This window comes from Cupressus sempervirens, chromosome 11, assembly GCF_028749045.1.
Source record: "Cupressus sempervirens isolate cs-2001-9-10 chromosome 11, ASM2874904v1, whole genome shotgun sequence".
Taxonomy (NCBI): domain Eukaryota; kingdom Viridiplantae; phylum Streptophyta; class Pinopsida; order Cupressales; family Cupressaceae; genus Cupressus; species Cupressus sempervirens.
In genome coordinates, this window is record NC_143128.1 from 359,730,038 (window position 1) to 359,874,216 (window position 144,179).

The 144,179-nt window shown below is 35.1% G+C and overlaps 1 protein-coding gene across 1 annotated transcript; it reads left to right on the forward strand.

Moving 5' to 3' along the window:
* The first annotated feature begins 15,442 nt into the window (after positions 1-15,442).
* LOC149529558 (protein unc-13 homolog) lies at positions 15,443-73,993 on the forward strand. Its single transcript, XM_089810766.1, has 5 exons — positions 15,443-16,325; positions 26,899-27,753; positions 28,294-28,749; positions 72,406-72,595; positions 72,748-73,993. The coding sequence occupies exons 1-5, from the start codon at positions 15,906-15,908 to the stop codon at positions 73,767-73,769; spliced, it is 2,943 nt and encodes a 980-aa protein (XP_089666892.1). The 5' UTR covers positions 15,443-15,905; the 3' UTR covers positions 73,770-73,993.
* Positions 73,994-144,179: the final 70,186 nt, after the last annotated feature.

Here is a 144,179-nt window from a genome sequence, read left to right on the forward strand (position 1 = left end):
ATGCCAAACCATAGAGCCACGACCTTCAAGAGGCAGTGCAAAAATAGAGCAAGGATCAACACCAAAAAAATATTTATGGGTGATAATTACAAGCCCAAATTTGATGTTGTCCAGAGCACCATCACCAATAAAGCTTAGTAGCCAATGGTTGATTACTCAAAAGAGCTAATCGAAGACCAAGACCAAGAACACCCTCCTTTTTAGGCCTACAAATAGTCTCCCAGCTAATCAAACTCCATTTAGTGTTGTGCAAATTACCACTCCAAAGGAATTGCTAAGAAAGAGCATCAAACTCCTTGAGAAAGTAAACAAGAGCAACCTAAACCATGCTTCTACAAGTAGGAAGAGATTGAATAATAGATTGAAGAAGAGTAACCCGAGCATAAATAGAAAGCCATCTATGAGTCCAATGATTCACCTTATCCTGAAGCTTGGTAATCAAATTTTGCCACAAGAGTCGTGGCTACCTAGAAACAATAATAGGGATGCCAAGATAAGTAAAAGGAAGTGACCCAATCTGAAATTATAGGATATCAACAATCCTTTGTTGAATAGAATTAGGAGTGTTACAAAAGTAAATGGAAGATTTGTGTTCATTAAATTTTTGACCTGAAGCTACCAAATAAATATCTAGAGTATATCGAAAGGCTTCAGCTTCCTTGATCATAGCAAGAACCGCAAGAGTAGAATCATCAACAAATTGAAGGTGAGAAAGAGTAGGTAAACCATTACCCCACTACCACCCCTAAATAGAATTCCACGACACCTGATTCTTAATGAATCTACCCAAGCCCTTAGCCATGATGATGAAAGGATAGGGGGGGAGAGGATCACCCTAGTGGAGACCTTTAGAGGCATCAAATAGTTGGGAAGGTTGACCTTTAAGAAGAACTGAAAAAGAGGGAGAAGTAACACAACTCATAGTCAAACTCACCCAGTCAGAGCTAAAGCCAAAGGTAAGAAAAATATTCCTTACGAAACTCCATTTAACTCTATCGTAGGCCTTAGCCATATCTAGCTTAACAAACATTAATCTCTCCCTTGAACTAGACATAGAGTGAATAGCCTTAGTAGCAAGAACCACCCTATCCAAAATTTGTCTTCCAGCAAAAAAACCACCTTGTTCCTTTGAGATAATAATGGGGAGCCACTTTTTAATTCTCTCAACAATCAACTTAGTAATGACTTTGTAAACCACATTACATAAGGAAATTGGTCTAAAGAACTCCAATTGATTAGCCCCCTCTCTTTTTGAAATAAGAGTTAGGAAAGTAGAATTCAATGCCCAAAGCATCTGCTTCTAGAATAGGATTCCTTAACCACCTCCAAAAACTCATGATTAATGATGTCCCAGAATTCTTGAAAGAACTCAACTCCAAAGCCACCAGGACCAGGAGCCTTTCCCTTAGGCATGCCAAAGACCACCTCCTCTAGCTCTTCCAAAGAGATCAGTCACATGAGATAATCATTCATTTCCTGAGTAATAAGGGAAAGAATACAAGACAAAATAATATTTTCTTCATTATCAGTAGGAGGAGAGTCCTTAGAGAAGAGGGTAGAAAAGTACTGAGTAACCTCTTGGAACAAAGCTAGCAAGGAAGTCAATTGGATACCTTGAGAATTAACCAATGAAGAAATATTGCTCTAATTTTGGTTAGATTGCAAAGTTTTATGGAAAAAAGTAGTGTTCTTGTCACCTTTCTGGAGCCAATCAACTCTAGCCTTTTGCTTCCAAAAAATTTCCTCTTGAAGTTCCCATTCTTCTAGAGCTCGAGAAGCAGGGGATTCAACCCTTCCAAGATCCTTCGAGAAACCTCGATCTCTAATATGCTTGGTGATGACATTAAGATCTTCCTAAGAAAGCTTCTTCATAGAGTGAAGGTTCCCAAAACATTATCTATTCCATATCATGAGCTACCTTTTAACATATTGAAGCCTTTTAGAAAATGAAAACATAGTAGTACCATAAGCAAGAGTGCTATCTCTCCACCAACATTAAACAAGATCATGAAGAAAGGAATCACGAAGCCACATCAACTGGAACTTAAAAGGTGGACACTTTGAAATAAAAACCCAATTGGACAATGATTAGAACCCCTCCAGTCTAGAATTTTCAAAGAGAGACTAAGGGTGCCACTAACCCAAAAACAAGAAACAAGAAATCTATCTAGACATTCTGAGATAGCATCAATCCCAGTCCTTCAATTATTCCAAGTATAGAGACCATTAAAAGGCTTAATGTCAGAGAGGTGTAAAAGCAATATGTGTTGCCAAAGAAGAATAGAAGAAGGCCCCAATCTAGCCACACCACCTTTCTTCTCCTCCAAACTTAAAACTAAATTGAAGTCTCCTACTAACACCCAAGGATGAAAAGGGTGACAAATTCTAACATACTGAATATGCCTCCAAAGTTCCTCCTTTCCGAAAAAATCAACAGGCACATACAAATTCGTAATCATGATTACCTCTCCTGAGTCCAAAGCAGAAGCCATCATAGAGAGAGCTGAGTGAGAAGACACCCAACCAAGGGGAGAAATTTTTTGTGGATCCCAAAAGATAGCCAAACCACCATTACTACCCATAGCCCCAACACACTAGAATTTCCCATGAGTCCAAATGCTAGAGGCATATCGGACCATAGACTCCACATAGAGCTTAGTCTCTTCGATACAAAAAAACATTAGGAGAATGATCAACCACCAAATTTTGAATAACCTTTTGTCTAGGGATGTTATTCAACCCCCTAACATTCCATGAGAGAATAATCATCATTGAGTAGAATGGGGGAAATGAGCATCCAATGGTTTCACTAACCCAAACTCTATCAATATATCTCTTGTGAGTTTAATCTTCTCTTGGTCTATTTTGTGCCCACTCCTTAGAGGAGGAGTAAAGGAAACCCTCTTAAAGGGTCTATGCATCAACCTCAAGGGGAGAGGAGACCCCTGACCCTTACCAGATGCTAGGACATCCTTAACCAAGTCTGCTAGGACAACATCATTATCCTCTGACACTACAAGTGTCACCGGAGCATATAACACAAGAGCTACAGGGACCTCATAGTTCTGATGTACCACAACCTGGGATGCCCCACAAGCATCATTAGGTGAAAGTCCCTCATCTGGGAAAATGGGGTTAGAAGAGATACTAGGAGGAATACCCTCCTCTAAAACCATACTATCTAGCACCTCAATTCAATTAAAACCTGAACCAAATAATCTATCTTTCAAAGGCTTCTTTTGACCTTGCCCCTTAGCTCGTGGGAAAGTAGGGGTAAATCCATCCTTATCCTCCATTTGAGTCTTTCCCTTTCCTGTAGCATCTAGCTGATTCTTCCCCATGGTTGTATTATCCATCTGAGCTTGTCCTTTCCCTACAGCTTTTGCCAGACCACCACCATTGTTGATCGTAGAACCATCCACTCCTTTGGAAGTCAAGTTGCAAGGACACTGATGTTGTAAATGACCATACTCATGACATATCTGACATCGAAAAGGGAGGGATTCATAATCTAACTACTGCACCCAGGAAGAATCCCTAAGACAATTTTCCAAAGAATCTGGTAATAGGTTATTCAAATTAATTTCAACACAAATTCTAACAAAAAAATAACCTTTTTATCGAGGGATTGATGCGCAATCGTAGTTGGCTTTCCTAGAAAAGCAGCAATTTAACAGAGGATATCTTCTCACCAAAATTCCAAGGGAAGGCGAGGCAAGCAAACCCAAACTAGCACTGTTAAAGGGAGATCCTCAATAAGATCAAATCTTGAATGCCAGGGTTTGACAAATAACCCCACATGGTTGTAAAAATAAGGCCCTCCTTCAAAAACATGATCATGATCAGACATGCATAAGAATACAACAAAAAAATAGCTATTCCCAGCTAGCATGATCTCCATATCTCCTTCCACCTACCATAAGCGACAGATCCATGCCTCAAGAGAAGATAAGGAAATTTGGATTCCACAAAATTTGCATATCAAAGCATGCTTGGTCCAATATTCAATGACCTCTATCATCACCATTGGAGGAATAACTAGAACAAGGTGATCATTGCTACACAGAAAAAAACCATTAACTTTTTTCATCTTGGAGCTCTCCCCTGAATAAAATGATTTAGATCTCATTGCATGCATAGTTGGAGAAGAACCATTTGTCCTTACTAATGCAGAAGAAATCACAGGCCCTACCATGCAAACAATAAAAACCTCAATCCAATTTTTTTTGCAAATGCTCTCCAAAATCTGGAACCCACACTAACTTTGTCCAACATTCGTCAATCCAAAAAGAATAGGGAAGAATATCAAAAAAAGGGGCAAATAGCAAACATGGGCTAAAAATTGAGCCCTAGCCCAACTGACATCCACCACTCCTCATCGCTTTGTTCTCACTTCCTTTTAATGTAAATGGTTCATAACCACCATTTTATAAAGTGAGTTATAAAATATATAACTTTAAACTAATTTATGAATGCATCTATCACCAATTTCACTAATTTAGAAATTGAGGCTCTTCAGAAATGTCCATCATTCTAAATTTAAGCCTAAAGTTTAACTATGAAAAATTATTTGAATATATTTGAAATAAATTCTATTAAAGTTATGAGAAATATATTGATTTAATACATTTGAATATTAATTTAATTTAAAAATAAAAAATAAAATGAATATAATAATATATTTTTCAATATACTAGTTTATAATTTTTAATTTCTTAAATTTTAATTTGTTAGTCTATTATTTTATAAAATAATAATGATAATTTATTATTATTTTCTATATATTTAATTAGTAATATTATCATTTGAAGGAATAAAACATAAACATATTTATTTTAATTAAAATATATAAATTTAAAAATTAACAAAACTACTCATAAATGCAAGCCTTGATAAGATTGGATTTTTTTAAATTTTATTTAAGAATAAAATTTTGTGGCCAAATTCATTTGTTTAAAATTAATGTTTATTAGCTTTCTTGGATTTTTTTTGTCATAATACTAAATTCTAAAAAAATCTTAACTTTGTTAAAATAATTTAATATTTTACTATTATTTGTTTCAACATTTTAATTATAAGCTTTAAATATATTTTCATATTCTAAAACTACATAAATACATTTTTATTGATATTAAAGTTATTTATCGAACTAATATGTTGCATAACATAGATGCATGATTGTTAACATTACAATTTTAAGAAATTATTTTTCTAAGATTTAATTGGTTGAACTCATTTAGCTTCTTATATTTTCCATGTAGATTGTAAAACTAATAATTTTTAAGAGAATGTTTTTGAAATAAAAATCGACCAAAATTAGGGGGTCAACCCTTACAAACAAAAAGTTGGTAACCAACACATTACGAGCAATGTCCACTAGCAAGCAAAAAAATATCTAACACATCGAAAAGCTAGAGAGTCTTCAGCTAGAAACTAAACAACAAAATACTAGGAACAACTAAACTAAAAAGTCTAGAAGATCTAAAACTACAAAAGTTCAACTAGATAACTGTTGGCAGAACAGGCCAACACCAAGTCTTAATTACAACTAGATACCAACAAAACCAAAAACAAAAGATAAGCACAAAAGTCTTGGATCCAAGGATCCCATTAAACTAAAAAACTTAAATTTCTTTTTTCTCTTTCCCCTTTGCAGCTAGTAGAATCTAAGACCAGTCATCAGCAAGGAATTTAAAGAGTAGCTTATGGTCCTCCATATCCATTCCAGTATCCTCCTTTTCCTACGCCAGTAGCTGGAGGGTAGTGGTCATTGCGTGGGTGACTTTGAGGTTAAATTTAGAGAAGACAAAGAACCCTTCCTCTAAAATTTTAACCCTCTTTTCCAACTTGGCATACTACTCCACCTTCTCCTCAGTCACTTCCTTGGTTTCCATTTCCATCTTCCTTATTTCCTCCTTGGTGTTCTGGACCTGGATTTTATCCTACAAAACCTTAGAATTTTCCTTGGCTGGGGATGAAATGGTTATGGGGGAGGTATCCATTTTACTGCTTTCTTCACAGAAGGTTATGGGTTGGAGGGAAAAGCTTGCAGACACATGTGTAACCTTCATGGTATCAACATTACCAGCAAAAACCTGAGTCTGTGCATTATTAACAAAATTATCTTTCGAGTTTATACTTCTTTCCACCTCCTCCTTACCTCCTCCTTCTTCCTCCTCCCTTTCTTCTTTATTATTTTCAGAGTTTTCCTCCTCAACCTCCTCCACCCTAAATCTGTTGGATTTTTGTTTATGCCTTGCCTAGGATTGGGCAAGTCTTCCAGATCTCCTCCTTGCCCTTCGGCCTCCTCTTCCAAATCCTCTTCATCCACCTCAATGGATTTTCTAACTTTTATTTTCTTATTACCCCTTTGCTCCAAAACCGTATCAATTTTTTTCTTTTTCTTATTTTCTCTACAAGGGGAGGGGCGGGGGGTGTGAATTTTTGTACCAGTACTAGTGCTAGGGGGTGAATTCTGGTGATGGTGATGGTTGTCAACCACCACCACCCTCGGGGGACATAGGGCAAGGTGAAATTGGTAGAGGCAAAAAATTAGGCTTTGATGGATTATGGTATAGTTTTGCCCTTACTTCTCTTTTCCCTAATATCCACAACCATATCCTCAAGAGAATGCAAAAGATAAAATGGGATAGAAATGAAATTCCTATTTCTGAAATGATTTAACAAAGGGAAATGGCAGTAGTAACAGACACTAAACCTACCCTCCAATGTTAGATATCTCATGAGAACCAAGCACACATCGTCCCATGGGGCTGGCAGCTTGTCCCTTTTAAATCCTCCTCTATATTGAACCGACTCCTCATCTTCTACAAAGAAATTATTCATGCTGACCTTGTCAGCAATTTTAGTGACCTTTTTCCATTTCTTCCCTCTCATTGAAAGGCTAGTCACCATGGCAATCACTTCCTCAGTCACTTGGAAGGTGATTCCATTAATGGTGACCTTTCTGTCATTCCACCCATTGACAAATTGGAGGGCACAATTCTCATCGTACCTTGCCATCGACTGCATGTAGGGAAAAAAAAACCCCCTTCTTTCAACAAAAACTAGGTGGCCATCTTATCTTTGAAGTTCTCAATCTTCGTGGGCTCCAGCCGATTCAAGTCACCACTCATCTCAATTTTGCCAATTTCCACCTCCCCTTCTTCAGTAATGAGCATTTGAACTTCATCTTCTGCGATATCTTTGCAACTACTATTCACCTTAAGCCCTTTAACACTAAACCAAAAAAAATTTCCAGACCCATGCTTGATAAGTCTCAAATTCCCATGTGAAATTATTATGGGATTCATGATTACATAGCATCATAATATTCACACCCCGAAAATCTCTGATAGTCTGATAAATGATATCCTTCGTACTTTTAAATGGGGTGTAATTTGAACTCCGCGATGTGTTTCCATAATTATGAAATGACATCTCTCTTAATTTGTCTTCACTCCTTATTTTGTTTGTATGACCATGTCTCCTCATTCCTAATAGAGCTTTGTTAAATTTAGCAGACATCATCGCAAAATTGCCAAATTTGGTCCTAACTCTAAATTTAATAATCATCATTGAATAATATTCTCACTTCTTTCCTTGGTTATCAATGACATAAAATCATCATTGAGATCACCCATATCCCTCTAGCACATGATTGCCATGGTTTTAAACCCCTCAATAGTTGCTACGTCTACCACCTTATTCCCCTCCCTATAAATGTGTTGCAGGTAGACACTTTCCATTCCTTCTAACATTTGCTTAATATCATTTATGATATTTTGAATATTCCATCTTGGTTGGGTGACTCCCTTGACCATATCAATGATTAACTTGGAGTCCCCCTCAATTATTATTTCCTTAATTTGCATTTCCCTAATCAATTGAAGGCCCCACACTAATGCCATTTCTTTTGCCAGATTATTGCTTCCATTTCCCACTTTCCCAGCATAGACCAATAGCGCATCATCATTCCTGTCTTACAACACTCCTCTCACTGCTCCTATTCCTCCTCTGGCAACACCATCAAAATTTAGTTTAAAATGTGAGAGGGTGCGTGGTCTCCATTTCATTTTCTGTCTCTTCATCATTTTTGAGTTATCAAATAGGAAAAAATCCTCATGACAACCCCATTTTTCAGCCATTAGTCCTTCTTGTCTACTTGGTTCCTTCTTTGGCATCTTACATCTAGCCATTCTTAAATTCTCCTTCAACAATTTCTCCATTATTCCAAAGACCACCTCCACTAGTTTATTCTCCTCCCTAAATGTTCTATTATTTCTTTCTTTCCATATGTGCCAACACACATATGGTGGAATCATCTTCCATAGCAAATTCAATCTAGGGTGAGCAAAGGGATAGCTCCAATTCTCCACAAATTGTCCCAAATTGTCATTCATAACCTAATTTAATTCAAATCTCTCCCAGACTCTACTCTAGATCTCATAGGCAAATTGGCATTCTAGAAATAGGTGAGTTATGGTTTCCTCCTCCTTGTAGAGACAATAATGGTTAGTAATATAAAAACCTCTTTTTTTCAAATTGTCTAGTGTTAAAATTTTGCCATGTTGAGCTGTTCACCAAAAGAAATTAATTTTAGGAATTAGGTTACTAATCCAAACCTTACTCCACAATTGTGGGCAAGGATCCTTGCTAAATAAGTGTATGTAAGTTGATTTAATAGTGAAACTACCACTTGGAGTTAAATCCCAAGCAATGGTATCCTCTTGGAAAAGCATAGGGATTCTCTGTTCCCCAACCAATTCTTCTAATTCCTTGAGAAGTTGAATGTCCTCTTGAGAGTGAGTTTCCTTAACAAGTTTCCTCCACTTCCTCCCCTGATCAATATAATCTCCAACTCTACTTTCCACATCTTCTTTAAGCAACTCCATTAACCTTCTAAATTTGCTGAAGACCAACGATTTCCCTCCCATCCACTTGTCTTCCCAGAATCTAATACTAAAACTATTTCCTACAATCCACCTTGTCCCTTCCCTTAACAAATCTCTGCTTTTGACTATATTCATCCAAATTTTAGACCCTCCTAGAAGGTCATTATTAAATAGATTCCAATTGAAAGGGGAATTTGATAGATATTTAGCTTTCATAATTTTCGCCCAACTCGTATTGTCTTCCCCTAATCTCTAGCCAATCTTCATGAGTAGAGCCTTATTAAGGTCTCGAATTGTTCTCACTCTTAGCCCCCCCCCCCCTATTCTTTGGTTTGTACACCTCCTCCCACTTGACTAGACTCATTTTATTTTTCTCTTGTGTCCTTGACCATAGGAAATTCCTTTGTATCTTCTCAATCTTCTCCACCATGTTTTGGTTAATTTTGAAAAGGGATAGGAAATAAATGGGGATACCCTGAAGAGCCGCTGAAAGTAACTGTAGCTTTCCAGCATTGCTTAGTATCTTCCCTTTCCATCCTGCAAGTTTTCTCTGAATTCTCTCCACTATCGTATTCCTGAATTCATTGGTCACTTCCTTAGTGGTTAGTGGTAATCCCAGGTAAGTATCCGAGAGGCTAGCAAATTGAAATTCTAGAATATTTCTTATCCTCCTTTGTAATGAGGCATTAGTATCAAAGAAATAAATCTTACTCTTATGATAATTGACTTGCTAACCTGAGCTTTCTTCATAATTGTGTAGAATAGTCTTCCAAGCTTGAGCCTCTATAACAGAAGATTCTCCAAATAGAAATCTATCATCAACAAATTGCTATAGGACTTCTGTATCTACTATAGTAGCCGACTTAACCCCTTTAACACAACCAGTATTGACAAGTTTATAGAAAGACCTCCCTAGAACTTCAAAAATCATAATGAAGAGGTGTGGGGAGAGTGGGTCACCTTGCCTAAGTCCTTTCTCTGCCCCAAAGTTGCCCCAAGGAGAACCATTTACGAGGAAAAAGTATTGAACTATGCCAACCATCACTTTGATTAGGTTTATTACTTTGTTACTAAACCCCACTCTTTCAAGCACCTCAAAAGGAAAACCCCACTTAGCCTTATCATAAGCCTTGGAGATATCCAATTTGAATGCCATCCCTGATTTTTTTTGTTTTTCTCCATTGGGTGAATAACCTCATGTGTGGTTATAGCTGCATCTAGAATCTGTCTTCCTAGAACAAATCCTTTCTATGGACTGCCAATTATTCTTTCCAAAAAAGGCTTTATTCTGTTCACCAAGACATTAGCAAATATCTTATAAATAGTGTTACATAAACTGATGGGTCTAAAATCTAGCAGGCACATTGGTGTGGAGATTTTAGGCACTAATGCAATAAAGGTCTTATTGATCCTTTTTAACATTTTACTTGTTCTAAAAAAATATCTAGTAGCCCAGACCAATTCTGGTTTAACAATCTCCCAGAAATGCTGAAAGAATGTAGGGGGGAACCCATCCGGCCTCAGAGCCTTATAAGCTTTCATAGAGAACACCACACATTTCACCTCCTCCTCCGTGATATTGCAAAGAATCTGGTTGTTCACCTCCATTCCTAGAACCTATGGAATCGTATTAATCAAACTTCTTCTGATCACCAGATTCATAGCTTTATTGTCCTTGACATAAGCCTTGCTAAAGTATTCCACCACATGTTTTCCCATCTCCTCCTAGTCCTTAAGGACCCTTCCCCCTTCCCCATCCAACATAACAATAGTATTTCTTCTTTTATGGTTAGAGGCTGACCTGTGAAAGAAGGTTGTGTTCTTATCTCCTTCTTTAAGCCACTAAATTCTGGATCTTTGTTTCTAGAAAATTTCCTCCCTCAAGAGAATTTCCTTCCACTTTTTTCTATACTCCTCCACTTCCTGAGTTGCATAGTCCAGGTTGATCCCTTCAACAATCTCCCCTTGGAGTTTTTTCAGCTTTTCCTCCACATCACCCTTAGTTTTGAATAGGTCACCAAATGACTCCTTAGACCAACTCTTCACATTCCTCCTTATGTGGTCAAGTTTTTGGGTCAATCTGTACATCGTAGTACCATCAATCCTAATATTCCACTAGTCTTGAACTTGCTCTTTGAATTCTGGGTGAGACTGCCACATAATTTCATATCTGAAAGGTGTCAGCCCACTTTTCACACCATCCTCTCACATGAAGATTATAGGGGAATGATCTGGAGCAATTCTAGTAAGATTCTCAAGATGAGAGTTCCCAAGTCTATTCCAGTTTCCTGTCACTAGTAACCTATCCAGTCTAAGTTGAATAAGGTCCTTTCCCTTTCTTTTGTTAGTCCAAGTATATGGTTTCCCTCTCATTTCCACATCTATCAAACCCATTCTACTAATAAAGTCATTAAGGTCTTGCAAGCTTTCTAGGAAGTCCCTGTTTCCACCCAATTTCTCTGAATGATACAGGGGGTATTAAAGTCTCCCATATACATCATTTGTTTATCCTTCATAGTTTCAGCAATCCTAGCCAATTCATCATATGTATCCTTCCTTCCTACTTTGCTATTAGAAGCATAGATGTTGATCAACCCCCAACAATGAGTGCTAGAATGGAAATCTATGAATATAATTTTTTTATCCTTCCAAACCTTAGTTCCCTTCATGGAATTCAGATTCCACATAGTAGAAATACCTCCCGAGGCACCATCAACATCCTTATGAAGATACTCAGCACATGACTAGATATGGCTAACTATTCTATCAAAACTAGCACTAGACATTTTAGTTTCTTGTATTAAAACACAATCAACTTTTTCTTGAAATATGCATTGTTTCAGAGCATATTGTTTCTAGGGGTTATTTAACCCCCTTAAATTCCAAGAGAGGAATTTCATTTCTTACCTCTAGTAACTATCTCCAGTGTAAGTTGCTTCCCATTGGCCACATCCCTTGTTGCTTGCTTTGTCTTGGTTGCTCTACTAGATAGTCTTCTAGCTCTCCCACTAGCACCTACATCTAGTTTTTTTCTCCCCCTCCTCTTCTTTTTCTGAACCTCCCATTCCCCATTATCCTCATCATGTAGTGAGGTAGGGCTAAGCTCCTTCTTAGCCTTGTCAATGCTTTCCATCACTTTTGCTGCAATCTCTGTTGGGGAAGCTTTAACCATCGTTAATGGGGTACACACTCTCTCCTGAGTAACACTACCTGCAACCATCATATCTTGCTGGCTGTCACCTCCCTAAATTGCTGGGGTACTAGAAAGAGGGTGGGGAGTCACAATTTCACCTTCCTCCAATAGTTTACCATCTCCAGGCCCCCTCATGGGTGAACTCAAGAGTTCCTCTAACTCCCTTCTAAAGGGGTAATCATCCATTTTCTTTTTATCCTCCAAAGCAACTCCCTCCCTACGAACATTATTGTCCAAAGTGGGATGCACTAGGGGAATCTCCATAGAATGAACAACCTGCTTTTGGGCATCAAAAGATTCCCCTAAGGCTTCCATAACAATCCCTAGAGAGCCCTCCTTCTACTTGTCCTTCTGCAATTGGATCTTACAATCCACAATAAGATGTCCAAAGTGACCACATTTTTGGTAGAATAGGCCCACATTCTCATATTCTATGGGCTGGATTCTCTCCCCCCATTTAGTCTTCAAAGTAACCATCATGGGGAGTGCACGATTTAAGGCAACATTCACACATAACCTTGCATAAACCAGCCGTATTTTTTGCATTGTCACCTTGTCCGCTATGAGAAAATGACCAAAGGAATTCCCCACCCACCTTAGGATCTTATCATCCCAAAATTTCGGTGGCAGACCCGGTAGTCTAACCCAAACTGGGGCAAGTTTGTTCAACTCAGCACAAGCATCAAAGCCTGGATGCCATTTAGTTAGTGCAAGACAATGCTTCCCATAATACCAAGTACCAGAGAGAATGAGGTTGATATCCTCCTCCGAAGTGAACTTGAAATAGAAAAGGCCACTAGGTATTGCAGAGACATCAACACTACCCTTGACCCTCCATCTTCGACTGACCCATTTGTGCACCATCTCAATAGTAGGTCAAAATGCCACAAATCTGCCAACAACACATGGTTTAAGGCCAGATGTCACATTGTCCACCAAACAATCCGGGAGGGAAATTACAGGCCCATTTAGACCATGGGAAATCTTGGGATCCTTTGTAAGGACATTGGTCTTTGAGGGACCAACAAGCACGTTCTTCCAACCTGACAGGGTTTCATCTGTCAGCATTTGACTGCCCTTCCGAGGACCACCAACGGAGCCACTACTGTCCAAAGCAACCGTTTCGGCCAAAATCTCCCCATCGACACCAATGGTCCCACTACCTTCTTGATTGTCCTCCAAATCCTTGCAAATTGTAAGCACGTGTTGCAGCTCCGAGCAAGGCACAGGGTCTGCCATCAACCAAATTCAAAATTCAAATTCAAAGTTTGAGCGACAAACTTGTAGAGCGACAAAGTTGTAGTGTTGCTTTTTGAATGATTTTACCTAAATAAGAGTTAATGTTTATTAAGGTGAATATGATTCATAAATGTTTAATATTTTTAATGTCAATGATTTGGTTTAATATTTTAATATTTTAATATTGCATTTTTTAATAATATAATATTTGTCATTCAATTAAAACTATTAAAAAAAGATATCTTTCGTATATTATATAATAGTTTAAGAAATACTATTATATATTATTATTTTAATATTATATATTTTTATAATATAATATTTGTCATTTAATTAAAACTATTAAAAAGATATCTTCATATATTATATAATAGTTTAAGAAATACTATTATATATTATTATTATAAAAATATTATTATTTTTTATTAGATGACATATATACAATAGAACATATATATTGATAATTATATTTATAAATAAATTTAAAATTTAAATTATAATTAATTCTAATTATCTAATATTTTATTAATTAAAATATTTTATAAACTATAATAAATTTATTAAATTAAAATTATATCTATATAAAAGCTAAAGGCAAGTACTAAGTCATTATGTGCCACTTATATTTTTTGCATTAATCACAATTAAAAGCTCACAAAATACAATAATGAAGATTTTATAAACTTTCTAAAAAGACTACAATTCTACATCACTTCTAAAACCAACAAAATATAAATATAAATAAAACACATATTTCAAAACAATTTCATTAAATTTATTTGGTGATATACTTATAATTGTACAAAATTAAGCTTTGCTAAAATTTTGTTTGAACAAATAACTTTGGCTGATCACTACCATCTATTTATCATTAAATATTTTATTTATTAATCATATTATTAAAAATAACCATTTATTAATTAGTATATTTATTTAATAGAATAATAATTAAAAAGCATAATTTCAATCAAATTTCCATGACAATATCAATCTTCATTTTTTCATTGACTCTGTATTCATGGGGAAACTTGTTATATCTTCAATTGGAAACTTCTTCCTCACATTAGAATCCTCACAAGAGTGTCATAATTTTTAGTCCCTGCCTATCATAGGCAAGGTATAAATGTTTTTGGTTATGGTCATCAATTATATTTTATGAGCAAAGTCTACATATTACTAAAGTTTACAATGATTTATTTTTAAATGAATTTTGAAACATTAATTCTTTATTTGTGATTGGTTGATCTCTATTTTTGTAGGGGTAATATTCAATTTTCTCCAACAAAAATTCAAATATTTTTCTAACATTAGTTAATGAATGCATTAATTAGAACTTTATCTTTTCAACATTTGTGACAAGTGGATTAACTTTAAAAAAGATAATCATTTTATCTTCCACCTCACAAATAAATGTCTAATCAATATTAATTATCAACATTAATTCCAAATCAATTACACTTGTCACCAATTTATATTTTTAAATTTATTTTTTCTTTCAATTTATTTTTTTATTTTTAATATTTTAAAAGTTTATAATAAATTAATCAATACAAAACTTAAGATATGCAATATAACATATTAATGGTTAATAACTTATTTTTATATATAAAATGATTATTATATCATATCACATGTAATATATAAATAAATGATTTTATTGTATATAATGTAAATATGATTTTTAATAATATTTTAAAAATATTGAATATTTTAATAATATTTTTTAATACAATAAGACAACATAAAGAAGATCAAATATTTAAAATTGATTAATTTGTAATTTTTAATGTATTTTACAAATAAAACCTCAATCTATTTTTTTTCTATTTTTTCTAAGTAATTTTTATATTTTATTAAGTAGAAGTAAATATTTACAATTTTTAGGCAATTCATGCCTGCCAAAGATCTGAACATCTTGAGACTAAGCCACTACAACCATTCAGCTACACCCATTATAAGTTTTGACAACATGGTCATAAGCACCTAAGAACCTCCATCTATTTTATATACTTTCTAACCATCACGTAGCTCGAGCTCAACTAGAGCTCTTGTTTCTTGATCAATTCCAAAACGACAAATTACAAGGAATTCAAAGAGGCCACCAACTTAAAACAATTTTGAATCGGCATTATATGATTGCCCAGATTGTTTTTACCTTGGAAATTCCTGCACTTCGTCCTTGTCGAACAAACAAATTTCTCAAGCTTGCATTATGCTACAAGGTATACAATGTAGCGTGAATCCCTGTGTTTTGAACCAAGAAACGGAATGGGACAAACACTTGAGACACTGACAAAGTAATACTGTTAAATAGAAAAAACTAGCGATTGAACATATGTTCGTTGTTTATCGTACATACCCGGGTTTTTGTCTCTCCATTTCGCTTCAATGGGCTGACAACTTTTGCTTTTTTATATTGTGCGGAAAAACCCAAAGCGAAGCTAGTTCGCAAGTTAGTGGAAGGCTTCTCGGGCCTCATTTATATCAGAATTTGGTAATTAGTACCTTGAAATCGCAGGCCAAAAGTAGAGTGATGTTTCAAAAACAAATCAAGAAGTAATTGTAGTTTGAAGAGGAGCATGGCTTGTGCAACCGAAAAGGAAGACAATGGCCATTTCAGAATTCCGGAAGCCTCAGAATTGAGTTGGCCATTTGGAGATTTGGATGTCTCTGATGAGTATTTGAAAGAAAGTGCGTATGAGATTTTGATCACATGTTGTCGAACATCATATGCTTGTAGGCATGACACTCTTCCATATATAACTAGTCCTCGGTCAGAAAAAGCACCGACTAGTCCGGTTGCGAAGATAAGAAGAGCACTGGGATTGAAGACAACGAAGAAAGGTAATGGTAGTAAGAGTGCAAGTCCTTCGTATTCTTCTTCTTCCAAATCGAGGAAGGGACCATGCATGTCAGAGGTGGTCAGAGACCAGCTTGGAATTTCAGAGCAGAGTGACACTCGTCTTCGCCAGGGCTTGCTTAGAATTTTTACTGGACAGGTACTCTATCTGAAATACCATGTTTAACTTTCAATTCAAAGCTTGGTTTTTATGGGTATTTCGTTTCAACTGCTTTTCTTTTTCCTCTACTTTTAAAATTGGATCCAGCGATCTTATCAGATTAGCCAAACTATACAAGTATGATTGTAAGATTTATGTCCGCAGAGTTTACATCAGCGAAGCCATCACATCTCCTTGCCGGCCTTCTCTCTTTGTCTAAATCTGCAAGAGGATAAGGATTTCTCGCCATTTACCTTATAGAATGTTGAATTTGGGTATCCCCAATATCTCTATTTACCTTATAAGTTCATCGATAATTGTTTAAACCTGGAAGAGGATAAGGATGTCCTTCCATTTATCTGATATATCGTTCAAATGGGGTTACCCCAGTCTCTCTATTTACATTGTAAATTTTTAAATTTTGTTTAGACCTGCAAGAGGAGAAGGATTTGTTCTCAAATTGGATATGCCTAATCGATATTTGTTTAAACCTGCAAGAGGATAAGGATATCCTTCCATTTATCTTATATATCGTTCAAATGGGGTTGCCCCAGTCTTTCTATTTACATTGTAAATTTTCAAATTTTGTTTAGACCTGCAAGAGGAGAAGGATTTGTTTTCAAATTGGATATCCCTAAACTCTCTATTTGCCTCATAAGTTTTTCAATTTTTGTTTAAATCTTCAAGAGGATAAGGATTTTTGTCCCATTTATCGTGGATATTGTTCAATTGGGTACCTCTAATCTCTATATTACCTTGTAAGTTTTTCATTCTTTTATAAAAACCTGCTAGATATTAAGGATTTGTTTCCAGTGAAGTTCCACGAGTTTGGTGACAGGGACAGGGGGATGTGTTTACACGATGTTTCCTAGAGGGCCATTTTCAGCGGACAGCAGGACATGAGTGGGGGCGGCAGCGTACTTGTATATCATATTAAAAAATGATAGAGACCAGTAGTATAAAAGCATAAACAATTTCAATAAAGTATTATAACAGCAGTCTCAAACATCATTAAGCCATGATCTATCAATATCCAACAGTCTCAAACACGTATCTAGAGGTCTCAAGATCAAAGTACAACATTCTATGAAGCTAAGCCTCATTCGGGCTATCAACATCCAAAGATTCATAACCATCTCAGTCACTATCACGCTCTTGCAGAAGGGGATCATCCAATGGCAGCCACTATGGTCAGTGCTAAATACTAAACATTTTTAGAGGAAATAAAGTATGATAATCCAAAGAAATAAAATAGTGCATGTAATGTCCCTAACCAAGTGCTCACAGGAGTAATCCCTATGTATGACCGTTCCATTCAAAATTTGCCCCACACGTGGTTAGCAGGTGGGAGTCCGTACGGTTGAGGATTAGGGTGCGGAGGGAGGGGCGTACAGATTGCTTATACCGTACGGAGGAAGTGACTAGAGGACTGGCTGCAAGTACGGTCATACGAAGGTGATGAGGCTTACGGGGAATGTGAGGGATGATAGATAGCATTCAACGTGGATGTAGATGATGTCATACAGTAGCAATAGAAGTAGACGGTGCGATTTCTGCTATATGTCTGTATAGTGTGGAGTGGAGACTACTCTGTATGGTGGAGTCAAGCAGGTGTACGGTGGTCAAGATAAGGTGTGGGGGAAAGAAAGGGTGCCATAATTGCTGTACGGAGGGGTCATAAGGTGATAGACTGTTGGGGAAGTACAGAGATGGTTGCTGGTGCTGATTCTGCCGGATATTGTCCAATATGTGCCAAGTCAACTCCAGGTGGTGTTTACTTGCTCTATGACCTTACAATAGTATGTCGTGCATTTACATCCTATGATAATGTCACACAAATTAATAATATAGACTAAGCTAGAACAAATAGAACTGATGCCAAGAAAATACACTTGATTTCCAACAATGATAAAACCTCTGATTTGCCAGATCCGAGACTGAAAACACAAAATGGAATGGGGTGAGGGTTGAGACCCACCGAAACCGTGATAGCCAAGAAGGGAAGGTTGTTCACCTTCGAAATGGCGAACAATAGCCAAATTCCACAGAATTTGCTGATACAAAAACAAATAAGTTGCATACCAAAACTATCCAGCTCAACGGACATATATACCACACCGAGGGAAAAACTAAGGGCCGACACATGACACAACAAACACCTACGAATATATTAAAATAAAAATGGTCCTTAAGACATACTAAATCAATTGGTCCCATAAACAAAGTTTTTAATATCTTATTTATTTTATGGTAGGAACATTACAGTCCCAACATCCCAAAATTTGCTTGTCCTCAAGCATATGCAATGCTGAATGTTCTAAGATTTGTTCGCCTTCCCAAGTGGCATTGTCAAGCGGCTAATGTTTCCAACGTACCAAAGATTCCTTGATGGTACAGTTCCTTAGTTTCCTCTCTCGAACGTCAATGATTCAACAAGTTCCAAAACCAACTTCCCTTCTTCGTTGAGAGGTGGTATGTCTACTGATACAGTGATGTTTTTCCCCATGGCTTTCTTTAGGTAGGATACATGGAAGACATTGTGAATGCAACTTTCTTGCGGTAATTCAAGTTCGTAGACAACTTCGCCTATGTGATGAGTTACACGATATGGACCATAAAATCGTGGCCTCAACTTCTCTTTGCCTCCTACCTCTAAGGGGTATTGTTTGTGCAGTTGAAGTTGGAGATATACTAGGTCGCCTACCTCAAAAATTCTCTCAATTCGATGCCTATCAGCAGACATCTTTTTTTTGATTCTATGCCTGCTGGAGATTTTCCTTTAGGAATCTCAAAATGTCTTGTCCTTGTTGCTAGTCCTTTTCCCTTGGCGCATGACTATCGCCCAAAACCATTTCCACAAATGAGCGGGGTTCATGTTCGTAAAGAGCTTTGAAAGGTGTCATCCCAATTGACATGTGGTAAGTGGTATTGTAGCAGTACTCCCCTAGATGAAGCCATTTGACCTATGCCCTTTGTTGTGTTGAAACATAGTTTCAGATATACCCCTCTAGCCATTTGTTCACGATTTCTATTTGTCCATCGGTCTGGGGGTGATAGTTGGTACTAGGTGACTATTTCGTCACTGCCAATTGAAATGGTTCTATCCAAAAGATGCTGAGAAAATGATTATTCTTGACGCTCACTATGTTTTGTGGTAATCTGTGCAGGTGGAAAACCTCCTTGAAAAATAAGTCAACCACTTGTGCAACTTGGAACTTGATGGAGATGGCGAAGAAATGTGCATACTTCATCAGTTTGTTGACCACCACAAAAATACAATCTCTGGCATTTACCTTCGAAACTCTGGTGATGAAGTCCATGGAAATGTCATCTCACTTTTGTTTAGGAATTGGTAATGGTTGTAACAAGCTCACCGATAATGTTTTTTCAGATTTCTTTTGTCGAAACGTCACACATTCCCAAATGTATTGCAAGAATCATTCTTAAGACCCTTCCAGAAAAAGCTGTTCTTGATTTGTCTATAGGTTTTGAGGAATCTTGGATACCTAACCAATGGCAAGGAGGTCACTTCCTTCATGACTTTATGTTTCATTGTCGATTCAAGTACCAAGTATATCTTGTTCTTGTAGTAGATGTTGTCATCAACTACCTTGTATCGGTCATCCTGTATGTCACCATCCATTATCTTACATGCAAAAGTGTTTTTGGAGTAGTCCACCAACAAGTATGCCTTCCAATCGGCTGAAATCTAGGATAATGAACAGATGGCTGGTTTTTTGATAGAGCATCTGCCACAACATTCTTCTTTTTCACATATTCAATATCAACATCAAAGGCTTCTATCTTACTTACCCTTTTCTGTTGTGTCTTATTCAGATCCCTCTGTTCCAAAAAGTATATTAGACTATTGTGATCAGTACGCACAACAAACTTGGCACCTACTAGACATTGTCAAACTTGGTTTGGGCATGCACGATGGCCAACATTTCTTTATCATAGATGGAGTATAATCGTTTTCCTTGGGTGAGCTTCCAACTCTCAAAACCTGTCAGGTGCTGATCTTTCATCAATATGGCGCCAATGCCCTTCTTGGAGGCATGACACTCCAAGACAAAGTGTTTATTAAAATTTAGTTGTGCGAAAACTAGACAAATACTCATTGCCTCCTTCAATTTATCGAAGGTGTGTTGTGCTTGTTCACTCCACTAAAAAGAACCATTCTTCGTCAAATCCATCAATGGCGCACTGAGCTAAGAGATACCTTCTACAAACCTCTTTAGTAAATGCACAGTTCAAAGAATCCTTGCAACTCTGAGAGAGTTTTTGGCGGCGCCAATCAAGAATAGCCCAAATCTTTTCTTGGTGAACTTGTACTCCATATCTGTTGATGCTATGTCCCAAATATAATATTTCTGTCATCCCAAACTCGCACTTGGACTGTTTGGCAAACAACGATTGTGCCTTTATAATTTCAAGGAATTCATCCAAATGCCTCAAATACTCTTCCCATGTTTTATTGCAAATAAGAATGTCATCAAAAAATACCAACATGAACTTACATAATTGTTTGTTGAAGATGCGATTCATGTAGGATTGGAACATAGTTGGCATATTTTTTAATCCAAGTGGCATGAACAAAAACTTATAATGTCCGTACTGACATCAAAATGCCATATTTACCACATCATGTGCCTGCATGCAAATTTGATGATATCTTGAACGAAGATCTATTTCAGAAAAATAGACTATGCCATGCAACTCATCTCGTAGTTCATTGATCTTGGGAATATGGGATTTTCTTTTGATTGTCTTCTTGTTCAACACACGGTAGTCCATACACATGCGTAATGTCCCATCCTTCTTTTTCACTAGTACCACTGATGATGCAAAGGGGATAGAACTAGGTCAGATACATCCCTTGTTGAGAAATTCCTAAATTGTCCTTTCAATCTCATCTTTGAACTTCTTGGGATGACGGTCTGGTGTGGTGATGATTGGCTTGGCACTGGCTTCCAATTTGATGGTTTTCTCAAAACCTCGATGGGGAGGTATACTAGGTGGAATGTCAACAAACTCCCTATCATGTTTATCCAAAATGACCTAAAGCTCATCATCTTGGTAGTATGCTCGTTGCCCCTTTGTAGGCTTTGTCGAAACAAACCAGTGTGTTGCCCATGCAACATCCTCATGCTAGAAGACGACCTCCATCCATTGTGTTGAAACCTCCTTCGGTCCTTCATTCGCCATCCCTCTCAAGACAACCTTCTTCCCATCAACTACGAAGGAGAAGTCCAACCGCTTGAAGCTTTGTGTGTACTCATCTAGAGTTTCCATCCACTAGAGGCCCAAAATGACCTCCATGTCATCCAGATCCACTGTAAAGAAATCCTGTGTCACCATGTGGTTTCCCATGGTAATGCTTGGTTGGGGAACTAGGTGGGTGCATGATAGGAGTGCTCCATGTGTGCCTCCATAAGTAGACCCCTTCACTTTACAAGTGACAAGTTCATGAAATTTAGCGTGGCTCCACTATCTAGCATTACTATGACTTTGTCCTTGGAGGGTTCCCCATATCTTGAAAATCATGCACCTCAGGCTACCAACAAGAGCGATGGTACCTCTGTGCCATACCAATGTGATGTTCATTTCTATATAGTTTAAATTGGCCTGCTTGGAAACCTCCTATCAACTAACTTCTTCGGGTGTCAAATCCTCTTGTTTTCCTCACCATCTAACATGACCTCAATGTAGTGTATTTTCCCTTTTCCCAAGCACTGTGCCTTGGTTCCCACAACTCCTTATAGTTGAAACATAGTTTTTTCCTCCCAAGTTCTTGTTTGATAGCTTCATTCAATGTAGGCTTCTTTGGCGAGGGTTCGTTGTCTCTTTTCTTCGAAGCCAGTGATGGTTTGGTGTACAAATAACTCCGAGAAGATGAGGCTGATGATAATGCCATACTTCGAGCCTTCTTGATAGCCTCTGAGAGGGTGATGGGATTGAAATCCCTTACCCATAACTTCAGTGGTTATGTTAGACCATCCATGAATACATGGTCTATCATCTCTTTGAGATGTTAGTAACCACTATGGAGAATCTCTAAAATTCAATAATGTAATTGTCAACTGACCTGGTTTGCCTCAGCTATGCCAATTCTTCAAAATTGAGTTTGAGATCTTTGCCATCAAACCAATCTATGAGCCTTTTTGTAAACCCAACATTAGTATTTACTTGGTCATGTCTAAGTGTAACCATACCATTATGCCACCATTTGTGTGCCACTCCTTCCAGGTGGAGTGTGGCAAGTTTAATTGCTTCCTCTCCTTGTATTGGATTTAACTAGAAGTATGTATCTGCTTTCATTTCCCATGCCTGTGCTGAGATTGTTCTAGATCTATCAAACTATGACAAATTTAACTTCCTTAATTTCCTTTTGAGATCATCATTGAAATAATTGTGGTTGCCACCACCAGAGTAACCTCATTCTTAATTTGGCATTATCTTTATAAGATATATCCCGTTCCATAATGGCATTCCTCCAATCTTCTAGTAACTATTATTGCATTTCTTTAAAAGTTGGTTCCTGTCCTTTGCGGGGTGCTTCTGTTTGTGGAGGGAAGGTCAACATGGAGGGTCGAGAGCTTACAGGATGAGGATTTTCCTTTCCTGTAATTGATTCATAACTATGTCCATTGTGTTCTCCAAATATTTTGCCTTTGGCCTACTTTCGTAGTGTTTCCTTCATGAGTCACTATGTGTCATTGATCTGTGCCTAATTCTTGGTGAGCTCTCTTAGTAATGACATAACTTTGGCAATAGGATCTTGGAAATCTCCCATTCTACCAACTGAATGGTACAACCTTTGTTTCTGGGTGTAAACTTGTATTCACTATCCGTAGGCTAGCATGATTACTACCTTTGATATCACTGTAATGTCCCTAATCAGGCACTCACAAGAATAATCTCTGTGTATGGCCATTCATTTCAAAATTTGTCCTACACATAGTTAGCAAGCAGGGTTTGTATGGTTGAGGATCAGGTTGAGGAGGGCGAGGCGTATAGATTGCTTGTACCATATGAAGGAAGTGTTTGGAGAATTGGCTGCAAGTGTGACTGTACGAAGATGATGCCGCTTATGGTGAATGTGAGGGATGTTAGATAGTATACAGTCTTGGTGTAGATGATGTTATATGATAGCAATAGAAGTAGACCATATGGTTGTTTCTATATGTTCGTATGGTGACAAGTGGAGACCACCTCGTACGGTAGAGTCAAGCACATGTACAGTGGGCAAGATAAGGTGTAAGGGAAGGAGGATGCCACAATTGCCATACAGAGGGGCCGTACGGTGATAGACTATTGGGGATCGTAGCGAGATGGTTGTTGGTGCTGATTCTGTTTGATATTATCTAGTATGTGCCAAGTCAAATTTGGGCAGTGTAAACTTGCCTGGTGACCGTACAATAGTATGTCGTGTAGTTACCTTCTATGATAATGTCACACAAATTAATAATATAGACTAAGCTAGGACAAATAGAATTGATGTCAAGAAAATACACTTGATTTCCAACAATGATAAAGTCTCTAATTTGCCAAATTCGAGACTGAAAACACAAAATGAAATAGGGTGAGGGTTGAGACCCATGGAAACTGTGATATCCAAGTAGGGAAGGTCTTTCACTTCTAAAATGGCAAACAATAGCAAAATCTCACAGAATTCGTACATACAAAAAGAAATAAGTGGCATACCAAAATAATCTAACCCGAGGACATATTTACCCTGTTGAGGGAGAAACTAAGTGCTGACACATGACAAGGTGAACACCTCTGGATAAAATAAAATAAAAGCGGGTCCCGAGATATGCTAACTCAATCAGTCCCATTAACAAAGTTTTATAATACCTTATTTATTTTTTGATGGGAACATTGCAATGCATTTTTTAAATTTTAAAACTCGAGAATAAGTGTTTTGATTCTCCTATATTTGAAAGAATCAGGGATGGGAGGGGGACATTCCATCAGCGTTCGGTTGTCTTGGAAACACGTAGGGGATGGAAATGAGGGTTTGGGGGTAGGGGACGTGTCCCCAAGTTTTCTTCATTTATATTTATTGTATATATTGTTCAAATTTGATTCCCCTAACCTCTTTGTTTTTAAATTTTTCAATTTATGTCTAAACCTGCAAGAGGATAAATGTTTCTTTATATTTACTCTTTATATTTTTCATATTGGGCACCCCTAATGTAATGGACACCCTTGGATGTCCCAACTAACTAAACCAAATTGCTGAAAGGAATTATGTCAAACAGTTTGCATGCAACCTCTTAAAACCCCTTATAACTCTGGAAATCAAACGTTTATTTGTTTGTTGTGTTTCGTGCATGGAATTGGTATCATACAACATAAACAAGAGAGAAACTACAACAATATGCAAAGTGGAAATGAACTGCTGCTAATAAAATGTTATTTTCAGAATTCATAAAACCAAATACATGGCAGATTTATCAACTCACTAATTATTTCAGCAATATTGTCATAATACTCCAGCCCATGCTTACGAACTTGCTGCTACAATACTTTGTCCTCCAATCAGTCCACTACCTTCATAATACCATTCCCTCCAAGCGGCATAAGCGTCGGACAAGTAGTGAAGAAGATATGAGCGAAATATCAAATCTGCCTGTAGCCGGAAATGCAACTAAACTGCCTGATAATGAAGCCAATAAGAAAGAATTCCAAAGGCCAAACCCCAAGGGAATGACGTCTAGAATGTTACAAGAGAGGATAGACGTCCTCAAATGCCAAGAACAAAGCTGCAACTCACATACCAATTTCTTCTCATATTCAACCTGCCTAATGAAGCCACAAATGCTTCCTTTTATTCTATTTCCAAGGGTCCGCTCAACTCATATGGGCAATGTGGGATAAAAGATGTGTACTATATAAAACATATATTAAAATACCCCTTATGTCTCCCTTAGGTACATACTACCATAAAATAAATATTAAAGTAACACTTTAATATTTTACAATTAACTAGACGTTACTTTAATAAAACTTCAGGCATTAAAATGTATTAGCAATCGGACTCCGAATAATGCGAGTGATAGCTCATCGGAAAGCTCTCACCGAGGAGTATCGAATTCCAATCACCAAAATTGACCTGTATTGTGTCCTGCCGACTTACTAAAAATAGTAAGTATGTCTGAAACTGAGTAAATCAACTTCGTTTTGGCCCAAACTGGAAATGACTAGGCCAAAACACTCCAGGATCCCATTAAACCCTTCGTTAGCCCTCGGGACCATGTAGAACAAGGCTAATGCACACACACTTGGTCAACTGCTAAAAGATGGGATCATTACACCTAATTTTCTATTCACCTTCAATTTTTGTACAAACCTGCAAGAGGATAAATATTTCTTTCCATTTACCTTATGTTTGTTCAAATTGGATACCCGGATATATTTTTTACCTTAAATTTCTCAAATTTTGCACCCCTACAGTTTGGTAGCAGCTTTCTTGGGCTTAGACACCAAGCCTAAAGGGTGTCTGTAGTACCAAAGTTCTCTAGAACCTGCACCTGGCATATATACCAGTGTTGAAGACTACCTATTAACTTACCAACAACCTCAGTCAATGTTTCTACCTGCTATTCCGACCATAGCCAAAATTAGACTTGGTGGACAGTATATAACTTAAGTGTGAGTCAGGAACTCAGAAAATTTTAAGAGATGGGGACCTGATTCAAGTGTAGAATACTTGGGGAATCTTTCAATTTGGAAAATATATAGAACAATAAATGTTAAAAGCTAACATCTGGGGAAAATTTTCAAATTTTGGTTGCGATGTATTTAGGTGAATTTAATGACTACACACCTCAATTTTGCATGAAATTTGCCAACAATTCTAATTTTTGGAAATGTCCCACTCCAAGGCTGTGAAGGAAGTTTGAAGAAACTTATATTTATTTTTAGATCTGAATAAAAATAATTAGTAGTTAATGACACTAATAGTAATAGATTAAAAAATTCCTGTGCTTGCATATGTTTCATAAGGTAAACTGTGCTTGTGATGTTCTATTAAAATTTCTATTTGACCCTTTTGTGTACCATATTACCTTCACATGTAAGGAACTTTGGGACTTTCGTGCATCTAACTGGATTTATTCATTATGAAGCTTTTATGTTGATTACTTTTTGAGAGATATATGAGCTTATATACTAACATCCATGAAGTTTGTATTTTAGTTCAGTCTTGTTTGTTTTAAAGAATTTCAGTTTTTGTACTGGCATTGTGTTTTCCATCCTTTCTCTTTTGGTACAACATTTTTTTCTCAAATCACAATATCTTTCCATTTTTTTGTTACTTTTGTCTTTTTCCTTTACTCAAAGTTTCATTTTATTGCTATTTTTTGAGTTATTTCCGTTTCTTTCATATGATGATTTTTTTGGTATGGGAGGTGTCGCTTTAAGAAGTAGGATGTAGATTAATATTGGACATGTAATTTCTGTTTAGCATCTTAGATTGCTTTCTATTATTGAAAACTTAAGACTACAGTACAATACATTGGTTCCATCCAGACTTCTCACTCTCTGCTATTCACTACAACATCAGGGAAAGCGTGCAGATACTGTAGTTCTTCCTTTTGAACTACTACAACAACTAAAACCTTCAGATTTTTTTGATATGTGTGAGTATCATGCATGGCAGAAGCGCCAGCTGAGAATCCTTGAGCTGGGTATTCTAGTACATCCCTATGTTCCTTTGAAACATCCCAGTATTGCTGCAGTAAGGTTCAGAGAAATAATACAGGGAGCAGATGATAAACCTATCGAAATGGGAAAGAATTCTGAGACCATGCAAGAATTACACAATTTAGTTGCTGAATTAGTTTGCAGGTCAAACGATGGGACAACACCAAAGTTTATCCATTGGGCTGATGCCTTTCCTCTAAATTTACACCTCTACCTTATGCTCCTTGGATCTTGCTTTGACCGTACAGAACAGACAACTGTTATTGAAGAGATTGATGGGGTGATGGACCTGATGAAGAAGACTTGGGGAGTCCTAGGGTTCAACCAGATGCTTCATAACATTTGTTTTACATGGGTTCTCTTCCAACAATTTGTGGCTACAGGTCAAATAGAGTTAGATTTTCTTGGAGCAGTAGAAAGTCAGCTAACAGAGGTGGACAAGGATGCAAAAAAAGCCAAAGATCCTCTGTACACGAGGGTTCTCAATTCTACACTGGGTTCAATACTGGAATGGGCAGAGAAGAAACTTCTTTCTTATCATGATACATTTCATGCCAGTGGACCTGGATTTATGCAGAGTGTCCTTTCTCTTGCATTGGCAACTGCTAAAGTCTTAGCTGAGAATGTTCATCAGGAGAACAAAGAGAAGCTGGACATTTCACGCAATAGGATTGATATCTATATTCGGTCATCCCTCCAGAGTGCATTTTCTAAGGTAATGTTAGGGAGCCTAGTATTACATTTTTTACCAGTAACTTTAATTGTTCTGTGATATTTTATGGCAGAGTATTTTCCATTCTCGTACATACTTTGTATTTTCTATCATAAATTTGCATTTTCTGTATTTCTGCCATTATGCAAGGAACAGTAATAGTTATAACATCTGTTTGTAACTTTGTATGCATGATTACGGTAGTCAAATATATCTGGGATTTATAGTGCGAAGGCACAAAATCGATGCAATGTGTATCATAGTATTTCACTGTTTGTTTCATGTGCCTCAGAAATGAGCCAGGCTCTACTAAGTACTAGTTGTAAACTTGTATGTAATTTTAGTTAAAATACACATTGATGCTTGTTCAAAAAGTGACGTGCTCATGTTAATCATTGTAAGCATGGTGTCCTTGTACGTGTTGATGTTTCCCAAATTGACACTTACAGACTATAGTCTGTTGTGGTTTGTTAATATGGTGAATATTGTTTACAAAATTTAAAATATCCATACAAATCTCAAATACTTTGTTGTCAAAAACAGAAGGCAGAACATGTAGAAGCAAGGACTACACTTTTCAAAGGACAGGGAATACCAAATCCAGATCTTTTGATGATGGCACAAGATACTTGGGAACTTGCAAGGAAAGAGAAGGATGCTTTTAGCCCAATGTTGAAGATGTGGCACCCCTTTCCATTAGGCATTGCTGCTGTTACTCTTCATTCTTGTTATGGAAGAGTTTTGAAACGGTATCTATCAGGTATTCCTACTTTGACACCTGAGGCCATTCAAGTATTGCTCTCTGCAGAAAGTTTAGAGAAGAAACTAGTCCAAATTGCTGTTAAAGACTCAGTGGATTGTGAAGATGGTGGAAAAGGGGTCATGCAGGAAATGTCACCCTATGAGGCTAATTCCACCTTAGCAGACTTAACTAAAATATGGTTCAAAGAGAGACTAGACAGACTCCAGGGATGTGTGAATGGTAGTATAAAGCAAGAGGTATATTATTTATGGCTTCATTTTCTACTTTTCATTGTTATGTGTAGAAAGATTTTGCATTCAGGAAAATTCTGTTTCCTTTAATATCATTATTTTTACAGTAGTCTGTTATATGTTGAATACAATATCAAAGAAGCCATTTGTTTTGTTATTTGTTAAAAATATTCTAAGAAATCATATTTCCTGTTACATACTATAGAGCACAGTGATACTTTTAGTTCCTTCCTTCAATATGAGGAAAATGGAGGATAATTTTTCATATATTCGAAATTGGTTGTTATCAATATAACAACCCCTTAATGTCTTATATTCAATCACTTAGGCATTATTATTGATTGAGGCTGCAATTTGTTCTGTAAAAGCAATGTTGTCGTGGTGGGGACATGATACCGTTGAATCTGCAATTTAGTTTCCAAAAGAAAATACCCTATTCTGTATGAAGTTTTGACTTGTGCATTTAAACATTGTCAAATGGTGAGATTTATATAGTCATGAAATCAACCATTAGTGATATGTACTAATATACTCACTAAAGTATTTCTAAATTATCTTTGTACTTCGAAACTACTACAAAGACAACCATAGAAATGATTCAGTGTACACAATATCCAGCTTCAGGCTGTGCATTTTTTTCTCCCCATTCCTTGCCCTGTTCTTACGACCAAAACCCTCCAAAATCTGACTCCTAATTACCAATTCTTCCCACCCACTACCACCACAACAGTTATTCCAACGTATTTTAATTAGTCAATGTAAAATATAGAAAGATTATCACAGTTATAGTCTAAAAGTTTGAGAACAGAAAAACTACCAACTGTTGACCAAAATTAGTACACAGTAAGTCCTAAAAAACTGAACTGCATTTTATTGACTGGTTGTGTGCAAGAGGAAGTTAAGGGAGACTGACTGCATCATTATCGTCTCTCAGAAAATTTGAACTTCTTAATTCTGTCCCAAAAAGGCAGAGCTGTTTGGCTGTACTTAAGAAAGTCGGCTTTTGTGATCCAGGAGTGATAAGAATACATAGACCTTCACACTTATCAAAATACATCTTAAATGACCTTGACCATGTAGCCATCGATTTAGTATTCAACACTTATTCCACTTGCTCTCTTTTCTTCTTTGGCGAGTGCTTGGTCCAATAACTGCTTTACCTCACATTCTGTTCATCTTCCACTCATTTTTTGCTCTAGTTGATTATGAATACAGGTCAGCAACATTAAAGACACGACATATGTCCAAGAATTTAACTAACTAAATTTGGTAGGCATTTTTGTAATGACCCAAGCCAATTTTCTATGCCAAAATTTTGTTCTTTTCCCAATATTTTAGGCATTTTGTCAAATAGTTTTATGCATTCTCATATGAAGTTTTTTGAATTACTTTTGTTCATGGTAGTTGTCTAGTGGGTTTAGTTCACATTTCCATCAACATAGTGTTTACGAAACTTAAAAACATCCAATCATACACTTAATATTCTTCATTTCTTTCACTCTGAGTTGCAAATGATGATGGAAGAATTCATTTTCTGTATAATATTTTCAAAGCTACAAAATATCAAAATTATGACCTCTTGTCTATGGATTTACATTCAATAAATTTTTGATCATGCAGCTGTGATCACAAAGGATTGGGGACAAGCCATATGATCCAAAATGAAGGCATTAGCACCTGCACAGCTCCTTGAAGCTCCATGCCCACCTAACAATAGTAACTCTAAAGTCCTCTAGAATTGGCCACAAACATTCATTTCCATCCTTATTGGAAGTCCCAAATGGCAAGACATTCTATCTATAAGAGTTGTGAACTGCTGAAATGAAGTTTCATGCTTGGTAAGAGGATAAAGGTACTAGCCCAACATCAAGCAACATCCATGCCCCATTTCATAGGAAGCTCACACCATAAAGGAATTTCCTACGCTCATCAGGCCATTATATATCACACCCAGCTCTAAGTGAACCCTATGCCAATAGTAAATGGAATTCAAATACATCATCAAACCTCCACAAGATGTCATTTATGATGGTCCCAATTGGTACTGGGGGGGGGGGGGGGGGGTGAATTAGTACCAACAATCAAACCGGTTAACCTTCTTGTCATTCTCAACACACTTAATAACAACCACTTAACCGCTAATGCTACGATAAATGCAGTGAGATAAAATCATATAAACTCAAGCATAAAATCATTCATGAAGAGGCACATAGATTTTATATGTGGAAACTCTTAGTGTGAGGGTGAAAACCACAGTGAAAGTAATATATCCTCTAGCCCTTATAATTCATGTAAAGGGGTGCCCAGTTAAGAGCTACAAGTGTTTCTTCTGGAAACACATCCTATTGGGAATGCTTGTAACCTGTTAGGGTTACCAAATCCTGTGAGAGCTACCTGGTTAAAGGGTTTACAGGTCTCTTTTTGAAAGACACCTTGTGTTAGAGGATTTTACAAAATCTTTTGAATGAAGCTTGCCCTGTTAAAGGCTTACAAATAAATGCAATGGTAAGAAAGCAATCTAAAAGTATGTGATCTAATGGTAGCACTGTCTTGCTTGGTAGATCTCATTGCATTACTTCCTGTTTGCTTTGTGAGTGCTCTTGCTCCCACATTTTCTTGTGGTTGTTTGGAATAGCCTATATTTGTATCTCCTTTTCTCTAAAACTTCCTCCTTGCTATTTTTCACTGCGAACAACACTTTGTGTTCTCTCTCTCTCCCTCTGGTGCATTCCTCTCTAACGTTTTCCAAATGTAAACTGAGTGTCTATATACTTTGCAATGTCAGGGCACAGTTCCCATGACAAAATTATCCTGCTCAATTTCGAATTCAAAATATGAATTCCATGTCTAGCCCATTCACATAAAACCCGTGACCCCTACTACTAGGGTCTAGACTGCCAACCAAACTGTGAACCAATGTGTAGCCTTTGGCCTTGCCTGCTTTTGCTGTTTCACTCTTGCTTCTGTTACATCTAATTTGGTTGTTCCTCTGTCATGTCACATCCACGGTGACTCACTTCGTCGATGATCGACTTCTCCTTACCAATTCACTGCTAGTGGTGTAATAGCGTAACTATGTACCAGTTCATTATGCTACCAGTTATCATGCTTCCTTGTTTCATCTTCTTTCTTCAACCAGTTGCCAGTCAATGACAATAAACTTATGCCTTCATGACAATGAGAGTTATGGGATCAAGAATCTCCCCCTTTGGCATTGATGACGAAACTCTTCTATACCATCAACTTTCGATACATGTTGGGCTTCATTTTGTCAGAACTCCATTTTGTCACTATGCATCCATTTGAACCATTGGAACACATTGCTCTGGTGTATGGACTTAGCAAGTTCTTTGTTAGAAATCGCCCCAATGGTGTGCTTCCATTCTTTGCTTTGAATTTTATTTTGTTTCTTTAGTCTTCCTCTTTGATAGCTCTTTGTCCCCTTTCACCTTGCTTCATTTCATTTTCCCTTTAGGTATTCCCCTTTTATCCTTATTCATCCTTCCATCGCTTCTCCCCGATTGAGTATGCTTTCATATCTCATTCTCGTTAGTTTTTCCTGTTAGCTCATCTACATTTCATCTCCCCTTTTGGACATATCTCCCCTCTGTACCTATACATACAATTCATCTCTCCATTTTTGTCATCTATGACAAAGGGTGCTATAGGTTGTCGAATACATCCCTATATTAATTCTGAGTAGTGGCAAGATGGGCTTCCCATGATGCCTTTAGATTGGTGAGAGCAATAGTCTCACTCCTTATATCTGCCAAGAGCTCTTCTATCCTATCCAGTATGCTAACCAGTGCTCTAGCTAATATTGCTTTTGCATCATGAATGTGTCCTTGTATGATGCATTTCAGGGGGGACAATAGGCATTGCACTTCCATCAACCTTATGCTCTTTTGTTGTTGTGCTACTTTGATTTGACTGATAAGATGAAGTGTCCCTTGCATTTTGGACATTTAGTCAATTGCAGGATTGGTGACTGTTTTGTATGTTCTCTTTAGAGTTTGGAGCTCCTGTTGAGCTTGTTGCAACTTTTGTACTAAATCCTGTATGAGTGACCTTGGGTCAGATGTCTTTTGCATGACCGGTTCTGAGGCTTGTAGTGTCTCTACCATTTTGTCCTTAACCTCTTGTAGAGTTGTTTTCTTGAGTTCTACCAGATTTATTAGTTTTTTGAGCCTTTTTGATTCCATCTTTTTCTCTACTAGGTCCTCAACACTGCCTAGTTCATCCTTGATGTTGTCAACTAAGGTAGTTAGTTAACTGGTTAGATCTTTGTTTGAATCATATGATACATCTGTGGCTAACTCTGCAATAATATCTCTGGTTACTACCACTATTTTCACCCTTTGCTACTTCTTGAGCTTCCCTCATCTCTTTAATTGTTGTCTATATTCATTAATTTCTTCTAGATCCATGTCCTTGATCATTGGCTTCTTTTCTTCAATGATGACATCTAGTGTCTGCTTCTCTTCAACTGTATCTATGTCTTTCTTAAAGAATTCTTGTTCATTTTTAGAACTTGAAGATGATGATGATGATGATGACAAAGATGTCGTCATGTGTCTACTTGGTCCTCTTTCTTTTTTGCATACTCTCCACCTATTGTCCTTGATATGCTTGGTGCTCTCTTTCTACTTTTCAATCAAATTGTCCTACTCTCTGACACTTTGGATTGTGAGAATGTTGACCCTACATCCATTCCTTCTTCCTCTTCTTTTTGTTCTTCTTCTGCATGTTCTTTACCTTCCTTATGTGGTGACTCATGTTCTTGCTCCAATCTAGAGACTTTTCCTCTGGGGGCTCCTTGTCTACTACCCATATGAGTTCAAGTGACTTTTCCTTTTCCACTTTGTTCTTCTCTGGATAGGAATCAATAGTGATGGTAGCAACCCCGAAGGTCTCATCCATTTGTTGCTGAGTCATACCCATAGGTGATTTGACTCTTTCTTCAGTAGCTTGTGCAGCGTCATGTGTGACCAATGGGACATCTACCAATTGTTCAACATTTATTGTTCCAGTTGTAGGCGTCTTCTCCTCCATTTGAGGTTCTCCTGACTCTCCTTGAGTCACATTAGTTTTCTCCAGTTGTGGTTCTTCCTTTCTTTGAGGAATGAGTGTTTCTTGTCTTCTTTCTTTTGTTCTTGTGCCCATCTTTGTCCTTGCACTCTGCTTCTCAACTGTTTGAATCGCTTTAGCTGTATCTTTGTCCTTCAAGGCGGATGATTCTTTGGTACTTCCTTGCAATGGAATGCCCTTGACATATGAGTCTATTTCTTGTGACATATCTTTCTTGTGTCGGTCTATGCTTGTTTGAGCTTGATTTACTCAACCATAAATGACATTGACCATGTCTTGAGTGGTGTTGAACTTCCCTCTATACACTTGCATACACATGGGCTTATGTGCTTCTGACAAGTTGGGTCTAATTTTGGTTAGGGAATCTTGTCCATCTTTCCATAGCTCTTTACAGCTAAACTCCATTTTTCATTGATTATCTTCTTTAATTCTTTGGATAACCATACCCCAATATCCTCAGGTTTTGCACTAGTTGCTTTCATACCAGTAAAAACTGCTCTTATGACTTTATTCTTATTATCCTTTGAAAATATTGAGAATCTATTATTTAAAATTAAGTGACTATGCTTCTTCACTATTGTATCTACAATTTCATCAATATGAACGAGCTTAGATTTCTTCTTACCTTTCTTTTCCGTCTTTACTGTTTCAACTTCATCTTCCTTGGTGACTTTAGCAATAACTCTTGCTCCTGCATTAGTTGGAGTCTCTAATGAGTCTCCTTCTTGTTGCGTCTGTGGCATTTCTCTTTCTCCCTCTTCCACTTGTACCTGAATTGAGTGTGGGGGACTTGTTACCAGTTCTGCTTACATTTCTTCAGTGCTCATTACTTTAGTTGGTGCCATCTTGGTTGCCCTTGGAACTTGGCTCCTTGTTACTCTTTGTGAGGCCTTTTACTCAGCTTTCTTCTTCTTATTAGTAAGAAGTCTATTTCTCATCTTAGTGCAAGTGCCAAACCTTGGTAGGATTGACCTTTTCTCCATTGCTAGTAGCCATTCTATGTAGGACTTTGCCTCTTCCTCCACCTTGTATCCGAATGGTGTCAACCAGTGAGTCCTTGGTTAACTACACATACAATGCACTTGTCTGTGCTTGCTAGGAAATATATATCATTTCTATAGCTTTCCACTACGCTGGTGGGAATTATTTCTCACCGAGTCATTTCTTTCTAAAAATTCTTGAAGTAATCCCATAGCATGGCATTACCTCTACCTTCCAGTTTATTGTGGAGTTCACAAATCTGTGTGGTGATTGGTTGGTCTTCACTCCATTTGTGGAGTGGGGACCATGGAAACTCTCCTTTAAGATAGAAAAATATACACACTAGTATTGAGCCAAATCTTAGAGTTTGATCATTGTGATCATTCATAATCTTACCTAAATTCTCAATTATTTGTTTGTGCAAACATCTGCATAGATCAATTAGCAATTTGTTGTGTATAGCTTAAAATACTCCATAAGTTGTGTTGCTAGGGATCCAATTTTCCTTGTATGGAACACCTTGTACCCCATTACCATGGCCGCAAACCCTATCTTAGGGTCTAGGATCTCGTTCATAGTGCATCCTATTGCATCTTGGATCAGCTTCCGTCTAGTGATTGTGGCTTCTTTTTTTGCAGATATGACATTCATAGATAGATCAATGCTAGTTGCATTGAAACTAGTTATCTTCTACACTAGGGCTTTTATTATTTTATAGGGTTTATCCAGCCTTATGTACTGTTCATGGATTCAGCCTAGAACAAACCTTACCCATTCTTCATGGAAGAAATTGGGTATGTCTACCGCTTTGCTCAATATAGAATTTAGAGAAAAATCAACTATACAACTCATGTATCTCTTTGTTGCATGTATCCTGTACCTCAACTTCCAGGTACGCACTTACGATTTCTATAAGAAAAAATCATCTTGGAGCAATGACAATCTCGTTTCATCTTCCATGTCCTTCCATTTTGCTATTATGCTCTCATAATCTGGATGATCACTTTGTCTTCTATCAATCAAATTGACCTTGTTGATTTCTTCTACCATTGTGTTCTAGTGTACTTTTGAATTCACCGCTGGTTTGTGTTTTGCGAGGTTCCTTTTGTTCTTCGTTCTTTTGCAAGTTCACTCTGAGCATTTTGGGTTTCGCAATTTTGAAAGCACGAATGATTTCAATCTTGTAAAGTAGCAAATGATTTGCAATGCAAATATTTATGTTGTAGAATTGTAACATTAGGGTTACAACAATTAGCAAAAGCTTTACCTACCACAAGACATAAGTCATTAATGATCTCAATCTACCTTGCATAAGTTACTTTTCACCCTTTCTGCTTCAGGATTGATAGGATATGCTTGCTTGTGGTGTTTGCATCTTCTCTTTTCTCTTGTGTTTTCTACTAGTTTAGACTAGGGGACCAATTTATGACTAATTCTTTTATCATAAAACCCCTCTAAGCTTACTAAGCTTAGTCTGTTTATGAGGTCTCAGCACTGATTAGTGAGTTGGTGACCTCATTAGGTTTTATTGCCTCTGCTACTTCAATCTTCTTTGTCCACTTTATGCCAAAGTCCTTTTCCAGTTACTCCACGGTCTTGTTTTTCTCTTTTCTGGCCGAGAACTTGCTGCCTGGTCTTCTACTACTTCTGAAGTCTCTTGCAAGATGACCAATTTTTTGATATGTAGCAAGTCATTCTAGCACCCTTCCATGGCCCACTACAGCTCCTTGGCTTCATCCTCAGTCTACATTGAGTTGTTGGATGATCATCGTCTCCACAGGTCTTGCAAATTGACATGGGAAACCTGTCCCTACTAGTGGGACTCATCACCTTCGAAGAAGATTGATTAAATCTTGCTCTTGTTCTACAATCTTCTGCTCTATGCCCATACTTGTTGCAATAATAGCAATGTCTATCTATTCTTTTCTCATTGAAATGAGATATACACTACTGAGTTGTATGGCCATAGAGATGGCAATTGTTACAGTACCCATCAAAGGTACACTTCTTAACAGGTATTATCAGCTTAAACCAACACATACTAGTTGCGTGTCCTTTCTTACCACAATAATGATAAGTAGGTTTAGTAGTTTTCTTACCTTTTGGAGATGTGCTCCCTCGTCTTCTAGTAGCCAAGTTCTTGTCTCCAGAGGTCTCACCTTCAGTCTTGTTTCTTTTTTCTCTTTTGAGCTTTCAATTGTTCATCTATTTTCTCTCAGCTCTCGTTGAATCTCCTCAACTTTTCATTTCGATCATGTACTCAACTCTTCTATTAGCTCGAATATCTATTGTGTCAATTGCGTGAACTGCTCCATGTCGGGATGACAATGCTTTTCGGTCTTCTGTGGGTCCTTTCTTTTTACCTCTTCTTTTGCTTCATCTCTAGAAGAGATAGCACTATCTCGCTTAACTTGGGCTCTTTTAACCTCTCTGGTTAACTCTTCCATTTCCTTGCTCATCTGAGCAATGGTTTCCTTTAGCTTGTCATTCTTAGACATTAAGTTAGACATGGCTTCTTTTGATTCTTTAGAACTGCTATGTTCTTCCAGCTGCTCTATAACCTCTTGACTCTCACTCAACTTTCTCATCATCTGCTTTCTTTTCATCAGGGACTTTCTGATTTTGTCCTTAAAATTTTCAATGGTGTCAAGTGCTTCTTCAAGTTGTTGTCTAAGTGATGCCATTAAATCTTCCCTCAAGTTGTCAAACTCGCTACTGCTAGGGACTGGGCTCTGATACCAATTGTTGGTCCCAACTGGTACTGAGAGGGGGGCTGAATCAGTATCAACAAATAAATTGGTTAATCTTCTTGTTGTTTTAATCACACTTAATAACATTCACTTAACTACTAATGCTATGATAAATGCAGTGAGATAAAAGAATATAAACTCAAGCATAAATGCATTCATCAAGAGACACAGAGATTTTATATGTGGAAACCCTCATTGATAGGGTGAAAACCATAGTGGGAGTAATATACCTGCTAGCCCTTATAATGCATGTAAAACGGTGCCCGATTAAGAGCTACAAGTGTTTCTTTTAGAAATCCATCCTGTTAGGAATGTTTGTAACCTGTTAGGGATATTCAAGGTTGTGAGAACTACCTAGTTAAAGGATTTACAAGTCTTCCTTTGAGAGACACCTTGTTAGAGGATTTTACAAAATACTTCTAATGAAGCTTACCCTGTTAAAGGCTTACAAATAGATGCAATGGTAAGAAAGAAATCCAAAAGTATGTGATCTAATGATGGCATTGCCTTGCCTTATAGATCACACCGCATTACTTCCTGTCTTCTTTGTGAGTGCTCTTGCTATCACCTTTGCATGTGGTTGTTCGGAATAACCTATAGTTGTATCTCCTTTTCTTTATGACTGCCTCTCTGTTGGTTTTCACTGCGAACAACACTTTGCGTTCTCTTATGCACTTTTCTCTCTCTGTCTCCTCTCCGACTTGTTCCTCTCTAATGTTTTCCAAATGTAAATTGAATGTCTATATATACTCTGTGATGTCAGGGAATAGATACTGACGACAAAGTTATTCCTCTCGATTTTGACTTCAAAATTTGAATTCCATGTTTACCTTGTTCACATAAAACTAGTGACCCCTACTGCTAGAGTCTAGACTCTTAGCCTTGCCAACCTAACTGTTAACCAATGTGTAGCCTTTGTCCTTGCCTGCTTCCGTTGTTTCACTCTTGCTTCTATTATATCTAACCTGATGTTCCTCTGTCCTATCACATCCACGGTGACTCACTTTGTCGATGATTGACTTCTCCTTACCACTTCATTGTCAGTGGTGTAATAGCGTAACTGTGTGTATTGGTTCATTTTTCTACCAATTATCATGCTTCCTTGCTTCATCTTATTTCTTCGACCGGTTGCCAATCAATGATGACACAGTTATTCCTTATTCATGCCAATGAGACTTGTGGGATCAGAGTTTACTCTTCATGCTCTCCCAATGCATAAAAATGGCGCCAAGAAACAAACAATGTGATGAAATTTCACTTAACAATTGATGAACACTAATTTTTCATTTGCTTGCAAACTTTAAAAATATTATCTGTTCGAGTAATTATATCTTCCACACACCCAAAACTTTTGAATCTAATCAACAGATGTATTTGTGAATCTATGCAAATCCACTGAGGTTGGCTGAAATGGATTTTTGTCGAATCAATCAAAATCCCAAGGGTTTTTGTCGTAGGATTTGTTGAACCAAACATGCAAGCTCTCAAAGAAACTCTCCAAAAAAAAAGAGTTTAGAATGAATTTCTTTCTAGATCTCAACACTTTTATATCCTATCTTTGAGAGAATTATTTCATTTTCTTTTCTTTTATTCCATATTCCTGCTCAAAGTGACCCACTTTATAAATTTTCCATTGACACAAAATAAAGTCAAGTTATTAAAATAACCAAGCTTCAACATGTTGTCTTACATTTTGTCACCATAAAATGTAGGTAACAGTATGAAACTTTGTCAACTTAGTTTCACATTTCTTTGAGATAATTCATTATTTGATTGGCTAACATTGATGATCCAATCAACCCAAATTTGCATGATGAATCCTTTTACTGAAGGCTTTCACCAAGTCCTTTTCGTTTTTCATTTTATTAAGCTTATACTTGATTTATGAGGCTTCTAACGTCTTTTCTTGCGTTTTGAGCGTGTGTTTAGTTACTTTTAGTCTTTTTGTTTCGTCCAATCTCTTACGTTTGGTTTTCCCTTTTATTTGGTATATCTTAAGGCTTAATCGGACTTGGTTGTTAGAAGATATGACCATTTAGATGCCCAAAAACTGGACTTTTCAAGCACAATCGCATATTTAAAATATCAATTTTATATTTTAATGTTGACATTCACTTTTTGAAAAATATAATGTAAAATGACTTTACGTTATGTTTTTAAGTTACTTTATCACTTAAGTGGCTCTAGTGCACTTTATGTTATATTTTCATGTTGAGTTGTTTTTTAATTTTTCACTTAAGTGACTTTATCACTATATAGTTCCAATTTAACTTTAAGCTTTACTTTATGTTTTATTTAAAAACATTTTAGTTAAATATTACTTTTTGAAAAATATTTGCACATGATATATAAACTATATAGTGTAATTATGTTATTTGACCCCTTTATGTAATATTAACTCAAAAATCAATTAGGCATGTGCTTAATTGGTCACTTGAGTTTTGCAAACTCAATAACATTTCTTTTTTACATGTTTACATGCAAATGCACTTGTAGAGTCTGATTTTGGCTTCAAAATGCATAATTTAAATATGCTATGGACTTCCAAGAGTGCATTTAAATAAAACTCTCTTCCATATGCAAAAAATGCTAAATCTTGAGCCCATAAATGAATGATGATAAACAACAGTAAGAAAAGAGCCAAAACTAAAACTATAAACACTAGAAATATCTTGGGAAAACCCTTTGAGAGTGAAGGTAAAAACCCAGCCACACACAAAAGAACATTTAATTGATAATAAAATTCAAGTGTACAATATCCTTCACTTGATGTGATATATATAACAATTGGAGAGATTCTTCACATTATAACCAAAGGTCTCTTGAGATTCCCATAACTCCCATAATTAATTATAATTCTTTGGATATTCATACCTCAACGCATGCGAATGACACGTCATTTATAGTTAATATTACAATAAATGTCATTTTCAGTTGAAGATGACATAACGATAATAACATCCATATTTCCAAAGATAAAGACCTCTATCACAGTTAGAATTTTCAAGAGTCCCTCTTAGCCAGAGAGAGATCTTTAGCTGAGTAATCACACAAGGCTGCAACCAAAATGACAATGATAAAATATAGATTCTATAAAATTTCATGAAGTCACTCAATATGAAAATCCTACAAGAACCATAACTAGATTCTCATATAATATTGAGAGAACAATTTACTCATGGAATTACTCAACATGATATACCTGAAACAATCACTCATTCATAATTATGGAATCACTCGACATGAAACAATTGTAAGACTCATAACTAAGCCTTTAATCACAGACTCTCTCAACGTGAACTGCCATGGAATCTCTCAACCTGATGACATCATGGACTCTCTCAACATGATGTTCACTATTGCATAGTGAAAGAGTTATCATAGCTGATCTTACAATCTCATTTATTCACACAAGAATAGAAATAGGCATAACAAAACAAGACTTAGTTCCATTTAAGTAAAATTTTACAAATACCACAAGCATATATGATGATGAAGGGGATTCCATGAGCATTCTATCTTAATTATGAAGCCTCCTTCTGAAGCTAAAATCTCCCCTTAAAGCTCAACATCTCCCAAAGCAACCTATTACCTTTCTTGTTGCATCCAGCAACGAAGAGAGATTAGATCAACTTATCATAAAGTTTAATTCAAGATTATTTTCATCATAAGAAGATAGCGAAGAGAAATCTCCTCTCAAGCTGAAACATTTCCCTTTGAATGCAAAGCAACATTCCCATCTTATTACTTCTTGTTGCATCGTGCAACCAATAGAAAAAAGTCAACCTATAAAAAAATTACTATTTCAAAAACATTATGATCTATATAAAAATAATTTTCCTCTATGATGGTAAGAAACTGTTATTCTCTTCTTGCAACTTCATAATTATAAAATATTATACACTAATTAAATCAATATTCAAGGAAGAAGAATTTAGCTCTGTGATTTTCTCTTATGTCATTATTAGCCTTATCAACTTCTTACAAGCCTTCCTCTGCTTATTCAATGCATCATAATCTGCTAAGCTTGATGGTCCTCCATCATTGAAGGGCCAAGTTTGAACTACATTGAGACCCATATAAGTCCCTCGCTTGAGAGTAGTTTTAGTTCTTATGCTGGACCATTTTTCCACACTCTCGTCCATCAACCAAAATGAATTCCATCCATTAATATACATTGCCTTCCCTTCTACCACAAACTAAAATCCATTCCTTCCCACAAAGCTCATATACGACTCCCAAAAAGGAATGAAATGAACATCCAAAATTCAATTTGAGAACCGCAATGCAGGGTGCGACTCCCAATAGCATATACAATCTTGTGCCTTTTGATATTGTTTGGATTATTGAAGAATTCTAGATAACGGAAACCCCCAACCCTCGTCTTCGTCCTTGTACCAAGAGACATCTTCATCCTCACTGTTGTCTGTCTCCTCACCTTTGAGATTCCTTGGACATAGGAGAAGCTTCAACTCTACTATATCTCGACTTTCCATTCCTAATATAATGTTTTTTATAGGGTCCTCGATGAAGAATGGAGATTGATAGGTAATGAGTGTAACCACAATACCATATCATTGTAGATCCAGCAGAGAATGAACTAGAGAAAAGATTCTAGTCAAGCAAACTCTCAAAAATCATGCACTAAAACACAATGAGAGATATGCCAGAAAAGAACCAATACAAGAAGGGGCCAACAATACAAAGAATTGATGATACTACCAAAAAATAAATGGAAAACATAGACCGACAACATGCCAAGACATAACATTTATGATCATCATACAAACGATGACAAGAACAATAAAAAAGCTCGGAGCTCCACAAAAAAGCCTCTTATGATGAAATGGATACCCAAATAGGCACGTTGAGAGGAACATTTCTTCATCAATGAATAAGGAACATGAATGTTGTGTCGTTACGTAGGAACATTGCCAAGAAATAAAAATTAAAAGCAAACACGGGTGCTACATCACCAAAAGCAAGGAACATATGCACATAACATATGGAGTCTCAAAACTAACGAAAAGATAGAGCTAGCGTGTCAAAGCAAATAAATGATGGAAGCACGATCATAAACTTAGAAGGAAAACAACAATCATGATGTGACAATCTTAGCTGACAACAATAAAAGAAATGAAATAAATGAGACGACGGACCAATTGAGGAAATGAAAAAGCACAATCCCCGTAAAAAATGATTGCCGCAGAAGAAAGAAAAGACCTCTGCTATGAACAAGGAGACATATGGACATGATGACAAGAGGAAATTTCCAGAGGCAAACACGATGACAAAAGACTTGTAGAGATACCCAAGTGCCCCTACTGAGACGTGCTTGCATAAACATAGCAAAGATATGAATCACAATCCTTGATAAGACTAGATGAGAAACTAGAGCCACTGAGAAGAAAAGAAATGACTCCATGCAAAACTGAAGTCCTTAAAAAAAATGATACAAGCATAAGATATACAAGGGATAAAACCAACAAAATCATGGTAACGAGAATGATGATTCCTTCCTGTCTTATGGAGCTGCATGAGGATGGCAATAGAGTGCAGCAATAACCATAAACAAGCCGAAAAAACTAAACAAAACACACACAACCTCCAAAACAAAACCACACTACAACCTCCACAATAGACTCTGCCAAAACTAAAAAACACACGCTGCCATGATCTGTTGAGAATCGATCATGGACTTTACAGGAAGGCAAATCAAAGCACTTAACAAAAATGCTAAGCCTCCTTTACGCAATGATCACTAAAATTGATGCTTCAACTTGGCTTTGATACCATGTTAAATATTGAGCCCATAAATCAATGATGATAAGCAGCAGTAAGAAAAGAGCCAAAATTGAAACAATAAACACCATAAATATCATGGGAAAACCTTTCGAGAGTGAAGGGAAAAACCTAGCCACACAACAAAAGAACATTTTATTGATAATAGAATTCAAGTGCTATATATATATATATATATATATATATATATATATATATATATATAACAATAAGAGAGACTCTTCACATTATAACTGAAGATCTCTTGAGATTCCCTTAACTCGCATAATTAATCACAATTCCTTGGATATTCATGTCTCAATGCATGTGAATGACACGTCATTTACAATTAATATTACAATGAATGTCATTTTTAGTTGAAGATGACAATAATGGTAATAACGTCCATATTTCCAAAGATAAAGATCTCTATCATAGCTACAATCTTCAACAAAAAAACGTTACATGTAATAGCACTTAGAGTGCGATTTTCTCTAGAAAGCCAAGTTGTGGACTAGGGCAAATAAAAAAGTATATTTTAAATATGTAATGAGCTTTCAAAACCACGATTCGCATGTAAATGGCTTTTTCCAGCCTACATGTAATATGCAATGGGCTTGAGAGAGTGCAATTTTGCACTATAAACACATGTAATGACATTCCAAGACCCCATTTTTGCATTCCAAAGCCAAAAACACCCAAGTCATGACATCTATTACATATTTTAAATAGGCAATGTGGCTGGGAGAGTGCGATTTGCACCCAACACATGCATTTTCAACACAGCATTACATGTAATGCCTCTATTAGAGTGTGATTTGCTCTTCCAACCCACATATACATGCATTTTAAATATGTTATTGCATTCCCAGACCCCGATTTTTCTTCCAAACCAATAATGTGGGTATTCCAAGGCAAAATAATTTATTGGAGACCATATTTTTTGCATTTCAAAGCCAAAAACACCTCATGCATTGACATCTAAAGGGCATGTTTTCACCAAAAATGCCCAGAAATTTGCATTTCTAGCTCATAATTTGGAGAAGGCATTTTGGAGTTTTACTGCAAAATTTAGCATGTGAGAATCACGTTTTTCATCAAGAACACCAAAAACGACTTGTTCTTGTGCATTTGGAGGGCACACGTTTTCAAAAATGTCCTAAGAGATGTATTTCATCAAAACGTTTTACATTTCATGGGTTTGTTAACATGCGTTTTGCCTTTTACATGCAAAAACACCCAAGTATTTGACCATGGAGATTACCATTTGCAACTTTGAATTGGTCAAAAGCTATTGAGTTGTTGCATGCATTTGCACTTGGTTAACTCGATTTTGGAGAAGACTTGTTTATTTCAACTTCTCTTTCCTCCATTTTTGGCTCATTGAGCTCTACATAAGTAGAAGATTTCAACTTTGCTTGTATTTCTTTCTTCCTTTGCTATTTTGTTGCATTATTTGGTTCGTTTTTGTCCATTTGTTCAAAGGCATACCATTTCTTTTGCATATTTCCTTTAAATAAGATGAAATCTTTTCATTACAAATACTTGAAAATTCTCCAAACTTCAAAAACGAAATTCCATGTAGAAGAACATCTTGAAGTTTGTCATGTCCGAGTCGATAGCAAGAGGTATGTTTTTGTTTTGTACTTAGTTTTGCTTATTTGTTTGTTGCTTGTTTTGTTTTCTTTTTTGGAAGAAAGTTGAAGAATCCTATCCAAGAATGAAAGTGCATCTAGATCCTTTCATCTTTCATGTTTTCATGTCAATTCATACTTCATCCATTTTCAGACACAGGCAATTACATCCTCCGAACCAAATTACATGATTACCTTAGGTAGTTACCACATGTAATTATCTCTAGAGAACCTAATTTTGGTTAAAGTTCACTCTTTTAAACACCAAATTTGTCATTTGCACACATTCCTATGTGTCTAACTTGCATTCTTGGCCATACAAACAAAAGCACATCTTTTCCCACATGCAATCCATCATTTTAAGTGTCATTTTGGCCCGTTTTGTTCAAATAAATATGCTTTTCGGATCATTTCCAGCCATTGCATGTGTTCCATGAGTATCTAATCAATACTCTAAACACCTTTCTCTTCATAGAGCTGGTAATGAAAAGATTATTAGACACAGTAACATGGGGATGCATCCCTGTCCTTTTTCCCCAACGCACTTGAGACGGGGACACACCTAGGAGGGGGGATGGCATTCCCGCATCCCCAATAACACCACTATTGGGTTGTTGTCTCTCTAGGGATGAGAGGACGTCCCTGTGCTCCTTGTGGGGATGGGGGGACGAGAACAAGTCCCCTAAGGAGACGGGGGAATAGGAAAAAGTCTCCTGACCCCTCAAGGGGACGACTAGGTGTGCCCTATCCAACAAAAAAATTTAAAGTAAACATGTTTAATATTCTATCGGGTGTATTGAATATCATATCATGTTGCTCAATTAATTATCTCTATGATGAGATACTTATACTTTTGATATCTATGACTATTATTATTTAATATTATATAGTAGAAGTTAGAACTCTTTCATTTGTTCATTCGAGTATTTAAAATTTAAAATTTAAAATTTATAGTTATACATATTTTCATTACTAGCATTTTAAGTACCACATGTATAGTATATAGTATATACAACCCCCCCTCGCCGCTTGTCCCTTGCCGCTGTCCCCCCGTTGTCCCCAAATTGAGGCCTCCTTGTCCCCCCATCTCGAAAACTTGTCCCCCTGTCTCCCCGTCCCCAAGGGCTGTGTAACTATGGTATAAGATAAAGCCTGGGAGAGGATAAATCAATTTGACTACATCTTCTTGCAATTTTCAACTTTCACCTATTTAAGAGTTGGTTATTTTCAAAGGGAATTGTATACCTTACCACTTTCCTACTGATAGGATTATTCTGATGGAGTTGGCCAAACAACTCATGGAGGTATAATCGTATCGACATAGTCAGGACAAGCTAGGATTTGGCATTACCACTACCAAACCCCTTGTACTTGGTTAGTATATGCTCAATTCGGTATACAAAGAAAAAGCTATGGAAGTAGAGCTTCAACTTATTACCTTGAAGAAATTCAAAGCTAGGTTCAACTTTGATTACTAGGGGCTGCATTCAAAGATCAAAAAAGCATTCACCCATGTTCATTGCATGGAGGATGTATGGATTGATTTGCACACGGAGGTGGACATCATGGAATTGGACTACTGCAAGCTCACATTGCGGCAAATCATCGACCTCTACATGGTTGAGATTCCAATAGGCTTTCAGGTTGAAGATGATGACATCATCCTAGATCTAGAGTATCACAAGGCTGGTTTTGACAAGCATTGTCCTTTCCCTATTCAATGGCAACAAAAAGAAGACATTACTATTTTTGATAGTCCATCTTGGTGAATACTAACAAGTGGCTGAAAATCAAAGGCCTCAGGAGAGTACATCCGAAACTAGGAGTAGATTGCAATCATTTTGGACTTGTTGGAAAGACATCTTAGATGGAGATTACAAGTAAAGATGGTTCATTTTCTTCAGCACCAGTTAAAACTTTCAAGTTTAAGCTCAAAGATGGAAAAGGATCAAAACCACCTTTAGGTTCTTCTCAAGAACCCATGCAAGCTCAAGAATCAGAGGAAGAATCTAATGAAGAAGATGAAGAGGAAGAGGGAGAGATAATAATCATATCTCCCCCATGATCAACAAATAATCAGGATCCATCCACTCAAGAAACCATTCTTGGATGCCGTAGACAACGATGTGGATTCATTCTCCACTTTTTTCACACCTACCATTTTCATCTCAGAAGTAAACAGGTCAGCACTCCCCATCTCTTAGGTGGCTCCTCCTATCGTCATAGCGAAGCAGTGTGCGAACTTGGGAAATGTATTTGATATTTTCCAACTCTCATAGAAGGTCAAGTTTCCCAACTTGATACCTCGGTTGTAGGGTCTGAGATATTCATGATGGAGTTATCTTAGAGAACACCCATGGTTCCGACCGTGCAAACTAAAGCATGCATGGTGACAACAGAAATACAATCAGGATTAATGTCTAGTGTAGCCACTATCCCAATCTTAGCAGATGAAGGTTTCAGTTTGCTTGCATGGTTGGGAAAGGTTACTATGAAGAGAAGCAAGGTTGTATTACCTCCAGACAATTTCCCTGTCAAGAAGAATAAGTCTAAATCTTTGAAAGCCAAGGCACTTTCAAGAATCGTTATTGATCCTGAAAAGACTAAATATGATGAGATGGCAAAGCCTTTGGTAGACAAACCAACTAAGGAGTTTAACTGCTCAGATTACAAGTTCACAAAAATTGAACTTGGTAAACAGTCACAACTGGGGAGTTTGCAAGATGCCCAAGATGCACTCGCCAATTTGTCAAAATAAAATCACGAGCTTTGGAAAAAGAAGAATCAGCCGAAGCAAGAGCTTGCTCGCTTTCATGAGGCTCTCCGTCAACCATCCTTGTAGCTTGTAGTCATCACATCTTAGACAACTCAGATGAAGCAAGGAGTCGAAGCAACCAAGACTTGGTTCGAAGAAGTTATCTTTGAAGGAGTTCAATCCATCAAGAATGCGGTCAAGTTCTTGAATGTATCAGAGGTGTTGAGGAGATACTACATGACACGATTGCTTCCTTTGATCAAGAAAACATTACTTAAATTTTGGGTGTCTTGGATCAAATGGAAGACGTTGGCCGGGATGTCTTCATTTCATGTGACGTCATTCCATCTTTTGATATGTTCTATAGATATCATGGACTTATGTGCCATAAGGAGGAGGTACTTGGAATCTTTTTGACAAAGTTACAGGGAGCCTTAGAAGGCTGTCAAACGGTGGAAACAAAGATCCTGTATCTGGAGAAAATGGGATGCAATGTCCTTACTGAACATAACCTGTTCACTCAAGAAGAAATGAATTCAGAATATATTGACAGTATCAATGCTGATTTTGATTTTGAAGAACTCAGATCACATACAATGAACAGATTCGCTTGCATACAAGTCTGTAGCAAAATACTTGTGGGATTCTCTTGAGGATAACTACAAAGTTGTAAAATCAGCACATGCGAATGCAGTTAGAATTGAAGCTATCTCAAAGACAATGGAGATCCCAGATCTTCCTATAGTTCATAATTGTATTTAAGTGTGTTTGTAGTTGGATAAGATGAATTGCATGCAATTCATCTGCATGTCCTCATGACATGTAATCCTATAATTCTTCTCACCTAGTTTTACTGGGTCAAAGTGGTTGAGTTGCTCTCACTTTTTCCTCCTTTCTCTCACTTCTTTTCCTATATAAGAAGTGCCCCCCTAATTGTAAAAATCATCTTTTATTGTATGCAAGAAAGCTCTAAAGAATTGTGCAAGCATAAATTCAATCGTGTAGTACCATTTTGAAGAAAAGTGAATACAAAGGAACAATTAGAGATGAAACTTTGATTAAGAGCAAGTGTAATAGTGTAACTAGAAGCTTTGACTGTAATTTGCATTAATATCTTTGATTCATTTTGTTATTGTACGTTTAAATAATTGAGCATAATGAGTTAAGAAGCAATCGGAGCCGGAGCTTTGACTGGGAGCAATTGTGGTAATACATAGACTAGAAGCTTTGATTGTAGCTTGTAGTTGTATTGCCTTCTCAATTCACAAAAATAGTTAGACCCTACTTCTGGAAGTCTTTGTGCCCCAATGATAGAGGTTATTCTTATAGAATAGATTAAAACAAGACTTAGAGCCAAACCGGCACCCTTTCAATCAGCCTTTGAGTTGGTGTTGATTTATTGGTATCACAATTTCTAGCTATTAGATAGAAGTGTAGTTAGAGATTTCACCTTGCCGATTACTCGCTCTGCGGGTAAGTGGATTCTTTCCTAAAAGTAAAGAGGAAAGAATATTAGTAGCACCCTTTCAAAATCTCTCAACTTCTTGCTTACCTTGAGTTGATCCAAAGAACGACGAGAAGGGGGAGCCTTCCCTTAAAAGTAGGAGAGGCTCTGTCTCATGCGCTATGGCTAGTCTACCTATTTTGCAATTGGATTTTAACAAATCGTCGGTTGCAAAATATCCACCCAACGCAACATTTAACTAATTCAATATAACTAATTAGGAGAAGTTTAGGACAATATAAAATTTAATTAATTAGTTGTAACTTATTTTCTAATAAACCTTGAGATTAGCCTATGGGAATTAAAAAGGCTAAAAGGGACACTTCCAACTACTTAGTAGAAGGGGACATTACATTCCCCCCTTCCGAAATATTGTTTGAGCCTATATGCCAATACCAAGATCCCAAACAAACTGGTAGAATGCTACACTGAATCTTTACTACACCCACCTAATACGACTAAGCCTCATGATTGTATCAGACTTTTTAAATACGTAGATCGCAAAGTGAATTGAGAGTTTTCCATTCTCGACACTATGGTTTCTGTTGCACCCCTTTGATTACAACCAAAATACCAAAGTGCTAGCTAATTCTCTATTTCCTCATCCTATAACCCAACTTAATATCCACCCTGCAGAAACAAACAAAGAGACCTACAAGATTTGTATTCTTCTTTCATAGAAGGGAGAACTTCTTACTAGAGTGATTTATGAAATCCCTTATCTATCCCACTCTTAGGTGACATCAAAAGCATGGTCAAGTCATTTGTATGTGGGCTGAGAGAAAAAAGATAAGCATGCCTCGCAATGCCATCAATGTGAAATTCACCTGCTTGCTCCATTGGGAATCCCAAGCAATCAATTGGATTCCATATCTTGCCACTCTCATTGCATGAATAAGGCATTTCACAATCAAATCATTAAGAAAGAATTTTAAAATGGAAGATGCATCACCTTGCAAAATCTACTTATCAAAACCAACAGAATCGATGTGACATAAAAAGCATGGTCAAGTCATTTCTATGTGGGCTGAGAGAAAAAAGATAAGCATGCCTCGCAATGCCATCAATGTGAAATTCACCTGCTTGCTCCATTGGGAATCCCAAGCAATCAATTGGATTCCATATCTTGCCACTCTCATTGCATGAATAAGGCATTTAACAATCAAATCATTAAGAAAGAATTTTAAAATGGAAGATGCATCACCTTGCAAAATCTACTTATTAAAACCAACAAAATTGCACTCCTAATGCTCGTCCCAAGTTCTATTATCATGTCAAATCTCTGTGTTAATCGTGTAGTTGTAGTCATTGAACAATTCATACCGATCCCGATTCCCTCAATTCTCAGAAGATAACTTGGATCCAAATCACAATCCCTACGGAGCTCAATAATTCTTTCAATCATTTGTTTGACCTCCATAGTCCCAGTATCGCATTCTTGTTCCTTTGATGTGGCTGCAATTTTTTTCTTTGTAGAGAGAAAAGTGAGCTAAATTTACCTCAATGTTAAGGTTATCAGCTTCTTTCTCCTTTTGTTTGAATTATCTGTAAGTCTTCTCTGCAAACTTAATGACATGTTCTCTATCGGCAAGAAAATGCAGGTAATCTGAATTTATTATTTCTGAAGCATGTTTGATAGCCTGCAGATTTGATACAGTGGCTACAATTGTCAAACACTTTTGTCTCTCCAAGTTGAGCCTTCCAAGTGAGGTATTCAATGAACTTGGGTGTGCTATCAAAATGAGTTAAAACTTAAAACAACTTTTTTCGTCAGTGACCGGCAATTGATTCTTCAAAACTTGCAATGCACTGGATCTCCACACTAAAACATTTCTGAATTGTCTTCATCAGCATAATTTTCAAAACCAGCTACCTTTCTAAGATCACTTTTTCCAAATTCCTAGATTGAGGTTTTAACAACTCTAATGTAACAAGCATTTTACTTGGAACAAAAGAAACATCTAGTTTTGAGATTTGAATAAGAAAGAAAGGAACAGTTCTAACATGCTAAAATTTTATAAAAAATTACTATTACTGCAACATGCCGTGATATATAACTTCAAGTAGAATTCTATTCTAAATTACTTTTTTTTTGCATCATAATAAAGTACAAGGACTAATGACTAGTTAGTGCACCTTGGCCAAGGTTTCATTGCACATGCTCGACATGATGTCGAGTTCACACCCCCTATCCAACTTGGTGACCATTCTTCAAGGATTTGATTGATATTTAGTTTTGGAGTACATCTTTCTAACCATCCTTGTTAATTTTACTTATATGATTCCTCTTGTTGAGTTTTTTTCATCGCTTCTTTTGGATTGAATTCCCAGTTTCAAGCATGTGATCCAAGGCTTTAGCAACTTACTACATTAGCTTAGGTATGAAGGGGTGTGGACTTATCTTCTTTAAACTTTAGGTTCCCTACCTCACAAAATAATTGATCACCCTTCCAGTCGAAATAGTCCATCTTCTATTCCTAAGAGGAAGTAACATGTTAATGGAATTTTTCTATAAAAAATGTACAACTAATTTTTTTGTATAGTAATGGATACACAGAGGTAAGAACAGAGTTTAGGGACTGTTGTTATATTGCAATGTTACACCAGCGGAGGAGTGTCAAGACAAGTTTTGGGTGTGGGAAAAGAAAGGGCCTCAATTTGGGAATGACGAGGGTACAAAGGGGGGGGGGGGGGGTTGCATAGTATACATATATGACCAAAAATGCTAATTATGAAATGATACTTCAATATAACATACACACAATTAGGGTTCCCATGCTTAAAAATAAATAAAAAACAAAATCAAAAACTTTTTTCTTTTTTTTGACTTTTCTAGCTAGTCTTCGGCCACACCCCCACACATGGGACACACCCTCACATCCCGACTGGTGCGGCTGCAGTGCGGCCACATTTTGGCCGTGATTGTGGTACTCTGATTGTGGTACTTTGGTGCGCAACGTACCCACACCTAGGATGTATGCACACCCAATGCAAGGGGTTTTAGGGCGGGTGTGCGCACCTAGGTTACACTGTTATACTGCCTTTCAGTCTTGGGGGTGTCTTGGACTGCCTGAATAGATACAGTCCATTCTCGAGCAAACCAAATTGTTTCTTGAAGTTGCACCTAATATTATCAACCCCTCTGGTTTGTATTCTAAATTCAAACATCTACCTGTAATTTGCAACAATTGCTAAGTTCAGATGTTGTGTAGATACATATTATATTCCTCTAACAATTTTTTATTCTTTTTAAGGAAAAGATAGGTCTAGTTTTCTATCAAGAATCTAAGCTTGTTTGTTTAAGAACAACATTGTGACTGAGATTTACTCCCCACCCAAGCTTGCTGAAGTTCTTTTAGAGCTAACTGTGTTACACTTTTATAAAGGAAAAGGTCAACAGCATGCAAACTGTTCAACTTTAACAATATAAAAGTGGCTTCTATTTAAATATGATATTTACTCCCCACCCAAGCTTGCTGAAGTTCTTTTAGAGCTAACTGTGTTACACTTTTATAAAGGAAAAGGTCAACAGCATGCAAACTGTTCAACTTTAACAATATAAAAGTGGCTTCTATTTAAATCAACTTAGAATGATATATATCATTTAAGAAGAAGTGTTGCTTGTTGGAGGAAATACAAAGATTAAGTGCTAAGAGTGTAGTTCTTTCTTCTCAAAATTTAACCTCAGTATTGGTTTCTATAGAGAGAGCTCGCATGATAACTTATTGGGGTACAATCTTTCTATGTAGGTATATTCTCAGAAAAAAGAAACATTTCTTTCTACACCGTACCTATCCGTGTAATTGTATGGATAACACAGTATAGTATAAAAAGAAATTATTCGTGCCTGTTAAGGTTGGTTGAAGAAGAAAAGGGTTTGTCACATGTTTGTTGAATTTCCTGGATGTTGGTTCATGTGTTGGAGAGAATAAACTCTCTTTCTATCTCCCATCACTACTACTTCCGGTTTGAGATAGATATCGTCTTCCTTCCCACTGAAACATTTTAATTATTTTCTTCCTTAGTTCATATGGGCTTCTTTCTGCTACCTCTTTGTGTAATGAATGCCTTGTTCCTTGATCCGCTGCATATCGACGAAGGAAAATTGTTTCTTCCAATTATCCCTGCCACCTTCCAAGAAATTGAATCCCTGATTGGGACGAGTAGGCATGATATGTTTACCACCTCTAGTCATGGTTCATCTGCATGCTTCATTTTATGAATTCTAAGCATTATCTAGTAATTAAAATAACTACTTTGAACTAATTACGATTCACCATATTTTATATTTTGTTATAGCTTATATATTTTGTATAATATACATGCAAGTTTTTTTAAGTTTAAATTTGTTTTAAATTATTTTTCAGGTATTTGATTGGTCAAACTTGTTTGAGCCTTATTTTGCTGAATTTTCAAAATATACACCATTTTATTACTTCTTCACATTCCATCAAATTTGTCGCATAACATGTTTCATGAAATGACAACTTTTTATTATTTATAATTTTTAAAATTATATTCTATTAGTTCTTTTTCATTACAGAATATTATAATAAATCTAAAAATATTTATATATAATATAATATTATTATATATTTATTCCTATTCATATTTCTAATTTATTTATTCTTAATTTGAGTATATTTTAATTATATAATAAAAAGATATTACAAAAATTGATTTTTCTCACAAAAATTATTTCATTTATTACAAAATATTATAACTAAAATTACAATCTATTAAATAAACACTTAATTTATTACATTAGTGAAAATTAATAATAATAAAAATATGATTATAATAAAAATATTAATATATTTAATATTTATCGTAATAATTATTACTTCAATTATTGCTTCTACAAAAGGCAAATACTTAGCCACCAAGGGCACTTGTTTCAATTATTTGTCAAGCTTAATAATTATTCACCAATTTTTTCAATTTTAAAATATGCAAGAGTTAATATTAATCAAATCCCCAACACTTTATAAGATTTAAGGAGATGGTCAGAGATGATTCCTTGCCTAAGCTTAAGTCAGACTTATTCTATGCTCCTAATCTAATAAATTGAGTGAGCTCATTACAGTAACAACTTATTCCTAAGTTATAATAAAGTATCCTTGAAGTCAAATCCTATTATAGTAGGGAATGAATTAATGTTTAAAGTTTAAAATTTCCTTATCCAATAGTAATACACCCATTCATATGTATGCATAGTCATTGTATCTAACATGTGTATACACGTGCACAAATACATACACATACATACACATATATATACATATACACGTGTGTATATATACACACACACACACATACATACATACATACATACATACATACACATTCATATATACATTTACATATATGTAGATAATACAAGTATTCAACCCAACCAGCTACACACATGTAATTGCATATGATACCATGACTATTCATACATACATATGTTTATGTTATCACTTGATAAAACTAATGTCTTGACAAGGAATGCCAACAAGAAACACCAACAACATTCCAAGGTGAATATAGTCGTAAAATGAATGAATGAATGATTTTAATGACGTCCATGAGACCACAGCAGTCTATGGGACCAAAAGAACTCAGCACTAAGCAATTTCCATATTCCTTTCCATTTCCAACCTTCTGATATGTATCTTAACCAAGAAATTTGCAGTTTGCTTGATCTTGTCAACTTCAAATAAGCTATGCATTTCGTCCGCCTTTAGGATGACATCATAATAAGTTAGGATGTTGTCATAAGCTGTGCACTCAGAGAGAAACTGCCATTCTGTTTCAATAGCTCCCGTCCTATAGAACATGCCTATCCTGTCCTCCCAAGTCTCTTTGGGCCTCTTCCATCCGCCTATCTCACACATGAGGTGATGGGATCGCGTCCTCAATTGTGCCAATAACAACCTTGCCTTACCGTAAATAGTAGCCCAAAGAGACGATTTCTTGCCATGATTCCCGGTTGCATTGAATTCTTTAGTGTAATACGCATTTTTTCTGCCAATGTTATTATTCCACATGGCACTTCGAAACTTCTCTTTAACAAATTTTTTTATGCCTTCATTATTGTTCGGACACTCTTGCACCTTGATGTTCCATTTATCCATCCTTTTAATGTTTTGCTTCATCCATGTTTTCTTCCTACGATTAAGAGCCTACATGGTTATCTCAACTGAAAAGAGACATAAGTGAGCACACCCCTTCCCTAATTCCTACTTGGGAGCTAGGATGACAAGGTGACACTAGTCCGTTTTAGTCCTCCGAATTCTGGTCCATCATTGACCTTAACCATATCCTTTTCCCCCTTTCCTAATGATATTCCCCCCCTTCCTCAAAGGCCAAGCCAATCTTCCATCCACTTGCCAAAACAAAAGTAGTTAGTCTTTTGTCATGGCATCATAATCTCATCAAATAAACAATTACATCTACTCTAGATATGATGGCATAAATCAATATTTACTATTAGAATCCAATGAAATATGAAACTATGAATTAAGTGATTATCATCTATGCATTATATAATTCAAACCATTCCTTTTGTTTTAGAAACCATCTAGGGCTCAATTATGCAAACTATTATTTAATTGAAGACAAAAACCATCTAGGGCACAATTATGCAAAACCATTATTTAATTGAACCCAAAAACACCTAGGGTATAATTGTGCAAAACCATTGTTTTATTGAAACGAGAAACTACAATTACGATTAGATTTGTACGATAAGACAATTTAGAGCGATGTGACATCTATGCTCGATGAATGAGTCATCAAAAAGATCCATACAATCCTGACTTATCATAAGTTGCCATTCTAGCAAACTCCAAAGAGACATAAGTGAGCACACCCCTTTCCAAATTCCTACTTGGAGCTAGGATGACAAGGTAAACAAGTTTGTCATCAAACAAGTTTGACCAATCAAATACCTGAAAAATAATTTAAATTCAGTAAATCAGTAAACTCTTTAAATTCAACATTGTCATGCAAATCCATGTACTCTTCACCTTAGCTATTGGATTCGTACAACCCCCTACCCTTGAGATGCGAGTGCGTCCATGTGCATATGTAGAGGTGAGGTGCATGTGGATGCTCACACAAAACGAATTTTCTCCATGTGGATGCATCCAAATGTGTTGTCAAGCACATCTAAATGCACCCATAGGGAGAAAAAGTTCTCCTTATGAGCATCATCATGCACCCTATGTTTGTGGGAGCCTTGTTTATTGATCAAGGTTGTTTTCTTTACCAGCCATGTCATATCAGAAGGAAGTTTTGGGTGGTTAGAGTGTTGTAGTCTTATTGATTGGTAAACAATCATATTTCTCTCATATGACATTCCTTATATCAATTGGTAAGCAATTCTTATGTAACCACATGAGTTTTTAAAAAAAATTTGTGACTATATTAATTAGATTAGGCATATCTTTGATTTGTGTAGGATCTATAACAGAGGTGCAATTTCATTTATTTAACAACAGTTTGATATATTAATATCAGAAATAGTCCATTATTATTCTTGGGCCTTGCATCTTTGTTAATGATGATTCAATGCTGATTGCTCATTATTACAATTTCCCAACTACCTACAACCTTAGATGTTGTCCTGTATTGACAAATCAATGTATGGTTTGTTGTCCAGACTCCATACTAGGCATGATTCTTGGAAAGATGAGTAATTTGTGTTTTGGTTTTATAATTGAATATCACACGTCATTTGTTTGCATGCTAGAAACTTCACTTCATATTGGTGAACATTTGGACCACTCCTTTCATTTGGTGCAGTATCTTGGCCTTGGTCAAATGAGTTAATTGCTCAGATAGAGGAAAAACTTGCTTATTGGATTACCAAACCACTTTCTTTGGTTAGTGAATACCAGATTTGTTCATAGTGTTGGCTTCCACTCATGTGTACTATTCTTTGTATTGATCTCCTTGGAATTCTTTCTACAACAAACTAGAAAATTCCGTGAGATTTGTTATGGGCTTCTAGAGCTGATCATCACAGATTTCATGATCACCTGAGACCATAGTTTATAGAGTCGGACTCAAAGAGTACTCAATAATCTCAAAATTTTCAACTTGAGAAAAACTTGGAGAGAACTTGACAAAAGCTTGACAATGTAACAAACGGATTTTCATAACAAAATAAAAATGGTCTATAAAGAGTTTTTCTCAACTATTTATTGAACAAATATATTGAATCCTTTTCATGAGAAATTAACTGCTTTTAACTACCAACAAATATCTGAGATAACAAAGCTCAATTGAAATAATTATAACATTGATCAATTGAAATAACTGTAACAATGATTAGTTGTAATAATTGTAAGAACGATTAATTGAAATAACTACGATAACATTCAACTGAAATAATTGCAACAATGATCAACTGTAATAACTGAAATAACGATTAACGGTAATAACTATAATAACATTCAACTGAAATAACTATAACAACGATGAACTATAATAACTGAAATAACGATTTACTATCTTTCCATGCATATCAGTAAAGTAAATGCATAATATGAAAAAGAAAGAACATACGAGATGTATCTGGTAAGTCTTTAATTGGTTGTGCAAGCCTTGGTGTTTGGTAAGAAGAGAAGCATTGACTTATGCTTAACCTCCCAACCTCAAACCATATTTATCCCCATACAATCTATTGAATAGAAAGACCCTCCCTACCCTGGGATCAAGCTTGGGATACTTATAGTCCAGCCACCTGAGCATTCCGGTGTTTAGAATGTTCGCATAGTTATGGATGGACATGTTTGAATAATTGGCTCTACTGACATCAAGTGATCATAGATGGAAAACATGACTTAAACGACCTTGGCCAAGGTTTTTTGATGGGTTCAATGACTCGATCACCACCGCTTGACTTGACAACAGGGGAACAATAGTATGAACAAGCATGAGCTATTAAATGATATTAATTTAGATTAGTTGTGTCATGTCTACTTTTATTTCCATGTCATTGCAAATTCCATCTCACCTCTTCACCTTTTCCATGGCTATACAGCCGGTGAGTCCTAGGTGCTTGAATCTCAGAGCAATCGGCTCTGTTCGTTGATCCTCAACTGATACATGAATATTATATGTTTCCAACTTATCACATTCTATGATTTGAAAAATGTGTTCTTAAAGACTTGCAGAAAAATATCATTTGATTCTGACTTTCAGTGGCATAAATGAATTATGATATCATGTTATGGATACTTGGCTTTTATTTACCATAAACAACTCCTTCCTAGAGAGGGTCAAACCGATGATACTTAAGCAAGATGATTTGCAACTTAATATAAAACTATAGCTTACTGTTATATAAATCGGAATGCAGTAACAACTAATAATGAAACATATTGCAATGCTTGGAATACGGATAACCACATAACCTAGTATAATCTGGAAAAAGGTTGGATTCTTGCTAGACGCTAATGATTCAGCTATACCACGGAATAAATCTCTAGGTGCAAACTCAGTGTGATTGATAATCACGTTTTCAGAAAAATATCAATAAAAAGGCAAAAACGTGGAAGAGAATTGCAATGTTTAACAATGGTAAAATGCAGAGATATCGTACAATATCTACAGAGGTATACGTAGTATAGAAAGGAGACGGATGCAATAAAAAGAAATTGGGTGGTATGGAAAGGAAGTTGGGTGATATATTTATGCCTTCCGTCTCTCACTTGGCTTCATAATAAAAGGTATTCAAAAGTCTCTTTAGCTTCAAAGAAGCCATAACTTACCAAGAAGAGACTTGGCTCTTGATCGCCAATAAAATGTGCCAAGTGTTCATTTCGATTTTAGCAAGAAGAAATGAATAATTATGGAAAAAGATTTGAAGGTTAATTATAATTTATATCTATCTACTTGCATGTAGATATACTTATGAGGTGGCATCATATTATTTATAAAAATAATATTATGGTGTCACTTTATTCCCATATCTATGTGTACGTACATAGGTATACATTATAATGACGTGGTGAAAAAAATCAATCAAAAACCATTTGAGGTATGTATTATTTTAATTAAATTAATTTATGTTTTAAATGTTTATTTACTAGCACATGTGGGTCCATCGATTGAATCCTGATGTTCAAGTCGCTACGTCCTTACCAAGACAATTAAAGGTCATACCTGTCAACCTAATAATTGGACTAAGCTAGTATCCCATTCCTTGATCTTGTTTAGCAATGCTTCCCCCCTTTATTTTCTCCTACAATCACCCTTGCAATATTTCCACGATAATAACAAGTTCCATAATAATTCCATAGTAACATTTTTAAAAAAAAAAGTATTTAATTATTAACCATAATTTCAAAATCAAGCAATTGCTAAACATCACATGACAGATAATGGATAACGACCATCTTCATTAAACAGTTAACATAATGAATACAACGGATATATTTAACTACCCTCTTCACATGATTATGAAAGAAAATTCATTCAATCTAACGGCCATAAACAAATTTAAAATTAGGTCAAAATTTGGGATGTAACAAACAACTTAGAAAGAATAAAAAACTAAAATCTTTTACAGATTTAGTTTTTAGCAAAATTCAATTACAAAATGTATTAAATTAAAAATAAATATATTGAAACAGAAAATGCATGTTTTTATACTAAAAAAAGCATATGAAAATGTACTTTAAAGTTTTAAACAACATTTTGCTTGTATTGACATTTTTACATGGATTTTTTTGTCTATCAAATTGCAAGAATTAAACTTTGGAGTATTCACCCAACAAAAAAAAGATAGAGTACTTGACAAATCGGGGAGTATTCAAAGAGTTTGCAAACTATGCTTGAGATTATTGTTGCCTCTATAGGAAGTCTTAAGGCCTTGGCCTCTTATCTACCCAGAAACAAGGTTTGGCCTTACGTGCCAAATGGATTGTTCGTGTCATTTGTGCCGACAAAGCCTAGAGAATTCTTCTTAGCTATTGTATTTCTTCAAGTTACTTAGTTCATAAACTAGCTTGAAAGGGGATTGGCTTTCAAATCCTTTTTATTATGAAAATATAGCCCAGATCCAGAGCATTTTTGTTGCCAAAAGAATTTGGTGTGCATGGGAAACTGTTAAACCTTGGCTATGCTGGGGTGGGCTGATTTTCATGATTGTCTTTCTTTCAACCACTACAACCTTTAGTGGTATCTTATTATCTAGTCTTAGAGGCTCCCTTTAGCCATAGTTCCTAGAATTCATGCTCTGCATATTCACAAATGTGGCATTCTCATTTTGCGAGATATATTTTCTCGTGCTACTATAAATCTTTATACTTGGGAAGATATTTAGGCCTTGTTCCACTTAACTTGCTAGATCGATAGACTTTTAACCTAGTGGTCTCAATATTGCCTCTGAATATGCTTCACAAGCTTGGCATCATTTTGTCAAGTCGTGGTGGATGGACTAGTAGTGGTTTCTATGCACTTCATTTTGTAATGAAAAGCCCAAGATAACTACAACTGATTGGTTTTGCACCTGCTTATGATCGTCACTTTGAACTAGTGATGGCACTTGCATTCTTCTTAGTCCACTTGGTGACAAAGATTTCTCACTGTTTGGTCTTCCATTGTTGAGCCCAAGGTGTCTCATTTCACCTGGTGTATACTTTTAAAGGGCTTTCCTTTGAGATCTGGCCTCTAACATCTAGGTATACCTGAGCCTAGGTCTCATTTCTTTGGACTATATGAAATTTTCATGCATATTTTTTGGTATTCTAGAAGAGTCCAACATTTGGGGTTTGGATTCATAACTTTTTTCAGCATTTTATGTTGAAGTGCTTCGACTAAGATACATGTTCTTGTTGGGAGATTTGCCTAGACTTACTTCCAATTTTTTGCAAATATGACATGCTTTAAGGATGGAAATTGACGCAATGCAAGGAAGGAGAATCCCCAAAGGAGATGTCCTAGGCCCCCAACAATTAACCACATAGCGGGAAATAAACAATAACATAGAGATTTAGATCCAAACAATGCCAATTCTCATAATAGAATCTTAAGATTTTCATTCAACATGCCTGGTTGTAAGGTCTTCTAGGTTACAGCCAAATACATAAGCAATAACAATTCTGCAAGACCTTGCAAGATCCAACCTCTAGCTAGCCCAAACCCACAATCTGGTAGAAACACCAAAAAGAATCTAAATTTGTGCTCACAAGCCACCAAGCAACCTTCTTGTTTCCCAAGCCCACATTTAGCTACTAGCTCTGCTAAACTTCACTTCTCTTAGCTACTTCACCTTCTCCATGCTCAATTATGACTCTAAACTCCACAAGACCCTCTAGTTTTACTAAACCAAGCCATAGGTCGGCCTAGCAACCCTTACATTAAATAAACACTCACATTAAATAAACCCTCAAACCACAAGTTAGCTTGGCAACAAACATTAAATAACTAAATACTTAGTATAGGCCCCAATTTTACAATGCATAACTAACTCATGTGACAGCATAATAGTATGCGCCCTTACGCATAGGTCCATGTACTATCCAACAATCCAAATCTAAGAGCGTACATGCCGACTCCCTTAGATCAAAGCTCATGAATACAATCGCCAATGTTTGCCAATAAATCAAGAACACGTTACCAATAGCCACCAAAAAGGCTCTAACTCCAAGACAATTACTCCAATCATTATGCGCACTTAGGGAAATGTGGCCCAATATGCCGAACACATCCCCAACTACGTGAACCATAACTCCACAAATCCGAGCTGGAAGATCTTGCATACAGGATTGCTGACTACCCTAGGACACTCTTGCATCAAACACCCTAGGTGAGAAGAAAAGATGTTCTTAATAGATGGAAGAACATCTTTCAAGGTTCAACACACAAATGCCAAACTAGTTCTTCACATACATGTCTTCCAAGTTATCAACTTGTACACTCTTGCCTTTGTCCCACTTTTGTAAATCCTTTCTAGCAATAGGTAATTGCTTACTCTTCTTCTTCACATTTTGCCTCGGTGTACCATAAGTCTTCCTTCCATGCTGATTTCTAACCCTTTGAGAATCCTTCAACTCAACTTGGCTACCAAAACTTAGGTTCTTCCTATGAAGTTTTGCATTCTACAAAGGAATCAAGGAATGCTTCTTGCTACCCTTCTCAATAGTAAACACATTCTTGACACAATCATGCACAGCTCTGCAATCATAATACCAAGGTCTTCCAAGTAAAATGTGACAACTACTCATGTTCACAATATCACACAACACTTGATCAACATAATGTCCAACGTAAAAAATAACATGACACTACTCCTTCACCTCGAAAGCATGCTCATCTTGTAACCAACTAATCCTATAAGGACAAGGATGTCTCATTCTCTTCAAACCAAGTTTTTGAACCATCTTCTCATCAACTAGGTTATTAACACTACCACCATCCACAATTACATTCCAACATTTACCTCTAGACTTGCAATGAGTGTTGAACGAATTCCTCCTTTGACAAGGTTTCAATGTCTTCTTAGTAAGCAATACTCTATGAATCAACAAATTATGCCCCTTTATCTCAGGCTCATTCACCACAACAACTCTTCTATCACCAACCTTCTTGTGAGAATTGGGACATTCAAATGCTCTATGACCATCTTCACCACATTTGAAACAATGACCCTTAAATGCACCTCTACCATTCTTCTCTTTCGGTCAACAGGTTTTGGTTAGTCTTCAACAATCTGTTTATCCTTCTCAAAGTGTTCCTTCTTCTCCTTCCCATGGGAATTACTTTGATTTCTTCTCTTCAACTTCTCTTCTTCCCTCTAAACATACTGATAAACATCCTCAACTGAAACAATATTCAACATATCAAACTCATCTTGAATATTGAATCTCAAAGCATTAATATATCTAGCCACCTTTTCTTTAGAAATCTCTCTATGTACAAACCAAATAGTCAACTTGTAGAACTCCTCGGTGTAATCCTTCACAGACATATCCTTTTGTTTCAAATTCTGCAATCTTTTAAACACTTCAAGTTCATAATTAGGAGGAATGAACTTAGCCTTCGATTTAGTTACCATCAATCTCCACCTAGTGATGTTCATTTCACCTTCTTCTCTATTTCTTTGTAGTTCTTTCCACCATAAAGCAGCACATCCTTTCAACTTAGTTTGTGCCAATCTCACTCTGAGCGGATCACCAATATCCTCTAACTCAAAGTAGTCTTCTAGCTCACCAATCCAATCAATCATGTCTTCAAGATTCAAAGTACCTAAGAAATTAGAAACATCCACCTTATGCTTCAACTTCAACTGAGCTCCTAATCTATTCAATTGACCAGTTATGGCTTCCACAAGTCTCTCTGTGCAATCAGTTTTGTCTTCACCACTAGATCTAGTAGCCTCAAAGTCTTCAGCAATCTCCTCATAACCATCTTCAATACCCACATTCTTCTGTACACCAGCTATAGCTCTCATGATCTTAGCGACCATGTCATTATTTATCAGCTCCGTCTCAAATCTGAAATCTGATTTAATCTTCTCAATAATCTTAGTCTCCATAGCATCACAAAGATCTGCAATTGCCTTAGGGTCCAATCTTCTCGGAGGCATCCTCTAAGATCTTCGCAAACCCAAAGCAACAAATCCACAAGATCAACCAACTAGATCGCGACCAACTCTGATACCACTTGACACAATGCAAGGAGCGAGAATCCCCAATGGAGATATCCTAGCTCTCAACAATTAACCACACAACAGAAATAAACAATAACACAAAGATTTAGATCCAAACAATGCTTATTCTCATAATAGAATCTTAAGATTTTCATTCAACATACCCCACTGTAAGGCCTTCTGAGTTACGACCACATACATAAGCAATAACAATATTGAAAGATCTCGTAAGATCCAACGACTAGCTAGCCTGGACCCACAATTTGGTAGAAACCCCAAGAAGAATCTAAACTTGTGCTCACAAGCCACCAAGCAACCTTCTTGTTTCCCAAGCCCACATTTAGCTACTAGCTCTGCTAAACTTCGCTCCTCTCAGCTACTTCATCTTCTCCATGCTTAATTATGATTCTACACTCCACAAGACCCTCTACTTATACTAAACCAAGCCATAGGTTGACCTAGCAACCCTTACCTTAAATAAACACTCACATTAAATAAACCCTTTAGCCACAAGTTAGCTTGGCAACAGACATTAAATACATTAAATAACTAAATACTTAGGATAGGCCCCAAATTTACAATGTATAACTAACTCATATGACACCATAAGAGTACGCACCCTTAGGCATAGGTCCATGTGCCATCCAACGATCCAAATTTAAGAGCACACGTTCTAACTCCCTCGAATCGAAGCTCATGAATACAATCTCCAAAGTCTTCTAGTAAATCAGGAACATGTTACCAACAACCACCAAAAAGGCTCTAACTCCAAAATGACTACTCCAATAATTATGTGTACTTAGGGCTAGGTGGCCCAATATGCCTCGAACACATCCCCAACTACGCAAACCATAACTCGACAAATCCGAGCTGGAAGCTCCTGCATACAGGATTGCGTACTACCCTAGGATGCTCTTGCATTACAAATCCTCTTCACTCTATGGAAGGATAGAAATCTAATGTTATTTACGCGCGACTTTCTTGAAATTGATGTTTCTTTATATGTTAAAGCATGTATATAAGACAATGCCATGATGTAGATCCAAGTACAAGCCAACAAAGTGGCCCTTGAGGTGGCTCACTAGCAAGAATTACCTCAGCATTGGGGCAATGCTCCTTGTATGGTTTCCGAAGTGCTATTGAATATTTCTACCTTCAATTAGCATTCACCAAGTGGCCGCATTTCCTCCACCCACCCTGCCGATAGTCTAGCAGGGAAAGAGATTTTCAATGTCACCACTCAGATTCACCACCTCGTGGTGGCTCAACTATTGGTTGGCCTGCTGATAGTGCGACTCCCTTTGCTCCTGGTGGTTGTGCATGGCCATGTTCTAGCGGTGATTTGGGGTTGTTCAATTCTTCCAAGTTGTTCCTATAGCTAGCGTTGTTTGTTTTTTTAACCGGAAATGAGACTGAAAAAGAAGAGAACATAAAGGAAGGATGGTATCTTCTAGACCCTATTCTTAGCCTCATTAATTCATGGGGAAAGAAGGGTGATCGTGAGCCTCCTCCTATAGGCGCTGCTTTATTTTCTTAGCAGTTTGGTCTTTTGTTGTTGCTTCTATTCTCTACCCATGTTTATGTTTTTAGTTGGCTTTTTGGGCACTACTCGTGTGACTCTTGTGGAGTAATTTCATATCCTCAATTCTTTTTTTGTGAATAGTATATTTGTACTTAATTAAATATTAATGGAAATGGCCTATTCATAAAAAAAGATTATTCCTCAACATGGAGTTATTTTTTTAATTCATTCACATTAAGTTCACTTGTTGGATTAGGAAAGTTAAGGGGTTAGTATATAAACATGGTTAAGCCAACCACAAAATCCATAATAACCATGTTAGTAAAATTCTAATCACAACCAGTAAGGCTATTAAAACAAAATGTGAAATAGACAATAAATTTGCAAATCAAATTCATGCATTCCTTTGATGGCACCTCATTTCTTTTTCTTTCACCTCTAATGTGATATGTTGCTCTTTGTTGACAAACGCACAAATAATAGCCAAAAAGAAAGGATCAATTTGACAACATAACAATGAAGATATTGGAAAGTTGTGGTTAGCCAAATAAAGAAGAAAGGCCATAAAATAGAAAAGTGACTCGAAAACAGAATGATCACCAACTAGAAATGAATAGATAGAGGAGGAACACAAGCCAACAAACAATAATTCAAGCCAAATATAAAAATAAATTGCCAATTCTCTCTTAAAAGTCCAAAAACATCCAAATATATTCATATTTAAATGGGAAAATAAAAAAGAGAGACAAAAGCCATTTGAATAATAAAATATTCAAATGTAAAATAAAAGATAGAAAACATAAAGGCAAGAGCCTACAACGCAACGACAAATTGTGAGCCTCTTATTTGGGAGGTCTTGGGTTCGAGTCTACTCAAGCTTAACACATACTAATAACTAATCTCAACAAATAATAAAAAATAAATAATAAAATAATCAAAGCTTCAACCCATTACCTATCAAAAGAAAAGAAAAGAATGGAAACATAAATAAATGATATTTATTTATGTCCAATGGGACATAGGAACATAGGGAAAATAATTAAGTGATTATTAATTTATTTCCCTAGAAATAAATATTATGCCAATTAAATAATTGTTTAAATTTTCTAATTAAACTAAGTTGCCGGTTCAGATTTTGGTTCATATGCGGGTTTGACATTCAGGTTTGATATTCGCTCGAATTTTTTTGGGGCTGGGTTCGGCTCGTTTGGTTTCGTTTGTGTATATATATATATATATATATATATATATATGCTTCAACAAATAAGTTTATACACCATTATGCTAATATTAAAACAATTTAGCAACATACACCACCATATATATTCATGATTTAGTTCGAATAGCATGACAAAATGTCAAAATACACCACTATATCAATGTTCCAGTTCAAAAACAGTAATTCCAACATTACTAATCAGTAATCACTATCAGTGATGTGATAAAAAATCATCGAAAAATTCCTCATCATTAGGAAGTTGTAGATTAGAAGCACAATTAGTGCCACTGGCATCAATAGTCTCAACTCTAGCTTAGGATCAGCTTCAACATCACTGTGTATCTCATCATAATGTTCACCATCATCAATTGCAAGTGCATCAAAGGGGAATGCCTCTATAGACTCTGGTTCAACACCCCATTGTTTTGCCTCTCCTTTTTTGTAGGTATTCTCTTTGTGAGTTGTGAGCCTCAGGTTGGAATGCACAAGGCCACGTCATCTGCCTTCTTGGAGTTTAATTGGTTGCATTTTATTGAGTGGATGAAGGAGTATGTGCTCGGATTCCTCTAAGATGGTGAACTAGCAACCTATCAAGATTTACAAATTTGAAATTATAAAGTGAAGAATTTTGAATATTTATGAACAAAAAGTTACAAATTAGATTTTAAGATTAAAGAACGAACTTGTGATAAATTTTTGATGGCAACAGGCTGCAAGTGCTGGTACATTTGTCCATGGAAGTACTACCATTTATGAGCATCAACATTGTTCTTGTCTTCAAGAGCATTAAGACCACAATCATTGATGCTTGCGAAACTCATAAATTTGGACCTCATTGCAGGTCATAGGTGCTCAAAAAAGAGTCTTTAGAGGGCTTCCTTGTACCCTTGAGAAACTTCAAGACTCTTTGTATGGACAACTCTAGTGATACTCCCCTCGAAAATAGCTTGGCTATAGAACTTGGGGGTCAATGCAAAGGCAAGTAGATGCAAAGGGGTAGTTATTTTGTCCATCTCTCTACCATGATTACTTGTAGCTCCTTGAAGAACTTTTCATCAGGATCTTGCTCTTTCTCATTTTTGATGGCTCTAATATCTTGAATCATGGAATCAATGCCATCATATACCTCACCCAAGAAAGGCCTATCCATGTCAGTGTATTGGATCATGCTCAATATAGGCTCAGTGAACTTCAGAAGGTACTCAACATGATCCCACCAAGAGTCTCGTAATATCCTTTCCTTAATGATAATTGTCCTTTCACTATTAGATTGCCTCCATACACTTCTATTAGCACTGATTACCATTCTAGACAATGTCTCTTTCACTTTGACAAGGCGTCTCAAAACAATAGTGTTGGAGGCAAATTGGGTCTCAATATCCTATTTTAAGATCAAAACAATAGTAGATTAAAAATTAAAAATCAATTTATCTATTTAAATTTAAAAACATAAAAAGTTTACTAAACTAATGTGACTAGATTTCTAAACATGTTTAAATTCTAAACAATTAACATTACCTTCAAGAGCTCCAATTTTGTGAATTGTCTAAATATGGCTTGTATCATATGGTGGTTTGTGACAAACATTTGGATATCTTGTGCCTCTTCATACATTTGTTTTATCGACTCAACCTTAGTGCCAATTTTTTGCAGCATTAGGTTGAGTGAGTGCATAGCACAAGGTGTCTAAAAAATGTGTTTGTATCGCTCCTCAACCAACAAGCCAGCAGCCCTACAATTCTTGGCATTGTCGGTTACTACTTGAACAACATTCTGAGGGCCAACTTGCTCAATGGCTTCGACGAGAATGTTTGCAATGAAAGGATTGTACTTTACTTGACCTTCACAATCGATAGCTCTCAGGAACATTGCACCTCTTGTAGACACTCCAATAACATTCACCAAAGGATGGTTCCTTGCATCTTTCCATCCATTCGATACTATTGTAACACTTGATTCGGTCCATGAATCCTTGATGGGCAGCATGACAACCTCTACACGGGCCACTTCATCATCAAGTAAAGTGGTGTGTATCTTCTCATAACCAAGGCCCTTGAACCCCTTCGGAGCCTCATTAACTGCTCTCACCATGTATTGCCAAGATGGTGAGCGAACAACATTAAATGATAATCCATTTGCATATACACATCTCGCTATGTCTTTCGATCGGCAATGTCTCTAGCTTCATTTTGAAATGATGCTTCCAATGGTCCCATTGCTTTCTTACTTACAACTTGTTGTTGAGGAGAATGTAAGAATGGATGACCCTCAGCTGGTAGTTCATTGGTAATGGAAGTTGAAGACATAGATGACATTTTCCCTTTCTTTAAAGGCCTACCACTTTGCAATGAATGAGCAGCACTTGCCTTCCCAACAGCTTCATCTGCTTGCTTTTGTTCTTGAATGTATTTGTTCACAATGCGGTTTGGAAGTAAGGTTTTAAGTAGCCTTCTGTTTACTTTCGGTTTCCCTATACAAAATTTAAAGTGGTGTGTATCTTCTCAGAACCAAGGCCCTTGAACCCCTTTGGAGCCTCATTAACTGCTCTCACCATGTATTGTCAAGATGGTGAGCGAACAATATTAAATGATAATCCATTTGCATATACACATCTCGCCATGTCTTTCGATCGGCAATGTCTCTAGCTTCATTTTGAAATGATGCTTCCAATGGTCCCATTGCTTTCTTACTTACAACTTGTTGTTGAGGAGAATGTAAGAATGGATGACCCTCAGCTGGTAGTTCATTGGTAATGGAAGTTGAAGACATAGATGACATTTTCCCTTTCTTTAAAGGCCTACCACTTTGCAATGAATGAGCAGCACTTGCCTTCCCAACAGCTTCATCTGCTTGCTTTTGTTCTTGAATGTATTTGTTCACAATGCGGTTTGGAAGTAAGGTTTTAAGTAGCCTTCTGTTTACTTTCGGTTTCCCTATACAAAATTTAAAGTGGTGTGTATCTTCTCAGAACCAAGGCCCTTGAACCCCTTTGGAGCCTCATTAACTGCTCTCACCATGTATTGTCAAGATGGTGAGCGAACAATATTAAATGATAATCCATTTGCATATACACATCTCGCCATGTCTTTCGATCGGCAATGTCTCTAGCTTCATTTTGAAATGATGCTTCCAATGGTCCCATTGCTTTCTTACTTACAACTTGTTGTTGAGGAGAATGTAAGAATGGATGACCCTCAGCTGGTAGTTCATTGGTAATGGAAGTTGAAGACATAGATGACATTTTCCCTTTCTTTAAAGGCCTACCACTTTGCAATGAATGAGCAACACTTGCCCTCCCAACAGCTTCATCTGCTTGCTTTTGTTCTTGAATGTATTTGTTCACAATGTGGTTTGGAAGTAAGGTTTTAAGTAGCCTTCTGTTTACTCTCGGTTTCCCTATACAAAATTTAATTCCTTTCCGAGGAATAAAGCACAAATGTGCTTTCACTCTACTATAGGAACTACTTGATTCCTCTTTGCAATGGCTGCAAATCCATACACAATCTCATCCACCCGTCATATTTCCACGTATTTCCATAACGGGGAGCATTTGTCAATTTTGAAGTGGGGGTTCTCAGTGCGAAAACCACTTGCAGCCATTCCGTAAATCTACAAAGAACACAGCCATTATGAGTTTGACGAAATAGTCATTTAGCAGAAAAGAAGAGTTTCACTATGTGAAAATTTGAAATGAATACTTGACATTGTAATATTTGCAATTTTACTATAAAATTAACCTTATGCAGGACTAGAAATGGTTTCCATTTGCATTCAGAGCATCATGTTAATTCTGTAGTGTGCTTCTGAATTAATCATGTCTTGATGGCTTCAAAATTTTGTTTGTCTGAATACAAGGTGCTGCATGATGCCATGCCAATGGAAGTTTGTTGTAGACACCTAAAAAGGATCATTGCCTGTAGTTTCCCTTTTTAGTTGTCTTTTATGCCATTGGTTGGTTTTGGCCAGTTTTGAGTCATTTTAGGTCATCTTTTATGCTTATCATTTTAATTATGCATTCAGAGCATCCACTCAATAAAATATACCTCTCTGGTATGTTTAACCTTAGTCAATTAGTCCTGATTTGCAACTTCTAAACTCATTCAGTGTACACTACTACAGTAGACTTCTTTTGCATCAGATTTTGAAATTCTCGAAAAAATAGTGTTGCTGATAATTTGAACCCAGGAATTTAGCTTCAAATGTTTTAAAATCTTTGGCCATAGTTTGATTTCTCTTGTCCTTGTCTTCTCCTAACATTTTGGAGATTCACCTACCATACAACAGCTTGAGACTTCATTTTAGATACTGCAACTTTGACCCTTCGTGGATCAGTCTCCACAGTTCTTTCCATGTCACAAAATTTTCCTTCCTCTTGAATCCAATCTAGGATTACTTCTAGATTCAATACTCCTTTGAAAGCAGGGACTTTAAACGATACAGATCAACCCCTTGAACATGCAAGTTAGTTTCCAAAGTAAAATACCAAATGATGCAGTTCATTACCTTGAACCTGCAATTTCATTTCCAAAAGAAAATACCCCGTTCTGTATTAATTCATGCATTAGAACACTGTCAAAAGGAAGGGGTTTAATAGTCACGAAAATCAACCATTAGTGATCCATACAAATACACTCATTAGGTTATTTATATTAAATTTTAAGATATTATCTTCATACTCAGAACCATAGGATTGATTCACTGACTACATAATATCCGGCCCTTGGCTGTGTGTTTCTTTCCCCTATTCTCTTTCCTTTTTTTACTACAAAACAATCAAGAAACCTACTCTCCAAATTACCTATCCGTCCTAGCCTCTACTGCCTGATCAGTTATTCCGACTTATGTTAATTCTTTAAATCTAAAAATAGAAAGAATGTAATAAACGTAGTCTGAAAGTTTGGCAGCAGCAAAATTGCTGAACTGTTAAGTTGTTAACTAAAATTAGCAAAAGGTAAAGTCATTAAAAAGCTGAACCATATTCCAGTAATTGGTTGTGGAAAGGAGGAAGTTAAGGATCTTATTAGATTGGGGTTCATAGGCAATTTCCTATATAAAAGCATGGTTCCAATAAGCAATAAAAAATGATATTTACGGAATGCTTCAAAATAATAAAGTGAGCCCTATTTTGGAGTATGCTAGGAAGTACATTCTCAGAAATATCCATATCATCTTTCACTGAGTTTTTCCGTTTCAGCCATGAAATTTAAGGATATTGGAAATTGCAATTGTGTGTTCGACTGCTGGAAAAGTTATATTGATGGAATTCCTTTTGTAAATATAGAAATAATAATAGTGATGTTCATAGGGAATGTATAAAGTGTACAGTGTCTATTATCATGTTTCAATAATATTGGTTATTCATTGATTGAGATTCTCATTCAACTATGTATGAGTGTTTGTCATTTTCAGCTTGTAAGTATCAGTTGGTCAACAGTTGTGTTCTTCTTGACAACTGTTGGGTCTTTAAATAGATTATGTATCAAGAAGGAAAATGAGTATGATCTAATCAGACCAGAGGTGGCCAGCCAAGAATCAGTGTCAATCTGACTAGATTATGTTCTTTTCCTTCCGGATGCATAATCTATTTAGAGGACCCAACAGCTGTCAAGAAAAACACAACCATCAACCCACCAATGCTTATAATACCTGACACCAACATTATAATAATGGACATTCTACACTGACTATTTGTTTATTGTTTTTTGCAAGATCATGTTTGAATTATAATATATAAATATATATAGATAATGAGGTAGTGATAGACAACTGTTTGTTCAACAGATATGGAGTCCAAAGAGTGCCCAGGAACAGTATGCATCATCAGCAGTGGAAGTTCTAACTATTGTTAAAGAATCATTGGATACTTTTTCAAAATTTTCTATACCTTATCAGTTGGACTCTCCTCTTTACCTTGTTTCTGGACTTGAAAGGTCTCTACAATGCTATATTTCCAATGCAAAATCTGGATGTGGTAAGGCACTATTCTCCTCTAGAGATTCAGGCTTAAGTTGTGAAACTCAGAAGATAACAGACCTAATAACATTTGTAAATTTTTCACCCTCCTATTATGAAGCATTTGTTATTAGTTTACTGTCACTTGTCTTAATCTTTTCATGTTTGTAGGATCCAAGAATAGTTATCTTCCATCTTTTCCATCTTTGACAAGATGTAAGAAGGAAACAAAGTTTTTTGGACTGTGGAAAAGGAAGAGGAGAACCCCAGTATTTCAGAAAAGCAAAGGCAGCAGAAGGTCAAAATGTTTGAAGACTCCGATCTTTCGTCGAAGTAGAAGTTTGGGAGGGCCAGCAAGTTGTTTCCAGTCTTCTACAGGTGCTACATTTGGTTTGGAACAATTGTTTGTTCGCATTAATACCTTGTATTACATTCAATCTGAACTCAATTTGCTAGACCAAGTTATTTCTCATGGTCCAAAAAATCACAACCCAAATGAAACTAGCCTAGTAGATCCAACTCCCGACTCTACATTGAGCATGGCTGAGATCAATTTTAATCATGCTCGAGCTGATGCAGAGGATGGGATTCAGAAGATTTGTGAATGTGTAGCCTACAAGGTTGTTTTCCATGATTTGAGAAAAGTTCTGATTGAAGGCTTATATAATGGAGGTGTGTCAACTTCTAGAATTGGCCCCGTTCTCACAAAACTTGAACTAAACCTACAGATCATAAAAAAATCAGTCAATAGCAAAATATGGGGTTGCATAGTTGATGCATTAATGAAGACCACATTTGAAGGATTTCTTTCAGTATTGCTGGCAGGAGGTCCAACTCGTATATATTCAATAGATGATTCTCAGATGATTGAGGATGACTTAAAGTCTCTTAAAGACCTGTTCATAACTAGTGGAGAGCTGCCATCAGAAATGGTAGAAAATGCAGCAACACGTGTTTCAAAAATTTTGCTCCTGTTTACTTCCAGTACAGCAGATATTATCAAATTACTCAAAACTGCACTTTTCGAAGCAACTGGACGGAGTTCAACCAAGTCAAGATTACCTCTACCTCCTACATCAGGTGTTTGGAGTTTGGAAGATCCAAATACTATTTTGCGTGTATTATGTTATCGAAATGATTATTTGGCTTCCCACTTTCTGAAGAAAACTTATCACCTACCAAAAAGAATTTAACAATTAATGCAGCCAGTCTGTAGTCTGAACGTGATCCCGTGTATTTTTTTTCACAACATATAATCAAATACAGAGTGATTTTGGGAACCATTTGTCAATGGAACAAATGATTCAGGAAGAAGAAAAGGCAGTTGGACTGTCTCAAAAAGGCTGCTAAAAAGAGTTATTTTGTAAAAATAAATCACTTGGTTTATCACATTAAAAAAATTGATTATTCTTTGATATGTTTGGTTGTCATTTTTATCCATAACTTTTGCACAGTTCATTTAATTATTAAAATTTATTTCAGTAATGTTCTAAGCCCTTGATTCTCACTGTTTCATCTTTATAGTATGTATATTGGCACTTAAATTTTGTGGGATAACTTCAAGCATATTAAGATTATGTCCACTCTAGCTGTTGAAATAATAGCTTGGGGTGGAATGAAACCGGTCTTCACTTATTAAATAGAAAGCATGAACTACAATGGAGATAGCTTGGTCAATCCATGATTAACTGTAACACTCATGATTTTTCTTTTCTATTTGAATAGACAAGGAAAACCTTACAGAAATAGCTCTCTTCGAATGAATACCACAAGAGATCAACCATTACTTATCATTAATAGTACTTCTAAAAGGACAGTATCAGTGACAGTAATATAAGAAAGAGAGTGCCATATAATTGAAAAATGTATTGAGGAGATATTAAGTTAGTTTAAAGTTTAAAACAAGGGAGAAATGCACATAGACCCAAAAGGCTCAGCAGCTTAGGTATTGAACGACACAAAAGTCCCAAATTATTCGTTAAGACATTCACTTAACCCTATTGTTATTAGTGTTCTGGATACTGAAATCGAAAATTGTGAAAATGACAATGTCAACTTCCCCCCTAAAGTTTTTGGCTTCAAGGTCTCAGTTATAGAGAGATGGTGATGTCTGATGAGCAAGAGTTTTGTGGCTGTTTGGCATAGGAAATTTACAAGGGTCTGAGATTGAAAGGAAGTCCCAAATAGTATTCACTATTCACCATAGTTTACAAACATAGACTTGGAGAGTATTGGGAAAGTCCAAAATTTTCAACTCCGCAAAAACTCTCAGAAAACTTGGCAATTTAGGAATAACTAAAAATTAATATCTCTTATGGGAACTTTTTTTTTTTGGTAAAGTACAACTACAAAATATATTAAATTAAAAATTGATATTTTGAAAGAGAAAATGCATGGTTTTATAGCAAAGAACTGTGAAAAACACATTTTAACCAGCATTTTACTTGCATCGACATTTTTACCCATGGTTTATGTGTCTATAAAAACACTAGAATTAAACTTGTGAGTACTCACCTAACAGTAAGAATAGAGAGTACTAGGCAATTCAAAGAGTACTTGGAGAGTTTGCAAACTATGGGATCCACTATAAGAATAACAAGCAAAGTTACTCTATATATGTTGCAAAGATAGGATGAAGTTTACAAATTTAAAACCAAAAGAAAAAAACACAGCATGGGAAAGTGAAATCACTGACTTGAAATGGGTCAAATTAATTTAGAATATTTTTCATGCAATCTTTTAAATTAGATTGAAAGGAAATTTTAAATATCACAATTTTTTTCATATTTTTTCACAGCCAGGACTAAGCTAAAGCATAAGGAAAGTATGCTAGTTGAAGGTGCCCAAGTGCACGAATCAATATCAAATATGAAAGTACAAATTATTAAATTTATTGGTCAATTAATGCTTTCCAAGGTCTTGATCATTCCATCTCACAAGGTGGACCTCAGCAAAGAGTTTGCATGTAACAAAAGCTAAAGCTGAAGAGATTGGACAAGAATGTGTATGCCTATCAAAATAATATATTAAATATGATAGGGTGGAAAGACTGACCTTAGCAAAAACTCTTGGGCAAGGAACATGGCATTTTGGATTGATAAGAGGTGTCAGCTAATGATCACTATTTAAAGGGATATCTAAAGGAGGTTTTTGAAGTGAGATATTGTTGTGGAGTATTAAAATATAGAAGCTTTTAGTCTATAAGATTATAAGATTAATTAAATTAACAATGTTTTGTAGAATTTAAATCAAAATAACTAAATAAGAATTTAGATTGCAAAGAGACAATAAGGCTTCTCTAGATGAAAAGTTCACTACTTGATTGGAGATTCAGCAATTTTTTGTGCTTGAGAATTTGTAATGAAGTTCCTAAATTTCTTTTAGGCTCTAAAACAAAATTTTCTAAACTACTCAAAAGTAATTATTTAGTTTGGATTAATAATTATGATCTTAATGATTTCTTTGGACGGGGAAAATGGAATGCATCATTAAGCTAAGCTTCTCTTCAAAAATAAGTTAGCATATATTTACTTAACTAAGGACTTAGAATGTATTGCAAAATTTGACAATATCTTCATTTCCTTTCTCTTCAAATCCTATTAAGTATAGACACAAGGTTAGAGATAAGTACATAATTTTTTGATTAAACAAGTTTGGATTGTTCTGATTAGATAAAGTTTGATAGGGCCCAAACCCGTACAATAATAGAAACAACAAGATCATAAAAGTAACATTAAGTTGGAATGATAGGCGGAAATGAATTCACCGGAGGTGAATTCAAAAAGGCTTTTGAAAGGAGCCACACCCAAAGGGATTCGGGGTCTAGCACCTTCTAGATTGAATTTTGAAAACAGAGGGGTATAGGCGGGAATGCTGAACCAGGAATCAGAGAACACCCCTTGTTTCGGAGAAAGTAGGGACAAGAAAGAGTAATGGAGAAGGAAACCAATAGAAGAAACTTGAACTCCAACAACTACAAAAAGCAATAGAAAACCTCTAAAACTGAACGGAAAGATGGGGATTAGTGTCACATTCCATCCTTTGGTATTTCTAGTATCCTATTTATGTGGCGACCTTGTCGATCTTTGACTGGTCAAAGTATGTTTGTGACATTAGTTAAGGAAGGATTTAAACTATGTATTTAACTTTTGACTTACAAAGGGAATCACATGGAACATTGTTGATTATGCTTAAGATACATTTAATTTTGTGATGTAATGGAAAAAGCATTAATGGATGTTGTGAATCATGATGTAATGATAATATTACTATGTCACCTCATTATAAGAACATGATAGCAATTATTAAAGTGGATTAGTTAAAATGTTATCAATTATGGCTACGTACTAATTCATTGTTGGTTTTGATTGTTTGAGTGGTTGCAGGAACGACGAGACGAGGGTGTGGTTGGAGCAAAGGAAGCTAGCTCCTCGGAAGGGGATGGTCGGATTGTTTGGTCAGTCTGCACACACAATGTAGCCAATTTTTCTTATAGAGTTACATGCGTGTGTTCTTGACTATAGTGCACCTTGAATTTAAGTATATTTCTATCCCAACTCTCATGTATTTTTCTTAACAAAATAATAGTTTTTTATTATTGACTTTTAATTAAGATGTATTTGATGTTAAATAATTGTTTTGTTCATTTTATGTTACAAAATGAAGTGATAAAATTAAGATATATATCATTTTCCAAATATTTTCAAAATGCCATGTTTCGTGTATCTATGTTCTTCCTATGGCTTGACATTGCAACTCCCTTAACTAAAAAGCACGAGTCTTTGTTATTTTGTGGTAAATATATCTGATATCTTGAAACGAAAGAGGGCTTATATGATTTATATTTTTCTGTTTCTTTTTAATCAAACAAGGGATCGAAACCTTATGATGAATGTTGCAGTTGAAAATAGATTACTTATCTTCAAATCTTGGATGTATGTATTGCTGCATAGCTATATAAACTCTTTCTTCCTGCTTGACCCTCGCTCTGTTAATAAGATCTTGGGGTTTCTGCTGGATATGCTATGATTTAAGTCAAATAAATGGGGATGCTGTTAATACAGACCAATGCTTTACAACTGTCATTGTACTTCCACCTTCTGAGAATTTCATTGCATTTTGGTTGTGTAACCGTAGACACCCTTACACTCAAACACCAGGAATGATCATCACATTAAATACGGACTTGTACTTGATTGGAAACTAGCAAAATGAAAACACTGAGCCTTATAAACTTAATTTTATTTGCCAAAAGATATTAATTGCTGGACATGGCTGACTGTATGAATTGGGCTTTATACCGAAACATGGTGAGATGTCCAACCATTAACCACTAAATTCTGAAAACGTTGGAGCTCATTAGAAGTGGAAATCCTATGCATCTGCTGAAAAATTTTGTACATGAGAATACACACATGAACAGAAAATCAAACTTATCTTTGATTTAGAAGAGTAGCATAAAATTGAATTTATTGGGATGGCTTATACATCATACACTAAGGTTTGAGGCTAAAATTGTTAAATAGTTAAAATTGATTTATTTTTTCAAATTTAAGTTCTCCTTAGTATGTAATGTTTAAAGGTGACAGAATTGGCTTGAAGAATCTGAGGTAATTCTGTGTATGTAGTACATACATTGTTGAATTGTCAGACTTCACCATAAACGTTTTCCAACTTGCTGGTTGCCATAGAATTATACCATAGAATTATGTTTATATAAGAGAGTTTGACTAGCAATTAAGTAATTGTATATCCATGCGTAAGATAGAAATACTGAAATGCTCTTGGAAAGGTTCCATGGTTAGCCTGTAACTATTTCTATAATCTTTAGCTGGAAATATAGAACTGCTAAAAACAGAATTACAAGTGAATTCCTCCTTGTTCGCATATTTGTTTGTTACCAATAACGAAGCAGGTGATTAAAGGTGTTGTGTAATTGATTCCTTAATCAGTATTGCATGTATATACAGCCACATGAAAGTGATGTTTTGTGATAATACTTTAGCTCTAAAGGTCAACTCTGTTTTTTTCCCTTGAGTTTATAGACTGAACAATCAGCCTAACCACTTAAATCTGACTGAATTAAAAGAGGACTCGGAGCCCCGTAAATTGAATGACAAGTTTTGGCAAACATTAGAAGTTATGTTTTCTTTTATCAGAGATTATAGATACGACTTAAAGATCTTGTCGTCCATTCTGGTTGATGTTTCATGATATCATTTGGACGAAATTTCTTATTTCTGTCATAAGTGCATTTAGACTTTCTTATGGGATGGGTGTCAAAAGTGGATAGGAGGGATTGAAATGGATACATTTGTTTTATTTCTTTCTATCTACTATTATTTTTATCTATTAGTCTTTCTAAATAGAAATGGATACTTTGGTTTTGTTTCTTTCTATTGGTGAATCTAGATTAAGTGTTTTGGCCAAAGTCATTTTATTTTGCATATGTGTAGATATGCTTGAATATATTCTTTTCTCTACCACTTCTGTGATTAGGGCTACTTAGACATATGTGAAAAGTAGTATGTTTCACGGTTGCACCAGATCTATTTGATCCTCTTGTTTCGGGTTGTTAGGCTTCTCGGACCAGACTTGGGGCATTCTTCTTGTTAGGAAGGACCTTAGGAGAGCTAAATACTATGTGATTGGTGCGGTAAAAGTGTCTGGGCCACCCTCCCATCGTAGATAGCAGATGGACAATGTCTGATGGTTGAAGAGATTGGGACTTGCAAATAGGCACTTGTTCGAGAGAAATTGATCAAACTTCTCATATGATGTAATTGAAATAATCATCTTATATTGGACAACTTGATGTAATCATGTACATGATATTGATGTATCCAAATTATATATTGTACAATTAAATGTATAGTTATATTGTTCATGTCATGGATGTATGGTGTGCAGGACAATGTCATTGAATTGACATCATGAATGCTTCATTAAATGAGTAATTATTGTTAAACTTTGATTATGTTTAATGACATGATGGTTGACTAGTCAACTAGGGTTTCTCTCGTGTGTGTTTTTTCTATGTTTTGTGCCTTGAGCTGATGTGGCAATGCTTAGTAGGATTGGGTTCTTATAATCAGCAAGAAGAAAAATATTAAAACTCAAAAACTACAAGAGAAGAAAGCCACACCGAACATGAGTAAGGAAATAGTCAGCCAATGGACATAATCCAGCTAGAATCAAACTTGCCACCAAGCTACTATATGAAGAGAAAGAGTACCCACAACCACAAAACTCCTCTTTCCAACAACCACCTATATAGGAGCCCCCACCTCAAAAGGAACAACAAAGGAGAGAAATAGAAAGAGTACATCATTCGTCACATAGTAACAATGTGAAATCTCAACTCCATAGAGAAAGACTCTAGCTTATTAAGAGTCTTGCTGGAAGATTTATTACAAGTGAATTAAAAAAAATGATTAGCCTTATTTTAAAAAATTTCTCTTTGGTTATGAGGTTCATGTTAATATAGAGTTCAAGTATTAATAGGTCTTATTCAAAAAAATATATTCTTTAAGTTTGCATTTCATATGGATATGGAGTTGCAAAAAGATAATTTATTAGGCAAATTGTGTGGTATAATAATAATAATGCTAAACAAAAACATTTGTATCGTTATTATTATTAAATAGAACAAAAACATGTGGGTAAAATGTTGCATGCTTTTTCTTGTTAATGTTTTATTTATTTAAATTTTGGAGAATATTAGATGTTTCAAGATTTTTTAAATTAAATGTACAATCACCACACAATATTAGATTTTTGGAAAAACCTAAAGTTAAAACGACTCTATTTGCTTTATTGTATCTGTAATACACCAAAATTGATCCTTCAAAATAGATGCTCCTAAACTCAATTATTAATTGAAAAATCATCAAAGTACTAACCAAAAAGGTACTTCAATTCTATCATATATCTGATTTGAGTATGAAATTGCATAAAATCTTTAACTTGCAATAATCTTTAAAAAAATAATTAATTCCTAAATATCGATATTAATTGGCAATTAAATCATCCTAAATCGGTTAATTTAATTCGATGTTCTAGCACATTAATTAAATTTGAACCCATTAGCCAATTACACATGAAAAAAGAATTAATTTGATAAAATTGAACTAATTCTCTCAAAACTATCAATTATTGAATTAAATATTCATAAATTGAGAAAATCTAAATATTTGAGGTAAATATTCAATTATCTTCTCAAAAGTTCTACAAAATCCCAAAATAGAGGAAAAGGGCGAGTTTAAATAGATAAGTCAAAATCATGAGAAGAGTTAACTCACAATCAAAAAAGGGAGATTGCTTTGTTATCCAAGATTTATAAATTAGATGGAGTCAATTCCTCATTATTCTCAAATCATTCCCAATCATGAAAAGGTAATTGATCTGTTAATTCTCTTGATTGTTCAATTAACTCCCTTGATTGATTTGTTAACTCTCTTGATTGATTTGTTAACTCAGTTGTAACTCATCTTCAACTGAGTTCCGACTCCCCTTCCTACTCAGTTCTAACTCATCTTCAACTCAACTTTTCTTGAACCTAAGGATTTCTATAAAAGAAGGCATCTCACCTCTCATTTCTGTATGTGCAATTGAAGAGAAAGGGCATGCTACGGGAATTGCTATGGGATTGTTGTGCAGTAAAATTGTGAAGAGTATCATTGTTTTGCTATTTCTAGACTTAATATTGCATATTAAATCAACTCATCTAAGTTAAATTCATTTTTTTGCATACTAAAAATAAAAATAAAAAGCTTAATCTACATTCAAATCCTTCGTTCTAATGGAGTCTATATTCATTGATTAGCATTTGATTCTGAGAGCATTTCATACTCATGTTAGATAGAAGGCAATAAGTCACTTTGTTAGATTATTCCTGCTTGTTTAATTTGATCATGTTATCAGATTTTCCTAACATCTAATGACTTATTGAAGTGTGGTAACAATTGCGGGACTCAGTTTCACATGCACATTTCTGATGCCCATCATGGGGCCAAAAATTAGATTTCTAGCCTCATTCTCATTCATTTCCATCATTTTAATTTTTTCATTTTTTGTACATTGACATATTTTGTTGTCTGGGAATTTCTTTTTTCGTATGATCATAGGTTTTGTCGTACTACCTCTGATTCTATTTCATACGAGTGTTTAATTGATCTGTTCTATTTTGCAAGGAGTGATTCTAGGTCATACGAGCTTTTTGCTTTGTTGTCTAGTGTTATTTTTCTCGTATGAGTTTTGGCAATAGAGTTGATCTTTCATTTGGTAAACAATGGACATTTTTATGAGGTTTTTGGATCTAATTTTTGTTTATTATTGATGCTTACCCTTGCCTAATTTTATGTTGTCTTGGTTTTGAACAACATAACACATTTTTTTGCAGGATGTTTGCCGAAGAGACCATATACACAAACTACTAATGCTTTTTTTTGCAGGATGCTAATCAAAGATGCAATCTCAAACCTTTGAAACTAGTGACGATTGTGTATAGATTGTCTTGGGGAGCGTAAAAATATTGTGTCTTCGTAAATCTCTTTTAGGAACTAGTCTAATTAGAGCCTTGTGAACACTTCTATAGGGTTCTTGATAAGAAAATAGGGGAGTATGCTCTTTGTCACATGGAGGTGATGACCATAGAAAAATCAGAAACCTAAACATTATTAGATGATAGATCCTTTGGGAGGCAAGGAAAGATAGTGAATCTTTTAGCTTGTCTATTAGTGAGGGGATTATGCTCTTATCTCTTTAAGAGAATAAAAAACATGGAAACTTTTGGGCTTGTTAGGACTGGATCTAGCTCAGTGATTAGCATGTTTGATGTGTTTTTGTGAAGTGAAGAGGATAGAGGAGTATTCTCTTCTCCTTTGTTGAATCAGGAACTTAGAGCCCTTGGATCTAAACTAGTCCACTCCACTATAGTAAAGAAAGTTTTGTAGATTCCAAAGTCTCCTAAACCATGTTAATTCCATCCTCTTGATTCAAGATCATTGCATATATTGAGCATGCCCTATTCATTGTACTGAGCGGTGTTGCTCCTAGCCTTGCTTGCCAAGGGTGCACACTTGTAGGTGGCGGTGTGGGTGAGAGGTCTCAATCTCTCTTGTGAGAACATCAATTGTTAGAGTGAATGGAAGCCTATTAAACACTTTTCTAGATAGTTGCTACCCGATTCACTTTCGAAAAAAGACATAATCTTTGTGTAGGGAAGGGGAAGAATCTCTCCCTTAGATTCTCACAATAAACATACATCTAGATGTTTGAAGGTAGGCATAACACTAGTCCCTATTTCAGGGTAACCTTTGAACATGTTTATATTTAGTCCTTAGAAACACCAAAAACACGGACACCCTCTAGGGGGTGACATGGCTGTGTGAGGTGAATGTATGCACATAAGTTACAAGACAAAGGTTTTGCCTTCTATACATTTTTAGTATCTAGGGATAAATCTATCTTTTTCAGTCAAACCTTATCCAATTTGTCCGAACTCATCCAAACTTGTCAAAATTTACCCCCTTTCCTTCCAAGTTACTTTGTCCTTGGATTGGATTGTTTGTGACCATTGCTTTTTTACACCACTATTTATCCTAGAAAAACAATCTGAACAACTTGGGAACAGTCAAATCTACCTTGAATACTATGAAGATCTACACTTTTGCCTAAAGTTTTGTGTATACTATTAAGAAACGTCATACGAGTAAAGACTTTGGGACCTATTGTCCCTATTTTGTCATCCAGTATCCTACATCGTATCATCTATCAATTGGTCATGTGTCATATGAGCATTTGCTCATTTATTTTCAAATCTATCAAGAAATCTATCCAAACCTAAAAATCTATCATATGAGGTTAGCAAAGTGTTTTCTAGAGTTTCATTTAGTCGTCTAGACCCTACAAACTGTGGTACGAGCATTCTGTTAAAACTATCAAAATCCCATCAAAATTAGAAAATTGTCATCTGGGACCTACATTCTATCATCTGATAGTGCATTTACTCATATGATCCTAGCATTCGATCATTTGGCAGAGCAAAGGCTCGTATGAGACTGTCTAAAAGTATATAACAAAGAACATAAATTCACCGACTAGGTCATCTGATAGATTTGATCACTTTTTCTAGATGTTATATGTACTTTTGTGTTTGCAACAATCATATCTAAACTTGCATCTCAAACCTTGTTAAACATCTTGATTTATGTGCAAATTAGTCTTGTATCTTTGATCTATTTGTTGTTGCCTATTGTGTTGTCACAACTATTGCTGCGAGACTTACTATCTTGGCTATGTAGCCACTACTTCGACAACTCTTACCTCATGTGCTTCACGCAGACACCCCCACCCCCCACTTTTACATTCATCTATATTTAGACAAATTCAAAACACAATCTTGATCTAAACCCATTGTTCCAAGAACAATATGTAGATAAGACCTTTGATGATTGATCTCCTAAACCTAAGTATATCACTAAGAGCTGAACCCATACACCAGTTGGACCTAACATTGATATGTCGGTAAGACAACAAACTGAAATGATGTTTGATCACGATCAAGGAAATGAGGAACATAGGAGGAACAATAGGGATTAAAATGAGAACACTATCCCTAGAGGTTCAGGTGAAAAAGAACTTGATCCATAAGACATAGAAGTTTCGGAATGACAAAGAATTCCATAGAATGATGGAATTTTTGATAATAGAAGAAAATGAGAAGTACTTCCTTGAACTTTCTCTTGAAGGAGGCAAACTACCCAAAAACTTTAACCTAGAAACTATCGTCAAAAGGAAGAAGAAACTGAAACATCTATCTTAACCAAACAGTTGCAAGCAATGAAAGTTCAACTACGAAAAATGAAAAAAGAGAAGTTTGACAAAATTGCTAGACAATATTCATTGACACTATTTGTCCATTCCCTTTGATATAGATGTGTTTATGCCTCCTTTCCCTAAATGAGTAAAGACATTGAAATATGACAAGTACTTGGGTACATCCAAACCCCCAAGATCATTTGAGAGAGTTTGTTTCCTTGTCTATGGAGTTCGTGCATGATCAAACTTGCATTATAGACTTGTTTCCACAAAGCTTAGGTGGACACATTATGCAATGGTTTTCCAAATTACATTCGACACTCAAGATCTTTGATGAGATCACAAAAATCTTCATGAAACAATATTCATACAACATATAACATTTGATTAATATGAAAGATTTTTGTAACCTTAAATAGAGAGCGAGAGAACCCTTCCTGACCTTCCTTCAAAGATGGAGGGGGATATATTTTGAATATTCTCAGAAAATCCTAGAGGATGAGGGACTCAAACCTTCATAGATATTCTCATACCTAAATTGAGCTACAATTTGTAATCACAAGGACCTTCTCCATTTGATGACATGTTCAAAAATGTTGTACGAATAGAAGATTTTATGATCAAGAATGGAGAAATATCCTTGTATAAAGAGACTAAACAAGGATCCAATTCTAACAAAGAAAAAGGAAAGTATTGGAAAAATATCTGTGGCATTGTAAATGGCAACTGGTAGCCATTGTGACTCCTAAGACAACTAAAACTATTTTCAATTTTATAAGTAACATGCAAGCAAACAAAAATGTTGAGAAGAATGCATCAACCTCCAAACCCAGTAAGAACATAATAAAAAATAAACCTTGGATACCAAGACCTAAATGTGGCTTCACACCCTTGGGAGAACCTCTTAAGCAATTTTTAAATCTTTGTTGCAAAAGGATAACTCTAGACCCTACAATCTGGAAATAAAACCCAAATGGTGGATTGCGGATGATTATTGTGATTCATATTGAAACAAAGGTCATAAAATGAGTAACTGCATGAAGATTAAATACGCTATCCAAGATCTCATAGATTTTGGAGACGTGGTTGTAACCAGACACAATGCAAACTTTGATCATAAAGCTTTCAAAGAACCATTTCCCAAGTATGACGAAAGTGAAGGACCCAAACCCAAACCAACACTAAGGTAAACTACATGTACTCCTGTGATGACAATGTGATCAACATGATATAACCCATGGAAATATAATATTGCAACACAATCATTATGATAAAGAAAGACAAAGATCCTAAATCAACACATGATATTACTATGTCATGCACTAAGATTATTCTTAAGGGAGTTGGACCTTCTCCATCTAATCAAGAACAATCTAAAGATAGACATACTATTGTGACTCCAAAAAAACTTCAAAACAAGGGTCTTCATCAAATTCAAATAGTACACTATTCTAGAAAACCCATGTACCAATGCTCAGATTTCAATATTTGAACTACTGAAAATCTTACATGCTCATAGGGAAGTCTTGGACAAAGCCCTTGTTGAGGAAAACATGCCTAAATACTTGGACTTAGATTGGTTTCAATGAGTGGTAGGTCATTTGACCTCACCACATTACTTGTCTTTTTCTAAAGAAGATGACAACTCTTTGAGTCATCTACATAATCAACCATTGTGTATTGAAGTCATGATCCATAAGTCACATGTCAAATGTGTAATGATAGATGGAGGAGCTGGTATTAGCATATGTTCTTATAATCTAATAAGACAACTGGGATTTTTTGAAAATGTTATTAATCCTTACAAGAAAATCACAATAAAGGATTATGACAAAGAAGAGTGATCATCTAAGGGGCTTGTGGTACTACCTATCAGAGTTGGACATAAGGAGAGGAATGTGATTTGTCAAGTGCTAGATTTACCATTTTCATACAATGTCCTATTGGGAAGGCCCTGCTATCAATGCATAAAATTTCCTCATAATGTAGTGAAGGTGATTGTACCTATTGATTCCAGTTACGCTTGCAATGCACTTAAATAATCTATAGACCCTTGTGCCTCACAACAAAGAAGTTACTAAAAACCATGCTACAAAAATAAAGGACAACAACAAGTCTCTTAAATTGAAAGATATAGGAATGAAGAAATATAAACTAGAACCTGTGTTGTCATTGACATCACTCCCACCATCTCCTCATTAGTATGGTAGATCCTCTCAATGGATAACTATTCATAATGGTGCATTCATACAAACAACAATCCCTCTAGAAGAAGAAGATTAAGAGAAAGTTGTTTTGTCTTGGCTCTATAAAGTAGAAGATACAAATAAAGAGGTCAAACACTATGACATACCACCTAATAAATATGGGAGAGGATATAAATTGATTAAATGAATGGATTATAGGGGAATAGGTCCTATTGGAAAGAAAATCAAAGGTTTGGTAGATCCAATTGAAGTGGGCCTAATGATAAAATTGGTCTAGGTTTTAGAAAGGCACCCTTTCATCTAGAAAGAACAAATTTGTACCAATCCCTGAGAATCAAGATGAGAGCTCAGATGAGGAAGATTCATTCCTTATCTCATTCCTATAGACATATTTGATGTGCTCCATGATCATGTAGAGAAAGCTCCACAAGTAAGAACAATTGAAGGGGATGATGATTCTGAAGAGACAAATTCAATCCATCAGATAAATCTTGAACAACTACAAGCAATACAAACTATACCAACTTAAAATGGGCACACTTCATTTTGAGACCTTTTATCCCTCCTTAGCATGGTTTAGGTCTCTTTTTCTCTTCCCTCCTTTTATCTCTTGCTTCTTTCTCATCTCTCGCCTTCTAACATGGTCTTCTAGGTGTCACTTTGCTGCCCTTTTGATCATATCTCCTAATAATCCTATTATCTTTTAGTTTCATTTGCACTTCCCTATAGGCCTTTCTAAGGCCTTCTTGTCTTCTCCCCTAGATCTAGGTCGGCCTATTTTAGGTACAGATCAATCTTGATTGAGTCAATGTCAACCTTGTCCCTAGTGGTTGCGAGGTTCGGGGCCCAAAATGCCTCGACCTTGCCAGTTAATTTAATTTACTCCTTGTTTGTCCTGAGTTATTTTATCGCCCAAAATAAAGTATAAAAAGAGGCTTGGGATATTCATTTTCATATCTCATCTTCACAAGCTAAGGCATCCACTAGGAAGCAATCAAGGTGTTCTTCAAGTGAGCATCTTCAAGCAATCAAGTCTAAGCGCCTCCTTGTATCAAGCTTCTTCCTTCAAGGTGGGAGTGGAGTTTGGCTGTAAGGAGATATATCATTCTAATCCATTCAAGATCTTCTATTATTCATCCATGGCAATTCACATACATTCCTATTCATGAGGTTTTGACTTCTTTTATTCTTTTTGGTTTCTTTGAGTCAGGGCTATTACACTTACATAATTGATCACATATCAAATTAATATAAAGCTTTGAAGGTAATTATATCTCTCATTTGATATTATTCAGATCTACTGCATGAAAACATTTCCTTTATCAATTACATTTCAATTCAAGTTTGATTCCTCAATATAGGACTTGACCAAGGCAAGCCCTCATCCAAAAAATAATAGAAACCTTTCAATTTCTGTGTAGAGCATGATAGCATAATTTTGTATGCAAATATGGAATAAAATCCCCATGAGCTTCTTGGAGAATTTGGTTTAACTTTTTTACAGTGCCCCCTAGACCACATCAACTCAACAGGAATCCAACCCCCAAGGTCCACTTGGTCCCTATTGCTTTTTTGGACAAATGATTTTTGGGTTTTGTTCCTTTAATCATTTTATTTCAAACTATGTAGTCAGATATTTAGAAGCAAGTTTGAATCCACAAAGTTTTGAGCTTAAATACATCTTCTGCTACATATTTCAAGGTGAGTCTTTTATATATTTTTTCCTATCATATCCTTATCCTCGATCTTATCTTAATTGGGCCAATTGTGTTTACTTAGCATCTATATTTACCTTGTTTAATAAATTGGTTCAATTTATAATACTCATTATCCTATAAGGGCCAAAGAGTGTATTTTCTTGTATTGCATTCTCCTTTATAATTTGAATTTGGGATTGGTGCCCTTTCTCCTTTGGGTCATAACTAACTTAATTTGGATTATAAAGAGAAATCATGTTTGTATATTTCCCTCTTTCCCTCACATACATATTTGAATGGCTTAGTGAACCCAAAAAGTAGAGATCTACATCTTATTAAAGTGTCTCCCTTTTTCCCCAAAACATTTTGGTGAACCCGAATTTGTGCCTCTTTCTTATTGGAGTTAGATTGCATTATCTCTCTTTGTATTTTAGATTTTGGTGTATCTAGTTCTATTTTGTATGCTATTGCTTGCATTGGTGGTATTTATATCTCCTTTTGCATTGTTTTCATATATATTTCATTTCATATATTTGCATTATGAAAATACAAAAAAAATTGCATCTAGTTCATTCTTACATTGTATTTTCTTTATAGTCATTACATTTCCTTTCCATGGGATTGTTATCTTTATTTTGAAGCTATCTTCAAGACATTATATTTTATGCATATGATGATGCTTAGATATGTTCTTTTATTGAGGAGTGTCCTTTTGAAGATGATGTTGATCACCCTTTAGTGATTCATGATGTTCCTAACCTTGATAATGCTATTTTTTGGGATGAGCCCTTGGATAGGAATATTGATTACTCTATTCCTAATGAAAATTATTCCTCTAATGTGTGCTTTCCTCCCTCCTTGGACGATTCAACTATTTGGGATGAACCCTTAGATAAGGAAATGGATGATTCCCTTCCTCATGAGACACATTTATATGATGACATGGGTATTCCTTATAAACAACCTCTTTCTATGAATGTCATCAATATCCATTTTATATATGAGGCCCTTATGAGATTTTTTTATCCTTCTCCTAAGAGTTCCTTAGAAATAGAAGACCCCACACTTAATGTTTCTTCTTATCACTCTCACAACATGTCTCACTTTAATTTAGGTCTTGTTGAAAATGATGATTCTTATGACCTAATTTTAACCAATTCAAATGCAGCTTCTAAGGATCCTACTCACATTGACTCTATAATGAGCTTCTCAACTATTCAAGATTGGGAAACCCTAGACTTCAAACCAACATTCTCCATTCTTGACTTGTGCATCCAACACCTTTATTTTACGAGTATACATATATTGAATGCTTCTCTTTATAATTCCATCTAATTAAGCATAAGAGACCTCCTTTATATATCCTTCATCATTCTTTTGAATTTATTGCTTATGATTCATGATGTTGAATGGTATCTTTTCCATGATCATTTTACTTGATATTGTTGGAATTACAAGGGGAAAGAGTAAAATTCTAAGGAGGGGGGGGGGGAGATCAGTAGTTTAACTTGGGACCCATAAAACATTCATCATTCATTCATTACATGCATAAGAAAGCTGAAATATCATGTAAAGCATATGCATCTAAATCACATAACCATGTAAGCATTCACATACATAACACCAGATATGATTACCCAGAAACCCTCCAAGTGAGAAGGTAAAACTAGGGTGGGGATGACACCCACAAATCTTCACTACTATAGTAATAAAGTGTATCCAATGAAGGTTACAATGATTTGACCATGAAACATGATCTACCCTGTGAAAGGTCTACCCTGTTAAAGGCTTACAAAGACTATTAGGTCTCACCTTGTTAGAGGATTTCAACACCCTGTTAGACATATGCCTGGTTAGAGGACTTCAACTTACAATTAAGTAAGCACCTTGTTAAAGGATTTCTGTCATGCCCAAAATTATACAAGGCAAAAACACAACAATTTTTGATAAGTTATTTTTAAAAAAAAAACTTTATCGAATGTCTTGTTGTTAAATTTGAAAGAGTTAATAATCATGTCAGGTTGTGGTTATGCTTGAATGATACACTGTTATAATTGAATGTATATAAGTTGCATTCTAAGGTTACCAATTACAACCATATTCAAACATTGCCGACTGTTTGAGTTTTTGATTTGATAAGATGATACGAAATCAATACTTTAACATGGAGATGTTAAAGTTAGCTGATGGGACGAAGATGGCTCTACTTGGAATTAGATTACAAGTCTCCTATGAGATGGTCACCCAGTTGCTAATTACTGAATGCAAAACCAAGTTTAAGATGTTATGGTTATAAGCCCATCACCTTCTATACTCCAATTGAGACACTTTGTTGTGAAAGGGAGTTTCAATCTTGAGTTCATGACGTTGCAAGGGTTCTAAGGGTTGTGAATGAGAAATTGTATTATGATTGTCCTAGTACTTCGACTACAAGTTGCCCTACCACAACATATTCCCCAAATGAAGAAAAGAAGAAAATCAATGTATTTAATTATTATTGAATTATCATGCCGCAAGAAGAGTATGAAATTAGAAAACTAGCAATGCTACCCATCATTTTCTTTTTCATCATAATGCAAATAATTGTTTCCCCTTTGACATAATACATTCCTAATTCTTCAAAACAAACACCCTTCCTTATTAATTTTATTTAACCTTTATTTACACTCCCATTAATTAAATTCAAATAAAATTATTTCCTATAACCTAGCTTAACCCAAATTAATAATACTAACATGTATATTTTAGAAGATAAATTTACATTACTAACTAATTCTATGTCCCACCCATATATTAATATTATAAATCTAATACCCTTCATTCCCATAAAATAACATTTAAACCTTTAAATTTAAATCCTTCAATATAATTTCCTAACTCTCTAAACCTCATCCTACGCCTTTCACTTTATATTAGTGCACAAAAGAAAAATTCCAACAAAAATAAATTTTAAATTTTAAACTTCTTACCTACCTAACTACCCCTACCCCTAACCATATACCCTCCCTTTTCCCAATGCCCCCCACCCTTCCCTCTCTCTTCTCACGTGAGAAAGAGGAAGGAGGGGGACGACACACCTATCCTAGGCATCTAAGGCAATAAATGCCTCGCTCAAGTGTTTGGCCACCAAGGAGGAGTGGGGGTAAAAGATATGTCTTACCGTCCCCCACTTGTAACATTGTGTGTGTGTATATATATATATATATATATATATATATATTTTTTTTTTTTTTTCTTTTTTAATAAAAAAAACACTAACCTACCATGAGTAATGATCAGGTCATTTGTATAGGATGGTAGTAATCAGTTATATATATATATATTGATGTATTTATTGCTGATTGGCTATAGTACTTTCTTCCAACCATACATCCATATAATTATATATTTTTTGTTTACTTCTTGGATAGCCCTCATTATTATGAAAGTTGACTGATATATTTTTATATTACTTAAGGTACAATATGCTTATTTTATTCAAATATTAATATTCTATTGACTGTAATTTTTGGAGAGTGATTTAGTTGAGTTGCCATACATTTTCCTGCAAGCAAATATGCACCTACAGGTTACTTATGAAGTTAAATTTTTTTTTGACTAGTTTCTTCATGCATTCTCTAAATTCGTTTATACTTGGGTTGATAAATTTAAACATTGTATAATACATTTTATTATTTATTATATCTTGCAATATAATATATTACACAAAGTAACTAACATAATTCTAACAAAATCTAAATCATAAGATATTTCAATATTAACATAAATGAAATCTTTATTTGCTGGTAAACCCATGAACATCAAGTATTCAAATTCTAACATGATTTCCGTCTCATAATTAAAACTATCTATGAATCCATTAGCTATCAATTGCATATTCTACAACTATGTATGAATCAAGATTGGACACCAATGCATCTAAATTATTCCTATGAGTCTTGGGGAAATAGGATTAACAAAATGATAATCTTCTAATTAATTTTCTAATGTCTACCATGACACTCAATCCTTCTTCAATGCATTCATATCCAAGATTACAAACCAAAAACTTCAATACAATGAATCTTTCCTCCAAGATCTTCTCAAGCTTACATTTAACCATTTACCAAGTATACATACAAGGTGGTGAGATCACTATATCAAGATATACAAATGAAGAGACCTTTCTACAATACATAGATGATTCACAATATTTCTAATAACAAATGAATGGGAAGAATAAAAACATTCTTACAATACATAATAAAACACTTAACAAGATGGAGCTTGTTTCTCCATTCCCCACTCAAACAATAGTGTTCTCTCTTCCTAATTAGAGGTGAAACTACACAATTTCCAAATTTACAATACCTCAAGCAAAAACTTGCAAATAAGAGCCAATATGTAGAACCATGGAGGCTCACCTCCCAACCTAGGCCTCAAGGAGACCACCTACTGAGCTTGGGGAAAAAAGGCACAAATGGTTGCACACCTTCACATCCACATATCATGCAAACTATAACAAACACAAATTCAACACAACACAATACAACCCATTCCAAGGCTTGCACATAGATTCTACCATAGAATCAAGATATAGGGTGAAGGTGGGCTCTCTCCATGAGGAGAATTTCAAATCCATGAATCACATATATTCACATATTCTCATAAGTAACATGCCCTTTCAAGGCTTAACAATGTCTTCCTTCATACACCTCCTTATACCTCCCAAGTATACAAGTAATCATGAAGACCATATTTCATTGAAACACATCCAAATCATCTCCACACATGGGAAAGTTTTCTCAACTACATGGGTGAGCCCAACTAACCCCTTCACCCAAGCATCTCTTCCCTCCCAAGGGTGAGTGATGCTTCACACCCATTTTACACAAACAATCAACATGAACAAAAGAAAAACAAAATTCAAGAAATAAATCTCATAACCTTCTCACATTCAACACACATACAACAAGATTCTTCATAGAATCACATCTACTCCAAAAGAAATCTACAATGCAATGGAAGAACACCATATCAATCTATGATGAAATGAAGAGACACCATGGATCATAGATACCAACCTCACTCCAAGCCATGGCAAATGAAAGTTGTAGTAGAGCTCCTTATGCTCTTCTCCAAACCCTAAATGTCTCTAAAGTTAGAGAGTAGGCAAGTGGATTTCCAATTTGGCCATGCCCCTATATATGACTCCCATTTTCGGATTCAACATAAAATGCATTCTTTTTGGGGTCTCCTAGGTCTTCTAGGCACCCTAGTGGTCACTATTAGCCCCCTAGCTTAATGTATTATCATGGGTAGGGTTTATTTTCATCACAAATTCACCTTAGAGCTACTTTTGGTCCTCACAATGCCAGGTAAATTCCAATTCCAAATTTCTTATGGGGTAACCCTTGTTTCCCTTACTAAATCAAGGAAATTAAGTCTAATTCTCAACTAAGTAATTTAGCTAAGATAAGGTGGCTACATGATCCATCTTTAGAGAACATGTCATTTTCACATAACGAGTACAAGTGTCAAGTGACACACACAAAATTCACTATACATCACACATGACATGTTTTGAATCTACTCATGAAATACATACTACACACATATATCTCATGTTTACAAAATAAACACATCACAACGAGGTTTACAAATCTTCTAAAGATTCACCTTGACAGTGTCATATTAACATGTGTTTATACCTTGTTTCCCTGTTATATTTCCATGGTTCCTTTTTTGCACACTAAACTTGAGCATCAGTAATCCAATGAAAAGTAACATATAAAATACACATGAAAGTAAAGATACATGATAATTTAGTTATTCTATAATTCACATAGAACACATTTCATAATCAACTTCATATTCTCCATCATTTGATTACTCACATTTAATCATTAAACCTCAAAAATCTACATATTACTGACTTCCTAGCAAAATGAATCTAAGCATTTGAATCACAATAAAATTCCATTTTCTATCATAATAATGGAGTACTGATTAAACATCCATTAATTCATCGAGTATGCCAATTAAATCTTGATAAAGATCATAATGAAAAATCACAAGGTAAATATCATTGGATAAGTGGAAAAATTTACTGTCCATCAAGTATCAAAATATATGTCGAGCTATCCACTCCTAAATAACAAAATGGAAATACAATAGCTATACTATGATGGGTCGGGGTGAGGCCTCATATCCTCCCCCTAGGCATGAACTTCCTCCTAGAGTTCATCAAAAAGATAGGGGTACTGTGCTCTCATCTGTGCTGCATCCTCCCATAACATCATGACCTCATCATAATAGTCCCATTGGAATCTAACCTAGTCCAACTCTCTCCCTTAAAGTGAGAGGGTCCGTCGAGCCAATATGTGAATGGGCTCCAAAGCTATCTGTTTATTTGCCTCCACCTGCCAGGCATACCAATCTATGAGGTTAGACTCATCATATATATACCTACGCAATACATAAACATGAAATACATCATGGATACGTGACAGGCTAGGTGGCTAGGCTAGACAATAGGCAACTGGTCCTATCCACTCCAAAATCTTGAAGGGTCCAGCAAAATAAGGTGCTAACTTAGAGACCTTTCCATAATGGATTGGACTCTTATGAGGTCGCACCCTCAAGAATACTCTATCACCCACCATATACTCTCTATCTATCTTCTTGGCATCTGCATACTTCTTCTATCTATCCTAGGCCTCTTTGAGTCATTGCCTAATCTGTGTCACCTATTGTTCTATGTCCTTGATCAACTATGGTCCAATGGATACTCTATCCTCGATCCTATCCCAACTTAAGGGTGTCTTGCAAGGTCTGTCATACAAGGCTTGGTAGGGTGGCATACCAATGGAGGAATGATGCCCATTATTATAGGAAAAGTTGGCAAGATGCAAGTATTCCTCCCACTTAACCTAGTTATCCATCACATACATTTGCAGCATATCCTCTAAAATCTAATTAACCCTCTCTCTTTGTCCATCTATCTGAAGATGATAAGCGGTGTTGAAGTTGAGCCTGGTGCCCAATGTTGCCTATAATTCCCTCCAAAAGGATGATGTAAACAAAGAATCTCTATCTGAGATGATCTTACGAAGAATGCCATGAAGTCTGACAATGTCTTGCAAGAACACCTATGCAACTGGAGGAGTAGTGAAGCTAGTCCAAACTAGTGAAAATTGGGCAACTTTCGTCAAGGAGTCAACCATCACCATGATAGCATTTTGGTGACAAGAAAACATCAGAAGACCAACAATGAAATCCATGGAGATAGTGTCCCACTTCCACTTTAGTATCTCATGGGGCTGCAAGAGTCCACCTCGATGCCCATGTTCTACTTTAACCCTTTGACAATCAAGACATCTGGCTACAATATTAGCAATCTGCATCCTCATACCCGACCAATGATATAGCTATCTTAAGTTGGCATGAAGTTTCTTAACTTTGGGATGCACTACATAGGGTGCTTGATGAGCCTTTAGAATAATGAACTCATGCAAGTCTCTTATGGAGGGCACATAGATGCACCCTTTATGTCATAATAATCCCTCAGAATCCAATGAATAATTAGAGAATTTACCCTCAAGGGGTCTTTGAGAGTGGACTATATGGAAATTTTTTGCATAGAATTCATCTGTTGGTAGGTGGTGCATAATATGCTCCCTCAAATTTATGCCTATAACCATGGAAGTGAGCTCATGACATCATCTACTCAAGGCATTTGCCACTACGTTCTCCTTACCCTTAATGTAATGCACATCAAAATCATACTCACATAGGAACTTCATCCATCCCCTTTGCCTAGCATTAAGATTTGGCTATGTGAAAATATATTGCAAGCTCTAGTGATTTGAATGAAGCTCAAATCATCACCCTAGAAGGAAATGATGCCATCGTGCCAATGCATGGACCACTACTATGAGCTCAAGATCATGAGTAGGGTATTTGAGCTCATGAGCCTTGAGTTTCCTAGACTTGTAAGCTATGGCATGACCGTCTTGCATAAGAAAAACTCTAATTCCATCCAAGGAAGCATCTATGCATACTACAAAGTCCAATGAGGGGTCAGGTACTGCTAAAATGGGTGCACTAGTGAGTGCTCTCTTGAGCTTATGAAAGGCCTCCTCATACTTTTCTATCCACTCAAATTTCTTTCCCTTTCTCTAAAGAGAGGTAATAGGGTGAGCTACCCTAGAGATACCAACCACAAACCACCTATAGTATCCCGCCAAACCCATAAAATTTCTGACCTCTATGACATTGGTAGGTGCCTACCAATCCATGATGGCTCGGAGCTTGGATGGATCCATTGAGATCCCATCCCTTGATATCACATGACCCAAATAATGCACTTCCCATCTGAAAAAGGCACACTTTGACAAGCTACCATAAAGATGATTCTCTCTTAGCCATTGTAATACCTATTGTAGGTGCTCTTCATGTTCTTTCTCATCACAAGAATAGACCAATATATCATCTAGGAACACTACTACAAACTTGTCTAGGAATATGTAGAATATCCCATTCATGAGGCTCATAAATATAGCTAGAGCATTTGTGAGACCAAAAGGTACCACTGTGAACTCGTAGTGACCATATCTTGTATGAAATGCAGTCTTGTGGATGCCACTTTCCACGATGCACAATTGATGGTACCCTGACTTCAAATCTATTTTGGAGAATACTCGAGCACCTTGTAACTGATCAAATAGGTCATCAATCCTAGGTAATGGGTATTAGTTCTTGACAGTAACCTTATTCAACTATTAGTAATCAATTCACAATCTGAGTGACCCATCCTTCTTCTTAACAAAGATCACCAGTGCTCCCCAAGGTGACACACTAGGTCGAATATGTCCCTTCTCCAAAAGTTCCTCTAGCTAAATTTTAAGCTCATTAAGCTAATGGGTGGTCATCCTATAGGGGTGCTCTAGTTATGGGTTCAACTCCTAGAATGAGATCAATATGGAAATAACTTCCCTCAGTGGTGGCATACCAGGAAGCTTTGATGGAAGAACATTTTCAAAATCCTATACTATCAGATAGTCATCGAGGGAGGGTTCCTCCCCTACATCCTCCTCTCTATCACTAATGGTGATGGCAAATAGCTGACACCCCTTTTTCATGCACTGCTTAAGCTGCATAGTAGAAATCATATAGAGGGATACAAGCCTCTGAACTCTTGAAATCACCCTAGGTGTACCATGATCATCTACACACTCAACCCTCTTCTGTCTACAATCCATCTTGGCCCTATGGATGCAAAGCCAATCCATGCAAAGGACTGCATCATAGGAACCCAAAGAAGTAATATGCAAGTCAAATGCGGTGAACACATCTATAATTTGAATTAGACACTCATGGATCAAGGAATCAATTGACACCCTAGCCCCTAAAGCTAACTCAACCTCCCAGTCAACATCTTGTCTAGCTGCCACTAGCTTGCATCACTCCATTACAAATGGGGATATAAAAGAGTTTGCAGCTCTAGAGTCAAATAGTATAGTAACCTCATATCCTCTAATCATAGCTATAGCCTCGATCACTATGGCCTAGTGCTTGACCTAGTGGTTATCAATCACTACAAACACCCTGTGGGATCTTCCCATATCACCTACTGTAGGCTCAGAGGTGGCTCCTTGTTGATTGCCTGCTGTGGGACCCTGTGGACACTCCCTCACAATATGACCCATACCACCACAAGCATAACATGGCCCTCAAGTCTGAATCTACACTCCCTATGGCCTAGACTATTGCTGACCCTCAATCCTACTAGATCCACTAAAGCCTCCCCTAGAGGACTACTAAGTCCTAATTGGCTATGTCTATTGGGTTTGTGGCCTTTGATCATGCTTGGGGCCTTGTGTCTGCCACTGTTTGGGCTTAGAGCCTTGATAACCCTGAGATGACCTCTATCTAGTGTCCTAATGTCCTCTTTGCTATGTCTATGGGGGCTTTCAAGGACCCTACTGAATGACTTTGATTACCCTTCCAAGAGGGTTTCTATTGTGCTGGCTATTGGGAGGGGTTTCAGTTATGGGACTTATCCTGAGATTCCTATCTAGTATGAATGTCTTTGGCAACCAATGTCATGTTAACTGCCTCTCTGAAAGTGGTAGGAAATGCTAGCCACATTGATCCCTAGAGAGATAAGTTAAGGCCCTTAATGAATTGATGGATGCGTAGCTTCTCATCTCTCATGTACTCCACATAAGGAAGTAGCTCCAAGATCCTACTCTCATACTGGGCCACCGTGAGACCCCTTTGCTGAAGATCATGGAACTCCTCAACCTACCTTTGTCTAAAGTGCTCTGACAAATATCTATTTCTGAAAAAATCCACAAAGGACTCCCATGTGAGTGTCTCTATGTCTACTCTCCCTATGGTATCCTCCTATTGTCACTAGTTGGAGGCACCCTCTCATAACAAGTGTATGGCTAGTCATTCCTTCAGATTGCTCCCATGGGTACACAATCCAAAGCACCTCTGCAAACTCTATAGCCATGCCTCTGTACATGTGCCATCTGTGGTACCTATAAATATGGGTGGCTTGACTCATAGTAACTCACTAATCTCATCCCCAATATCTTGAGGTTCTCTCACTGGTGCTTACTCTAATATGGGGGTGGCTCTATCTGGTGTACTAATGCTTCCCCCTGTTCCTCTACAAGTCTAGGTGGGGGACTCCTACTCCTTTCCCTGATATCAACCCCATGTCCCTCTGATTCTTGCTATCCTGGCTATGGAATGATAGGTGGTAATCTCTGCTGCACTACCTCGATAAGATTATTGATAGCATTCAAAACTTGATCAAGATTTGGAAGTTGGCCTAGTGGGGGTCCTCCCACATCTTGTCCTGCCCCTTCTTGGCCTACTGAGTTTGCTCTTGGGCCTCTGGCCCTCTGACGACCACTGTGGGTGGCTACATACATCCTACAAAAAATTGCAGTTCACAGGTTAGATGTAATGGGTTAGGCTCCTAGTGTTGTAACCCAAAGCTCTGATACCAAAATGTCATGGCCAAAATTCTACAAGGCAAAAACACAACAATTTTTTTGATAAGTTATTTAAAAAAAAAAAAACTTTTTTGAATGTCTTGTTATTAAATTTGAAAGAGTTGATACTCATGTCAGGTTGTGGTTATGCTCAAATGGTACACTATTATAACTAAATGTGTATAAGTTGCATTATGAGGTTACAAGTTACAACCATATTCAGACGTTGTCAATTGTTTGAGTTTTTGATTTGATAATACGATACAAAATTAGTACTTTAACATGGAAATGTTAAAGTTAGCTGATGGGATGAAGATGGCTCTTCTTAGAATTGGATTACAAGTCTCCTATGAGATGGTCACCTGGTTGCTAATTACTGAATGAAAAACCAAGTTTAAGATGTTATGGTTATAAGCCCATCACCTTTTGTACTCCAATTGAGACACTCTATTGTGCAAGGGAGTTTCAATCTCAGGTTCATGAAGTTGCAAGGGTTCTAAGGGTTGTGAATGAGAAATTGTATTATGATTGTCCTAGTACTTCAACTATAAGTTGTCCTACCACAACATATTCCCCAAATGAAGAAAATAAGAAAATAAATGTATTTAATTATTATTGAATTATCATGCCATGAGAAGAGTATGAAATTAGAAAACTTGCAATGCTACCCATCATTTTTTTTCCATCATAATGCAAATAATTTATTTTTTCCTTCGACATAATACATTCCTAATTCTTCAAAACAAACACCCTTCTTTATTAATTTTATTTAACCTTTAGTTACACTCCCATAATTAAATTCAAATACCATTATTTCCTATAACCTAGCTTAACCCAAATTAATATTACTAACATATATATTTTAAAAAATAAATTTACATTACTAACTAATTCTATGTCCCACCCATCTATTAATACTATAAATCTAATACCCTTCATTCCCATAAAATAACATCTAAACCTTTAAATTTAAATCCTTCCTTATAATTTCCTAACTTTTAAAACCCCATCCTACCCCTTTAACTTTATATTAATGCACGAAAGAAAAATTCCAACAAAAATAAAATTTAAATTTAAACTAACTTACTTCTTACCTACCTAACTACCCCTACCCCTAACCATCTACTCTCCCTTTTCCTAATGCCCCCCACCCTTCTCTCTCTCTTCTCACGTGGGAAAGAGGAAGGAGAGGGACAACATGCATATCCTTGGTGTCTAAGGCAATAAATTCCCCCCAAAGTGTTTGGCCCCCAAGGAGGAGTGGGGGGAAAAGGTATGTCCTACCTTCCCCCACTTGTAAGATTGTATATATATATATATATATTTAAAACACTCACTTGCCATGAGTAATGATCAAGTCACGTCTATGGAATGGTAGTAATAAGTTATATATATATATATATATATATTTGATGTATTTATTGTTGATTGGCTGTAGTATTTTCTTCCAACCATACATCCATATAATTTTTATTTTTTTTGTTTACTTCTTGGATAGCCCCCATTATTATGAAAGTTGACTGATATATTTTTATATTACTTAAGGTAAAATATGCTTATTTTATTCAAATATTAATATTCTATTGACTATAATTTTTGGAGAGTGATTCAGTTGAGTTGCTATACATTTTCCAGCAAGCAAATATGCACCTCAGGTTACTTATGAAGTTAAATTTTATTTTGACTAGTTTCTTCATGCATTCTCTAAATTCATTTATAATTGTATAATGCATTATATTATCTATTATATCTTGCAATCTAATGTATTGCATGAAGTAACTAACATAATTCTAACAAAATCTAAATCGTAAGATATCTCAATATGAACATAAATGAAATCTTTATTTTCTAGTAAACCCATGAACATGAAGTACTTGAATTCTAACATGATTTCCATCTCATGATTAAAACTATCTACAAATCCATTAGCTATCAATTGCATATTCTACAACTATGTATGAATCAAGATTGAACACCAATGCATCTAAATTATTCCTACGAGTCTTGAGGAAATAGGATTAACAAAATGATAATCTTCAAATTAATTTTTTAATGTCTACCATGACACTCAATCCTTCTTGAATGCATTCATATCCAAGATTACAAACCAACAACTTCAATACAATGAATCTTTCCTTCAAGATCTTCTCAAGCTTACATTCAACCACATACCAAGTATACACACAAGGTGGTGAGATCACTATATCAAGATATACAAATGGAGAGAACTTTCTACAATACATAGATGATTCACAATCTTTCTAATAACAAATAAATGGGAGGAATAACAACATTCTTACAATACATAATAAAACACTTAACAAGATGGAGCTTGTTTCTCCATTCCCCACTCAAACAATAGTGTTCTCTCTTCCTAAACAAAAGTGAACCTTCACAATTTCCAAATGTCCAAGACCTCAAGCAAAAACTTGCAAATAAGAGACAATATGTAGAACCATTGAGGCTCACCTCCCAACTTAGGCCTCAAAAAGACCACCCATTGAGCTTGAGGAAACAAGGCACAAACAGTTGCACACCTTCACATCCACATACCATGCAAACTATAACAAACACAAATTCAACACAACACAATACAACCCATTCCAAGGCTTGCACATAGATTTTACCATAGAATCAAGATATAGGGTGAAGGTGGGCTCTCTCCATGAGGAGAATTTCAAATCCATGAATAACATATATTCACATATTCTCATAAGTAACATGCCCTTTCAAGGCTTAACAATGTCTTCCTTCTTTAGCTACCTCCTTGTACCTCCCAAGAATGCAAGTAATCATGAAGACCATATTCCATTGAAACACATCCAAAATCATCTCCAAACATGGGAGAGTTTTCTCAACTACATGGGTGAGCCTAACTAACCCCTTCACTCAAGAATCTCTTCCCTCCCAAGGGTGAGTGATGCTTCACACCCATTTTATGCAAACAATCAACATGAACAAAAGAAAAACAAAATTCAAGCAAGACATCTCATAACCTTCTCACATTTAACACACATACAACAAGATTCTTCACAGAATCACATCTACTCCATAAGAAACCTACAATGCAATGGAAGAACACCATATCAATCTATGATGAAATAAAGAGACACCATGGATCATAGATACCAACCTCACTCCAAGCCATGGCAAATGAAAGTTGTAGTAGAGCTCCTTATGCTCTTCTCCAAACCCTAAATGTCTCTAAAGTTAGAGAGTAGGCAAGTGGATTTCCAATTTGGCCATGCCCCTATATATGACTCCCATTTTCGGATTCAACATAAAATGCATTCTTTTTGGGGTCTCCTAGGTCTTCTAGGCACCCTAGTGGTCACTATCAGCCCCCTAGCTTAATATATTATCATGGGTAGGGTTTATTTTCATCACACATTCACCTTAGAGCTACTTTTGGCCCTCAGAATGCTAGGTAAAGTTCAATTCCAAATTTCTTATGGGGTAACCCTTGTTTCCCTTACTAAATCAAGGAAATTAAGTCTAGTTCTCAGTTAAGGAATTTAACTTGAGATAAGGTGGCTACATGATCCATCTTTAGAGAACATGTCATTTTGACATAATGAGTACAAGTGTCAAGTGACACATACAAAATTCACTATACATCACACATGACATGTTTTGAATCTACTCATGAAATACATACTACACACATACATCTCACGTTTATAGAATAAACACATCACGATGAGGTTTACAAATCTTCTAAAGATTCACCTTGTCAGTGTCATATTAACATGTGTTTATACCTTGTTTCCCTATTATATTTCCATGGTTTCTTTTCCGCACACTAAACTCGAGCATCAGTAATCCAATGAAAAATCACATATAAAATACACATGAAAGTAAAGATACATGATAATATTGTTATTCTATAATTCACATATAACACATTTCATAATTAACTTCTTATTCTCCATCATTTTATTACTCACATTTAATCATCAAACCTCAAAATCTGCATATTACTATCTTCCTAGCAAAATGAATCTAAGCATTTAAATCACAACAAAATTCCATTTTCTATCATAATAACAAAGTACTGATTAAACATCCATTAATTCATCAACTATGCCAATTAAATCCTGATATAGATCATAATGGAAAATCAGAAGGTAAATATGATCGGATAAGTAGTAAAATTTACTATCCATCAAGTATTAAAATATATGTCAAGATATCTAGTCCTTAATAACAAAATGGAAATACAGTATCTATGCTATGATATGTCAGGGTGACGCCTCACAATTTCATATAGCCTGTTAGGACTACTCTGTTAAGAGATTCAACTGAAATCACTTATGGTAATGTCTCAACATAGACCCCACGGTTGGCACTTTCTTGTTTGATAACAGATCACCTCTAAACAATAATCTTATTCTTCCTTCATGATCAAATGTCTCAATGTTTTATCCTTTTCTATAGTCTATTCTTCTCAAATTGATTATACAATTCACTCTATAACTTCTAAGTCACCTTGAATGCTCTACAAACTATCTTGTTTTCTCCTTGAAATTCTTCCACATTCACTCACCTCTATCATCATTAAGAGTTTAGGGCTTCATCCTCCTTAAGAAGACTTAGGTGGCTTAGGGTTAGGTATAAATCTATGGCTATGATTCATCAATTTTTCCACTTAAGCCTTCTCATTTTCTGATTGATTACATATAATTGCATAGGAAATCCAAATAGAGATTCACCCTTATCTCCATAATATTGAAATATAATCTTAAGTTGGCTCAAAAATGGTTTACATAGTTGTTTGTGCCATTACAAACAAGTATGCCAAAATTGTGTCACTTGGCATATGAAGTTTCTGATGCTCAGCATGCACTATTCTGTATACTGTGAATCGACACCTGCATTACTTGGCATCGACTATTTACTCATCTCCTAAATCACTTTGCATGGTCTATCTACTCGGCACCTAATTGACTTGGCACATGAGTGACTCGACACTCATTGCAACTTGACATGGTCTAATATTTACATGTTGTGCTCGGCATGTACTACTTGTTTGGTATGAACTAAGTAAATGGCTTAAGTGTGTTGACACTCACTTGTCAAAGCCAATTTGAGATCAATAGATATATCCTTATTATATTTCTCCTAGCTATGAGACATTGTTAGCCTATATTTTGGGGTCTCTTTGTCATACTTTGTGAGTAATATAATAGTCATTCCCCATGTCTCCTCCCTTTGGAGGCATGAGCCCTATTTCCTCTTTCTATCTATATCCTTCTATCCAATTTTCTCCCTCTATTGGCTTATTTTCCTTTTATATGATGACATGTTTTCTTGTATCCATTTATTGTTAATACTTGTGGACTAACATACCAAGTGCAATCTTATGTTTGCTTGAAATTACATGTCTAGTATAAATCAAAACCACTTAGTAAGGTATAACATGATTTTTTTTCCAATATCATTTATGAAATTGCACTCTCTTATAATTTGATGTTTTCTCTTACATTCATTTATTGTGTTATGTAGGGATTATCATCCCAAGTGCAATCTTATTCTTGTAAGTGCATCTTTATTATAATTTAAAATCTCATTTAGGACATATTTTGGATTTCCTTTTCTTTTCTCTCAAGAATCCATTATACCTTTATTGTCTCTTTCATCATAACTAAGTGGGCATCCTTTCATCTTCCTCCTTTATTTCTCTATTGACTATATTATTTTATGGTAAATTCTTTCCTTTAGCTATGAAAATATTTGTTACATGAAGGATCATGCGTCTATTACCTAGCCAATATCATTTATACCTTGGAAAGTAATGTTTCCTAGATAATAATCATCTATAGTTTACCTCATACATGATATATTTCATAGTTGTTTAGAGTTGGTTATCTTATGACATTTCTTTCTTTAATCATCTAAGGTTGCATTATTATATAATACTTCTTGGTGGACATGACATGTTTACATTTTGTGCACAAGTATCAGTCATTTCTTATAATTCATATGTATATCTCATAATATTTGATTATATAATCCTACCATATATTTTCTTTCTTTTCTCACACCTAGGGGTAAAGGTCCTCTTGTCCATTCTTTATCTCTCTACTTGTCTAACAATCAACTTCCCTTAGTACAGTGGCATTTGTTTATTATGTGACACTATTTTCTTATAAGGAATGGTATCTTGAACATTACTCTCTCTTATAAAAGAGGTGCATGTCTGTGATCATTAACCTTTTTTAATTTTCATACCTATGTTCATTAAAAGAATTTCCCCTTGCTATGCACTTTGAAGTTTTTCATCTTTCTTCCAAGGACCCCTATTTCACTTGCACATAGGGGATTGAATAGGTGTATTCTTGTTCTTCTTGAAGTTTTATCTTTGTTCATGAGACTTCTCTTCAAGGTATATGTTTTATGCACAATATCTCTTCCTCTCAAGGGCCTCTTCTCATAAGTGATAATATCCTTTCATAATTTATCTATTTACTTAGCTTATATGAGTTGATGCTCTTTTCTAGGTTTATGGTATGTATTGTTGATAGAGGATATCTCATGGTTGATAGAAGTAGTTATCCTTTATTCTCTTCGTTATGATTTCTATGGATACATAATCATCATAAGGAGGGGGCATATACATGCCCCTCTTAGTTTATTTTGACAACCATTGGGTAGAAAAAATAGATTCTAGGTATCACTTAGAGTACTTTAGCCTTGAGCACTTGGTATGATTTATAGGTCATCCTCTAATCTATGAATTGTTGATTCATCTCCCTTTTGTACACACAATCACATATGATAAACTCATATATATGGGTAATGCATGTATATTTTCTAAATCCTCAATGGGAATTATTGGTACTTCTCCATCTCAAGGAAACACACCTTTTTTTGTTTTTTGCTAAATCCCTCCTAGGGTAACACAGTCACATTTACAATCTATGTTGATACCCAAAATTTATCTACTAGTGGACACATACACATACAAATGCATGCATAAGTCACCAATGGGTGCATGGGATTGACCATTGGGCACACAAACCCACTAGACTGTTTGATCCTAGTTTTTTTGTTTTGATTTCATTTTTTTAGGATTGACTATTAGGTGCACAAACGTGTTGGACCATTCAATCCTTTTTTTTAAAATTCATAGTAAGGAATCAAAACCTTATTGGGCTAGATAATCTCTCTCTCTCTCTCTCTCTCTCTCTCTTTGAACACTAGATATGTTAATAGGGAAACCCTTGATTAGGTGAAAACCTTGATGGGGGTGATACCTACAAGATGATGTACTAATATAAAATTTCCTTATGAAAGGATGGACCCTATTAGGAGTTAATGAAATATAATCAATACATATGAGTCCTTGTTAGGAAACTTTGAATCTTTGTTAGGAGATTCTAACCATATTAAGAGTTGTGCTAACATTGTTAGGAGTTGAAAGGAAGACAAATGGACCCCACTATCTAAATAAATTCAGTACTATCCTTACTAAATAATACAAGTGTACATAAATAATTATCCAATAATAACTTCTCTTGCCAAATATAGTTCTTTGTAAGATCAATGTGGCTCAGCTGCACCAACCACTTCTTTGATCCAAAAGATGGTTGTATGTAATCTCATAATCTCTCTTTGAAATTCAAATAACATAAAAATGATCTCACTGATTAAGGAATCCACACTAGATACCTATCCACAAAGAAATGACCTTTCCTTTGTACCCAGTCTTAAATTTTTTTATTGAGTTGGCCTTGAGGCTTTCCCAATTTAAAATAATAATATAGGACCAAATTAAGATATTAGAATACATATTAAATTACAATATTAGATCTTTTCATAATTATAAGTAATTTATCGACTCATAGTCTTCATAACTTTTAGCAAACTGATAATCTGAATTTGCATGATTAACCAAAGCATCTTGTGCATGTCTTCAACCTTTTTCCAAGGTTTCTCAACCATATTCCATCTCTATTAAGAGGTACAAGCCAAACATTAGTACCCTCTTCCCAGAAACACTGTCTAAAAGTTGCCTTTACTAAGTCCTTCATAACTTTGTCAAGTTATATGCGTAAAAACCTAATCTATTAGGAGAACACATAAACAAGGAAAATTTAGCAGCATGTGCATTTAAAGTTTCAAATAAGATTGAAAAACTACTAATTCTACTTGAATTTTAAAAACTATGTAACCAACATGTTAGAGTCCTCATGCAACCTCTAAGCAGCTCAACAAGGGTGTCCATAAGAGGCCTTGTTGGTGTGCTTTAGATTGGCGGGATGTGAGTGTGCTCTCCCAAACACAACTATGAGTCCCAATGATATGAAAATACAATGATGAATGTAATCTATGTTAAATGATCAAGAATATCTCAAAAGATGGCTATGGAAACAACTATTCTTGAGAGCATTCAAAGAGGTGAGTGATGGATGCAAGAAATCAAACTAAGTTAAAATGCAAATGAGAATGAACTAGCAACTACAAAAGGTTAGTAACAAAGCATGAAAATATCTAAAAGCTCTAAAACTAAACTAGCATGATAACAATGCAATGGAGGGAGATGTAAAATGCTTGAGACAAGGACTCTATTTATAGGTTTGAGAGAGGCCTTGGGGAGGTGACATGTGGCATCTACATAGGTGCCACAAGGGAGACACATGGGCTAAGGAGACAAGCCATGCAAAGGTCAAATAAGTCTTTTTGATGGAAGTGATGGCTCAAGGATTTCTCACACATGTGTGAGAAATCTTGGAGAAAGGAAAGAGGGACAAATGTGTAGGAGGTATAAGAGATGTGAATAAAATAATAAAATGGAAGTTTTATTAGATATTGAGTTTCTCACACATGTGTGTACAAACACTTAGGATCTAAAAGGTGTTTAGAAATGTATTTAGGATAATTAAGTGAGATTAATTAATAGGTAGGCTTAGAAGGATGAGAGTGATGGGTGTAGACTAGGTTTTAGGTGGGATTAAGATTAAATTAAATATGATTTGACTTATTCATAGGATTAAAGAATTTGATAAAGTAGAGGGAATTAAATAAATTGAGATTTATTTAAAGGGGATCTATGGAGCACTATGCATTAAATAAATTTAACACATTAGAGGGGATGCATTTAAATTAAATTTAAATATATTAGGGAAGTGAACCTATTTAATTAAATAAACTTAATTAAATAAGTAGAAGAATATGAAAAATATAATTAATTAATAAATAATCAATTATAATGTCAAACGAAATATTAAATAAATTAATATAGTGTTTGGGATGATTTTAAGCGTCTACACAAGTCTTTATATTTTTACACACTCTTAACTGTAGAATCTAGACATACTCTAGAACATAATCCCATGTGCGCATAAGCTGATCTTCAATCTTCAAATTGTACAAAGCCAAACTTTGTCTTCTGCTTTGTCAATCTTCACAAAATAACCAATATGTTGACATCAATGACAAAATATGTCATGAATGCAACACACAACCTTTGAATAATGTCTCCAACACTTCTAGGATACTCATAGGAATATCATTAAAATTCATACTAATAATCTCTCCTTTTAGCATTAATGGAAACATAGATGAAAAATATCCAAGTTCCATAAATACCAAATGTATCTCTATTGCATCTGCTCCTCTATTCATGTTGTCCATGAATGTTATATGTACTATAACCAAAATGTACAAGGAAGGTGCCAATATCACCCATGCATCATCTTTTCAAATCCTCTTCATCAATCAAATCCTCTTTGTCAATCGACATGAGTCTCTTAGAAAATCTCTCACCCAAAGGATAATCTTCCATCTATTTTCTCCCAAACATGTATAAATGACATTTTTAATTTGATACTTTACCCCATTGACATTAATGACAAAGGTATCATTATGTCAATTCTCTAAGTATGATTTACAATAAGCTCAAGTGTCCAAAGAGACTATGAAATACCAGTTACCAAGAGTCCTTCATGACTCGACTCCAACATGGATGCTCCCCCATAGAGGACGCATCAACAATCTAGTCCTGATAAAAGAAATAGTGCTTTGTTACAACTAGACTAATGCAATCTCTGCATCAATTACTCAAAATTAGGTTGTGGCATGACCCCAAGCATACTTCTCAAGTACTCAAATGTGACCTTCATCAAAGTTTTGTAAATATGTATGTTATCTTCTCCTTTGTGTTAACCTACTTGAATAGGATCTCTTTCTTTGCAAATTTCTCTCAAGAGTGATACCTAGTAGATATAAGGTTTGTCTTTGAATTTAATACTAGATTATTTGGCATACTCACTATACTTGTGTTATCTCAACGTATGATAATAGGCTCTATAAACTCAATATCAATTTATTTTAACATTTTTTTGCATCCAAATAATTTGATTACAAGTTTTTGTTGCTGCTATATACTCTACTTCTATTGTACTCTATGGAATATAGTCTTGTTTCTTGTTTAACTAAGAGATCAATCTTCCTCACAAAAAATTAGCTCCACCACTAGTATTTTTTCTATCATCTACACTTCCTATCCAATCCATATCAATGTATGTATATAAAGTAAAATTATTTTATCTTTCATACCATAATCCATAATCAAGTGTACCCTTTAAATATCTGATTTCTTTTACTACTACATAATGTGTCTCTTTGAGATCTTCCTAAAATCTTGCCACAATTCCAACTACACTAGCTATATCAAGTTTAGTATGTGTCAAATATTCCAATCCATCAATCATAGATCTATACTTTTTATGTTCAACAGTAGGGGGTTCAATTTTTCTAGTCAATTTACATCCACTTATCATAAGTGTTCTAACATGTTTACAACTTTCCAAATCAAATCTCTTCAATAATTGTTTTAGATACTTAGCTCGTGATATGAAAATTATATCATTTTTTTGTACACTTTGCAGTCCTAAGAAATACTTCATCTCACCAGTCATATGCATCTCAAACCCTTTCTTCATTTCTTTTGAAAATACCTTGCTTCATCATTAACTCCAAAAATAATATCATCTACAAATACTACAACAATCAATAATCCTTTATCATCTTTCCTCATATACAACTTACTATCAGTGTTATCTTTCACAAATCTCAAATTTGTCAAGTGTTTGTCCAATCTTGCATACCGGGTTCTAGGTTCTCATTTTAGTCCATACAATGCCTTCTTTAATATGTAAACCATATCATCTTCATATATCAAAGAAAAACCATCGAGCTTCTCAATGTATACCTCTTCTTATATTTCTCCATTTATAAAAGTAGATTTGATATCCATCTAATAAACTATAAAATTATTTTTAGCTGCATTTTCCAAAAGTATTCAACTTCTTCTAATCTAGCAACAAGTACAAAAGTTTCTTCAAAATCAATTACTTCTTGTTGTGAATAACCTTTATATGCCAATGTTTCTTTGTTTCTTACAACTTCACCTTGTTCATTCATCTTTTTTATGAATACCCATTTAGTTCCAATAAAAATTTTATCCTTAGGTCTAGGAACCAATTTTTTCCTTCTCAATATGCTCTAGTTCTTATTTTATAGCTTTTATCCAATAGTCATTTGCAAGCTTTATCAACATTCTTAGGTTCGACTTGAGAAAATAAGCATAGTTTTTCTTGTACCTTGTTTCTTGTCATCACTCCTTTATCTTTGTTTCTAATGATCCATTCAATAGGGTGGTGCTTTATCAAATTCCTATTAAGTGTTAATGTCTCAACTCTAATTTTTTCTCTAGGTTCTAATATAGGTTCTTTTCTTTGTTCTTCTCTTTGTACTTCTCTTTGAATTTTGTTTTGAAAATCAGTATTAGACTCATAACTCTTGCTCAATTTTCTCTCTATTATGCCTTGGATTATTTTATTCATTAGAATTATAATTAAGCATCCTTTCCTAAATTCTAAACTTTTCATCAACTCTCACATTAGTGCTCTCAGCAATAGTTGTAGTTCTTTGATTAAAATATCTATATGCCTTACTTTTCAATGAGTATGTAAGAAGCATTCCTTCATTACTTATTGAATTAAACTTTCCAATATCATCATTTATTTTAATGTAACATTTACTTCCAAAGATTTTGAAATACTTCACAGGTGTATGTCCAAATCAAAGTTCATAAGGTGTCTTACCTATACCTTATCTTATTTGTATTTTTTCATAGTGTATACTAATATATTTACTACTTCTTTGAAAATATATTAGATACATTATTTTTAGGCATCATTTCTCTTGTTGCTTCTTGTGTTGCTATTATGTTTATCTTCTCTGCTATCCCATTCTATTTAGGTATCTTAGGGATTGAAACTTATCTCTTTATACCATTGTCTTCACAAAAAGTGTTAAACTCATTTGAAGTAAACTCTCATCTATCATATTAAAGACATCTAAGCTACAAAACAAATTCATTCTCAACTCTACTATTAAATATCTTGAATTTCTAAAAAGCTTTATATTTTTCTCTTAGAAATGCTACCCACATCATTCTGGTGAAGTCATCAATAATAATTGTAAAATACCTTTTATCATAGAATGCTCTAGTTTGTGTAGGACTACTCAAGTTTGCGTGCACAATGTCCAACTTTACTAAATTAGTAAATTTCTTGCTTGGAAATAATTTTTTGTTTTGTTTTCCATTACACATTCCTTACATACCATGTTAGTAGGTTTCACAATTTTATACAAATTTATAACTACAAATGTAGTACTAACCTTCACAATGTTATCAAAGTTTATGTGACAAAATATCTTATACCATAGCTAGCTATCATCCATGTTAGCAACTAAACATGTCATCTCAATAGGATTCAAATAAAATACATTAAATCTTGCCCTTGTACTAGAATTAATCAATATGTCATATTTATCTTTGATAATGCAAGTCTTCTCTGTAAATTGCAATTGATATCCCTTGTCCACCACTGACCCAACACTCAAAAGATTATGTTTTAAACCATCCACAAAATAAACATCATCAGTGTTAGTCTTGCCATCAAGTGTAATAGATCCTTTTTCTTTTATATGATAGGTTGTATTATTTCCAACTCTAACTACTCCTCCATCATAGCTATTGAATTTAACAAAATTATTCATATCTCTAGTCATATGATGGAAATAACCACTATAAATAATCCAACCAAATTTCTTCTTTTCAAGTTATGACACTAATAGTTTTTTCTTCGCTAAATTTTTTTGGGGCTTTCCTTAATAGAAAAAAATCCCATTTCATCATCACTTTCACTCAATATTTCCTCCACTTTAGCATTTAATCCATCCTCATTAGCAAAAGACAATCCTTAGGCATTCTTGAGTTATAGGACTTTCTAGTCTTTCTTAGGACATTTAGAAGAATAATGACCATATTCATAATTACAAGTCCAACACTTAAATATTTCTTTACCTTTAGGTTCTCTCTTCATAAATAGGTAAAGTCCTTCCTCAACCTTCTTTCCTTCTTCTACTCTTGTTCATCTACTATGTTTGGAATAATCTCCACTTGTACTTGTACTCCTTGTTAATATGAGTTGAATGCTTAGTGCACTAAAAGTAGTTTCAACTCTATGCAATTTTCAACTTTGTCTCATCCACATTTCTACTGAATACAATATCCCAAGAAGGTCTCTATTGTAAAATAAAATGTGGAGGGAATAACTTGTTCTATCATATGTTTTGTTTGTCTATATGCAGGTGTCAACAATGTTCAATATCTTCCATACAACTTCATTTTAGATTCTCTCCACCACAAGTCTTAATACATGTAAAAATATCTGATCTTCTATCAAAGTAACTTATTATAGATTCATCTTCCATCATTTTGGTATCTTCAAATAAGCATATCTAATTTTGTTGTCTAACCTTCTAAGCATGTTTATCACCTTCAAATGTAGTTTGTAAAGATTTCCAAATTTCATGAGAAAGTCTCAAAGATTTTACCTAAGAAAATTCATTTTTAGGAAGATTTGATAATAGTGCTTCTCAAGCAAGCATATTGAACATGAATGTGTGTTTCTCTATTTCATTACAACCCTCAAACTTGTCTTCTTCAATCACATCTTTTTTTTTCCTGCAGCAATCAACCAATAACCCAAACCCATGCATAGCAAACATGTCTTCATTTTTTTTTCCCAATTGTCATACTTAACTTCATCAAACCTCATACTTTCTTTCCTGATATGCACCATAGATCTCCTTACATTGTTAAGTGTTTCCTTCAAGGACCTAATTCTCTAATACCAATTGTTAGAAAGTAAAGTCCATGAGGATAATTGGGGGGGGGGGGGGGGGGGGGAGGGGGAAGGGGATGAATTGACTATGCAATTAAAAAAACTCTTAATATCCTTATTAATTCTGAAATATGTGAATATTAGATGCAACAACCATAGAAAGATAACCATACACAATAACACCAGATATATTAACTAGGGAAACCCTTGATCAGAGGGAAAAATCCAGTGGGGATAATACCTACAAGATGATGTACTAATATAAAAGTTACTTGTCAAAGGATGGAGCCTATTAGGAGTCACTGCAATATAATCAATACATATGAGTCCCTATTAGGAGACTTTGAATCGCTGTTAGGAGTTGAAAGGAAGACAGATTGATCCACTATCTAAAAAACTTATGTAATATTCTCATTGAATAATACAAGTATACATCAACAACTATCCAACAAAAAATTCTCTTTCCAAATATATTTCTTTGTGAGCTTATTGTGCCTCAATCACACCAATCACTTCTCTTATCCAAAAGATGTTTGCATGTAGGTGTAAAATCTCTCTCAAGTTCACATAACATAAAAAGGATCCTACTAATTACAAAATTCACACTAGATGTCTATCCACAAGAAAACAACCTTTCCTTTATACCAAGTCTTAAAAATATTTATTGAGTCGACCTTGAGGCTTTCCCAATTCACAATAATAATAGAGGACCAACTTAAAATATTAAAATACATGTTACATTACGATATTACATCTTTTCATAATTACAAGCAATCTATTAGCTCACAACCTTCATAACTTTCCACAAACTTATAATCTCAATGTGTGTAATTAACCAAATAATCTTTTACATATCTTCAACATCTTCCCAATTTTTCTCAACCATAATCCATCTCTATTAGAAGATATAACCCAAACATTAGTACCTGCTTTCTAGAAATGTTATATGAAAGGTGCCTTCACTAAGTCCTTCATAACTCTGTCCAATCTTCATATTTGTTTATGTGCTCTTAACTATATCATCTAGACATACTCTAGAACATAATCCCACATACACATAAGCTAATATTCAATCCTTGAATTTTGCATAGATAAAATCTATTTGTGGCTCTATCAGTCTTCATAGAATAACCAATATGTTGACATCAATGATGAACTTTATCATGAATACAACACACAACCTTTGAATTATGCTTCCAAAATTGTTAGGATACTCCCCTATAGGAATACCATTAGCATTCATTCTAACAAGATTGTGGGGCATAAGAAATCTCTATTTGATCATGAATATTATCTTCTTGGAAAACCTACCTAGGGTATCTCTAGCTCTTTGTTTTATGAATTATATAGAGATATGAAGTGGCTAAAATGATCTTTTTAAGAAATAAAGGTCATGCTAATAAAATTTTAAATTCTTTTCTAGGAAAAATAGAAGATAACTATTAAAAGTAACTCAAATTGACACTATCACTCACAATTGCACCAAATAAATGCTTACCAAATTAATCTAGTAACTAGGATAGTTTATCCATTACTTATGGATTGGACATCCAAAAAGTGTCTACCAATTGACTCAGAATAATTTGTCTTGTCAATCTAGTTACATAGACTTGAAATAGTACAACAAGATGTATGCAGTAAGTTACATCAATTGCCATTGCTATTTTGCTAATTGAAAACATTGCATTCTTGAAAGAAAATATTGGAAAGAGACTTATCTAACTAGGAATCAAAAAGCTTCACTTGACTTACACTACTCAATGAAATCTAGTAATTAAATAGGACTATATTATGTGATCCTTTTCTATGGGAATAACCATATGTTATGCTACCTAGTGGTTGTAGGAACAATAGAGTACTAAATAACACCTAGCGAAATATAAGGAATAGAAATGTCCACTCACCAAGTGGGCCCCTTGGATGAGTGAATTGGAACAACTCAATACAAAATTATTGGAACAAAGACTTCTCTTCTTTATTAATAAATAAAAACCAAGCACATATTTAATATAAACTGTATTAACTAGAATTGCCTAAAAATTAGAGTAAAGACTTATATGTCCAATCTAACTATCTTGAGAAGTCTATAGAAAACTTATTTATAAAAATTGACTACCTTAAATAATCCATGAACTATTATCCATCTCAATTTTATACACCATAAATAGTTATATTTCATTACAAACAAGTTTGAGATAATTTCTCAATTGGTTTAACAAGTCTTCACTTATTAAATGAACCCGTAGAAATATAGGTTCCTCTTTACCATATTTTATCTTGAGTTTAATGGTTCATGATTTACTTTCTCAACTATATCTTGATTCATTTACAATGATCATGAATCCACTCCTTTTGGTATTTGCTAAACCATCCTAAGAAACCATCCATTATATCCTAAGAAATCAACTATATCAATTTGATTATATCCTAAGAAATCATCCATTAGGGAGTACATTTCATAGGCTATACTCATATCCACTATTATGTTGATGTTTCATAGTGGAAATTCATCATTATGGAAAGATTTGTTTAAGTCCAAGAAATTGGTGCAAACTCTGATAGAATTGTCATGTTTAGAGATGAGGACTATGTTATATATTTATTTAATGTATTCAATTTCTTTGATAAACCCCACTTGTGGGAGTTTCTCAAGTTCAACTTTCACTTATTAAGATACATGGGGGTGCATCTTTTGAAGCTTTTGTTTAACTAATTTTAAACATAGTGCTAAGAAAGATCATATATAATTATATTGGTTTCTAGACCTAGCATGTCAAAGTAGGTTTGGGAAAATTTTATGTTTTTTTGAATGAAGACTTGGTGAATTGTTTCTTCTCCTCTTCTAATAAGGATTCATATATGAGAAACTTCTTATGTTCTCATGTTTATTGTCTATCTGGGTTCAATGAGAACTAATGATCTATCCTAGAAATGAATAGGAAGGTTACCAAGTACTTCATCCTGAGGTGCCTTAGGGAGTTTTTTTAAGAAATAGGGAGTACTGGGGGGTGAATCAATATTCCAATACCTTTTTTCACAAATATAGATATCATAAATTAAAATTAAATGAGCATGAATAATTAAACCAAATAGTAATAATAATCATCCCATAAAGAGTCTATTAACACCATCTAATGAATATAAATAAATCTTTCATATACAAAACATAACATGGCATAAAAATTGGCAACTTTTCTCACTGAAAAGATCTATCTTTATACCATTACATGAAGTTTACTTGTACAATGGACCTTGTATCTTACCAACACATTAGAAAAATTAATATTAACATCTTCTAGGTGAGGGATAACATCTAGGGTGTCATCCCTACCTTGCCAAGTTCTTAAATTGACAATTCAATTAAATTCATTGGCCAAAATGATCATGTTGTCTCATGTACTCTGTCTCTATGATATCAAACTGTCAACTAGTTTTCTATCCAAGATTTAGGCAACTTAGAAAACTAACATAAGATACATTAGATATATCATTTAGACTCTCCATACTACCATATATCAAAATTGTGTCCTTCTATCCACTTCGAATGAAGTTCACTGATGAAAATAATATGACTATGCACTATTTTCTTAAGTTAGACATTTTTATCATAATAATATATCAAAACCTATATTTAACATAAGCGGTCTCACCCTCATACAAAATTTCAATAAATGAAAACATAGACGGTCCTACTTCAACCAACTTGGAACCAATCTCCCCCTTTGTAATTTTTAGTAATATTTATGAAAAATTGGCTAAGTACCAAAAGGAACTTCAAAAATCTTAACAAAATTGTGGTCATGCAAAATGTATCTCATCTTTACATAGAACTATGTTTTCCATATCTATATCTATACTATATAGTCTCACTTTGTTCATAACTTCTATTCCCTTTAGCTTATTATCCTTGTATATTTGTCATTGTCTTCACTCCTCCTTTGACATCAATGAAAAAGGTGAGTCATATATACATGTCAAATTGTGATTACAAACATATATTCTAGAAGAACCTCATACAATACACAAAAGATCTCAATGTTCCATCCTCCACATCCCATGATTTTTTTATAGATTCTACTACATGTATGACTGCACATATTGCATATGCAATTATCTTTACTCCATATAAGTCCATAGCAATGAATTTTTTTTCTTCAACTAAAGTATTCAACTCCTTTTGCAACATATCTAATTTAGGGGTAAGGTTGTTTCTCAAAATATTAAACCTTCCAAATACCCTATTCTTCTCATGCTCTAAAGTTTGAATGTAATTCTTTATTTTACTCACTCTTTTATCAAACTCAATCACACTTACCTCTTTATTCTCAAATTCTCTTGCTAACTTCTCTGACTTTTTTTTATCTTCTTTGAAATAGTTGATTACATTCTCAACACATTGATGTAATCTAGTGCATGTTGTATACATCTTCTTGGCTTCAATAATACAACCTCTAATAGATTTGATGCATACATCAATGACTTCTAAATCATTTTCTATATTGTCACATACCTTCTAGAATTGTGAAATCCCAATTTTTTTGTTGTTTATTGACTCTTTTTATCTCATCTAGTGTGGTCTAGTAACTATCAAATTCATCTATCACTTTTTCTAAATTATCTGCCATGTTTGATGATTACAATTGTAGGGGTGTAGGAAATATCCTCTTTAGTATATCTTGAGTCATTTTAAGTGTCTTTGGTTGCCTTAGTGATTTCTTCTCTTATTGATGCCTTTCCTTAGTAAATGAAAGTGCTAAAATTTTCATAAAGTTAATCTCATCTAAGTCTTATGGGACTAATTTCTGAAATTTCTCTTCAACATTCTTACTTGGAAAATGTTTTTATTGTTGTGATAAGTGTAAAAGATGTGGAAATGTTTTTTCCCTTATCATATGATTTATTCTCAATTGTGTTTCTAAATATCTTCAATTTTGTTGCCACTTCTTTCCTTCAATCAATGATAGTATCTTCATCAACTCTCTATATTAGAGTTATCTTCTATGGTAAATGATGAATCCTTTTTTTTTGCCATGAATGGAAATATGTTTTGATATACACCCATATCTTGATGACCTTGATCCTCTATGTTCTAATCATCTACCTTTCCTTCATCTTGTTGTTTATCTTTATTAGGTTTTGTTGCTTTTTCTTTATGTTCATCCTTATCATTGTCACTAATATCTTCTACTATGTAAGGTTTGTTATAATGTTTATAATAATTGAGAAGGGGATGGTTCGAGGGGTGGGGTGGATTGAATTAGTTACTCAAGGTCCATATGTACCAATTGAATAAACAAAATGCTTGAACATTTTTCTGTCTTACTTATCGTGTTGCTTGGTCTCTGTTGTAATCTCAATAGCAATATTAACTTGTAGTTCGCTGTCCTAATATAGCATACTTGTAGAATATAAATATGAAAATGTAAAGCACCATAATAAAATTCAACACAAGTTTGACACTAGGATTTAATTTGGAAACCCAATTTGGGAAAAACCACTAGCAACATGTCACCACTTTTTCACTCTTCTCAAGTGAACCCTATTAGGAGCCAACCCTGTTAAAGGTTATAATAAACATTCTTAAATGTGACCTTGTTAAAGGATTTAATCACACTAGCATGAGTGGCTTTGTTAAAGAAATTAGTACATTCCATTAGAATGTCACCCTATTAAAGGATTTACATAGACTGTTAGGTCCTTATGACTGTTAGGTCAACCTTGATTAAAATATTTTAATATATAATGTTTAAAATGAATAGAGAAAAAAATAGGGTTTGATTTATATGAATACATCTCACTTTTGCAATTTTAGATCTCTATTCTGCTCCTTATACCGATTCATTATTTGGCCTCCATTATCCTCTCAATTTTAGATTCACTTGGAAACTATTCAAGCAATCACCCTACATTTCTTCTCAACTCGATTAAGCCTTCTGCTTAGATTCGCTAGTCAAAAACATCAATAATAGCTCCAAATCTCTTGAACTCTTTTAAACACACATAGTTTCTTTGCTCTCTTCTCTTCTTCAAACTCTTTTTTTTTTGAAAGTTCACCTCTATGCTTCCTTAAATAGCTAGTTTTGATCTTTTGTCTCTTAATCAATGCCATAGATCTTGGGGTTCATGATTCGATTCATCGGGCATAATGTATCTAAACACTATTCTATTTATCTCTCCTTTTCTAGAAAATTTTCCTTGAATTTATCTCTTAGATGATTTGCCTAATCCTCTCCTAGAATTAAATGATCAAACACATCAATCCTTACCTTCAACACATTTTTCATATCCCAAGAAATCAACTTAGTTAGCTAGAAAATATGATTTCTCACAAACAATTAAAATTTTGTTCGTCAACCAATACTAATTTTGACACTCGTTCATCATTGAATTGGTCAGTCACTATAGAACTTCTTTCTTAGAATCAATAATGTCACTCAATTGATACAGATGCTCAATCAATACTAAATTTTCTTAGCACTTACTGTGGCTCAGTTGACACTAGAATTAGTCGGCATAAACTTCAAAATTCCTTGATCTTTTACTCTGTTGGTTAGTGAAGCCTTACATAAGTGATCTATCTTGGCTTGCACTATCAAGACTTGAATATTATTGTCTTCTCATTTATCAATATGATTTAAACAATCACTTTGTCTTTTCAAAATCTAACTAACCAAATGTCCCTTATATCTTTCTTTTCATAACTCAACCTTTCCTCTAGGTGTTTTTTTTATGAGCAACTTCTCAAACCATCTTCATCAATCAAATAGATATGATATTTAGATTCAATAGAAAACTATCTTATCAATAGATTTGAAATCAATGACAATACAACAATTGTTCCAATTGTAGTTTCCAACAATCTCCCTCTTTGGCATTGATGGAAACACCTTAGCATCTCAACAAGAATATTTGTAGAAATACTTTAGGTTACTATACAATCCAAATTGTATAGACTTCAAGTAACACACTCATGTATTAGATATTTTTGAGTAATATCCTTAGTTTCATTCTAAACTCCCTCTAAGTAATCAATTTCTCTTTCTTGAATGATCTCCCTTTAGTATTTGTGCAATCAATCTCTCCCTCTTTCTTTCTAATATTTCTATTCAATCTTTCCCTCTTTGACAACAATGCCAAAGACACTATCTCTAAACTTCATACATCTTGATTACATAGATAATGGTAGGTAAGGTTTGAATTCTTCATCTCTCAGTAGTATATGATTGATATGTTCTTCTTCTTCACTACTATCTTAGGCAACTCCTAAAGTAGAATTGTCTATATCAATGTGTACAATAGACCGTTCATCACATTTGATCTAATGCCTCTTTTTAGCTCAAGTATTTGTTTAGGGGAGTCACCCCCAATTTACCTCTAATATATTTACGAGCATCTTTAGGTAAAGCTTTAGTTAATATGTTAACAATTTTCTCTTTTGTGTGCAAATATTCTAGTTTCACTTCTTTGTCTTGAGCTAGTTCTCTCAAGGAATGATACTTGATAGTTCATTGTAGCTACCACATACTCGACCTCAACTATTGATTGTGAAATACATTTATATGTCTTACTTGTTCATTAAACTGATCTCTTTCCTAAAAAGAATGCACCACCACTAGTTATTTTTCTGTCATCAATATTTCCTATCCAATCATAGTTAGTGAATACCTCTAATTCAAATCTATCACTTTTCTTATAATATAGTCCATAGTCTTTTGTACCTTTCAGATATCTCAATATCCTTTTTACTCCCATCATGTGGTTCTCCTGAGGATTTCCTAAAAATATAGCAACTATCCCAATAGCTAATACAATATAAGGTCTACTATGAACAACATATTATAGTTTACCAATCATTGAGTTGTATTGTGTTTGGTTCACATCAATAGATTCATCACTTTTAGTTAACTTATGTCCTATAGACATAGGTGTGCTCAATAGTCTTGATTATTCCATTCCAAAAGTTCTCAATATCTCCTTTATCTATTTGGACTGGTAATGAAAATACCAAATTTCTTTTGATATAATTGTAAACCAACAAAGAATTTTATTTCAGCAACCATTAACATTTCAAATTCCTTCTTCATTTCATTCAAAAATTATTTGCATAATGCTCATTTTCCTCCAAATATTATCTCATAAAAAAATATTTCAAATAGTAGTACCTCATTGTTCTTACTAGTCTTTAAGTATAGATTACTATTTTCATTTGTCCTTTAAAAATCAATCTTCACCAAGTAATTTTACACTCTTGCATACCATGCTCTTGGAGTTTTTTTCAATCCATGTAGAGATTTGTGCAATTTACATACCATATTCTTCTTGTCTTGATCCAAAAATCCTTTAGGTTATTCTATGTACACTTATTCCTCAAGTATCCCATTCAAAAATGTGGATTTGACATCCATTTGATATACCTTAAAGTTTTTATAGGTTGAATATGCAAATAGAGCTATGAATCCTTCTAGTCTACTATAGGAGAAAATGCTTCTCCATAGTCAACTCCTTCTTCTTGAGAATATTCTTTACATACCAATCTTTCTTTTTTTAATGTAACTTCGCCTTTTTCATTTAGCTTATTCCTAAAAACCCACTTTGTTCCAATTACATTTTTGTCCTTTGGTCTAGGTACTAGAGTCCATGTGTTGCTCTTTTCAATTCGTTCAATTTGTTCCTTCATGGTCTAAATCCAATATTCATTATCTAGAGAACCTTTCACTAATTTGGGCTTAAATTCATAAAGTAAGCATGTATCACTTTCGAGTCCCCTCCTTGTCATAATGCTAGATTTTGCACCTCCAATAATTTTTTCTGGTTTTTGATGCCTTCTTATATACATAGCTAGAAAAGGTGGTCTCCTTTTCTATTGTTCAATAGGTTCATCTTGAAAAATAATCTTAGGTTCATTATCTCTTTCTTGTTTAGGTTTTGATTTTGGTTTTGCATGCTTGACATTGTCTACCTAAAGGTCAGTATTATCTGTCTGTGACTCGATATCATGTATAAGTAATCCACTTTATCTTTCCTCATTTTCTTATCCTCTTCCATTTATCTAAGTCTCCTTTCTTCTAATTTATCAAATAAATGGTCTTGTATAATTCCTTTTAACTTCACAAAATTCTTCTTAGATTTCAATAAATATATTATAATAGAATTTCCAAGCATTCTTTGTTGATTCTCATTATACCTCTAATATAAATTTTGAACTTGATCTAGGTTTCCATCATGTTCAATAATATAAGTTCTTTTATTTATGTTTGGTTTCCATTTTCTCCTTTTTGACTCTAAGTCGATCTCTTGTTTCTTAGGTTTCTATGTAGCCTGATGTTCAATTTCTTATTCTACATCATTCTTTTCTTCATTTTCTTTAGTGGTCTTCTCCTTTATGGTAATATTTGGCTTCTTGAACTTGGGGCCACAAGATTTTTCCTTTTTCCTATTAGCTTCCTTTGGTTCCTTTGGACATGCCCTTCTGATTTTTTTTCTTGTTTGGTCTTTGTAGTCCTCTTTGGGTCACTCTTTAATTGTTTCTCTACTTTCAATTTAGTAGAAGATCTTATAGATCTTCTTGGAGTGTTGCAAACTTCAAGAATAATTTTCACTATAGTGATCTTCATCTCCTCATCATTATTAATGTCTTCTTTTATAGATTGTGTATCACTAAGCTCTGTGGTAGGATCCTCTACATGTTTAGTGCTAGTTCCTTCAATTTTAGCTTTGAAGTGAAGCTCCCTTGCCTTTTAAAAATATTATTCCATTTTTCTTTCCTCATTTCTCCTTCTATAGTTAATTTTTCAACCATATTTTCCACTTTCCTATTCACTTCACTAAATTTCTCTTGATAAATACTTCAACCTTCACATGAGGTGTCTCTAGATGAGTCTAACATTATCTTTGTATAACTATCCAAAATCTCTACTTTGACTTCATATCAGATAGGGGGTGTAAAGATCTATCTTGTATCTACTTCCTCCATGAAGGTATAGTAACTTTCTGCTATAAAACATATATTCTTGTAATATCTTTTCAACTATTTCTCTACATATCCTATACCTTTGTTTCATCTTCATTTGAAAACTCTTAAGATTTCCATATATATATCTGTAATAGCAATAGCTTTGATTTGCATGTTATAATAATCAATGATAATCTCCATAGTGCATTTATCATTTACCCATATAGAAGATGACATGCTAGGAAATTTATGCATAATGTGAAATAATAAGTGATCCAAATATAAAGGTTTGGTGCTTATTATTATTGATTCTCCTTATGTTCCTAGGTAACTATTGCCTTAGGATCTTGCATGGATCAAAATTCTCCATGTCTATCACCATTGTATAAGTTGTTTTTATGACTATTATAGCAACAGATTTGTGCCTTGAACTATAATCCATCTTGTATCCTAAAATCTTTGCAATCAATTTTACATCAATTTTCCTAATGTCAAATAGTTTCATTGCTCTCCTATCTCATTTTTTCCTTGTAGTCTTCTCAACTTCTTTCTTGAAAAATTTACTTGGAATTTGTATTGTGCTAACATTGTTTAGTATGAAACTAGGTGTATTAAATCCTTGGTTATCATAACAAGATATTCACCAATCCAAAACATATCATCATTTATCTTACTTGACACAATCCTGATCCATTTGGCTTCTTCAAATTCCTCATAATTAATGAACTATAGTATATTCAAGTTCCCTAAGTGCTCGAACCCTAGTTTGAATTTTGTTTCATCATGGTAAATTTCATCTAGGTCTATGATAATGTCATCATCTTCAATTGTATTCAACTTATAATATATATAATCCCTTATGTATTCAACATGTAGTACTTCCTTAGGGGCGTTGGTGTTTTAAAATTGCCAGGTTGCAAAATACCCAATTCCAGGATATAGAAGACAAAACTCAGTTTAAAGATTAGCTAATTCTTATATTCAACTAAACTCATCTCAGATTTGGACCAACATTAACAAAGCACAAGGACTCTCTATACTTTAGGCTTTGCAAGGCCAAGGTAGGTGCACCTTAGGGATGGAAAAGACTAGTTATCTAATATTATTCTCCAAAAAAATCCTTCACTCACACTCTTCTTATCAAATCTATACCCTATAGAAGATTATGGTCAACAATTCTTCTTGGGTTTGTAATGAATCCTTGATTAGAGTAGCTGGCTATAATTGAGAGAAAATACTATTACAAATAAGTAATGACCAACAATTTGATTTTTCATTACATAAAAATAAATATTGATTTGATTTTAAATGTGCTTTGTGCAACCACATGAGCTTTTCAATTTGCATATGAATTGATGATCAATGCCTTATCCATTGACATACAAAGTCACACTAGTAAATAATTGATCTATTCAATTGACCTGCAATTAAATTTAGCTATTAACCCTACACTCCATTCTTATGATATCCCTCTCATATGCCTAGAAACCCTATCAATTTATGGAAGCATTTACTTAATTCCTTGAATTAAAAGCAACAATAAATTGACATACAACCTATCCTAGCTACATTAAATTGTATGAACTTTTCCCATTCAATCCCAAAATAAAAAGCATGTAGTACCTACCCTCGTCCACATCTTTTCTGGACATTGTTATTATCTTCAGACTATGATAGACTAGTTTTATGTTGATGGATTAGTGGTATTATTTTGACAATATCAGACATTATGTTATGGATTCAGTGGTTATATGATGAGATCATTTAGATTTTACATTTCATGCACACATGATGATCATTATACTATTTTCAGTTATTATTGATGATTAGATGGATGGTTTATTATCTTATGTGTTTTATTATGGATACTTACCCCATACTTGCATGTGTATGGTGTGCGTGTTCTCTTATTGTATGACATTTCTGATGTGGTTAAGAAAGGGAGTCGTAGTCACCTGCTTAGTCGGGATCTACACGATGCACCACTTCCTACCATTGTCTATTTAGCTTAGCATTATATATATTGTATGTACATGCATGGTTTTTCTGCAGGTTGCAGGTACCGAGTATCAACTTCCCTGAATTGCCAGGATGAGCGTACCCTATTATACTATCTCAATGATAAGAGAAGGGAGATAAATTCTCAAGTCCAAATCCCAAACCCTTAAGCCAATTGTCCTAGTGAGGTAGGACAAGTATCTGGATATTTTACCCACCGAATGTGTCAGATGACATGATTCGTGATTTTTAACCCTTTAGACTGATTTTGAGTGATTTGCTCTATGATGGGTTTTCATATTTTATCTTGGAAGTCTATGGTGAATTTTCTATTAATTAAGTCTTAATAAATAGATTTAATTAATAAAGTAATTATTTGAGAAATTAATATAAAATATCATGTTATTTGATATTTTGATTGTAATTAATTAAATGTGAATTATTGAGGAAAATGAATTAAATAAAAGAAAATTAGAAATTAAAATTAATAATAATGATAAAATAATAATAAAGTAATAAATAAATAATAATAATAAAAGTTATAAAAGTTAAAATGAAAGTTATAAATATTTAAATAAAAATTATATAAAAAGTGAATTGGAGTTATAAGCTTGCATGGGAATTAACGCACTTCTCTATTTCTCAAGTGTCAACAACACGGGGGTTAGTGCATCAATTAAGCACATGGTGTCTACAACCCTAAGGTTCATCTTGAAGGTTGGAAAATACCCATGCTTAGTTGGTGACACCTTCTAGCTGTTTCTAGAAGCATTCTAGATGTTTCCTGAAAGCTCTTTATATTCAGGCATTCATAGAAGCTTAGACATAGCATTGGGAGAGCAATTGGAGCATTGGAGGAGTCGATAATTCTAAAGAAGGGAGGAGCTTGCTCTGCAGATTTTCTGAGGAAGAGCGATTTAGCATCAGAATTTGGGTAGATTCTTGTGATTTTACTTATGCTACTTTTGCATCATGCATTCCCTGTCTTCTTCGTGTCTTCCATATGTCTTCTGAGAAGTTTCATATTTATATGCATTCTCAATGTGGGTAGATTAATTTAATTGGAGAACTTTATATGAAAATATCTTATTCTTAATTGTAGATATAATCTTTGTGGAAAAACAAAAAAAACATACATGGTTATATATTCAGATCTGCATACATATACAAATATATATAAATATATTTTTATATATATGCATATGTATACATTTATTATGGATCTATTATAAAATTCAAATATATACATACATACATACATACATACATACATACATATATATATATATATATACTAATATATATATATATATACCTATGTATATTTATATATAATGCACCAAATTGAGCGATTAATAAAATCGCAGTTGAAAATTTATTAATTCGCATCGCGATTCATATCACATGGAACAAAGTATATTATATATTATATGCCGTGGGCACGTTTCGTTCCCTGTGCCGGTGGAAGGCAGAGACCTGCCGTCACAGGTCTACGGCGACAGGGGTACTATGTACCTACTGTCGGTGTAGTGCCTGCGACCGCAGCATGAGTTGGGGGGGTTTTAATTGATGTTAATGATATGAAAAATAATAATAATAATGTTTATGTTAAAATGTTTATATACAATCAATTCTCATATGGTGTCAATTGAAATTGTTAATTCGATTTAATGAAAACGTATTTACATATGTATGTATGTATATAAATAAATAAATAAATATATATATATATATATATATATATATATATATATATATATGTAATATGTAAATATGTTATTTATAAATTTAATTTATTATTTGATCAATGGCTTATATTGATGGTTTATTTTCATAAAGGTGACTCTTTAATAATTTTCAACTATTTAATAATTTAAATGTTTTAAATTATTAAATAAGGAATTGATAGTTGGGTGGGGGATGTATCAAACAAATTTTATTAATTGAAAAATGGATTTTTTTTAGTTCTAATAAGGAAAACTTTTATTCAAAACTATATATGTGTTCCTCCATTCATTTTTCAGACTTGGAAACTTAAACTGAGATCTCTACATTCAAGTTGTAAAACCAAAACATGTGTCTGCATTGTGTATTCTTTATGCTATTGTTTTGGGTTTTGGGTTGACTAGTGTTGACCAGTATAGGATGTCTACTAGAGGCTTGGGGGTTATGTGATTGTGGTGACATGATGATGTTTTAATCTCGATCTTTATAAACCCAACCATGGTTATGTGATGGAATGCTCTATGTATTGGTTGTGATTACTGATTGTTATAGTTGAGATTCTTATGTATGAGACACTTGACTTAACCATTATTTTTGGTCATTGATCAGTTATCCTTGGATTATTTTCTAGTCGCCATGATGGGACTGTAATGTGGATTTGTTTTGATGATGTCATGATGTGACATGTTTGACTCAACCATTTTTGGAGTCTTCGATCAGTATGATTGAGAAATATATATTTTGGTTATTGAGAACCATTGAATATTTGATTATCAGTGATACTTCAGTTGCCAATAGAGAGCTGTTGTGATCATGATTTTCTATGGATGTTAGCTCATAGAGATTTGATGCTATTATGCATATTTGATGATTTTATGGATTATCTTTTGTGATTTTGAGATTTATGAGTCCATGAGCATTAGGGTAGGATATCTGCATGTAGTGATGGGAAGTGGCTTGCAATGGGGTCCGGGGCCCTAAGAGGCTGCTAGGGTAACTCATTGTAAGTTGGATTAATTAGTGATAACATTCACACCTAATACTAACTGAATAAACCTAAAAAGATAAGTGTTTTGTTCTCGCCCATGCCTTGAGTGCTTGTACAAGCTAGGATGGGAGTAGTGAGATGCATGGTTGTGACCTTGCATTCCGTAGTATGCCTCATCAGTATGAGAGGATACTAGTGGCCGCATGAAATTAGTATGGACCCGTGGAGTTTAGCTAACTATCAGGGTAACTTGTACATGATAATTGCGATGACACTTTCTCGCTTGCATAGTAGGTTCCTACATGTCATTGTGTGCCTCTGGGATTAGATGTCAGATTTTGTGTTTGGAACCTTTGAGTTATTATACTTTTAGGATTCCTGGACTTATAGAGATATGTGCTATATGATTTTGATAGCCTATTTGGGACTTGATATTATCTCCTTAGCATGGTGGGAGTGGACCACTTAGGTACCACGCAGTCAGGTGGTAGTGTATTTTCCACTCTTATCATTTTGAGATTTATTGAGACATCGTGGTTGATGTGTCCTTCATGATGGTGGATATGTATCCTTTTTCATTGATGATTAGCATATGTTAGATGATGTTATCTTATGCTTTTATTTGCATGTTAGATTACTTTCTACATATGATGTTGTATTTATTAGGAGTGACATTCCTACTATGTTAATACCGATGATCTCTTCGGTGATTTGGAATGTTACACACAGAGGGATGGCTAGGATCCATGATGGTCTAATGATGCTATTGACGGTTGGGAGGAACTGTGCACTTAGTTTATTATGTTTGATCTTTATGATGGATGTATATGTTTTCTATGATGATGTATCATGTGTATCAAGTGATTATCTTTACTTTGATGTATCATGGATTAGAATAGGAAGATGTACCTTATTCTATGTATGTATATTTTTGAGCTTGTCATACCCTGTAACATGTACAGTGGATGAATGAACATTTGAAATATAATGTATAAACATTGGATTTATCATTTCATGAGGATGTTGTACTAGATGGATTCATGTATGTAATTCAACGTTAAGGGATCTTAAAGAATGTAATCTGTTATGTATGTTATGTTTATTTTCAGATGGATAATGCTATTGCTTCCGTTATTGTGCATAAGTTATATGTGATGTTTACTATTATGAAAAAAAAAATGCTACTAAACTTAATGAAATTCTAGGTTAATTCTTTGGATCCCTTGGCGGAGCATTACATTTGGTATCAGAGCCTAAGTTTCTACATTGGGAGCTCTAGGTATTTTGGAACAACTAGAACTTTGAACTATTAAGTGTAACTTTCCAAACTTGATCTAGGTGAATTGAAATAGGACTCAAACTGTTACTTGAATATTTTTCATACTTCAACACTTAGTTTCAAAACTGGAAATTTTACTTAAACCTAGACATAGAACTAAACTTAGTACCTTGTACTTTTTTAGGATGGTATCTAGGACTAGGTCTTCTATTAGAGGTCGTGGTCATGGTAGAACTATTAGTGTCCATGAGTCTGCCCATGAGGGATCGGCTCGTGTAGAGAGCAGGGAAGAGCACTCTAGTAGGTAGTAGGAAGAGAGCCATAGAGAGGACCAAGTTGAGTTTGAAGAGGTCGGGTTGAGGCAAATGATGTAGACTATTCTAGAATGTCTACCTCCTATTCAAGAACAACCTAGAGTGCATCAGATAGAACAAGAGCATAGACCTAGATCTAGAAGTCCTCGGAAGGAACGTTAGAGGTCCATTGTGCCCACCCAGATGAAGGATCTTTCAAGATCCAAGGTTAAGCCTTTCAATGGGCAAGGTTCTAGTTATATGGCTGAGCAGTGGATTATTTCTCTCAATAGGATTTTTTCCATGTAGGAGTTTGGTAGCAATGTTAAGGCAAGGTTTGCGATCACTGATCTAGAGAATTTTGGGGCCACTTGGTGGACGATAGAGGAGAAGAAGTTGGGAATTGATATGAGCAGTGTTACATGAGAATTATTCCTAGAGAGTTTTTGTGAATGATTCCTACCGAAGGAATGGAAACAACAAAGGGCTGATGAATTTCATAATCTTAGACAGTACACTTTGTCAGTGACCAAGTATGAGCATAAGTTTTATGAGCTTATGCCTTTTTCAGGGTTCAGTGAAAATTCAGCTCAGTTGACACAACATTTTATTAGGGGTTTGAATAACCGTATTATTGGGGGAGTTAAGGTATTTGAGCCAGAAACCCTCAAGGATGCGATGCATCAAGCTATCCTTGTTGAGAAAAGTGTCAACCTTGGTCAAGGTGGTTTTGTAGGAGCGCCATCAGCATCAGGATCTAAAAGCAACTACAATTCAGGTGGTAACAAGAAGTTTTCTTTTTCTAAGGGGAACAGTATCAGCAGTAGTCTCAACAGACACAACAACAGAAGGGGTCAAATTCTCAAGCTCAAGGTAGTGGCAAAGGTTCTAACACCAAGAACAATCACAATGCTCAATGCAATAAACAGAATTAGACCAATCAGCCATCTCAGAGTAGCTAGTCTTTTGTTAGCAAGAACAGTCACCAACAATCTAATGTACCACCTATGGGAAGAGGTTCTGGCAGAAAAATGAAATGTTTTTCATGTGGTCAGATTGGACATTATGCAGCTCAGTGTCCTCAGCGAGCACCTCAGTTTTTAGGACCTAGACCTATAGTTTCAGAGCCTACAGTGGGTGATGCAGGTAGAGCTCATAGAGTGTTTGCGGCAGTTGATCAACGTCAGGCAGATCATGAAGGAATAGTGTTTGAGACCACAGGTGCTATTAGAGGTATATCTCTTTTAGTATTGTTTGAATCAGGAGCTACAGATTCATTTATTTCACCATCTATAGTTTCTAAGTGTAAGCTGGATGCGGTGAAGCAAGATCGTGGTTGGCAAGTGGAGCTAGCCTTAGGCATTAAGGTCTCCATAGATTCTGTAGTTCATAAGTGTGGGCTTAGTTTAGGAAGCTTTGATACGGTAGTGGATCTTCGAGTCATACCCCTTGGTTCCTATGATGTGGTTCTAGGCATGGATTGGCTTGGATCTCATAGAGCCAGTATAGATTGCAGGAAGTAGATTATTAGGTGCCAAGATGACCAAGGGAATGATGTGCAGATAGTTGGGATACCGAGGCCTATATCTCTACGGATAATTTTTGCTATGCAATTGAAGCAAAGTTTTCATAAGGGATGTCAGATATTTGTTGTTATGGTAAATGATCTTGATGGAGAAGATTCCATGAGGAAGACTTTGGATCACTCAATTTTGCAGGAGTATGCAGATGTTTTTCCAAGTGAGATTCCAAGCATGCCTCCAAAGAGGGACATTTACTTTAGTATTGATCTGGTTCCTGGAGCGGAGCCTATCTCTAAAGCTCCTTATTGCATGACTACTCAGGAATTGGGTGAGCTACATCTTCAGCTAGAGGAAATTCTAGCCAAAGGGAGCACTCAACCTAGTGTATCACCTTGGGGAGCTCTAGTGCTCTTTGTGAAGAAGAAAGACAGTTCTTTGCGCCTTTGTATTGACTATAGACAGTTGAATAAGGTGACTATTAAGAACAAGTATCCTTTACCTAGGATAGATGACTTATTCGATTAGATCAAGGGAGCTACAATATTCTCCAAGATTGATCTTAAGTCAGGATACCACCAGCTTCGCATTAAGGAAGCAGATATTCACAAGACTGCTTTTCGAACTCGTTATGGGCATTATGAGTTCACAGTGGTAACTTTTGGATTGACTAATGCTCCATCGATTTTCATGAGTTTGATGAATGGTGTGTTCCGATCTTATCTGGATAGATTTTTACTCATGTTTCTTGATGATATATTGATATATTCTAAGACTCAGAAGGAGCATGAGGAACACTTGCGGTTGGTATTGCAGTGTTTAAGGGACAATCAGCTTTATGCCAATGTAGCTAAGTGTGAATTCTTCAAATTGGAGATTCAATATTTAGGGCACGTTATTTTAGGTAATGGTATTTTAGTGGATCCTGCAAAGATTCAGGCAATAATAGATTGGCTGACACCAACTAATGTGTTAGAAATTCGTAGTTTCATGGGTTTAGCTAGTTATTATCACAGATTTTTCTAGAACTTCTCTAGGATAGCACATCCTATCACTTCTCTTCAAAGGAAAGGAAAGAAGTTTGTATGGACAGAGAAATGTGAGGAAGCTTTTCAGAAGCTCAAGGAGCTTTTGACCAGTGCACCGATTCTAGCTGTACTTGATCCAAAAGGTGATTTCATGGTATGTACATATGCTTCTCTTGAAGGGATTGGGGCAGTATTGATGTAGAATGGACGGGTGATTGCGTATGAATCATGCAAGCTCAAGGATCATGAGTTAAATTATCCTACACACGATCTTGAGTTAGCAGCAGCAGTTCATGCTTTGACAAGGTGGAGACATTTTTTGTTGGGGCACAGATTTGAGCTACATAGTGATCATCGTAGTCTTCAGTACATTTTTACTCAGCCTAATTTAAATGCTCACCAGAGGCGATGGATGGAGTTTCTAAGCGAGTATGATTTTGAGGTTAAGTACATTTAGGGTAAGGAGAATGTGGTAGCAAATGCTTTGAGTTGTAGGAGACATGTATTATCATCGATGACTCGTAGTGTGGATTTGAGGAGTCGGATTCTTCAGGCACTACCTACGGATTCTTGGTATCAGGAAGTGTGCAGAGAGATTGATTCAAGAAGATCTTTGGAAGGTAAGTTTTCAGGTTACGTTCGAAAGTTAGATGGTCTTTTAAGACATTTGGGGAGGATTTATGTGCCAATTTCGAATGAGCTTCGCACCTTGATACTAGCAGAAGCCCATCGTACACCTTACTCAGCACATCCAGGTGTCAAGAAGATGCATGCTGATTTGAGACATTTGTTCTTTTGGTCTGGGATGAAGTGAGATATTGCTGATTTTGTGACTAGGTTCCTTGAGTGTCAGAGAGTTAAGGCAGAACATCAGCACCCGGCTGGACTTTTGCAGCCTAATCTCATTCCTTCTTGGAAGTGGGATATCATCTCCATGGATTTTATTGTGGGATTAACTATGACAGTTCGATGTCATGATGCTATCATGGTCACCGTTGATCGGTTGACTAAGGTGGTGCATTTTTCACCGATTAGGTCTTCCTACATAGCAGCTTCTGTAGCTAATGTCTTTATGCATGATATTGTGAGGTTACATGGTATTCCTAGAAAGATCATTTTTGACAGGGATCCTGTATTCACATCCACATTCTGGACATCGCTGCAGCATGAGCTTGGAGCGTAGTTAAACTTCATTTCGGCATATCATCCAGAGACTGATGGTCAGACAGAGAGGGTGAATTAGGTTTTGGAGGATATGTTACAGATGTATGTGATGGATAGGCAGACACATTGGGAGGATTATCTCTACCTAGTGGAGTTTGCTTACAACAACGGGTATCATAGTTCTATTGGTATGGCACCATTTCAGGCATTATATGGGCATCCTTGTCGTACACCATTGAGTTGGGATAGTCTTGAGGATCACATCCTATTGGGTCCTGAGATGCTTCATGATATGGAACAATAGGTAGCGCATATCTGTGAGCACTTGACTACAACATAGGATAGGCAGAAGAAGTATGCCGATGCTCATAGGATTGATAAACAGTTTGCTATGGGTGATAAGGTTTTCTTGAGAGTGCGACCATGAAAGAGTCCGATCCGATATCGAAAGGGTTCTAAGCTAGCACCTCGCTTTGTGGGACCATTCAAGATTCTAGAGAGGATTGGCCCGATTGCTTATCGTCTTGCTCTACCGCCCAACCTAGCTCGCATTCATGATGTTTTCCATGTTTTAGTACTTTGATAGTATACCCTAATATTGTACACCTTCTTGATTGGAATGCATTGCAGGTAGAGGACGGGCAACTAGCTTTGGAGCCGGTTCATATTCTGGAGCGACGAGAGTTGAACCTTAGGGGTCGAACCATTGAGCAGGTAAGGGTCCAATGGGACCCTACTGATGATTCTTCAGCTACTTGGAAGGATGTAGCTAGATTGAGGGAGTTATATCCCTACTTGTTTGTAGGCTTCCAGGAGTAAGCCTAACCCAAGGGGGGGTGGATGTAGTGCCTACCCTCGTCCACATCTTTTCTGGACATTGTTATTATCTTCAAACTATGATAGACTAGTTTTATGTTGATGGATTAGTGGTATTGTTTTGACACTATCAGACATTATGTTATGGATTCAGTGGTTATATGATGAGATCATTTAGATTTTACATTTTATGCATACATGATGATCATTATACTATTTTTAGTTATTATTGATGATTAGATGGATGGTTTATTATCTTATGTGTTTTATTATGGATACTTAACCCATACTTGCATGTGTATGGTGTGCGTGTTTTCTTATTGTATGGCATTTTTGATGTGGTTAAGGAAGGGAGTCGTAGTCACCTACTTAGTCAGGATCTAAACAATGCACCACTTCCTGCTATTGTCTGTTTAGCTTAGCATTATATATATTGTATGTACATGCATGGTTTTTCTGCAGGTTGCAGGTACCGGGTATCGACTTCCCTGAATTGCCAGGATGAGTGTACCCTATTATACTATCTCAATGATAAGAGAAGGGAGATAAATTCTCAAGTCCAAATCCCAAACCCTTAAGCCAATTGTCCTAGTGAGGTAGGACAAGTATCTGGATATTTTACCCACCGAATGTGTCGGATGACATGATTCGTGATTTTTAACCCTTTAGACTGATTTTGAGTGATTTGCTCTATGATGGGTTTTCATTTTTTATCTTGGAAGTCTATGGTGAATTTTCTATTAATTAAGTCTTAATAAATAGATTTAATTAATAAATTAATTATTTGAGAAATTAATATAAAATATCATGTTATTTGATATTTTGATTGTAATTAATTAAATGTGAATTATTGAGGAAAATGAATTAAATAAAAGAAAATTAGAAATTAAAATTAATAATAATGATAAAATAATAATAAAGTAATAAATAAATAATAATAATAAAAGTTATAAAAGTTAAAATGAAAGTTATAAATATTTAAATAAAAATTATATAAAAAGTGAATTGGAGTTATAAGCTTGCATGGGAATTAACGCACTTCTCTATTTCTCAAGTGTCAACAAAACGGGGGTTAGTGCATCAATTAAGCACATGGTGTCTACAACCCTAAGGCTCATCTTGAAGGTTGGAAAAGACCCATGCTTAGTTGGTGACACCTTCCAGCTATTTCTAGAAGCATTCTAGATGTTTCCTGAAAGCTCTTTATATTCAGGCATTCATAGAAGCTTAGACATAGTATTGGGAGAGCAATTGGAGCATTGGAGGACTCGAGAATTCTGAAGAAGGGAGGAGCTTGCTCTACGGATTTTATGAGGAAGAGCGATTTAGCATCAGAATTCGGGTAGATTCTTGTGATTTTACTTATGCTATTTTTGCATCATGCATTCCCTGTCTTCTTCGTGTCTTCCATATGTCTTCTGAGAAGTTTCATATTTATATGCATTCTCAATGTGGGTAGATTAATTTAATTGGATAACTTTATATGCAAATATCTTATTCTTAATTGTAGATATAATCTTTCTGGAAAAAAAGAAAAAATATACATGGTTATATATTCAGATCTGCATACATATACATATATATATAAATATATATTTTTATATATGCATATGTATACATTTATTATGGATCTATTATAAAATTTGAATATATATATATATACATACATATATATACTAATATATATATATACCTATGTATATTTAAATATAATGCACCGAATTGAGCGATTAATAAAATCGCAGTGGAAAATTTATTAATTCGCATCACGATTCATATCACATGGAACAAAGTATATTATATATTATATGCCGTGGGCACGTTTTGTTCCTCACGCTGGCAAAAGGCAGAGACCTGCCGTTGCAGGTTTGCGACGATAGGGGTACTATGTACCCGTTGTCGGTGCAGTGCCTACGATCGCAGGTACTGCATACCGCAACATGAGTTGGGGGGGTTTTAATTGATGTTAATGATATGCAAAAAAATAATAATAACGTTTATGTTAAAACGTTTATATACAATCGATTCTCATATGGTGTCAATCGAAATTGTTAATTTGATTTAATGAAAACGTATTTACATATGTATGTATGTATATATATATATATATATATATATATATATATGTAATATGTAAATATGTTATTTATAAATTTAAGTTATTATTTGATCAATGGCTTATATTGATGGTTTATTTTCATAAAGGTGACTCTTTAATAATTTTCAACTATTTAATAATTTAAATGTTTTAAATTATTAAATAAGGAATTGATAGTTGGGTGGGGGATGTATCAAACAAATGTTATTAATTGGAAAATGGATTTTTTTAGTTCTAATAAGGAAATTTTTAATTCAAAACTATATATGTGTTCCTCCATTCATTCTTCAGACTTGGAAACTTAAACTGAGATCTCTACATTCAAGTTGTAAAATCAAAACATGTGTCTGCATTGTGTATTCTTTATGCTAATGTTTTGGGTTTTGGGTTAACTAGTGTTGACTAGTATAGGACGTCTACCAGAGGCTTGGGGGTTATGTGATTGTGGTGACATGATGATGTTTTAATCTCAATCTTTATAAACCCAACCATGGTTATGTGATGGAATGCTCTATGTATTGGTTGTGATTACTGATTGTTATAGTTGAGATTCTTATGTATGAGACACTTGACTTAACCATTATTTTTGGTCATTGATCAGTTATCCTTGGATTATTTTCTAGTCGCCATGATGGGACTGTAATGTGGATTTATTTTGATGATGTCATGATGTGACATGTTTGACTCAACCATTTTTGGAGTCTTCGATCAGTATGATTGAGAAATATATATTTTGGTTATTGAGAACCATTGGATATTTGATTATTAGTGATACTTTAGTTGCCAATAGAGAGCTGTTGTGTTCATGATTTTCTATGGATGTTAGCTCATGGAGATTTGATGCTATTATGCATATTTGATGATTTTATGGATTATCTTTTGCAATTTTGAGATTTATGAGTCCATGAGCATTAGGGTAGGATATCTACATGTAGTGATGGGAAGTGGCTTGCAATGGGGGCCGGGGCCCTAAGAGGCTGCCAGGGTAACTCATTGTAAGTTGGATTAATAAGTGATAACATTCACACCTAATACTAACTAAATGAACCTAAAAAGATAAGTGTTTTGTTCTCACCCATTCCTTGAGTGCTTGTATAGGCTAGGATGGGAGTAGTGAGATGCATGGTTGCGACCTTGCATTTTGTAGTATGCCTCATCAGTATGAGAGGATACTAGTGGCCGCATGAAATCAGTATAGACCCGTGGAGTTTAGCTAACTGCCAGGGTAACTTGTATGTGATAATTGCAATGACACTTTCCCGCTTGCTTAGTAGGTTCCTACATGTCATTGTGTGCCTCTGGAATTAGATGTCAGATTTTGTGTTTGGAACCTTTGAGTTAGTATACTTTTAGGATTCCTGGACTTATAGAGATATGTGCTATATGATTTTGATAGCCTATTTAGGACTTGAGATTATCTCCTTAGCACAGTGGGAGTGGACCACTTAGGTACCATGCGGTCGGGTGGTAGTGTATTTTCCACTCTTATCATTTTGAGATTTATTGAGACATCATGGCTGATGCATCCTTCATGATGGTGGATATGTATCCTTTTTCATTGATGATTAGCATATGTTAGATGATGTTATCTTATGCTTTTATTTGCATGTTAGATTACTTTCTACATATGATGTTGTATTTATTAGGAGTGACATTTCTACTATGTTAATACCGATGATCTCTTCGGTGATTTGGAATGTTACGCAGGGAGGGATGGCTAGGATCCACGATGGTCTAATGATGCTATTGATGGTTGGGAGGAACCGTGCACTTAGTTTATTATGTTTGATCTTTATGATGGATGTTTATGTTTTCTATGATGATGTATCATGTGTATCAAGTGATTATCTTTACTTTGATGTATCATGGATTAGAATAGGAAGATGTACCTTATTCTATGTATGTATATTTTTGAGCTTGTCATACCCTGTGACATGTATAGTGGATGAATGAACATTTGAAATGTAATGTATAAACATTGGATTTATCATTTCATGTGGTTGTTGTACTAGATGGATTCATGTATGTAATTCAACGTTAAGGGATCTTAAAGAATGTAATCTGTTATGTATGTTATGTTTATTTTCAGATGGATAATGCTATTGCTTCCGTTATTGTGCATAAGTTATATGTGATGTTTACTATTATGAAAAAAAAAATGCTACTAAACTTAATGACATTCTAGGTTAATTCTTTGGATCCCTTGGCAGGGCATTACAAAGCATATGAAAATGAAGACAAAATTTAGAGACACAGATATTTAGAACTCACACTTTGTATTAGTATTCCTTGAAAATAATACATCACTAGTGTAATACTCAAAATATAACTCAAGAAATGATAAAAACTATCGTTCAAGATTCACTTGTATTCTCATATTTGCACAACTAAATACATGATAAAATTGACATAAAGATAACTAGACCAACTGCAAAATAGCATAAACACTAAAAATTATACAGGCTTCAGACCCCTAATCCACATCTTGGAAATCATTTTAAGGGAAAGATTGAAACAAGCTTCATATGGGAGGACACATGTCAAAATTTTACTAGAAAGCAAATACAATTATATTTCATATATGGTTACATTACAAACATTCTTTGTATTTTGAACAAAAAATAGGATACAATTACAAAATTGACATGTGGTTCTTTCTATAGGCATCTTCAAATTTTTTTGTTTATCTTTAGCTATCTATTTCTTTCCTTACCTTTTCTTTACCTTGTCTCTTCTACCACCTTGTTTGCAATACTTTAATTGCCTCCTATTGGAATAGCCTTGATTTCCCCAATTGCTTCCCAAATGTATATCTCCCTTTTTGTGGGCCACTTAGTGCCTTTAAATTCATCTAACTCTTTTGTTTCCTTATTCCACCTAGCATTAGTTATGGCCCTTGATTCTAATGAAAAATTATTCAAGTCTATTTCAACCTTGAATAATGAATCAATTAAGTTATTGAAAGGGATGTCACTATCATCTTGAAAAATTGATGCTATGCCTACTTGAGTTAGCACTAAATTAAAAGAATCTAATCACTCCTACCAATCTTGTAATTTGCTATCAGTATCCAAAATTGAAGGAATGCAGGGCTCAATCCCCTGTGATAAGATTTTCATCTTTCCCCAAATAATTTGCAACTTACCAATAAAGAATCCTATCAATTCTCTCACTATTTCCAGGCATTCTTTTACTGTGATAATCTACATTTACAAAATTGACATGTGTTCTTTCTGTAGGCATCTTCAACAATTTTTGTTTATCTCTAGCTATCTATTTCTTTCCTTACCTTTTCTTTACTTTGTCTCTTCTACCACCTTGTTTGCAATACTTTAATTGCCTCCTATTGGAATAGCCTTGATTTCCCCAATTGCTTCCTAAATGTATATCTCCCTTTTTGTGGGCCACTCAGTGCGTTTAAATTCATCTAACTCTTTTGTTGCCTTATTCCACCTGGCATTAGTTATGGCCCTTCATTCTAATGAAAAATTATTCAAGTCTATTTCAACCCTGAATAATGAATCAATTAAGTTATTGAAAGGGATGTCACTATAATCTTGAAAAATTGATGCTATGCCTACTTGAGTTAGTACTAAATTAAAAGAATTTGATCACTCCTACCAGTCTTGTAATTTGCTATTAGTATCCAAAATTGAAGGAATGTAGGGCTTAATCCCCTTTTATAAGATTTTCATTGTTCCTTGAATAATTTTCAATTTACCAATAAAGAATCCTATTAGCTCTCTCACTATTTCTAAGCATTCTTTTACTATGATAATCTTATCAAGCAGATCTAGCTTCTTTGCCATCAACATGATTAGCCTCTCTAAAAATTATACATATGGCCCCCATAGATTAAAAGTGGGTGATAGCCATGCAAGTACTTTATTGAAAACATTCTCAACATCTTGTAAAGAGATTAAAAGAGCATGAGCTTCATGAGATATATTTTTTAGAGTTTCTACTCTATGGCCCATCATGCTTTTTAAGAAACTTATCCTTACCTCACTACCTTGCTATGGAGATGGAGCATCAATGCTTATCCTTCTAAGCTTAGTTTCCTCTATCTCAAGTTCTTTATTATGTAGAAATTTCCATTGTGACCACTATTGGTCATTCCTAGATACCTTGCACTCTGTTCTCCTCTACATTAGTTAGTTTCTCTCTCAAAGATGTAACTTATGCTTCTGTCCCTTAAGCTTTGGTCTCCAATTCCTCTATCCTTTGTTTATAGACATGGTTTTTTTTGAGTTATTCCTCATAAAGTTTCCTAACATCTATATAATCATGGAATGATCTAGCCAGTCTTGTCTCTATTTCCTCTACTTTGGCCTCATTCATGAATAAGAAATTTTTCATTGCCTTGGAGATCTTTATACTTGAGGTACCCTACATACTCCATACTATCATATTTCCCTGATCTGTGCTTTTTATACATCCATCAATTTAGGCTTATTTGTGGTAGGAGCCATGCTCTGTACTACTAGAGACTTGGAATGAATATTAAACCTTGATCCCCTCTAAAGTCCATCAGCTCCAAATGCTTCATATGAGATAGCATTCTCTTGTCCTCTTATTTGGTCAAGCATGAAATCTTGTTCCAGATCCTAGCTGAGCACTAGAAGCATACCACTTCTCTGTACTAGATCTCTAGCCTCTGTAGGAGTCATGACTTCACTCTCTGGATCATAGGCATGAAACTTGTCAACCAATTCTTGCTTCTCCTCATCCGATTCTCTTTGTTTTATTTTCAAAACCAGTTCACTCTATTTTATCTTATAGGGAAAGCTTTTGAACTTAGTGGATTTGATGAATTCATCATCTTATATAAATTTTCAAACTTGGATGATTGTCATCCAATCTTGCTTCTACTAATTCTAAGTCAGTTAGAGAATTCTCTACAACATTAATGCTATCCTGTATATATGTTTTCCTTAGATCAACAAAATATTGATTTCTTCCTAGCATGATATTCAATGTCCTTTATTTTACCTTCTTAGGTATATGGACTACCTTTTTCCTTTTGTTACCCTTGGTAACCCATGATGCTTCAGTAGGCTCATCCTCTTCTATTTGTAGGGTACATCTAGCTCAGGGATATCAGATTCACCCTTTCTTCCTCTCCAATTGGCTTTGTAGGCATTTGTGTCATGATCTCAACATGATCATTCACCATATTTCTTATTCTTTGTGGATAAGGGACATCCACATAAAAACCCTTGAAGTTTAGGTCTCCTTTCTTCATCTCCTTTTCTACCCTTAAAACATCATCAAATTTCTTTAACTTTTCAGTAGCTTCCCTCTCAACTACAATGTTGGGAATCACATCCTCATGAGTTAATTCCTTTGTGCTTGAAAATACATAATTCTTGATTTCTTTTAAGGTGTTCCTCATGTAACCATATGGGTCATACATTGTATAGGGAGTAGTTGACAAGTTGTAATGGTGTAGAAAATAATGGATTTAGTCCAAGGATTATTTTCCCATTGAAAAGTCTCCCATTTTAAAAAGTCCACAAAGAAATGTGCCTTTATGCACCTTAGGACCTAAGTATTATTTATTTACTAAAAATAATTTCCACATGAATTTAATGATGGCAAGTTGGAGAAATTTTCTTGTTCCCAAATTTTCTTCTTTGGATAATCCCCAACCTTCTTGAGGTCCATTGGATGTGTTGCACCATATACTTCCTCATGTAGGCCTTTGTATTTCTTTCAAACTTCTCCTAAAGTTCCTCTAAATCCATTGGTTCAACCATTGCACCATCTAACCCAAAAGATTTAATGAAAGAAGCATAATCTAGTGTACATAGAATAGTTCCATCATGCTTACGAAAATATTTAGTGGCTAGGTTGTAAGCTTTTATTAGGGATTTTACAAGACCAACATCTACAATCACCTCCAAGAAAATAACTTTAGCTAGATTCTTCTTTTATGGATTGCAAACAGGAATCTTATTGAATCTGTTGTTGCAGAATTATCTAAAAAATTCATAGCCATCAACACTAGGGAAAATAGCGTCCTTGTAGAATGCAAAAATATCTCTAAAATCATGGTCATTTTTAGAGATAGTGTTTGATGAGTCTAGGAACAACTTTATCCATTCATTTGCAAATCTATTTGGCTTCCTTTGCCTAGTTTTTCCTCCCTTAGAAGTAGAAGTCTTAGTAACTTCCATATCTGTAACTTGAATCTCCTCTACTTCTTGATTAGATATCTTGACTATGAATTAAAAGTTTGGAAACTTTGCAACTAGCATTGAAAACTATGAATCCTTAGTACTAAAAACTCTACAAACTACTGGAAATCTCTTTGTTCAATAAATGGTAATCTGTTAATGACTTGGAGAATATCTTTATGCTATGTTTACTTCATCAAACTTCTCTATGCATTAATTTCCTGCATGCACGAGCTTTAAAATTCAGCATTTTCTATCACCTCAATGGAGCATCAACATAACTATCCAGCTCAAAATTCCTTGTACTTTACTCAAACCTCATTGGTAAAGAGCTCATGTCACTTTTCTAGCTCAAAAAAAGGCAAAAAGTGCTTTCATGTTATAATTTTAGGGCTTTTGATCTTAAAATCCACCTTAAAATTCAAACCCTTCATATATTCTTAGGCATGGATTTTGATCTTTATGATCTCATGAGCACTCCTTTATTGCATGATTGAGGGTTTCTTTTAAGCCTCTTATGATCTTATGATTGATAATTTATCTTAAGATTGACACATCAATTGCAAAGCCTTCTTCTTAGCTATGATCTTACACTTAGTAGCTTATAAACCCTTTTGTAGCATCACCAACATGTTTCTTAACCCATATGATCTTATGATCATAGCCTTGTGTAACATTAGATCTCACCTTCTCTTGCTTTATGATATCTCAATCATAGTTAACTAAGCCTCTTCATATCTTTGAGAGTTATCTCTAAGCCTCTTCTTTTACCTCCTACTCATATGCCTTGCTATAACCTTTCCTCACCATAGCTTCAAAAAACCATAATATTTACCTTGCTTGAAGTCTTACTATCATATGACCACAACTTTGTGTAGCATCAAGATTTTTCTTTTATCTCCTTACAATCTTATACCTAGCATTTCTTTATAGCTTCAAAAATCTCATGATTTTTCCTTGTGTTCTTACAATCTATTGCTTTTCATATCTTTAGAAGACTCAATTGCCACATGTCCCAAATTCTTTATGCTCATGTGCCTGGCTCCACTTTTCATTACTATATCACTAAACATTTCCTTTCTTATGATCTTACAATCCCCTCACTTTCATAACTTCAAAAGTCTTTCTAGGAATACTTACACTTACATGGTCTTCTATTTGTTGTAAGATCATAACCATTCAAAACCTTAGCTTTTTAACTTACAATCTCACGATCGTCCCTCCTTCGTATGGTTTAGAGTTTCCTTTTTAACCTTTAACCTCACATGGGTTTTAGCTTATCAAAACATTGTATCACTTTAGCTTTACCACAAGACTCTTACGATGATTTGATAATAGGATGATCATAAGATCAAAATATTCAAAACATACACTTGCGATGCTATAATTAAAAATGATACAGGTAACATCAGGAGAACCATCACTTTACTTTTATGATCCTCCACTAGCCTTTACTTCATAACATTGGAAGAGGGAAAATTAGGCTTATGACTAGATGCTTGAACCCTTGTCGTAATATCACATCATAAAATGGAAAGTATGAAAGTGACATGCAATCTCTCACTTGAACACCAAACCTAGCGTAAAGGTAAAAATTGCTCATGGATTTCAAAAATTTCTCCATAATAGGCTAAAGACATAATTCGT

Coding starts and splice junctions, on each gene's coding strand:
- LOC149529558 (XM_089810766.1), top strand. CDS start 15,906: ATGGCTTGTGCAACCGAAAAGGAAGACAATGGCCATTTCAGAATTCCG. Junction 28,750..72,405: donor ATGGTAGTATAAAGCAAGAG/GTATATTATTTA, acceptor TTTGTTCAACAG/ATATGGAGTCCAAAGAGTGC. Junction 72,596..72,747: donor CAATGCAAAATCTGGATGTG/GTAAGGCACTAT, acceptor TCATGTTTGTAG/GATCCAAGAATAGTTATCTT.